Source organism: Camelus ferus, chromosome 12, assembly GCF_009834535.1.
Source record: "Camelus ferus isolate YT-003-E chromosome 12, BCGSAC_Cfer_1.0, whole genome shotgun sequence".
Lineage (NCBI taxonomy): Eukaryota > Metazoa > Chordata > Mammalia > Artiodactyla > Camelidae > Camelus > Camelus ferus.
The window spans coordinates 53965173-54109351 of NC_045707.1; positions in this window are offsets into that span (position 1 = coordinate 53965173).

Here is a 144179-nt window from a genome sequence, read left to right on the forward strand (position 1 = left end):
CTATAGAAAAAATATACAAAGTTAAAAAAAAGGTAGAAATTGTGAACTGGTATTGGAAGCATATATAATCCTTATATCAAAATAGCAGATGACTCATTTTCTTAAGTTAAATAAGATACTTACAAAACTATAATAATGTATTAAATATGGCAATTAAAATCAGAAAAGTTTAAGAAAAAGCAGCTTTCAAAAAAAACCCCTATGGATATATAATAGATTCTCAGCCTCTTTCATACATAAAGATATTCAAATAAAACATGAGATTCTATGTTCTTCCATCAGATAAATATGAAAAGTTGGATGATATGTAGTATTGGTGAGAGGGTAAGGAAATAAGCAATGTCATGAGTTTTTGGTGAAGATGTAAAAGGATGCAAAAGTTTTTAGAGGAATTTGGCTATATCTATCAAAATGTAAAATGCCTATACTCTGTGTTCCAACATCTCATATCTATCAGTGTGATCCTGGATTGAATCACAAGGATGTAACAAAACATACGTTCAAAGTTATTCATTACAACATTATAATTAATACAAACCTGAAATAGAATTAATGACCAATAAATAGGAAACTGGTTAAATGATTTGTAATGTGTCAATACAATGAAATATGGCTTTTATGCAGATGAAAGAATGACTATCTGTAGTGTTGATAGAAACAGACCATATAAAAATTATAACTGAATCATTGCAAACATATTTGCAGACTTCTAAAAAAATTAAATTATTCTAGAAGAATACATGAGAAACTTGATAATGGTTAATTTTTGAGACAAATTAGGGTGGTGCCAAAGGGATGCCCATGAAGTACGTTAACTTTCAATTTATAATTTCTGAACCATCTAAATGATATATGTTACTTTCATTTAAAAATAGTAATAAACATCTGGGGTTTTATAAGTGTGTCAATAATAGATATTGTGAAGATGTTGGACATGAGAACACATTTGGTGAGTCTGAGAAATAACAGTATTGTAGGTAAATGTTTTAGGAAATTTTAGAGCCTGCTATGACACAGGCATTAGTTATCTGAGACGTCAGATTACTTATAATTTAAATATTACCCCTAACTAAAAAAGTAACAAATAGAAAAATGTATGAACTCTGGCCCTGAAATAGCTTATGAAAACTATAGTTATATGTTGGTTTGGGTGATTGGAAGAGATCTTAAGACTCTCTAAGAATAAAATCAATTCACATACAATCATCTTCAAAAAGCTGAAAATCTTTCTTCAAGGCTATTATATTAAGCAAAACTAAAACATTGTTTATGGTAAATATCTATGGAATTTTTTTAGGTGCACATTAGGGATAATCCAGCTAAAGCAGTATTTAGAAGAGAATCAGCCATTTTCTTTCATAGGGACTATTGGATTTTCTGGGATAGAGAGGTTACTATATGAGTAATGAACACATCTGGATTAGATTCTGTAGCCTGATTTATCAGGAAGGAGGGAGATATTTGCAGATATCTTTTAATCTGATTTGAATCAAAATAGGAATAATTATTTATTATCACATATTTGGAAAATAAAAGATACTTAGTTAATATTTATGAAAGGAATTAATAAACTGGTGGATGAATCGATGTTTTGTATCTCATAAGAAACAGCAACTTAAAATTTCTTATTATGAATTACAAAAATGTATTTTATTCTAAATAAAATATCAGCACTCATTCATCTCCATGTAGGTCTAACATATTTTTAAAAAGGGATGAAAAACAGATTAGAAACTTTGGTATCATTATTTAGAACAGAATTAGCACAAATTGAGTTGATGGCTTAAGTCTAGGATATATGAACCTAAAGGCCTAAAAGTATTTGATAATTAAAGTAAACAAACAAAATATAACTTTGATCTTGTTATAGTCTATTTAAAAAATTAGTTGAAGACTCAGCAATAATTATGTTACTTGGTCAATTTAGATACAAAATTAAAAAAATAAAAACCATAGAACCAACATTTTTTTGATCTGAATTTTCCCATGTTGATATTTTCATGGACCAGACAAACTAAATTATTGCTATATATCCACTCACCCTGTGCAGAAAAGCCTACATGTCATACATTTAGTGTTTTCAACCACACTTTGTATAAAGGTGGGCATATTTGAACAGAATTCATAATACCACAATATGTACAAAGAAGAACAATGTGAATAAAATCACGTATTTGTATTCAGAATTCTTACTTAAAGCTACATACATTTATTTCTAGACTGAATTAGAAATATCTAATTCAAGTAAATGGTTATTTTTTCTTTTTTGGTTTGGTCAGGTGTTTGTTTGTTTGTTTCGTTTATTTGGTTTTTGTTTTCATTCCCTAAAGCTGGTGTACCTCTGTTAATGTTTACTCTGGGAACACCCTGATCTCTGTTTAGAAAGGCACAAACTGCACATTGTAACAGGAGAAGAAACATTACTTCAGCTGAATAAATGTTTTCAATGATTAATGATATTTTTAGCAGCACACATATGTTCTCTAGCACAGGGAAGAAAACAAGTTTGAAGCAAACATCCCTATTTCCAAGTGGCAATAACCTGTAACCTAATTCAGCTTGCTAATTGGCTGCCCTGGAATAAAAATCCCCATAAAATGTCTGTATAATCTCAGAAGACAATAACACTGTCAGCCTGAATTAAAATGCCATCAGCAGATTTAGTGTGTTAAAAATAATTCGAAAAAGTAAAAACAAGGATCCGAGCCAGTTGGAGGAACACTGAAATTTCACCCACTGGGCCACTTCATCATGTCTGCTGGCCTTGGTAGTAGGAAACAGCTTAGAAATCTGAGGTGTGTACTAGCAAAGTCATTTAGGGATGCAGTGTAGGGAAGTAAGATTTGCCACCCCAAAATGTCTCTTTGGCACGCAGATTATTTGGGGCTGAAAACAATCAAGGCCCAAAAGACTCAGGAAGAAACTTTGACTTTCCCCCTAATTACCTAAAAAATGTTTTAGATAGAGGGGCTGTACCTGGAATAGACTGTCACAGAGTTCTCCGCAAAGAATGTGGGTGGGGTGTGGTTGTGGGAGGAACAGGGCCTAGAGATGTGTCCATTCTGTGTTCCATTGTCTCCGCAGGGCCCAGCAAACATTTATTTAATAAACATTTGCCTTTTTAACTCCATGTGAATTGCCTTTCTCCCCTTTGAAGTCCCCAATCCCTACCCTCAACATCCTGTTTTGCCTTCAGCTGAAGATGATACTTAAGTGAGGGTTTCAGTCATTTTGGTGAGTTACTCAGATTTCAGACTACTTGTGTGTTAAGCATATATTTGGATTCAGGAAGAAACATTTATTTGTGAAAATACGACGTGTCCAGTAAGATATAGTTGAGAATAGATTAACAAACCATTCTAACTTTACTTATATTACACTAAGAAACATATTGTCAGAGCATTCTAAAGTTTCTGTAATTTAGTAAGTATGCAACTACCTAAGGGCATTTAGAACAATTTACTAAATTGTTAAACAGTTATTTATAATAAAATATAATTCAGTTATATATTCAAATATCCAGGGATATAAATCTAATTGTAATTAGAAAATTATTGGCATCAAAAAGACTGAGTATAATAGAAGAATATAATGAAGGCTAAGAAAACAAAAATACTATTTGTGGGCAAGAAAAATTTACTTAATTATGTTGGGAAAAATCAGATTGATAGCATTTGAGTTGCGTGTTAAAGCAGTAAATTCTAATTAATTGCGTAGGATGGCTTGTACCTTTTCAGAAATGTTTATTTTTATTATGAAAAGAAACTTTCCACATGACATGCCTGTAAATAGCTAAATATTTCAAGAGAGCACCATCCAGTTTTTTCTAAACAATATCCCCCCTGAAAAGAAAAACGTTTCTCAGGATTCAACAACACATTCATGAAGCAGCATGTGTTTACTTTAAGGTCTGTCATTCCTGAGAAATACATGCCCAAGCCTGCTTTGTCTGTGACAGCTAATAATACCCCAGAATTGACAAGAACTATTATCTTTATATTAGTTATGCCCTGTCCCTGTCTTGAAAGTCTTACTTCATACGCAAGCTCGACTTTTGGTCATTAAAGGCAACTTCGCTGCAGAGCAACTGAAGCGGCAGCGGTTGTCCGTAAACCTGTCTATGCCTGCGTAAAGGAGGAGGGTGAGGCAGTTTCTAATTTGAATGAGACGTGGGTGGCGGGCAGCCTTGCTAGTATGAAAGGTTGGAGCTCAGCAGAGCTCTTGTGAAAATTTCATATACAACAGGAGCCTTAGTAAGAGATTTATGTGAAAAGGTGGAGACTTAACTTGAAGTAGGGGCTACATCACCTGTGTACTAGTAAGCCTATCTGCTGATTGTAATTCTTCACAGGAAAGGAGTCTAAGAGAATCCGTCTTCAAGGGAAGCCCAGTTGGGCATGTTTCCCGGGAGCAGTGTTGATGCCCTGAGCTACCTAGGCACCCAGGTTGGGGGGCCCCACCTGAATCAGTGAGACCGTTTCCGTTGGATAGAAACACAAAGAAAGTGATGATCTATTCCCAGGTGGCTGCCTAGGCAATCCCGCTTGTTTAAAAGCTTTTTAAAGTTCATCCACGTTACAGAACACCAGGAGCAGATTCACTTAGCTCATCTTAAACTTGAAAAGAAAGATGGGAGGGGGCGGTAAGTTGAACACCTTCATCTCAACAGGGAGTTGTAAATCAGCCTGGTGCTTAACACATGAAAGGAACTTATTTCGCTGCAGAATCTCTCTTAATTTTGTAGTTCTGGGGATGAAAGGCCTTTCCATAAAATCTGAAAAGAATATTGTAATAGACCCGCTAGCATAAAATTTACAAATTTAATTCTTTCATATGGCTTGCTTTATTTATTTATTTATTTATTTATTTATTTATTTATTTATTACTTACTTACTTACTTATTTATTTATTTATTTATTTATTTATTTATTTATTTATTTATTTATTTATTTAAAATTGAAGTACAGTCAGTTACAATTTTTTTTAATGTACTAATAAAATTGGGTAATTCTGACTACCTTGTAAGCAAGAATTGCAGAGGGTAATTTAAAAGTTTTCATTATCTGGTCTTTATGATCCTTAAATGTAAGAAAGAAGTGGGATTTAGCAAAAAAAAAAAAAAATCTTAATTAGGCCAGGCTTGAAAATTGCAATAAATACGATGGGGTTGCATGGATTGGCAAGGGAGTCTTAGCAAGATGTAACAGGGAAGAATCAGTGTTGGAGCAATTATTTTAGCAGTATGCTCATTTTCTTCACGTAAATGATGGCCTGGTCACTTGTAGGCAGATTCACTCACGAGGCAATGCTCCTGATACTTAGACTTAACATTGGCAATGCATGGTGGATGAAAATCCTTCACACATGGCTTCTTCCTCCACAAAGGAAGTTTCCTATAGGTTTTGTTTTTTTATTTGCTTTTGCTTTTTCCAGTCAACAAAAGGATGGAGATCACGTTTTTGAAAGTAAGCCCTTGGAAAGAAGCCACAGAGCGATGTCAGCAAGCCTAGGCCTGCTTTCTCATCCACAAAGCAATGAATTTATTTTATTTTCCTTTGTGCTGAACAATATACGTGGAGAAATAGACCCTAGGTTCATGGGAAGTAAAGACTGAACTGGATTGCTAATCAGCATTCTGAGTTGTGCTCAGGAATGTTCTGACTGTATTACATTGACCCCCAAGTAGATGAAAAAAAAAAAAAGTACATAAAAGAATTGGTTGATGAATGTAGGTATGGGTGGCAGTTTCCTGTCGGTGGGCCAAGACTGGGCTGATGAAATGCTTTGAAGTGTTTGCCTCAAAACAGAATGCTCTATATAGTGAGGAAAGTTTCAGACAAAGCTGTATATAAATACTACTAACTTGAGGACACTATGATATTTTTTAGACAACAGGTATTTTTGTCCAACAGGTTCATTGTCTTTCTCCTATATATTTAACTTCTTCCAGTTTCTATTGGTTCTTTGCTTTTAGGATGAGTAGATATAGACATTGATTTAAATGTAGATTTAGATAGAAATATAGATGTATGTATGTATATGTTCAAGGCTCTCAATTCTAAACATTATCTAATGATCCAATTGACACCAACCTAGCTCTCTACAGTTTCTCGATAAACTCTTGACTTACCTTTCTTAGTTTCTTTTTTGGCTCTGTTATCAGGTTTCTGTCCCTGAATGATCATTCTTTTCTTTCCATACGCATACCCTCTTTGGCAACATTATCCTTCATGGCTTTAATCAAAGTCTGTAAACTCAGTAGCCTCAAATGTGTATTTCCAGGTTGGACCTTGAACCTACCTTCCAGAATAGTTAATATTTCAAACTCAACATGATCAATGCCAAATTACATGTCATCTCTTGTTCCCCATACCTGTTCATGTACAAAACCCCAATTAATGAAAGATATGTCTGCAGAGATACCAATACCCAATATTGCTTACGGGAGCAACAAAAAATCAAAGCATATGCTTCCCAGTGGCTTCCAGAAGCTTCTGGTCCTTGAAAGTGCTACTGATGTGCAACAAATCTTACTGTGCTGAGGTTGCTCATTATGTCTTCTCCAAGAACCACAGAGCCATTGTGGATAGAGAAGCCCAGCTAGCCATCAGAGTCTCCAATTCCAGTGCCAGGCTATGAAATGAAGGAAGTGAATGGACAGCTCGTGTGCGCATTGTATTTGCGTTAGTAAAACCATAAGACGCTGCAAAAAACAACAACAACCTTTGAGTCAGTTTATACCCTACATTTTCCCTTCCACTTAATCACCAAATTCTGATACTTATGCTTTTGCACTACCTCTCTTTTCCTATAGCAACTGCCCTAGTTCTGGGCTATCAATAAATCTTACCTGGACTATTGAAACAGTCATTTAATTGGCTCCTTGCCTCCATTCTTACCCATCGTTAATTCACCTTTGATGCCATTACTAAATAACAGAACGTGAAAGAATATTCGATTTCTACAAAAAAAGTGTGATTTGACTATTTGAAAACAATTTCAAGGAGTGATTAACCACATTTCTATACTTGGCATATGTCATTCTTCAGGTCATCAAGTATAGAATATGATTAGTCTGTAAAATAATAAGTTCATCACCCCCATAGCTACACTCCCACAAGATTTCCCTTGGAAATCTACCTCTGCGCAAATGCTCCCTCTTACTTGAAGTGGAAAGGTTCTTCCTGAAGTGTTTTTTTTTTAAAGTGTTATCATTCTCTATTTGGCTAAGATGTTGTTCTAAAGGCATACATCCACCCCTCATCACCATGCCAATGAGGAGAATTACTCTTGTCTTTCATCAGAGAATAAGTGATCCATTGACATACACTGCCAGAGAAAATCTGTCTGAACTCCTCTTCCACTCCACTCTTAGCTCCATTTGACAGCAAAGAAGTCTACCCTCACCCAGGAACAAGAGACCTAAGAGAACTTCTGGTTATGGAGGTTAAGAAGGAAATAGAATGAGTTTCTAATCTTGGGGGTTGGAAATAGCTTGGAATTTAATTTGCATCTATAGTTTTGATTCCTTAAATTGTGAACCCTTAGTGGAGAGAGAAGCAGAGAAAGGAAGGTAAAACTTTGACTTAAAAGGATTGAGCTCAGAAAAGGCATAGAATGAGAAATTTTGGAGTCCTCTCCTCAGTGGAATGCTTCTGGTACCTAGCTAAATCCTGAACAGTCTGTTGCCCATCAAAAGTTCACGGCCATAAAAAGTTAATCACACTATTGAATAACATTTTTAAAAAGTGTAATAGGCTCCACTACCAAGAAGAAACATCTTGGAAAATATACACTATCAAGATCACATTCCAAAATTAGATACCCTTTCATGAAAAAAAGGCCCAGACTGACAAAGTAGAGTATTAGATATACTTTTAGCATACCCTCTGGGTTTTATCTGATTCTATAAATAAGTATAGCTTTAACTGGCTTTCTTTTGATTATGCCATTTTACATATCTATTAGAAGAGAATATAACTCATAAAAAATGATGGCAGTGCAAATCAATATTTCCCAGTAAGGAAAAGTAAACTTGGTTTTTACCCCATAGAAAAGATAACACCATATACAAGATCTTGTGGTAGCTCACAGCAAAAAAAAAAAAAAGTGACAATGAATATATGTATGTTCATGTATAACTGAAAAATTGTGCCCTATACTGGAATTTGACACAACATTGTAAAATGACTATAACTCAATAAAAAATGTTAAAAGAAAAAGTTTAAAAAAACCAGATAACACCAAATGTCCTAATATTGTTGTATAGAAGACTAAGGTGTTTTGAATCCATTAACAAATTAATTTCAGCATTTCTGAAGGCTTGATTGCCAAATTCTCCTTTGAATTGATTATTACAACTTACTAGTTCCCTCATTAATTAATAAATTAAATAAAACTTTGCCCCCTGTTCATTTTAAATGAGTCATAATTTTACCTTTTTGAAAATTATAATTTAGTAGCTTTATAGTCAGAAGGAAGTCCTAGGAAAACCAATCAATAAATTTAGTGAATCCTCTGATAGGAGGGTTCAAACGTCTTGTCACACGGCCCATGAAAGGTGATTTATTGCCTTATTTCACACATATCTGTACATCAAGAATATGAAGTAGGAGACTCTTGCCAAACAAAATGATATTACACTTTTGCTATCTAGATGTGTAGTATTTCTAAACATAGAAAACTTTAGAGTTTGCCTAAAGGCAGCAGGTGCTGGGTAATTTTTATCATTTGATTTCTATGTAAATGTCTAATTTCTTAGCAGCAATGAGGCAACATTTTTGACGAAAGGGGTAGAATTTTGGTAGAGGAATTTTTGTGATAAAGATTAATGTTGATTGGAGTACACATTTATAAATTTAAATTACTTGAACCTTTTCATGAATGGTACAGTGTATCATTACCAAACAATAACAAAAATAAATAAATAAAGCTCCCCTTTCCTCGAAATAGCTATCCAGCCATTAGACTCAATCAAATCCAATTTGATTTAACATTTTTAATGCACCTATACTCTGATGAATAAGGCAAAGCATTTGGCTCTTTCAGTGCTAAAAGAAATAGATAAGGCAAGCATTTTACCTGCAGGAGCTCCAAATCAGGTAGGAGAGAATGAAATGAATAACTATAAGTAAAATGCAAGGTAGGAAACTAATTCTCATATAGACCTTTCTCTCATTTATGGATGACTGATACACTCTTTGAAATAATGTAGTGATGATGTTTCTTTCTTTCTTTACAATAGGCATTCAGATTAATATGAGAAATTCAAAAAATAAGAGACTACACAAACATTTTGTGAAGTAAACATCAGTACTTTTTAGGAGCTCATTCCAGTGCCCCAGTGAATGAAGCAGGCAGGGATAACTACTCAGGGCAAGATGACAGATGCCTAGGAGACAGCACCTTCCTAAGAATTCATCCATTTTTCTTCTATGTTGTCCATTTTATTGGCTTAGAGTTGCTCACAGTAGCCTCTTATGATCCTTTGTGTTTCTGTTGTGTTGGTTATAACTTCTTTTTTATTTCTGATTTTATTGGTTTAGGCCCTCTTCCTTTTCCCCTTGATGAGTCTGGCTAAAGGTTTATCAGTTTTGTTTGTCTTTTCAAAGAGCCAGGTTTTGGTTTTATTGATCTTTTCTGTTGTATTTTTAGTCTCTATTTTATTTATTTCTGCTCTGATTATGATGATTTCTTTCCTTCTACTTAGGATTAGGTCTTTGTCTTCTAGTAAGATTTTACCTCTAGACTGTGAACTTCACAAGTGTTGCTGTTTTTCTCTACCTCCTTAGGTGGGATTGGATGACTAGGGCCAGCTGGAGTTGGGTGTGTCCCTTCCCCCAGAGCAGGGAGGCTCTGATATTACCCCAGCAGCTTAGACTCTGTTAATTAGTTTCTCCTGAAGGCAGGTCTTATTAAGGAGAACAGAGTGTTTCCATGAATTTCAAGATGGCTCCCTCTCCCTTCCCCTGCTGAAAGCCTGCGGGGATTTTTATCCAGTACTTACTAGGTCTACTCGAGTTCCTGGAAGTAAATTTCCCAGAGTGAGAGCCCCTCAAAGACGGGGCTCCCATATGACTTGTCTACACTGAGCCTCCAGCCATTCGTCAAGTACAGTTGAAAGTTTCATTCCCAGAGCTGGTTCCCCAGCGGTTTCTCCTCCGTGAGTCTCTGCTCTGGTAAGCCACGGCTCCCTGTATTCGTCTGTTTGTCTTCTTAATCTTGAAGGCTGCCTTTTGCTCTGTGTCTTCCCGTCTGCTTTGGATGTGAGATATGTTGTTGATTTTTCAGTCTGTTCGGCTTTTTACTTGTTTGGACAGAGTGGTGACTTTCCAAGCTCCTTAAATGGGCAACTGGAAACCCACCATTCCTATTCCTCTGTTGAAGGACATTTCCAATAGTATTTCTGGCTTTTAAGATACTGTGTTGTCAAATCTACTATACTTTACCAAACTGTTTTTAAAGGTTAGACCGAATTACCCTCCCATGAGCAGTGCTGGAGTGTTCTCTCTCCGTTTTCTCAACAATATCTGGTATCATCAGATTTTTATCTTTGCTGGTCCAATAGATGTGAAAAGGTATCTTATTGTTGTTTTAATGTGTTGGTATTACATTATTCTTATTTTAAAAATGAAGACTTTAAGACACAACAAAGTTTCATAACTTAAAGTCATAGACCTGGGAGGGATTCCTAGAACATTGAAGAGGAAATTTGGGTCTCTGAAATAAAACCTTTCCCTGTTGCTAATTCTCTCCAAGCTTGATTTGACTTGTATTCAATAAGTTATGAAAAGAACATTAGCCAAACATAATCTGACTTTTGAAAACTTTCAATCTGAAGTGAGCTCTTGAGAATGTGTGTTATTAAAATAGAAAAAGTACTGGGCTCGGTAAAAGGTTTGGGTAGTACATCTGATTTGACACCAGATAATTGCAGAGTTGGGTAGACATTTAAACCATCTGGTACTTAGTTTGCTCACCTGTTAAATGAGGGGGGAGTAGGACCAAGGGATTTTATGTCTCATTTCTAAAACAAAATTTTAGATTCCACCCTCACTCCTAATTTATAAGACAAATGAAAGCTAAGCAACTTTGGTTAAAAAGGTGTGGGAGGTTGGCCTGGTCGTCCCCTCTTTCTCTGTGTCATTCATGACACCTCTGTGGGAGTTTCCCAGGATTGCAAGTAATACAGTTTAAAAACCACTCTGCAAAATGTCTCTGAGACCGTTCCCCAGTATTAATAACCTGCAAAAGTGCATATAGGTCTTCTCAAAAATGGTCCAATGTTGTCAAAAACAGATGTTTCCTGAACTTGAAACTGCTTTTATCCTTAGTCTTGTTATACCGTGAGTCAGTTTGCATCCTTTAAACCCATGACCACACTTAACAAAATTGATAATGCTGGCATTTGTCCTAGGATTGTCAGTTTTTATTTACACTGGTAAAAGCCCTGGGGAAAATGTTCTGGATTAACTGATCCATGAGAGATGCATTTTCATACACGTGAGGTATTACTCTGGATCTAAACATTGGTTGGTTACCACTTCTTTACCCAAATGTTATAGCTATAATGTCTAACCCCAAAATGTAGTAGATGAAATTCCAGAAGCATTTTTAGTACGCTATATGATAGTTGGTTTCAATAATTCTGTGCTAACTATTTTAAATGGTGCCTTCTTTATTAAGAAAAAAACAAAATGGATTTAAGGTTGGTTTGAATCTTTCTGTGCTATTTTAAATAGTTTCTTCTTCAACTCTTTATTAAGAAAAAAAACAAAATGGATTTAAGGAAGCCAATTAAAATATATTTTGTTTTATTTTGCCGATTTTCTTTCAACTTTTATACTATCTTTTCTTGTGAGAATAAATCAGTTTACATTTTTGGTAGAGAGAGATCTTTTACATTTTTAATATTCAATTCCCAGCAAAATGCTCCTTAATGCAGTAGAAAGCTTGTAATACTTAGTCCCTTGGTTTTGAAAAGCATTCATGCTATTAAACCTAGTGATCAACATGCAGGCACACATATTTATTAACTGGTATCTGAAGTATTTTGGAATAGGAAAAAGTATATGTGGAACTGATAGAAAAAAATTACGCAGGGATTGAAGACTAAGCAACATGATGAATAATTTATTGCCCTCGGATAATTTTTTTTTTTTATTCATGAAAGCATGAAAAATTAAGCCACCGAACTATTTGCCTCTCCTAAGGGAAAGAAAACCACCAAAGCCATTAATATCATATCACTTTAAGAGAATTGGACCTCAGGTTGGAATTTTTTTGAGTGGTGACAGTAAACTCTCAGACTGGGCAACTGTGTGCAGAGTGGTGCTGTATAAATCTGTCTGTGTTAATCAGAGAACAAGAAACAGTAAAAATAATGAGGAAAAAATAAGAGTTGCTTTTCCTAGAAATTAGATATTCTCTAATTGGGTATTTTTAGTGTTAAAGGAGACCCTCACACAGGAAAAATAAGAAGCAAAAGAAATGGAAAAACCAATACATGAACCAATACATTGATCAAGGAAGAGATTTAAAGGAAAAAATGAAATTGTTACTTCATACCAAGATAAAAAGTAGAATACTATGACATAGAAAATAAACTAAGGTTACCAAAGGAGAAAGGATGGGGAGGGGTTAAATAAATTAGGGGTTGCAGATTAACAGACAGACATTACCGCATGTAAAATAGATAGACAACAAAAACCTACTGTATAGCACAGGGAACTATATTCAATTTCTTGTAATAACATATAATGGAAAAGAAGCTAAAAAGAAAAAGTATGTCTGTATATGTATAACTGAATCACTTTGCTGTACACCTGAAAATAACATTGTAGGTCAACTACACTTCAATAAAAAAAATTTTTTTAGGAGGAGAGAATACTATTTAGGCATGAAAGTGATATTTTGGAGATGACTTTAGGATTCTAAGCATCAGAGAATCTCTTCAATAAATTTTCATCACTTTCTTCCTATGAATAATTGAAAAAGTTGAAGTATTTTATTTTTGCTCTAGGACTCCCCTAAGGTTTACTAAAAATATTGTTTTATAATAGAAAAAAAGGTAATAACATAAACATTAAACAATTGGGGTATAATTAAAATATTTTGTAGCTCAACCATATGCTAGTGTGCTCATTAAAATTACATCTGAAGACCTACTAAGAACTATTTTTTAAAATAATAGTTAATGATATGGGAAATCCTCATCTATAATATTATGTGAGAAAGAAGTAGACTAGAGTGAAGTGGGAAGTTTGTTCTCAGTTTTATAAGAAAAATGCATATTTACATATTGTATATATAGAAAAAGGATGGGCAAGAAATAAACCACAATTCATTTTCCAATCAGTAAATATGAACATTATAAAAATAGACAAGCAGTTTCTTTTGGTCATGACTATGCCTTTATGATAAAATCCCTTACACAAAAAATTTCTTTCCTTTTTGTTTCTTTTTCCCTTAATTCTTTGTCCCATATCACAGTGCCTGGTAGCTAATAAATTTTTAATAACTATTTACTGAATATGGAACTGTATTGTCTTGAGTTTAAGACACAGGAAATTCAAATGAGGAATAAAATGTGATTAATTTCTTGGTCTTGTACTGGGTTATCTTAATGAGGGGTTTATTAATTTCTATGGACTACTGCTTAAGACTGCAGGCTCTGGGATATAAATGACTGGGTTCAGATCCAGTCCAATACTCAGCGGTGTGAGCAGGGACACATGGCTTAGCCTCTCTATTCCAACTCATTTTTTTATGGGTGTTTTAGAAGCACTGAATGAGATGGCCCTTGTAAAAGTGCTTAACATAATGTCTGCCACATTGTAAATGGTTATTTTACACTGAACAGTGTTTTTATTATGAAAACAAAAATTATAAACTCAATTTAGGTTGTTTAAAATGAAACTGGATAAACACTAAGTCACAAAGCACAGTAATTTCTAATGAGATGCTTTAAGGGGCTAGAAGATTATTGTGACAAATATTTTAAGAATTTAACATAGTCATTACTTTATTGTAAATATAAGAAAGATTCTGTAAAGTAATATGTATGTGTAATCCCACTTATAGAGGTTTTTTAATCTATCTGTCCTGTCTATCTCCCTCCATCCACGCATCCGTTCATCCAACCACCCATCCATTTAACCATCTGTAGAGATCTCTAGAGTGAAAATAACACTGGTTACTTCTGAGTGGTGTGATTTAAGTGATTAATTGCCTTATTTTTTTTACACTTTCCTGTAATTGTTGAATATTTCATGAATATGTATAGTGTTTTGTAAAAGCTATAGGGGTATTAGTTTAAAAAGCATAGAATAAAAGTGAATGTCAACTCAGCCTCTGTTACAATAATTATAAATGTAATTTAGTGGAACAGAACTAACAAAATTCCACTGTATTTGTATTCTACAGGCAAAAGAGTGATGGAATTGAATGTGTACTATTACCTTTTCATGATACAGAGTAGTAGAATAAATTTAACAGAGATTTTTTAATTAAGAGAGATGAGACTTTCATACATTTTTAAAGCTTCATTTTGCATCAGAGGAATATGCCTTATGTTCTGAAGGATTTGAGCAATGTGTCTTACACATAGATCTACAGAGAGTCTATTACAAAAAGATATATTGAAGAGAATCATTTGAAATTATTTCTGTGTTATTTCTAACACTAATATTTTTAATGCAAATGAGAAAGAACCACCTCATAATTGCTGAGTAACATAGGAAATACCTATACAGTAAAACCCCAATTTTTTAATCCCATTTACGTGAGCTCAAAGGTATTAACAACTACAGCTGCTCACTGTCGTGGGTGCTGTAGTGTGTCTCCCACATTCCCATCCAGGGATAAAGTTCTCAGTCCCCAGCTATTTAGCAAGGATTTTCCTTCATCTCAATAGAGCTGCTTTCAAAAAGATATACCCCTTCCTGGAGGGCAATGGGCCATGTCTTGGCCCCCCTTCCCATTGCAACCTCCTCAAAAAGTTGGTTACCCCAGTAATGCTAGATGGCATATTTATAAACTTACTTCTTGATTTAATGACTTTAAGTAGCATCTATATACCAACCACTAGAAAAACTGACAAATTTAGTGTAATCACTTTTCAATTTTTAAGAATGTCTTTCATATAAAAATTAAGAGGTGATAATGAGAGGTACACAAATTAAGTAAGATGGGAAGAAAAAGTAGGGTGTGAATAACTCTATCTAGGATGACTTCATAGCCTGCCTAAAATTCAAAGGGCAGAGATGAGAGTGAAGGGCACTCTAGAAGGAACTTAGAGGACACACAAGATAGGTTGTATCAGAAAATGCCAAGTCAACAGTTTTTTGTTTTTTGTTTTTCCATTGAAGGATATGCTGAGAGAAGCACACTAAATGGGGTTTGGGCCCTGACTGTAAAGAGCGTGAAATGGAACACTCAGGTGCTGAAATTTTACTCAGGCCACAGAGAATACTTTAAATTTATTGAGTGGAGATGAGCTATGATCGAACTCTGCTTTAGTTAAATTATATTGGCCAAATTTTCAAAGAAGTCATGTGGTAGGTCAAGATTTCAGTTATTAGAAGGCTATTCAATTTCCAGGTGAACGATAAAGAAGATCTGCTCTACAGTAGGTTTTGTGGAAATAAAAAGACTTTTTTGTGAACTTATGAATGCTGGTATTTTTGTCTTTCAAAATGCAGTGTAATTGGTTAATTTTTACATATATACTGTAGCCCAGAGTGAACTAATATTTTTAGATTTGTTTTTAACTTGAGTCTGGTTCAATTATAACAAAAAGCTTGCCGTATTTGGTTCTAAATGACTTTATTGATTTTCATTATGGCCTTTTTAATGTTTTATTTTATCTTTTAGTACCTTTATTGTGGTATGATTCCTGTACAGTAAACTACAGATATGTCAGATAATACAATTTGATGAATTTTGATAGATGTATACACCAATGAAACCATCACCACAATCAAGATAGCTAACATTTCCATCACTCCCCAAGAGGTGCAGATTTTGAATTCCCAATTTATCCCTTCCCACGCCTTTTACCCTCTGGTAACCGTAAGTTTGTTCTCTATGTATGTGAGTCTATGTATGTTTTGTAGATAAGTTCATTTGGGCCCCTTTTTTTAGATTCCACATATAAGCAATATATGGTATTTTTCTTTCTCTTTCTGGCTTACTTACAATGACAGTCTCCAGGTCTATCCATGTTGCTGCAAATGGCATTATTTTATAATCTTTTATGGCTGAGTAGTATTCCGTTGCATAAATATACCACAACTTCTTTATCCAGTCATCTGTTGATGGACATTTAGGTAATTTCCATGTCTTGGCTATTGTACATAGTGTTGCTATGAACATTGAAGTGCATGTATCTTTCCAAATTTCTCCATATATATGCCCAGGAGTGGGATTGCTAGATCATATGGTAAGTCTATTTTTAGTCTCTTGAGGAAACTCCGTACTGTTTTCCATAACAGCTGCACCAAAGTACAGTCCCACTAGCAGTGTAGGAGGGTTCCCTTTTCTCCACACCCTCTCCAGCTTTTATCATTTTGGACTTTTTAGTGATGGCCGTTCTGACTGGTGTGAGGTGATACTTCATTGTAGTTTTGATTTGCATTTCTGATAATGAGCAATATTGAACATCTTTTCATGTGCATATTGTCCATTTGTATGTCTTCACTGGAGAATCACTTGTTTAGGTCTTCTGCTCTTTTTTGGATTGAGTTGTTTGTTTTTGTTGTTGTTGTTGTTATTATTAAGTTGTATGAGCTATTTATATATCCTGGAAATTAAACCTTTGTCAGTCACATCATTTGCAATTTTTTTCTCCCATTCAGTAGGTTGTCATTTTGTTTTACTTATGGTTTCCTTTACTGTGCACAAGCTTATAAGTTTAATTAGCTCCCATTTGTTAACTTTTGCTTTTATTTCTATTGCCCAGGTAGACTGTCCTAGGAGAATATTGCTAAGATTTATGTCAGAGAATGTTTTGCCTTCTAGGAGGTTAATGGTATCTTGTCTTATATTTAAGTCTTTAAGCCATTTTGAGTTTATTGTGTATGGTGTGAGGGAGTGTTCTAACTTCATTGATTTACATGCTGCTATCCAGTTTTCCCAACACCACTTGCTGAAGAGACTGTCTTTCCTCCATTGTATATTCTTGCCTCCTTTGTCAAAGATTAATTGACCATAGGTCTATGGGTTTATTTCTGGGCTCTCTATTCTGTTCCATTGATCCATGTGTCTGTTTTTTATGCCAATACCATGCTATTTGGATTACTTTAGCTCTGTAGTACTGTGTGAAGTCTGGGAGGGTTATTCCTACAGCTTCGTTCTTTTTCTTCAATATTGCTTTGGCAATTCTGGGTCTTTTGTGATTCCATATAACTTTTAGGATTATTTGTTCTAGTTCTGTTTTGAAAAAAAAAGTCCTGTGTGATTTCATAGGAATCTCCTTAAATCTGTAGATTGCCTTGGGCAGTATGGCCATTTTAACAATATTGATTATTTTAATCCAAGAGAATGGGATATCTTTCTATTTCTTTAAGTCATTTTTAATTTCTTTAATGAATGTTTTTTATTTCTCCATGTATAAGTCTTTCACCCAAAAGGCTTTGGGTCTCAGAACTCTAAAAACATTATTAATTAAAATAACTATTAATGCTAACTTTCTTACTCTTCTGCATATAAATGCTAGTCATAATTCAAGTATCACTCACATATCAATGCATTGAAACCCTAGTAAAAATTGGGAGGTCATTTTATAAGTCAGGCCTAAAGCAACTCAAGGACTAAATCTTAAAAGGATTTAAATAATCTGCTTTGTGCTTCCTCTTTAACCTCACGAGATATTTTGCTTCCCTGTGGTAGAGGTGCTCACTTCAGTCTTTCAGTAAACACTGACTGAGTACTTACAAGCATTAGACCCTTGATTCCAAAGATGACCTGGTCTCAAGGACCTTACAATCCAAAGAGCTGCCATTTATTGAGGACTTTTACTGCACCAGCCTGACTGCTAAGCACCCTTCATGGTCACATGCATCAGTCATTTGATCCTTAAAAGCCACCCTAGGAAGGAAAAAGTAGACCCACTGATGCATGAGGACACTGGGGTTTAGGATTCAAAATCATACAACTTGAAAATGGTACAACTGGATTCCCACCAGGTCTCCATGACTGTAAAGCTTATTCTCTATGACTCTTGTCTACACAACCCCATAGCTGGTGGGCAAGATAGCTGAATGGAAAACTGGAACATTTTTTATGACTGTGGGCACAGGATGGATTTCATCAAGAACGTGATCCTTGAGTTGAGCCTGATACTTCAAGATGAAGAAATCATCTTCCAGAAGGGGCAGAGATTTCAGTCACTCCAGGAAGCACTAAGAGCACACTAGATGTGAAACAATATTTCAGGAGCTTCTGGGAACTTTATGGAACAACTCAGGGGACTTGGATATGAGGAGCTGTGTCAACCATTGAACCTAGAAGGTGGAGAGTAGTCAGAAGCTTCATATCTTGTTCTAAGAGGTTTTAGCTATATTGCAAAGGCTCTGGAAGTGCTCTGAGCAGGGAGTTACATGATTAGTTTGACAACATCCATACTAGTAAGAGGGTGTTACCTAAGTGGGGAGACGGGCAACCAAGGCTGAAAAATAATGAACATTAATGTCTCAACAACATATTAATCAGTGTGATATAGTGTGCTTCACACTTGACTCCATCAGTGCTTGAGAAAATTCGTAGAAAGGACTGATTAGCATCAGGTGTGGCTAATAGGACAGGCTTCCTAGAAAAGCTTTGGAGCCTAGGTGTGATGTGAGCAACACAGATAAATAAGGACAGAGGTATCAAAGGGGAAGCAATAAAACCAAGAAGCAAGAAGGAACAAGTTATATATGAGAAGGGGATGGGTTTGTTAACATATGAGTTAGAATATGAAAATGAGAGGTGAGATTATTTTCTGCTAATTCACTTGGGAATGATGGAGAAACATTTGCTGTTGTTTTTATTTCAATAAAGAAACAGCAATGTTTCAGAGAGATTTTAATCAATCTTATAATCACATTACTGTATGAGTGAGTCCCTTGGGAAAATTTTCACTTAAGATGCATATGTAAGTGTATTAACAAGAACTTGTTAAGCAATTTCAGTTCCTCGAGAGATAAAATAATTAAAACAGACCTTGATTTTAAGAAGGGACTTAAGGAGATAAGCTTACCACATATTGAAGGATATGACAACATAGGCTGATACAACTATATAGCTACACTGACATGTGTAAAATAAATATAAAGTGCAAATACGCACAGAGCAGTATTATTTCCTGGAGAAAAGATGTGTAGGAAGCGCTAGTGACTTCCTCTTGAAATAGAGTTAGTTATATAAACATTCCCCATAGCTAATTTCCAAGAAATTCTTATCTGGGATAAGGAGGAATCTGGCAAAACCTATAAAAAGCCCAAGCTACTGGCTTCTGCATGAGAAAATAGTGGTATCTCAGAAGGAAATATGAATTATATTTCCAGTTACTTTGAAGTCTGAAGGACTAGAGGCAGGGAATTTGGATTGTACAGGTGGAGCTGTCATCCCTTTATTAAATGAAAAATGCACTTTAGGGACAAAAGCACATTTGGAATTGAGTTCGTGCAAATGAGGTAAAAAATTCAATTGTGTTTCCTGGGCTATAGCTCCTTATTTTGGAATGATAGAAGGGAAACAGTACATCTCAGGAGAAAATGAAAAGATGTAAAGCACAAGCTCTTCCTATATGCTGCTTTCCATAGGAAGGCTCCGCTCATGTCATCTTTAACATTTAGGTTATTTTTTATTTGGAGAAAAGGAAAGAAAGCACACTTTTATACCTGAAAATATCACAAACATAAAGATCATAGGGGTTGATGGACTGTAAATTCAATTGTATTGTTGTTTGAAAAGAAAAGCTTAATTAATAGGATGAAATGCAAGAAGTATTAATGTAAATTCCTATACCTGGTTTTGGAAATTAGCTGAACAACTACAGGATGATTTAAAAAAAAAAAAAAAACACAGCTGGGTGGATAAAGTTGGTTTTACAATTCTGTAAAGCCAGCTGTGTGATGTGGCAGCCAAAAATATCTAATGAATCCTCAAACTGCATTAGCAAAATTACAGTGGTCAGGGAAAGCAGAGTAATAATTCTTTGGCCCTTTGCTTTGCCCAGACTACATCTGGAGCTATGTGTTAATTTCTAGACCCCATTGACAGTTAATTATAGTATACCCCAGGAATATAATCAATTGCTAAGGACTCTGGAAACCATGGGATATGAGGAACAGTTGGGAAAAAATGTCATGGTTAACCTGGGAAAGAAGACATTAATAGAAGTTGAAGCTGACTTAAAGTCTTTGAATGACTGTCATATGGCAGAAAGTTTCTTGGCAGAAAGTTTCTTTTTACATTGTGTAGATTTGGTTAATACCAATTCAGAGGTAAATTTAGGGAAGGAGATGTTGAGTCTATATGAGGGAGATCTTAAAACTTGAGCTGTCCATCAATTCATAGGCTTCTTCATGAAGTAGTTGTAGGTCACTAGAAATATTCTAGAGATAGCTGTACTCAGTATACACTTGAGTCTGCTACTACCAGCTTGTGAAAACTGAAGACTAAATATTTAGGAATTTTGCCAGCTAGTTTGGTAGTTTAAAATCAGTAAATGGTGGGAATATTTAAACTAGAGAAATTGGCAAACACTATAAATTGGGATTTTTTTTTTTTTTTCTGAGAGACAGTTTGCCAGCCTACTACCTGATTTTTATAGATAAAGTCAGTGCAATGGTTAAGACTTTTCATCCTTCCAAATCTAAAAGCCTATGAATGTATTAATATGTAGTAGAATATAAGCTGAGTTAAAAAAACAGAAGGAAGTAATATGGGTAGTAAAGCCAGGGAAATTTGTGAAGGAAGTTAGAAGTAAAATGGCAAGAAGAAGAATAAATACTAGAGGAGTGGATTATATTCTGTGGGAATAGAAAAAAATAGAATTAGGGGGAACTACCTAAACATTTTGAATTTGTAAGGTTTGCCTTGGTTGAGAGAAAAGCATATCTTAGGAATGTCTGTTCTTTTCCCTTTGAAAGATAGATATATTAATGAACAAATGAATGAAATTCATATGCAGAAATTGCCCAATGAAATAACTACAAATTCACAGTTTAAGAAATTAGACTACCCTTCAAAAATGCAAACATATTTTCACTGTGTTCTTCATAGTTAAAAAGTAAATGCTACATGAGATTATTGCTTCTGGAACATGAATTTATGTTCTTCTATAGTTTAGGAATGGGCTAATGATTCCTACATTTAATCATAAACATAAATTACCTTAATTCCTGGGGTAGCTAAGATTCCTTTCAAATGGGTGGCCCTTTTTCATATATACTTAATTAGTGTCTGACTTGGATATTTTTGCTGAAATAGCCATACTACAGTGTTCAATAAAAACAATCTTTCATATTATAAAAATTTAACCACCCCACTCTTCAAAGTGCAACAGTTTTGAAATTTAAAAAGATAATTCTTGCAAAATTTTGTTAATTGCTGCATGAAATTTTAATAAACTTTTACAGTCATTTCATTTCAAAGAGGAAGGGAAGCTTTACCAATTTCAAAGGTTTCCTTCCTACTCTAGCACAATAGCTCAATAACAAAATAGAAACACAAAACTCCATAGTTAGCCCTTCTTTCTTTAAGTGCCTCTAACACTATGTGTATGCTCCTGGCATGGTAATAATTACATTCTGACTCACATGTTATAATTATTTTTTCATTAAATAAAACCCTCCTGCTTATTAAGTCCTTAAGAGCAATGCCCATGTCTCATTCACTTTTGTGCATAGAAAACTATTTACAATAACATGCATGCAATATATATCTAAGAAATATTTTTGAATGAGTTATTATAGTCATTTCTCTGTTAAATAACACAAGCAACATACTGTTTTTGTAGATATATCCATAAATGACATAAACCCATTCCTCTAATATTTTCTCCATAATCTGCAATGGAGGTGCTCTAATCCTCATTCAAAGTGTTGATTTAAACATTATAGATACAAGTTAAGTCACAATTTTTTTGGAGAATGGAATTTTGAAAAAACAAATATGTTTAGTAAGATCCCAGGTAAATATATATGTAGTCATTCCATCAGGAAAATACGTTTCTACACAAATAATACACACAAAACACATATATGTGTATATAGATATAAGAGTATAGTGTATACACACGTGTATGAGTGAACATATAGATCATTATCCAAATGTATGTATCTGTTAGGCCAAGCACTCATTCATTCAACAAATATTTAGAGTCCCTATTGCATGCCAGGTACTGTCTTAAGTGTCTTTGATACATCAGTGAACAAAAAGAGAAAGATGCTTGCCCTAGTGGAGTTCACATTGTAGTAGAGGATATAGCCATTGAACAATTAAAAGTGACTAACTTTTTTTGTAAGAGGATAATGTTCACTTCAAGAGAAGAAAAAAAAAAAAAAGCAAAGGGGAAAGGTAGAAACAGGAATACCAGTTTGTTACTATTTCAGTTGATAGTTTGGATCAAGGAAAAGGGTGATATTCCATATATATTTTTGGAGGTTAAGTCAGCAGGATTCCTGGCAGAAGCATGAAGTGTGAGGGAAAAAAAAAAAAAGAATCATGAATGATGCTAAAGTTTTTGATCAGAACAACTATAAAATGGTAGTGTTATTGTCAACTGAATTGTGTAAAACTCTGCATGTAGCAAGTTTGGGAAGTAGGTTTAGGAGCATGAATAGGGAAGTTCCAAAACTGAGATGATCAGGGATAAGCCCATTACATATGTGAAAGGATTCATAGATTTTAGACCACAGAATGAATGTGAGCTAGAGCTAACAGATTTTCATCCTAATGAACTGGAAAAGGATGGTGTTCTTAGTTACCACAAAATGGTAACTAGCATATACTTTATGTTAATTTACATAAATTATAGGATGTCTGAAAACATTTCTGTATCTTAACAATAATGTTACACATGCAATTAAGAAGTTATCCTTTTTATGGTATACCATTCCAAGGGGAAGGCATTCTTCAAAAGGGTTAAATACTTTTCTGTTGTTGGCATTAAGGATTCAGTGTGTTCACCATTTAACTGTGCTCTTTTCAACTTCTGCTGGCTTGTCAAGTTTGTTTTAGCTGTGACTGTCCCACTGGATAATAAGATGCCATTAGTTTTCATTTTAGTTGAGTGGCATATATGATTTTATTGACTGAAATTGGGATTAATTTGACCTTTTCATTGCCAATAAAAAGTGACTTGTTGAGCAAATAAATTCCATACAAAGAATATTTTCAATCTACTAGAGGAAATACATATTTCCCAAGTGCATTACAGTGTACAACTACATACAGGTGAAAAAGTGTACCTTGTTCTAAGCAGTGCAGGAATACAAAAAATTAACACACCGTGATTCCAACCCCCAAGTGCTCCCAGTCAGAGGACATTAAGTAGTCAAGAGAAAAGGAAGACTATGCTAAGTAAGAGCTTTATAGGAAGAATAACCTTCACTGGGGGGTCAAAGAGAGTGATTAATTCTGACAGTGTGATTATAATAGCAGAGGCTAGCCCAGGGAAGGCTAGGTTCACTGTGACCATTACTCTTATTAAAATTATCTCTCTACTGGGCATTCATTCTGGATTGACTTCTATATTAACTATAGAACCAATTTATTGAACCAGTTAGACTAGGCTGGGCATAGGCAGAATGCAGCTCTATTCTTTTTCATCTCCACCTTTTGGATTTTATCTCAAGATTTGTTGTTTCCTTTTCCTAGATGAAGTTCGGTAGATTCCATAGTTTCTAGAAAACTTTAAAATAACAAACCCAGGCCTTTCTCATAAAAATACAGACTATTTTTCAACTTACTACTTCTCTCCTACATTGGCTCAAACTGTTACAGAGTCTAAACTTGTTCTGCTCATTGGACTACAGGCCAATAAATCAGGAGACCAGGTGCTGGGGCAAGGAATAATAACATTATTGGGAAAGCTGGCAGACAGACAAGAGGGCAGACTAATGTCTGGAGAATCATCTTCCCCAAGTAAGAATTCAGGCTCCTTTTATACTAAGAAGGGGAAAGGGTGTGGTTAGTTGTTGCAAACTTCTTGGTGTCGGAATACCTTGTTCTTGCCACTGTCTTCATGGGTCAGGTCACAGTGTCCCTGTAAACCTCCAGCAAAACAAATGTTATTTTCTATTCTGCAATCTTTTATCTTTATATGAATGGAAAAGTGTTAATATTCTTAAAGGTCAGAGCCTTGAGAATAGGCTATCCTGTCTATTTCAGGCTACAGGCGACATTCTTTTACAGAAGGTGCAGAACTAGCATGACTAAGCACAGGAAACAGAGCACTGAGCTAGAACCAAAGGAACAGATCTAATATGGAGTCAGGTTTATTCTTCCCTGTTACAAAACCTGCTACAGGCTACCCCGGGGAAGAAAGTTATAGTCGACTTCACTTTTTCTTCTCGATACACTTCTTACCTCAAAGTTCTGCTCTCTACAGTGCCAGGTCAAGAGATTTGAAACAAATGGACTGCCAGATAGTTCTCCAGCAAAGATGAGTTTATTCAGGATCAGCAAATTGCAATCTGAGGTCTAACCATAGTGAGCTGTGTGCAAGTCCTACTGCCCCTCAAGGAAAGGAGCATGCTTAACAAAGGGGGAAGAGAAGTCAGGAGGACTTAGTCAACAGGGAGTTCATGGCTTTTCACTGGCTGAGTCCCTGCCAAGAAAGAAAAGGAGTCTTTCTTCCTGCTGGGCTCTGCTGTCACAGGGTGTGAGAGCTCCCCCTTCAGGTCTCCCAACTCTATTTCATTGAGGTTTCTGTTTATTAAATTTTTACAAAGTCTGGGGAAGAAGAGAAGTGATAATGGGGCAAAAAATGGCCTTACATGATGGGTTCAGTTGTAATTTAATGTTGAGTCTTTGTATCACATGCTAGCTTTTTTCTTTTTGTGGGATGCTTATGTGATTTCTTCTAATAGTCTCCCCTGCTGGAACTTTAACAGTTAAAAGGTGATGCTTGCTATAGGAATGCACCTTGATCCTACTGCTCATGAAAACTGATAGCATCAATTCCCAATTCTGTCTTCAGTTACTTCATGGTGGTAACTTGAAATCCACCATAATGGGAATATTTAAGTAACAGAAATTAGCAAGTCCTACAAATCAGAACTTTGAAATATTTCTTTTTCTGCTGACACAGGCCTGGCAACTGTTAACATGTACTAGCACAGCACTTTAGATATTGCTTCCTCAGACCTCTTCAGCTGGCCTTTTGTTTGAAAGTGCTTTGGGGGAGTGATTTTATATACCAGTCATTATCTCCTTAACTTCAGGAACATAATGTGAACTTTCAGAGTTCTTCTCTTAAAGAGCTCCTCGCTTTGAGGAGTGGAAAGGGAAACACAATGCACACGTAATGGCAAATCTTTCCACAAAATTCTGCACTACCAACATCCAATGTCATTTTCTTAGATATTTCTTAAAAGAATAGCCCCCTGCCTTCTGATATCCGTCTGGTGCCTCCTTAGTACCTTGCCTGAAATGGCAATAAGACTAGTCTGGAAATGACTTATTTAAAAGCCAGACATTGGAAAAGACAGTAGCTGCTACTTGTTTTAGTTGTGATTAATGATACTGTTTCAGGGGGCAAATAATATCACAATAATAATCATTATTATTGTGATATTATTATTATCACACTTGAATAACTCCCATTAGTGCCAGGACTGCTTTGTGGACTTTCCACACATTATAAATATTCATTCAGTTAATCCTCACAACATTCATATAACTGGTACTAGAATGATCCTCACTTCATAGATAAGAAAGCAGAGGCTCAGAGAGGCTAGGTAACTTGCCCTAGATCAGTCTAGAATATATTTATTCCTAATCAATCTGTTCAGGCCTCAGAGGAAATAAAAAGAATTAGTACTCTTTGAATACATCCTGCCTCAGTATGCTGGGCATTGTACATGTAAGATTCACTTAGGCCATACAGTTACTATTCTGTTTCACAAACTGAGGCTGCTATATGTAGAATAATTTGAGTAAGATCTCACATTAATATAAGATGAGTCTAGTATTTGAACTAGTTCTACATGATCTCAAAATTCACATTTTTCCAATCCACCACAGTGCTTTGGCAGGAAATGACCATAAGTCTTTTCCTCCTCTTCATAGACTCCTATACATACATAAATTCTCAGCCTATATTCTATGAAAAAATAATTAACATTCAAAACTGAGAACACTTGAGAAATTTATATTCAAAGCATAAATATATAATTAAAATAAAGGCCCAAGTATATAATTAAGCATCCTAATATTTGAGAAATGATACCTAACGTGTGTGGAGTGTTAAGGTATGCTGGGCTCTGTTCTCAGTTCCTATCGTTTTATATTTACAAATATAAAGTATTGTGCCTATACCGCTAGCCTGATTTACACATTTTAGAACTGCCTATTTGCTTAATAACTTTATATTTATTACTCCTCCCTCTGCATCCCCTGTGCATATTTCCTCACCATCATACACTGTACTCTGATAGCACCTACAATGGTTAATTTGGTTTCAACTTGACCAGGCCATGGGGTTCTTAGATATTTGGTGAAACATTATTCTAGATATTTCTATAAGGGTGTTTTGGGATGAGAGTAACATTTAAATTGGTCAACTAAGTAAAGCAGATCATTCTTCCTGATGTGGGTAAATCGCATCTCATCAGCTGAGGGTCTGTGTAGAACCAAAAGGCTGAACCCCCCACTTAGGAGGAAATTCCTCCTGTTTGACTGCTTTAAAACTGGGACATTGGGGTTTTTCCTGCCTTCAGATTTAAACTGAGAAACTGGCTCTCCCTGGGTTTTTAACCAGGTAGACTTTGGACAGGAACTATACCATTGGCTTTCCTAGGTCTCCAGCTCGCCAACTCATTCTGCGTATCTTGAGAATGATCAGTCTCTACAATTGTGTGAGCATATTCCTTACAAAATTATCTCTTTATGGAAATATATAGATATGTATATAACCATTTGTATCTATCTATATCCATCTATGTCTACATCTGTATCTGTAGACATATAGAGAGTTCTGGATAAATAGATATCTATCCTATTGATTCTGTTTCTCTAGAGAACCCTGACTAACTAGAATCCAATGTAGTTTTAGCACAGTTTTACTTAAATTAACATTCAGCTTTTGCATTATTCTGACTAGGTGACTATTATTCCTGCTAAACGCTCAGCTGCTAGAATGGAACTTGGTGAAAGGAGGGATATTGTGTACATAGACTATGTTTTTACTTCAACTTCCAGGATTCTTCTCCTAGAATACCACATCATTCTTAAATGAAACATGGGGAAAAGAAGCTAGAGAGACTGAAAATACTCTCCTATGCCTTTTCGACCCACCATGAATTCATGCATTCATTCAACAAACAATTGTTGAGAGCTTATTCTATATCAGATTTTGCGCGAGTGTGGTGAGAGGCGCAAAGATGCCCTTAAAATGGTGAACCTAAAACCCCATCAGGAAGTGACACTGCCTGAATGCCAGTTTAATCAAAAACGCCCTTTCATGGATGCCAATGTTTCTTTTTAAACAATACCAGCATCAAACCATAACTATTTTTAAATTAGCAATTGTCTGCAAAGTCCATAAGTAATTATTATAGTTGAATGACAACTTGTTCTACTAGTTCTTAAATACCAGTTGCTTTAAGAAATGGAGGGTCACAGACATTATTATGCCAATTATCTACTTCTTCTGCAAGAGTTATTATGTGAGATTGTTAGTGTGTGGAACCACAGAACATTGCTAAGGAAATTTCAAGAGGATGAACAAAATCTAAATCCCCTAAAATAGAGACATGAATAGTTATTCTAAAAATATTGGTACAATTTATGTAAAATAATGAACCATTTAAGTTCTAAGTAGTCAAGAGTAGTTCCCAAAGAGCCAATAAATAGAAGTAAAACAAAGAAATCCTTTACAGTGTTTGCCCTAGTGTTCACCCTAATTCACTCATTGCCTGAAAGGACTGCTTTTGTGGGCTCTATTTCCAATGGCCTCTTCCCACCTCCAGTGAGAGGTGAACAAGGGAAATCTTTGGTTTTGCCTAGGTCCCAGTAACTTCCAGAGAGCAGTTTCAGTGGAATAGTGGAAGCAGATGAGGAAGGGACACAGAGAATGTGGCTACTTGTCTTTATGAAGTTGAGTATGTACTGAAAAGGGAAAAATTTGAATATTCCTATACATGATGATATTAATCTGTGAGTTGTATTTGTTTCAAAGAGAATGGAGAACTATTTGGAAAGTAACTGAAAAGTCAGTGAAATGGGAGAGACTGAAAACACTTGGAAGGAAGGAAAGAATTACCGATTACCAGGCAAGAGTCCATAGGAAGTAATCAAGTCAAGGAACAGGTGAGAAGCTCAGCTGAGTTAGGGGGTGGAGTGAAAATGCTGAGACACAGAAGTGGGATAAAGTGAGAATAACCGTAGATAGCCATGGAGAGAAGTGGTCGGGGATGTGGACCCTGGAGTCTGAGCCTGAAGCTGAGCTCTGCCAGTTTTTAACTGTGTTGCCCCAGGACAATAGTTTTCACTCCTCTGTGCCTCCATTTCTTCCCATATAAAATAGGGATAATATTAGTATCTACTTCATAGCATCGCTTTGACAATTAAGTGTGTTAATACATATAAAGCACTCAGAATTATGCCTAGTACATGATAACCACCAAATGTTAGCTCTAATTATTTAGACAATCATCTGCTGCACTGGAGGAAAATTGGAATTCTTAGAGAGAGAAGTCTGCAGTAACTGCTCACCGGTGTTATCCACACACGGAAAATCATATTAACACGATAACACTAGAAATACCACTGAGTAACCAACAGAGTGCTTACTTTTCCAGTGCTTTATATTTACTCATTAAATCCTCACAAAAAACCTTTGAGGCAGGTACTATAATTATTCTGTTTTGCAGATGAGAGAATATCTAGATTAAATAATAAAATGGGCTTCAGGTATCAAATGAGCTGTAGAAGCTTTTTCTGGACGGCGCTGAAATAACAATGAACTCTACAGCCTCTGCCATCTGTTCCAAATCTCATTCATATGTTAGCATGTTTAGTTAAAGCTGTGAGCAAATTAGAGCATTAAGTAAATACTGCAGAGGTAATATACTTATTAGGAAATTTGCATAATCTAGATTAATGATGATATGAGAAAGAAACACCTAGGATCAACAGATAAGAAAGGAAAGCTAGGCTGAAGAGTAGGGGCTTTGTTGTGTCTGCATGAGGGAGTCATGTAGTGGACGCAGTGTTCAGGTGCTCTCAGTGGTGAACACATGATGTCTCTGCCTGCGTCATTACAGAACTTTGTGACTATGCTGCACTCTTCTGATGGTGCACAACTTATGCTGCAACAAAATTATCAAATGCATTTGCTATCTCCTCAGGGAAGAGTAACAGGCCCATACCACCTGCCACATTAACCTTTCCTTGTTTTTCGTATTAAAGTTTTGGCCTCCTGTTCACTTTTCCTTTCCTTATTGCTCATAAACATTCAATCTCCATAGGCTTTGCTGAAATTTGCAAATTTTTTGCAGAGCTGCAATCCCAGTTGGTGTCTCACTCGCTTTTTACCCTCCTTATCTCAGATATACAAGTCACCATCTGCTGTTTAAAATTGCATGGTTGCCAGCATAAACTGTTAGAGGTATGCTAGAAAGATTCAAATCTGTTATTACCCTACAGAGGAAAAAAAAAAAAACCTGTTTTAAATATTCGTAGAAGTTGCTTTATATGAAATGCTTGACTTACTTCCATTTGAGGAAATTTTAAAAGGACTAGGATTGAGAAACACTGATAATATGACCTACAGGCATCCAGCCTAGAAATAAGTACCTCACTGAAAGATGTGTTGTTATTGTTGGTATAAAGCTCTGAAGTCACACAATAGAAGGAACGCTGTAAGTTTGGTTTTATTATTTTTTTGTGTGTTTATAATTCTAATCAAAGTAGTTCTTCTTGTTTCATGTAACATCCTATTGTTAGGTTCATTACTATTTCTACAGAGCAGCCTCCACTTAAGTTCTTTGTTAATAACTAGAGACAACCAGTTAGCCTAGTAAGTGCTTTGAATTTGTAATCTTTAATAAGAGGATGCTCCTCTGACAAAGCTTTGCAGCGTCTGGATACAAGGGCTATTCCTGCCAACTTGATTTGACTACTGGACTGCAATCGAAGAGAATGTCTTTCTTAGGAACCTGGAATACATGAGATCACACCTCTGTCACTAGAGCTGCATAACATTTATCAACTGATGCTAGAGTATAGAAGTGATCATTATAGATAGCTTGTCTTATATAAGATCATTTGAGATTTAGGACCCAAATTACTTGTTACCAAAGATTAAATAGGTGATTTCCATTTTTAAAACATATTCGGGAGAAAGCTATCCATCTGAGAAGCAGAGGAAGACAGGGTACCTCTACCTTCCACCTTACAGACTCCTTGGCAAAGTCAGTCTTCAGCCAAGAAAATAAGTATCTTCCTAAAGCAGCATCCCAGTGCCCAAAGTCAGTTACCAAATCACTTCCTTTCTCTGCATTAGTAACTGAAAGGCTTCTGATAAGCACTTTCAAGAAAAATAATAAAATCTCATTAAAAGAAGGGAAGTCAGTGTCATCAGGGAATCTTCTGGAGTCTAACATGGTTGAGGCACTTGAGAGCAGAAATGAAAAACAAAGTTACACAACATAAAACACTAAATGTCTAGAAGGCATTTACCATTTAAGCATGCCGTTTTGGAGGCTGGGACAGTGATGAAAGTAAGTTGATTGAAAGGAATCTGTAATTGAGATCTTGGCATGTTTGAATCTGTGTAATTTAAAGACTAAGAGTGTGGGGGGGGGGGGACCTAGACTTAGAGCATGACTGCCTGGCCCAAGCCCAGGGCAGTGCTGCACAATTTAGGGTGCTCACTGGTCCAGATCTCCTGAATCTGTTTCATGGTGGCTCTGCTTCCCATCTTCTCTCACAAACAGGAAATTGAGAGGCACAAGATTTGCTTATCTGTACAATTTTGCTGGAAGTGTACTGAGACTTATCCAGCTGTGCTCCCTTGGAGAGTTTAAAACTTTACTCCTAGGGCAGAAGAAAAGAAAAATAGCATTCTGAGGTTCTCCACTGTGGCACAAAGTAAATGCTCACAATTTCTATTGAATGAATGAATAAATATGCCAGAAAGAGTGATGGGGATGGAGTCCTGATTAGTGAGTTAAAGGAAGAATAGAAAGAAGGGATGGGGAGACAGCAAAGGAGGCAACACCGCTGAAGAGTTTTGCTATAAAAGGAATAAAAGAAATGGAATAGGAACTTCAGAGGAAAGTAAGGTGAACTGGATTTCATTTTAAAAATTGTTTATTTTTTAGGTGGATATACTCCAGCATGTTTGTGTTTGGATAGGAATGCTTCAGCAGAGAGAGGAAAATTAATTGCGGAAAAGTGAGAGGGAGAAAGTACTAGAGCAGTGTCCTTCAGTGGGTGAGAAGTGCTGGCCATGAACAGAGAGGCTGGCTTTAGGTGAGAGCACTGGCTCATCCTCTGTCCATTGGTTACAGGAAACTAAAGAATATATGGAAGCAAATGGATGCAGGCAAGTAGATGCTGGAGTATTAAAGAGCTCTCCTCTGATTCCTTCTGTTTTCCAAATGGAAAAAGAATGGATATCATCAGCACAGAATAAGACACAAGAGGTATTTCAGATTTAAGGAGAGGGAAAAGGGTATGAAATTATCTAGAAGGTAGGAGATTGAATGAACTGAAACATACTAAAATTGCCCAAAGACCATAACAAAATTATTGAATATTTCTTTAAAAGGTATTTTCTTACCTTCTCTATCCCCTAGATTTATTTAGAACTTGAAACTAGGTTTACAATGAAAAAATTTTACTCTGTAAGAAAACATCATATTTTCCCCAGTAGTGTTTCAAAGTTACATGTTCTCACAGAGCAATGTTGCTATAGACTTTCTCAATCATATTAATCTTTTATAAATACAACTGAATTGGTATATATAGTTACTCAGTGTTACTGTTCCTACCAAGGAGTGGCTATTCTCAAAACCTGGACTTTATAAGTCACCATATAAAGCAGTGAAATATTAGGCACACTTGAATTCAATCACACCAACTTTTAGTATTAAAGTATTACATTGTGTTATCACTTTGCAATTTTGAATGCTTATATTTTGATTTTACTATCTTTTTTGTGAATATGAAAGATAAAACTTCCAAAAATCCTAACAAGAAAAATAAACTCTGGAAACAGTGAATATCTTGTGCTTTTAGGAATGAACTAAATTTCCTCAATATGTTTTCTTCAAAGTTTTATTTGCCTGTTCTTGAAACCTGGAAGGGGAAAAAGAAGTGGGGAATATGGCTAAAGAATATTTTACATGAGTAAATTTTTCTATCCAGTGAATTATTTTATGTACTGTTACATAAAGTATCAAATATAAAAATGTTCTTATCTGCTTAAAATTGTTTTATGAAAATTTGGGGAACTATAAAAAGGTAAATATGGTAAACAAATCTCAGAGATAAAGAACCCAACAGTTAAAAATTAACACATTTCAGCCCCTGACTCCTGGCTTAATTTACTAATCTTTCTTTAGACTGAAATTGCTTCCTGTAATTTTTTTTTTTTTTTTGCGATTCTTTATGGTAGCAACCTTAATAGAGAATGTAATTATTATTTTCACTCGTGTGTGGAATGCACACAGGATTTATAATGAACTTTCATATGTTCAAAGCCATTACCATTGTTAGTTACATATGATATACTCTTTCAGGAATGTTAATGCCTCAGTTGAGGAAACTGAGGCATAAAACTTGTTCAGGCAGTGAGCGGCAAAGAAAAAACTAACAGTTTAGTTTTGCAATCTTGATCCCAGAGAAAAATGAATTATGGGAGTTATTTTATCTCTTCTGATCTTTTATCCACTATTCAGTTTTTTTTTCCGCTAAGGCATTGAGATATTTTAGAAAATAGTCTTAGGACACATGCTGAGATTGTCCTATAAATACTCCTAAGAATTCCGGCCTCAGTACAGCCTGACATGTATCCGTCAGGCACATGATGGGCTGACATGTGCTGAACGTGAGATGAGTAAGAGTTTACCTTAGTGCCCAGTTTCAGGGAGAGACTGAATATCCTCCTACTTCTGTGTCATTGTACCCCAGCAGTTACTGAATTTCCTCACTGGCAGAAATGGCAGTGGCCTAGTAAGGGACCTTGCACTGACTACCCTTACATACAAGTTGAAGCCAAAGACATTCTCTTGGGGAGATAAGTGAGAATCAAAGAGCAACAGGGAGTCTTAGCAAGGAAAATGCTAGAAGCTAAATTCAAAAGAGTTTCGCATTGCACAGGAGAAGGTTGCAAAGCTAAGAGGAATGCCAGATGGGATAATGTCTTGGTTGCACATGAAGTAGAAGAAGGCAAAAGCACAAAGTGGTGGGAAATACGCATATATTCATTTAAATATTTGAGTGAGGAGGTGTATTAGAAGAGGAAATTCCCTGTAGGGATATTTTATTTGATCAGATTGATAAATGTGTTATGTTGGGAAAATATAAAGGTAAACATTTATAACTTAGTCCAATCAAATGACTTTGACATGTGTAATGGAGTGTGGTTCATAAGATATATCTGTTCAGGTGTTTCCACTTGATGTAGAATTAATGATGATAACTTGATTATCTAATTCCAAAGGAAACACGCCTGGCATTATTAGACATTCACAAGATTTATTGCATAGTATGTATTTTGATGTTTGAGGATCATTTTCTCAGAGCTTTCACTTTGAGAGAAGAATAAGGAACAGAAAGCATGGATTATTATCTCAGGTATAGGCTGAGTTGTCTTCCTCCAAAAGCCATCCAGTCTGTGGTATTTTGTTACGGCAGCCCTAGCAAACTAATATGATCTTCCAGTGGGCATTTAAGTTGATCCATATATTGCTAAATGACCAAGCGTTCAGAAGCAGAGTCTGGGGAAAGTAAGGAAACACAAATACACTATCAAGGGGGACTGCACCCCCTTGAGAGGAGAGGGAAAGGAAGAGATGCTAGAGACTTTATGGAAGAAGTGACATTTGGACCTTAGAGATACTCTGTTTTTCTATTTTCACAAGACAGAGCTGCCAAGTGCTATCATTCAGGCAGCACTGTACACTGAGACCCAGTCTATTAAAACCCAAACCCACAAGTCCTCTCATTTTGGGAAAAAGGTGGTTCAAGTCATGGGACTCATCTCAAAGTCCAGCAGAAAATACTGGTCAGAACCCACTGGGTGACAGCAAATCTCCAAGGATAATCAGGACTCTTGACAGAACTATCTATTTGGGCCAAATGTCTTCAGTCAGTAGATGAGACACTGCTACATGACACAGTAATCATTGACATAGTTAAATTTTAAACTAGATTTAGCATATTCAATTTTATTTATCTGTACTAGACCCTACTGACAGGCGATATTTCTGTTTTAGCGAGGGTTCTCTCTGTTACCTCCTCCCAAATGGCTGAGGCAAAAAGAAGGTAATTTCTAGACTCATATGACTAAGATCCAGGGGGCATGATGCCTGTCCAGGTGCAACTTGAGTTCAATCTCAAATGGCGTCTCAGGAGTTCATCCCTGTCCTCTGCTCCCTCTGGGGCTGCTCTTTTCTCAGTTGAAAGACAACACTCTTAACAACTATACTTTTTAACAACCTACTGAGGTTTCTTTTTACAGTAAAATGCCCTTTTTAAAGGGTATGATTTGATGCGCTTTGACACATGTACATATGTATGTTTATATAAAACCATCATCACAATCAAAATAGCAAACATGTTCATCACCCACAAAAGTACCCTCATGCCCCTTTATAATCTATCCCTCTCTTCACTCTCGTCCCTTTTGTCACAATTATAGGCAATCATTGATCTGCTCTTTGTTTTATAGATTACTCTGCAGTTTCTAGAATTTTATGTAAACAGATAATAGAGTATAGAGTACGTTCCCTTTTACTGCTTGACTCTTTCACCCAACGTACCACTCAGTTAACGGTACTTAGTATTCATTAACTTCAGATACTTTTGTTAAGAAAAGTAAATAAGTAAGTAAATGGATGAGTGAACGAATGAATAAAATCTCTAGTCTTGTTGCTGATAGATACAGGCAGCGTGCAAGTTCTTGTCCTGTCCCAGAAAGAATTCAGAGACAGGAGTGGGAGGCTACCGGAGTAAAGGGGGGGTTTGTTAAGGGATGGATAGTTCACTCTCAAGAGGACAGCGGGGCAGGCTCAGGTGAGCGGCTGCCCTGAGTTTCTTTGGCAAGTTGGTCACATAGAGTGTAAAAATGAGTGGGCGGAATATTCATTGGAGAGGGAAGGGTTTGGAGTCATATTCCCTGATTTTCATCCCAACTCCACCTTCCTGAAAGGAGGAGGGAATTTTGACCTTGTTTAGTCTAGATGGGAAGTGTTATGATGTCAGTGCATGATGGGTACTTCTGATCTGCAAGGCTGATTTTATTGGAAAGAGGGCATAATGAGCAAAAGATTACATTCAAACACTGGAGAGTCTTGCCCTTTCCCACTTTTCTTTGTAGGGCCCTAGGCCTCTTGCCACCCCAAGAAGTGGGACCACTGATCAGCCCAGAGGTTCTTGCTTTTCTTTCTCTGCCCAGGGACCCCTGGTGCTGACATGGTGTATGGCTTCTTGTATTTGGCCTGTGCCCCTCTTTTCTGCCCAGTTCCTGCCATTTGGCCTGTGTCCCCCTTTCTCTGCTCATATCTAACTATCTGCCTGCTCTAACAGTCTTAGAAGCCTGTGATTCTCAATTAAAACAGTCCAGAAAGAAAATTGCATCACAGTATTTCCTAACTTGTGACAAAAATAAGAAACTAAATTTTGAAAATATCACTTTCAATTTCTTCACCAAACATTTTGTTTGCACTTCTATTTAAGTAGTTTATCCTACTTTCAAATTCTTTTCTTGGTCTTAAATAACAATATAAAATTCAAATCAAATTCAATATCAAACTCAAGTATCTGATTATGATTTTAGAAAATGATATTCAATCAGGTTTTTTTTTCTTTTTTTCTCTTATAAAAAAATTAACACAAACTGAGTAGTTCATACAACTTCAAAGCAGCAGGATAGCAAAAGCAAGATAAATGCAAATTTATTTACTGTAAGAAGAAGAGCAATGTCATTAATTTAAAAAAATCTCTCATTTGATGTTAAAATTATCAATCATTATTATTCAGATACTGAAAGATTGAATAGACAAATGGATAATATACAAAAATAAGATTATGACCCACAGTCTGCAGCAAAAAGCCCAGGAAACCAACCCATTCTCTGCAGTAACCAGCTCAGGAAGCCGGCCTGCTATCTGTGAGTCAGACTTCTAGGGAGTCAGACCACCATCTCTAGTAACAGTCTAGGAAGCTAAACAATAGCCCCTTAACAATTGGTCTCAAATGGTCAGGACTTGATTAATAGCTGAGAGCTTGCCTAATTTTGTCTCCACTTGCAACTTAAGACCAGCGAGAGAAACCCAGTTACACATCCGTAACCAGTCACATAGGGTGTCCAGCGTCTAGGGAGCCCGCCTGCAGCTTCCTCATGCCCAAGGCTGTTTCAATCAAGGCATGAGCCTTCTCTTTGCTATAAAACTTTCCCACTCCTCTCTCTGATTCTGAGTCTCTGCCAAAATACAAGTGATGGTGGCCGATTCTTGTGCTATAGCACGTTCTGAACAACGACCCTTTGTTTGTTCTTACATAAACTTTTTGGGTAAAAGAGCCAAACAAATGGTGAACTCCTTAAAACTAGTGGCTGTTTCTGTGAGTTTACTTCCAATAGCTGAGTCTCTTAAACCATAAGCACTCAATATATGTAGCTATTGAACAATTTATTTACAATCCTAAACTTCTATCACCTTTACTCATTTATTTGTGGAGATAATGTGGATAGCATAGGGCATTTTCAGTGATGAGCAATAACTGAGGTGTGTGAACATGTTCAGTTTGGCATAAATTGAAAACATACCAATGATTATTCTCTAAAGACAGAAAATAGCTGCAACATTTTGTTAAAGTACAAAGCATGGAAGTAATTGGTGAGGAATTATGTGTGTCACATATGCATTCAGTCCACTGAGACTAAAGTTCACCCACAAAGTCAAACAGACAAACTACATTTTTAGCTTAACTTGGTTCAGGAAATGACTGTAGAACGATAGGTTTATCAGATAAAGCACTTTAAATTGAGTTCTTTGACATATAAGTTGATATGATGCTTGACTTCTTAGGTTCAAGACTAAAGTTTTAATTCCAAATTGTATTTTTCTCATTGTTACTAAAGGGGTTTACATTCATTTTTTTTCCATTTAAATATAATTTTTAAGTCTTTTACCCAGTAGAGTTGATTTTTTGTATGAACTCATGAAACCGTCACCGTAATCTAAGCCAAAAACATATCCACCACCTCCAAGACTTTCCTCTTGCCCTTTTTATTTATTTGTTATTTTTATTTTTGTTGACTAAAAACATTTAATGTAAGACTCACCCTCTGAGCACTAGTAGAGTTGATATTATTTAAAGTATCATCAAGCATTCATATAAATAGTTCAGTAGTTTAAAAGCTGGTTTATACCTAAGGTAAACTGATTAAAATTGTATTAGCAGCTTATTCATTAATATTAATATTAGAGTCTTATTTGACACAATAGAAAAAAACAGTATAACACCAGTCTAGATTCCAGCTCTGTCTTTGTCTTAACTGCCTGAGATGGGGATAAGTGGACAGCATCATTATAAAATGAATTGGCTAGATGATATCTAAGATTTCTCTATGTTCTTGCACTAGTATTTTTAAATGATTTGAGAATTTGCTTCAAATCATACTGTTCTTGATATGAATATCATCATAACTGGAAAGGACTGAATATTGAGCAAGTGGATTTAAACAGTCAACACTGGATTAGTTAGCATCTGATTAACTAGGTTGTAAATTTTACACACCCTGATCTTTTCTCTATCTGCCTGGCATTTCATAATGTTTCTCTTTCGAAGGCTGCCTTTGTCACTTCAAATGCCTCAGTCGAGAGCTGCACTAACTGGTATGGGAACCAGTAGCCACATGTGGCTATTCACCACTTGAAATGCAGCTAGTGCTACTGAAAGCTGAAATGTTTGTTTTAATTAATTTAAATTTAAATATTTCTACTCAATTCAGTTATTGGAAAACTATTGGAATGACTTAGGTATGTGAATCTACTTTTTCAACTGTAAATTTTATAACATCTAAATATAGAACACATACTTCTGATAAAAATTTAATGTCTAAATTGAGATGGTCTGTAAGTGAAAGAAAAAGTCCCAGATTCAAAGTCTTAGTATAAAAAATGTAAAATATCTCATCAGTAGTTCTATATTGATTGTATTTAGAAAGGATACTACTTGGCACATATTGAGCTAAATATCAAAATTGAGTTCACTTGTTTTTTTTTACTTTTAATGGAAATACTGAAATATTTTAAAATGTTTAGTTAGCTTGAATTCTATTTCTGAGACACCGCTGGTGCAACATATTCAAGGTTCTTCCTCAACTCTCTCTGGATAGTTGATTTGCCTTTTCTAGGTTCAGTCTGCTATCACTTTGCAAATCCTAGAGCACTCCCACGAACCTATCCAACTCCTGGCATTTCCCCTAATCTCTCTCCTTTAGTCTTCATTAAAGTAAACTCAAAATCCATCACTGTACCTATAAAATCCTCTTTTATTCCTTTTGTATTAGTTAAGGCTCTGTTTATAAGTTCTGTAAAGCAACTTAAGCTATCATAAGTGGAAGAGAGTTGGATATTAGAGAGATACTAAGATGTTCTGCAGAATAGAAACTCATTTTCTTTTATCAAATGAATAATGATAAATAGGTGAATTAATGAACGCATTAAGAGTTATTAATAGTGGAGACGTTGATGTTTGAGTAAATCAAAATAATTGTCTTTTAAATTTCAGTTTTTCTTGCTGCTTTGTTCTCATTTTGGTAAATAATAAGAACAATTAAGGGGATTAAAAGGTAAACCAGATAATCATAAGCTAGTAATTTATTATTCATTTAACTGTTACCTGATTAGATAGGGCCCAGATAGTAATTACAATGCTTATTTATTTATAGATTCTTCTCAGAAATATGTTTGACTACAAGAAAGTGACTCAGTCATTTAAACTCAGTTCAAGGCTTAGGTGAACAAGGCTTTTAATAAATGCTTTTTATTATAATGCTAATATTTTAGAATTACTAGCTCCCTTTTATCAAACAAACCTCTGAAAGCAGCAACTTTAATAACTGCCTTTAAAAATTAGGCTCTGGTTAAAAAAAAAAAATAAGATGCCCGTAATTCCTAGGAAATAAACCACTTAGGAATTTTAGGATAATATTATTTGTTTAGTTATTTCATTCAACAAATATTTACCATATGCCACCTGTGTGAGGCAAAACTCTAAGAGAAGATAGACATAAATAAAACACAATCCTTCATCTTGAGGGCTAAGAGTTTAGAGACTAGAATGAGTTATTGCGTACTTGGGGGAATTATAAAAACAAAAATATGTATTTTCTTATGTGTTGTATTTTTCTACAAACTCAAAGAATCTCCTTTCTCCATATCGATTAGGTACTGAGTCCCTCAGAAGTCCAAATACTCTAAACACTAGCTGACTGCAAAATCCTTACCCTAGTAAGGGAAAATCCTTTGTTATAGGCCCACTGCTGGAGGAATAAAGCTGGTTGCTGCCAGAAGGGCAGAAAAAGAGGTTAGGCTTCGAGGTAAGGGATGAAAATGTTTCTACCCTGTGAGCTAAAATCCACAAGAGGGAGAGAATAGAGGAGTCAAAACATCATTTCACAACATGGTGGCATCTGAATAGGATTAGCTCCATCCACCCCACAGCAATTGTGCAGATTCTAGGGAGAAGGTTGGGGAAGTGGGTAGGAGAAGCAGGGGACAAACCAAGAGGTGGGGTGAGCATTTCCCCCTCCCCGCCCTTATGTGTACGCGGGGACTCAAGTGAGCTTCCTGCCTGGCACAAGAGCTGGTGGGATGGCGCCTGACATTTCTGAGTTAGAAAAATGAAGCCATGGACGGTGCTAACATCTGAGGCTGAGAAGAAAACTCATATTGTCGCAGGCTGACAACCAAGGCTGATGCTCAGCCAGTAGGCATTGGTATGGGCTGTTAATAAACAGCTGAATAACTAGCGGCTGTGCCAAGCCCACAGAGCTTACTTTCCCCTGCTTCAGCGACCCTGGTTCACGTCCCACTTCTCTGGAATCCTTGGACTTTTCTCTAGCCGGCAACTGAAGAGATAATCCTTGGCACATCAGGAGCCCCAGGACCCCACTCCAGTTTTAAGCAGTCATCCTTTGATGGATCTGTGCACATCCATTCATGGTGTTAGTATTGTGACATCTGCCCTGTTTATAACCCATCAAATTTACCAAAAATTGTGTTACCAAAAAACTTTAGACAATTTGGAAAAAAAAAAGTCTACTACTTTATTATTGAAATACGTGAAACAGTATAGATTACTTCCTTCATTTTGAACACTGTCTGCTCAAAAACTCTTTTCCTTTTTCCCCTTGTGTTGAACTGACATTGAAGTTTATGGGAGAGTTACATGCTTAAAAGAAAAATAACAACTAAATACTATCCAAAAAAATCAACAATTGATGCTATTAATTCCTATTAATTGTGGAATTAATAGCGTCAGCTGATCCACTGCATTATTATGACAGTTTTTTTAGTTTGTTTTATTCTGTTCTGCTACTTTGTTTTCTAAGGTTTACCAGGATGTGTAGTGGGAGAATATTTTTGATATATTAATCAGTTTATCCCTCTAATCTCTTTTATTATGATTTTATTATTTTTTACCATAAGACCCTCCCCCTATTAAAACTAAACATTAATGGTAGAAAATGTGGGGTTCTACATGGTATACATGCAGAGAATACTCAAAATCTAGCTCCAAGTGACAAAATAAAGCCTTAAAACTTATAGCAGAGATAATAATCTAGAAAGTATGTTTTCATTTGCAAGAGCTGTGTATTTTGGAACTCAAAAGTCTTGGTGGGAGCAGAGTATAAATATTATGCCAAATACAACATAGTATAAAAAAATTTTTAGAAAGAAGCCAAACCACCCAATCTAAGGGCTGCCCAAGCTGGGCAAGGAGAGAAAAGAAGAGATGAGACCATGGAGGGGGATTTATGGTGAGAGGACCAGACCTGAAAATCCTAGTAGTCAACATTGACTACTGTCAAGTCTGTACATGAGACATGCCAAGGAGCTCTTGTGTAAGCTGAGTCTGCTTCAAGAGACCGTCCCATCACCCTTCCAGTGAGCATAGCACAACGTCCCAGGTAAGAACACAGGAATTTTTCTAAGTGCTGTGTTTCATCAGCTGATCAGCTAATCAGGAGTGGTCTCCAAGCCTACCTTGTGGGAGTCACCAGTATGTTCCATCTCCCTGTTAATGTCCCAGGATATTGGTGAACCTTCCCACCTCCACCCCTGCACCTCCTGCCAGACAGAGAGCCTGGATCCCGAGAAGGCCAGTGGTGTCGCAAAAGGGAAGTAGTGATGTGGAAAGGGAAACCTTCAGCACCTTTACTTGGTTGGGGCAGAAAGGAATTTTGTTCACAATTCTAACCTTTCTTGATTTGAATACAGACCAATTATATGCAATTTCCTGCTTTAATAATACTTCAAAATAACTGAACTTCCAGTAAAACGTATCTTTCAATACCTAAGTTTACCCTCATAAATGAAAGGTTTCCTGATAGTAAAATGAAGAAGTCTCCAGATACTGGGTTAGAATCTTACTCCTCCTGGATACACCGTGACGATTCTTTTGCCATTAAGGTTCTATCTTCAGTTTCTCATTAATCTCTTTCTCATTAAAATATGATGCTAAAATTATTCAAAGGCCTTTTTAGTGTGTTTTATCCATTAGGAAACATCCATCTCATTTTTAAATTACAGAGTTACTCTTTAGTTCAACATGGTAATGCAAAAAAAAACCCTGACTTTTATTTTATGCTTCATGTATTTATTTATTGTCAAAGGCATATCCTTATCCTCTCTCAGCAGGCCTGAAAAGGGGCCAGATGCCAGATGTTTCCTATCATGCGTTTCCTCTCAGTTCTTCAGTTCATTTTTGACAAGCTGAAATTGGAAGTATTTATCACTGTTGGTGTTGTGCTCGGTAATTGCTATTTGTCAAACTCAGGAACATCTTTTAAAGAGATGCAGCATCACTTAGAGTAGGGCTATCTAATTTGACTATCATAACAACTTGTAGTCAAAATCTCAATCAAATAGGTGTATTGAATAAATTTTCACTTTCTACAACATATGCATGCTCAAATTAGCTGTTCAGATTGATTTGAATTTTTAACATTTCTGATGCCTTAGAAGGGATTTAAAGCAGTTTCCAAGTACACATGAAAACAGTAATGAAGTATAAGTAAAAAAAATAAAGGCATTTTTAAGTAAGTAAGACCCTTTAATCTGGAAAAAATGCAATATTATTGCTAATATCATTTTAATAGAAATGGTCATAGTTGTACATCATATTTTTAATGTATTTTACAATTTAACAAGAACTCATAAGTTTAACCTTTATCCCATAATTGTCTCAAGCCAATCTGATGAGTTAGAATGGTCATTATTAATCATATTTTCTCAATGAAAAAGGAGAGGTAAAGAAAGATTAAGGGATTGAGTTAGGTTCACACTAGGAAAAGCTTTAATTTTGTGCTAATTGATATTTTAGTTTATTAAAATGAATGGTATTCTTTGATTTGAAACAAATCATCCCATTCATATATATGCCACAAGCCCAGAGAGATGAATATGGCGTGGGACATTCCACAGTTTTGAAATCACATGAAGTCACACTCCTGATAGCTTCTTACAGCATCTGCCTACATAGACTCTCTGTGATTGGGGTCCTGGCTTTTTTTTTTTTTTTTTTTTACATAAATTGTTTCTAAATTTCTCATTAGCAGAATAATTCACCTGTATTTTTAGCAGGAAATGTGCTAAGGGACTGATCCTAGTGATTGGACTTCATCATTTGCTCCAAATACGAGTTTTAAATGAAATTCGTTATCCCATTGATGGTGTTTATTTTCACCCATCAGGTCCTATTCCTTCCAAGTCTGCCTAAAAGGGTAAATTTTAAAATGAACAGGGGCCTCCCCTTGGTTTTTGATTACAAGAATTCCTTGAGGTACAGGCACATGGCAGGGTTGAGTAGATCTTGTCTTTGCATCTATTCCTGGATGAAAACATTAGGTTATCCTGGGGAGTTTAGAGTTTCTCTAATATGAATTGATGAAAATCCAGTGTTTGATAATATTAATAAATCTCTTAATTCTACAAAACTCACCCCACCTTTACCATCTCGTTCCCCACGAAGGTAGGGATCTTGTCAGTCTTATTTACTGTTTCAGCCTCAGGATCTGTAACAATGCCTCCACGTGGCAGGTGCTAAGTGATAGGTGTTGAATGAAAAAGTGAATAAGTAAATAATCCCTGAATTTGAGAAAATATGCCCTACATCTAACTAGCTCATCTGCCTTTCAGCTGACATGAACTATATAGCCTTGCCTAGACAGGAGAGTAGACTCGGTCATGGATCTTCATTAAAATTGTGGGCGTTTTAGCTCCCTGGTTATTAGGAGAGAAATTATGACAACAAAACTATGTATTGTCCACTCATCCCTGAGCCCCAAGTGGAGAGGTAAAGACAGAAGAAGCTAGTAGCTAGTAAAGGGGCCTGAAAAGGTACAAGAAGAGAGAAGAAAAGAACCTTGGGTTGGAGTGAAAGGGGCGGAAGCAGGTGTATGTCTTGGATTCAGGGTAAAGAAAATGTTTGAAGGAAGAAGTTAACAACTGTGATGTGTACTAATGAGAGGAAAATGTCCGTTGCCTTTCCTAATATTGAATCAGAGGCCAGATTGTAAGATTGAAGACTGAGTGGGAGAAGAGAAAACAACCTTGCCATATGCAAACCCTTGTCTTTTAAGAAGCTTAGAAATTCAGGGCAGCAGAGAAATGGTACAGAAACTGGAGGGAAGGTGTGGGGTCAAGAGAAGCTTTTTTATGGGCCATATTAGAGATGGCTTGAATGTTACTAGGAATAATTGATTAAAGAAAGATAGATTAAAGAGAGGAGAAAAGAGGTGTAACAATGAAAAAAAAGTTCTTGAGAAGATGAGAGGTACTGGGACACTGCACAAATTAGGATGTTAGCTTTTGTTTGTAACTCTAACTCAAGTACCTTAAAGATAATGTTTTCCTATTTTTCATAAACCATGGTACTGCAGATAAGTTTAAACATTTTTAAACCCTTTATATTCCATCTATATAAGAACTAAGTATTCTCCCTCAAATATTCTTCCCAAATTTGATCATTCCTGTCTCAGTTTTAATTTCTTCATAATCTCTACCTGTTCATGGTTAACCTGTCATAGTCGAATGCAAATGCCACTGACAGCATGAAATCATCTTTGAATCCAGTGGTACACATTGGCTCCTCTAACTTAATGGTTCTGCCTCTTTTATGACTGTTACTTCCTTCTGATCTCTCATTATAGTTTACTGTGGAGATTTATCAACAATCCTAGTAGATTATGAGTTCGTTGAAGATAAGAATATCACTTATTTTTCTGTCTGTTGTCTTTGCATCCTTCACAGCACAAGTAAAGTTAGTGACTTTTACATGTTAGTGACTTGTACCAAAAATGCAAACATCAAAATGTTTTTGAATGAGTTAACTTCCTGGTTATACAGATTTCAAGGACTCGCCTGACTGAATTAACCTTTTACCAGTATTACTCTTGTGGTATTTTAAAGTATCAATACAGGAAAATATAAAAATCACTTATTCTATTTACAGTTTACTAGTTTCTGAAAATGAAGTGTACTGATATCTTCATGGCATTTGTATACGACTATAAAAATTGATTTCTCTCTCTGAAGAGGTGAATAAGTTGAATGAACAACCGTTTCTAAGGAACATCAAATCCAGGCCTCCTACTGACTATCTGAATAAACAAGGAAAATGGAATCTGTAAACCCAACAGCTTGTAACCGGGCAGTATATCTGTATGGAATGATCATTAAAATGTTCTTTCAGTACTTTAAGGCTAAAGGACACAATATCCTAAAAATAAATAGGGATTACAGTTTCCAAATCACTACGCATTTCCCTAAATACTCATTACTATACTCAGGCAGGGAGAAGACGCCATACTATCATGCAGTTGTATAGAGAGAAGCAAACATATTCTTAATTTAGATTCTGCTACACAAATTCAAAATTTTGATTTTTAAAAGCCATCACGTTTTTCCAGTTTATTGTGATATAATTGGTAAAAAAAAAAAAAAAAACCATTGTATACATATACATGATACAGTACTGTTAGCTATAGTCATATGCTGTACATTACATCTCCAGAACTAATTTATCTTATAATTGGAAGTGTGTACCTTCTGACCACCTTCACCCAATTCCCCCATGCTCCACTCTGTGCCTCTGGAAACCACAAATCTGATCTCTGTTTCTTATGAGTTTCTATGGTCTCTGTTTCTATGAGTTTTCTATAGGCTTTTTTTAGATTAAGATATAAGTAAGATCATACAATATTTGACTTTCTCTGTCTGATTTATTTCACTTAGCATTAAGTTCTCAAAGTCCATCTATACTGTCACAAATGGCAAGATATTATTCAACTTATGGTTGAATAGTGTTCCATTATATATATGGATATATATGTACATATATGTAGGTGTATAGTTGTCATTAAATTCACAACATTTTGGGTCATTATTTCATTAAAATTTTTTCTGCCCCTTTCCTCTTCCATCCTACATAAACTCAAATTACATGTGCATCAGAGTACTTGACGTTATTACACAGCTCACTGATGGTGTTTTCATCTTTTAAAGTATTTTTTTGCATAGTTTCAAGTGCTAGTTTCCAAATTCACTGATTTTGTTGTCTTCAACATCTTATTCACCCTCATTCCTATTCAGTGTATTTTTCATCTCAGACGTTATACTTTTCATCTCAGGAGATTTTAGGCTTTTTTTTATATCTTCTATACTTTTATTTAACATTTCAAACTTCTATAGTTTCCTGAACATTTAAAAACCATTTGTAATTGTTTTGATTTAATGTCTTTATCTGCCAATTATAACATTTGTGTTAGCTCTGTGTCCACTTTGGCTTTTTTCTCATTATGCGTTGCATCTTCCTGCTTTGCGTGTCTGGCCGTGCTTTATTGGCTGCCAAGCACTTTGGATTTTACCTTGTTAGAAGCTAAGTATTTTCATAGTACCATAACAGTTCTTGAGCTTCACTCTAGGATAAAGTTAAATTAGTTGGAAATAGCTTGTTACTTTTAGCTTTTCTTTTCAGATAACGTAGACAGTGCCAACATTTTGGACTAAATATTCCCACTACTCATACAAACCCCTTGAATTACGAGGTTTCCTAGTCTGACTGATGAGAAAAGACATTTATTTTCCATCCTGTGTGAGCCTCAGCTAATCTTTCCTCTAATCCTTCCAAACGAATCATCCCCTGCTGTGCTATGTTCCCACTCGGGAGTGCTGATCAGTACTCCGAGTACCAGTACTCCACAGTACTGGTACTCTGCAGTGCTCCAGGACAGCCTCTGTGGATCTTTGGGGTTCTCTCTCTGCACATCTCTCTTCTCTCTGGTACTCTGCCCTGTGCATACTAGCCACCTAATTCTTCTCAAACTCCCAGCTCTGTCTCATGCATTGGTATCCACCCAATTTTGCCCTCCCTGCACCAGGCTGGAGTCTCTTTGATGGTAGCAAACTGTAATAATCGTGAGGCTCATTTGCTTCCCATCTTCATGTCCAATATTTTGCAACCTGCCTTTTTTTTTTTTTTTCATTTATTTCATCTGTATTTAGCTGTTTGAGATTGGAGGGTAAGTCTTGGTGAGAAATTGAAGTCCTAAAGGTCTTCTCTTCTTGAGACACTCTCCTCATTTGTCTCCTTAGGATTATATATTCTGCCTTTACCTGTTACCTCTCTGGCTGTTTCTTCTCCATCTCTCAATTTTGGAACCCCTGAAGTATTAGTGTAGCCTTTTGTTGTTCCTTGCAATCTAATGCAAGGCACAATATGCTGAATGCTTACTCTTAACTAGTCACTCCACTAAGTGCTTAACATTTATTATTACATTTAATCTTTGCAAAAATCCCAAGACAAATGTACACTTTCAGCCCCAAATTAACCTAGACTAATTTTGTATACCTTATGGATGGTGGAGTCAGGATTTGAATCTAGATTTTCTGATTTCAGTGGTCATGATTTTAACAACTGTGTTCCAGGGCTTTGTTTTGCATTATTCTTTCCAGGTGGTCTCATCCATATGCATTATTTCAGTCACCACTTACATGCTAATAACTCTCAAAATCTGGCCTTCTCAATCTGATCTGCCCATCAACCTCTCAAGTTCTGTTTCTGACCAGTTCTGATACCAGGAAGCCCATATTATTCAAAGATGTTCTTAGCTGGATTAAGTAATTGAAACTTTCCATGTTCCCCAGTTGGTTGAACCTGTGGATATGAAATCAATAATATGGAGGAACTGAATATACAAAAGGCTGAATGTAAATTATACTTGGATTTTTGATTAAATGAAGGGTCAGCACCCCAACTCCTGTGTTGTTCAAGGATCAGATTTAATTTCCCCTAATTTATAATAAATTCTTTTTTTAAGGAAAATTTTCGCCTATTATAGTAGATACTTAATATCTTAATTATTTTGTTCCTTACCACTCTTTCGTAAGGATATTAAACCCAAATACTAAAGTAGGGAAGATATTACTTAAAAGCAATTTAATAGGAAATACTTCCAAAGAACCATATTTTTCAAAGAAACTAAAATTTTTAATTAAAAAATGTTTTAAACACCTTCAGTATGTCTTTATTTTATGATATATGACCCATTACTATATTTGCAAGTTTTAAAAATTTTTATAAAACTTAAATGTTTGTCTCTTTGTTTTAGGTAAATATCTGTCTGTACCAAATCTGGTAGATCTAACTAAAGGCTATAGGCCAGGTGTGTTTTGAAGTAAAATACGATGCTGTATTAGCCTGCTAGGACTGCCATAAAAATATGCCTCAGACTGAGTGGCTTAAACAACAGAAATTTACTTTCTCACAGTTCTGGAGGCTAAAAGTTCAAGATCAAGGTGATGGAAAAGTCAGTTCCTGGAGAGACCTGTCTTCCTGGCTTGCAGATGGCTGCCTTCTTCCTCTGCCCCCACATGGCTTTTTCTCTGTGCATGTGTACATAGGAAGAAAGAGAGAGACCTCTAATTATGTCTTCCTCTTTTTACCAGGACACCAGTTTTATGGGACTAGGGTCCCAGCCTTACAACCTCATGTAAACATGTTTATCTCCTTAGGGTCCCTATGTCCAAATACGGTCACATCCGGGTTCAGGGCTTCAGCATATAAATCTGGGGGATTGATAATTCGGTCCATAGCAGTATATAGTTGACCCCTGAACAATGCAGGAGATAGGGGCATCAACCCCACAAAGTGAAATTTTTGAGTATAATTTTACAGTTGGCTCTTTGTATCTGCTACTCAACATTCATGGATTCAACCAATCACAGGTCATATAGCACTGTAGTACATATTTATGGGAAAAAAATCCATGTATGTTTGGGATGAATGGAACCTCATAGTTCAAACCTGTGTCATTCAAGGGTCAACTGTATATAATTTTATAAAAACAAGTGATTCCTCAATATTAAGCATCTCAGGGCAAAACCAAAAACAAACAAAACTCTTGGAATTATAAATGCATTCAAAGTGCAAGAAATTTAATTAGCACATATATACATATGTACATAAACAGTATCTCATGACTACACTTAAAGGAAGGTGATGAGATTAATTTAGCTTACTGTACGAAGCATTTGGTTTATAATTCTGTGTCTGAATTAAGATTATATACTTCAAATTTTAAAAATTTAAGTTTGTTATAACTTTTTAAAAAGTTGCACATTTGTAATACGTTGAGTTACATATTCTGCGAAGATCTTACAAATCTTCAAGTCAGCTTGATCCTTAGCAACTGGAATTTTGTCATTAATTTTGCACTTGAGAGAAGAGCGGGGCTGATTTAATCAAGCCGTAATTATACTACTTGGCAATATAATTTTATTCTTTCACTGGAGGAATGTGATCACATATTTACTTTTTAAATTTGTTATGAAGTCTCATGATGACATGAAAGGCTCCTCTTTTCTTTTTCTTATCTTCCTCTAATTTTAGGGTTTTTCTCCCTCTACTTCTCCATTCCCTCTGTTCCATGCTATCTTTTTCTCCTCTTCTTTATCCACTGAAATTTTTTTATACATACAAGTTTTATTATATTTTAATATACTTTTGAATTTTGGGGGGCATGCTATCTCTTCCTTAGTGGATGGGATTGCTAGCATGTACCTTATAGACTGAGTTGCCTGGCATTTTCAACTATCTTAACTGAACATGTCATATTCACGATCTTCTGAAGCTGTTGTGATCATTGGCAGCGATGTCAGCGTGTTGTGTACTTCCTCAGCCTTATCATCTCTGAAACAGCTGTTTACCTAATTTTGATAGCTGCTTTAAAAGACCATTCTCAGGAAATATTTCCTAACCATGGTAACCATAATACACGAACACACGCAGCTACTCTTGTATAAAAATGTGGCACACAAAGATTGCTGGCAAAATTAAGCCCACATAGTTTGGGGTGGATTGGAAGAAAATGTCATGATTCACCCAGAATGTTAAGGATTAATGGAAACTATACTCTCTGATAGCTAACTGTGAGTACTTTAGAGAGGAAATTCTTTCTTTTACCCCAGAACGTCACAGGAATCATTCTGAATGGCTAGCATTCTCTTTAAGCTGCAGGTGACCACTGTTACTTCTCATTCTGTATGTCTGTCACCTTTCTATCTTTACCTACACAAGCAACTTTGGAATTTTAAATTGAGCAATACATTTCATCTCTGGACTCAAAAGGTAAAAATATCCCAGTTTCTCTAGGCAACCATCATTGCCTAAACTCTGCCTTCTCTATAAAACATACGGACCTGAGTTTGTTCATGTATTCATTCAACAAACGTTGACTGAGCCAGCATTGTATTAGCTGCAATAGCCAATACCACCCCTGCTCTCTTCTAGTCTCCTCTACTGGAGGAAACAGATATTAATCAAATAATCACACAAACTGATGGCAAATTTCAACTTCCACAAATGTTGCAAAAGAGGTACACAAAGCTAGAAAAACTTTAAAGTGAGGAATTGACCTCAAACGGAAGGTCAGTAATGTCTTCCCTATGCAAGTACCACCTGAGCCGAGATCTGCAAGATGAGTAGCAGATGAAAGGTGAGGGTGAAAGAGGAGGAGAAAAGCACTTTTGCTAATGGTATCAGTTTGGTCTCTGATGCAACATGGCAAATATAAAGGAATAAAATGACTCATGTGGCTGGTAGCACAAGCTGGAAGGAAGGCAGGATGTGAAATCAGCTTGAAGTGGGAGCTGGAAGCCAGCTTTCACTTTATGAAGGGAAGGTACACAGAGTTGCTTTTTGAAAAGGAGACTCTGGTTGCAGGTGGAGAAATTGATCAGGGGCTGTGGGATGGGAGTGCAGATGCAACCAAACAAGTTAGAAGTCAGAGAGTTCAAAGTGATGTGATCAAGTAGGAAGAAATATCTGGAATCAAGGAATATTTGGAAATTAAAGTCAACAAGACACCATGAGAATTTACATATGGTCTGAGAGAGAGAAAATGTCAATGATTCCTAAATTTCTGGGTTTTGATCCTGGATGATTGGTGGCACCATTTTTTAAGTTGGGGACACTAGAAAAGGACCTGTTTGGTTTGGAGCTCTAGGGAAATTTGCTTGATGAGTTATAAATTTATAGTTATTATAATTCCAAGAAAATTTGAGTCAATAAAATAAAATCATCTCACTTCTTTTTCAACATAAGTGATTACAACTCTAAAAGTAATATTTCCTAACAAATGATTATGAAACATGAGAACAAAATTAATGTATTATTCTATGATATTTCTATACTTCTAAATGCACTGAATATCTGAAATGTTAAGATTGGTCAAAAGTGAAACAGTTACTCATTACCTGTAAGTTTACTGAGTTTTATGCTTAAACAGGCTGTGGATAGTTGTTACAAGGCAAGAAAATAAAATCTGTCAATGTTCAACTCAGCATAGTTTCAATCGTACTTATAGATATAGGTTAGTTCATTAATATTTTGTCATGATTGTCACTCTCCATGAAGCCATCATTACTGATTAAAATGCTTTTGAAATACTATTAAATCTTTCCAATTTTCTTAGAATTATAATAACTATAAATTTACAACTCACCAAGCAAATTTCCCTAGAGCTCTTTTAATCATACATTTCTGATAATGGGAAAATTATTTAAAAACAATTACATTTCTAATAGTGTGATCTGAATCTCTGTTTGTATTTCCATGAATAATTGTTTAAAGTGCTATTCTTTTGTACATTACCATAGTCTGATATTGCTTTATTTTATCACTAATGTTTTAATAGTTACAGTGAGAAAAGTGTTATATAATACTTTGAAGGAATATACTTTCAAAAACTGATCTATTTATACATTCATATGTCAGTGGACATTTAGGTTGCCTCCATGTCTTGGCTATTGTAAATAGTGATGCTATGAACACTGGGGTGCATGTATCTTTTCAAATTAGAGTTTTCTCTGGATATATGCTCAAGAGTGGGATTGCTGGATCGTGTGGTAACTTAGTTTTTTAAGGAACCTCCATACTGTTCTCCATAGTGGCTGCACCAATTTACATTCCCACCAGCACTGTAGGACTCCCTTTTCCCCACACCCTTTCTAGGAAAAATGCCCATATTTAAAATACATCTACGACTGTTATTTTATTTTTAATATGTGCTAAACATTGGTTTAAAATTATTTCACAGTAGTATTATGAAATGGGCATTACTCAAAGCAAAGGCTCTGAAAAATTAAGTAATTACCTAAGGATACCCTATGAATATGAGGATTCATATTCTAATCTGGATCTTTTGGACACAAAAAACGAATCTAATCTTTTAGCCACTAGGCCACTGGTCTCATTCATCTGGAATTTTAGATTTCACTCTGCTGAGTGAACTTCTATATCAGTAACCTTAACTTACCTTTGTTTCAGATTTATATTAGCTATTAAATAATCTGGCTGGAAAACAAGACCACCTGGGGAAACAGTAGAATGAAAACCGTCCTGGAGAGTTGGCTAGGTTATCTGAAGGAAACTGCCTAGCCAATGTAATGACCATCTCATTCACTCATCCATTCAATTCATACAAGCAATGTTCTATAGCATAGATATATATGAATTAATTAACTCAACTATTAAATACTAGGTAATAGGTCTACAAAGAAGAATAAAATACACTCCCTGCCCTCAAAGAGTTCATTGTCTCTGTGGGGCTACAGCTCACAATTATAAACCATGTGTTTAGTGACATAGTAGAATATTGTGGGAGAATAGACAAGAGGTATAGGCTAAGGGCAGGAGAGAGCGTGAACACAGTGGCCAGTGGGAGAGAGAGGTCAGGGAATAGTTTCTGGAGGAATTAATACTTACACTGAGTATCAGATGCTTGTGCTTTGGTTTTCATATTTGTGGACTGGCAACTCTTCAGATATCTTAGTGAAGGAATTCCCCTGAAGGCATAACCCTGTTTTCATCTCCCAAAGATTTGGTTACATAGTCAACAACAAATAATTGAGCACATGTGAATTGCTTAACTACTATTGTATTTCCTTTTTGTTAGGGTCTCTTATTTATTTTATTTTATGTATTAAAGTATAGTTGATTTATAATATTGTGTCAGTTTCAGCAAAGTGATACATATATATTTTTTATTTTTAGATTATTTTCCATTGTGTTGTTGTAAGATATTGGATATAGTTCCCTGCGCCATACTGTAGGACCTTGTTGCTTATCTATTTTATGTATAGTAGTTTGTAGCTGTTAATCTCATACTCCTAATTTGTCCTTCCCACCCTCCCTTTCCCTTTTGTTAATCATAAATTTGTTTTCTGTCTGAGTATTTTTCTGCTTTGTTTGTAAGATTCATTTATATTATTTTTTAGATTCCATATATAGATTCCATATATAAGTAATATCATATAGTATTTGTCTTTCTCAATCTGACTTCACTTAGAATGATAATTCTAAGTCCATCCATGTTACTACAAATGGCACTATTTGATTCTTTATTATGGCTGAGTAATATTCTATTATACATTATATTTTGCATAATACAAATATACATATATGCCACATCTTCTTAAACCAGTCATCTGTTGATGGGCACTTTTGTTTCTATGTCTTGGCTATTGTAAACAGTGCTGCTATAAATATTGAGGTTCATGTGTCTTTTCAAATTAGAGTTTTTGTCTTTTCTGGATATATGCCCACAAGTGAAATTGCTGAGTCATACGGTAACTCAATTTTTAGTTTTTTAAGGAACCTCCATACCATTCTCTATAGTGGCTGCACCAATTTACATCCCCACCAACAGTGTAGGAGGGTTCCCTTTTCTCTGCACTCTCTCTAGCATTTATTATTTGTAGACTTTTTGATAATACGCATTCTGACCGGTATGAGGTAATACCTCACTGTGGTTTTGATTTGCATTTCTCTAATAATTAGTGGTGTTTTCATGTGCCTATTGGACATCTGTATGTCTTCTTTGGAGAAATGTCTGTTTAGGCCTTCTGTCCATTTTATCATTGGGTTGTTTGTGTTTTTGATATTGAGTTGTATAAGCTGTTTATATATTTTGGATATTAACCCCTTGTTGGTCACATTATTTGTAAATATTTTTTACCCATTCCATAGGTTGTCTTTTCATTTTGTTGATGGTTTCCTTTGCTGTGCAAAACCTTTTAAGTTTGACTAGGTCCCATTTGTTTATTTTTGCTTTTATTTCTTTTGCCTTGGGAGGCTGACATTAAAAAAAAAAAATTGCTATGATTTATGTATAAGAATGTTTTACCTATGTTCTCTTCTAGGAGTTTTATTGTATCATGTCTTATATTTAAGTCTTTACACCATTTTGAGTTTATTTTTTTATATAGTGTGAGGGAGTGTACTAACTTAATTGATTAATATGTAGCTGTCTGGCTTTCCCAACACCACTTGCTGAAGAGACTGTCTCTTCTCCATCGTATGTTCTTGCCTCCTTTATTGTAGATTAGTTGACCATAGGTGTGTAGATTTATTTCTGGACTCTATTCTGTCCCATTGATCTATGTGTCTATTTTTGTGTCAATGCTACGCTGTTTTGATTACTGTAGCTTTGTAGTATTGCCTGAAGTCTGAGAGGCTTATGCCTCCAGCTTTGTTCTTTTTCGTGAGGATTGGGTTTTTGTGGTTCCATATAAATTTTATTTTAAAGTGATAAATAAGGCATGCTTTTAGGCCTCAGGAAAATTCCAATCAAAGTAAGTATAAAAAATGAGTCATAGGGTAAGGATGTGATTTTTCCATTCTTGTCAAGCTAGCTATTCAAATCACTGCCAATATGTGAATGATATATGCTGCAAAAGAAAGATGGTTCAATGATCTAAGGTTTACCTGGCACTGTCTTTGGGGAGTTATGTCAATATCTCAGGCCAATACAAAAAATAAGAACTATTTTACACATATCTGACTTATAGATTAGTTCACAGGTTATGAAGATGGTGTATGTATTCTGCCCTGACTTATTTGAAATAGATTGTGTCATCAAGAAAGGAGAAAGGGAATAAAGAGCTCTGTGAATTGTAAACTGTATTTTACTTTTTGTCTGCATAATGAAAAAAGAGGATTCTTCAGGAAAAGAAATCCTATGTTTGCTTTCAAACAGTTTTAAAAGATCGATTTAACCACTGAGAAAAAGTCCAATGTACAGAGGAAAGTCAATACATTTCCACAGCAATGGACACTTTCCATTTAATTACACCCACTATCTTTAGTCACCCGCAGCCAGGAAGTGTCTTTCTTTTTATTGGTGTGTCATTACTGAAGAGGTTTGCCCTGTACAAAGTCAGTACTCAAGATTTGTTGAATGAACTAAGTAAGAATATGGGTATATAAAGTCCGAGTTTTTCATGTGCTTTTTAAGAAAAAGATTTACAAATGAAAGATACTATTGACAGATTCCTGAACTTTTTTGAATCTAGCCTAAAGCAATTTGTACCAACAGCTCCCTAAATTGAGTATCCAAAGCCTTTTAAGTACATAGAGATCTAGAATTTTAGTAAATGTTATTGTAAAAATACAAATCTTCCATATAAAACATTGCTATACTACCTTATTGTGCAAAAGAAAGGCTATATATGAAACAATCTATTTGTTCAAATGTTTCTAGGTTTTCTTTTCCCTTATTTTTTAATAAGTTGAAATTTTATATTATTATAAACTGTAGAATTAAGTTAGACCCTTTTGTAGGCATGTAAACAAAAGTAATTATTAAGCGAAGTACACAGGTAGAAGCAGTGATGTGTATAGTAAGATGTTTGTCTTAAAACATTTGTGTAAAAACTAGCATTCCTATCAAGGTAGATTTCAAATATTTTGTCTTATAAAGCATGATATTTAAAGATATGATTTGCCTTCTTTTTAAAAGAATTTGGGAAAGCAGAGTGTGAGGGGAGTGTTTTCCTATCCCAAGGTAGACAGAATTTTGACCAGGACAGGAAATGTGCTTGCACTCTGTTGTGTAGTTTAATCCTCTTTTTAAGGAATAGTCTTGGCAGCTGTGTTCAGGTAGCTGTGTAGACTGATCTGTGCTTCCTTACCAAATCAGAACAAAAGAGAAGAAAACACATTTTAGCTATCCTGCTGCAGATAACCGAAATGAAAAATTACAAAGCAAATTGTTTTTGGCAAAGCAGTTTCCTCCCCAGAACTGAATATCAAATGTGGTTTTCATTTTTCCACTAACATGTCACACGTTCCACTCTGGGTGACGTCTGAGATCCTGAGTCAGGATGTGGACTAGGAGGGTCCAGGTCATGGTGACAGTAATGAAGGTTGTTAGATTTATCAATGTATTAGTCATCTTGCTAAAAAAAAGCTTATATAAAATGGGTGTATATCATTGTCTTAACTTCTATTTCATTATTCTGATTTCAGTTCAATTACATAATCTAATTTGATTGAGTCCAAGAAAATAAATTATTGTTAAAGCATAGTTATAATTTGCATTTAGGTAGATAAGGAAAAGAAAAAAAATTGAAATAGATACCTTAAAGGCCAGTGGAAACTACATTCAAGTAAAAATTCAACTTTCAAAATTTAACAATCTTTAATTTAAATGTAGCTCTAAACTTAACTTTATGGACAAAAGAAACATCTATGTGGTAATTAGGGCTGTTGTCTAGTTTCTAGCATCTCTGCCCATGCAGTTCTTTACATCAAAATGTATTTATGTCCAAGCTTATTTATCTTTCAACTATCACTAGATTGAAATAGATCAGTGAAAGAGACAACTGAAGTCCAGAGGGAGATTGCTTTAATCATTACACAAAAGCAAAAACAACAAAAATTAAGGCTAACAATACTGTATATCCAAGTTTGTTTATCTTCAGATTATCAGTAGATTAAAATAGGTTAAGCCCAATGAGAGGTTACTTTAATCAGAAAACATCCTATGAAAGGAAAAACGATAAAGGAATAAGATGAACTTAGGTAAAAATAAATTTGTATTAGATCAAGATTTTTTTTTTAAAGCGTTGCTTGTTTACAACAGCAGTTGATGCCCATTAACATAATCTTTGAAGACTAAACCCTAATTCTGGTCCCAAAATTATGAGTTTAAAAAAAAGATTAATACAAGCTTCCAATAAATAGTTTTCATTGCAGTTTTTGCAGTGCCAATAATATTTCTTGGCTCAAGGTAAACATGTACATTATACGAAAATGAATAAAGTTGGCATCCTATGGCACATTACACAGTAAAAATTTGGGTGAGATATATATATATATATATTATGGTACAGATATAAAACTTGTTCTAAGGCCTCGACACAGATTTAGAAAGGTTTAGAACAGTGAAAGCCATTTTAAGGATTTCGTCTTTTACTCTGAGTAGAAGGATGAAATACTGCAGAGTTTCGAACAGAGGAGAATCTGGTTGGATGTGTGCTTTCACAGGGTCATCTTGACTGTTCTGTTGAGACAACAGGCAGAGGTGCAAGCAATTCAGGAAGAACAGGGTGGCAAGCTGGCAGCTGTGAATGTGATGAGAAATGATGAGAGCCTATATTTACCTGTATTTTTAAAGAAGCGTGAAGATTTCTTTACCATGACAAATAAGGTGTGATGAAAAGACAGACACCAAAGATGACAGTGATGTCTTGGGTTGGGCACTGGAACTAGGGGGTGGGGCTGCCATTGACAGAGATAGAGAAGGCTATGGTAGAACAGGTTTGGGGTGAAAATGAAGAGTTTAGTTTTGTACTCGTGAAGGTGAGATGATTATTCAGTATTCAATGTATGCATTGCTTCCTAAAACCATGTGGCAGGGGTTTGTTGTAGTTTCTGTTTACTGATGTTGGTTATTTCTCTGGTTCTCTTGCTTTTCTGCCACATTGTATTTTTTTTTCCCCCATTTGTCTGGTCATTCTTGATTGTCTGCTTGGTTCAATATACAAATATGTAAAGAGGATTGAAGGCCTAGCAGGATTTTATTTCCTCTGGAGCATATTTGCATTTGCTTGTGCAGGCAGCTAGGGTCATCAGCAAACTAGAATGACCTTATTACCGTCAGGGATTGAAATTAGAAGCTGCATTTCCATCCTTGCAAGTGCATTTCACCCTTACTTGATGGGTGTAGACCAGCAAGGTCTTAATCAGAAGCCTGCATGGTTTACCAATGCCCTTGGCAAGCCTTGGACCCAATTTTAATTTTTATTCCTGTAAATCTTTCAAAACCTCTTCTCATCAATTTCTTGGCCTCTCAATCACCTTTCCAAATCTGTAGATCCCCCTAAAGGAAAAATAGAGTGAAATACCAGGTTCAAACTGGTATGTTTTATTTCTTTTCCTTTGGCATTTGGCCCTATAATTGCCTTGTTAGCATCCCAACATAATATTATACACACACACAACTCACACACTTTCTTAATCCATCTCAGTGCAGGAGTTAAATCAAATTACCATTGCCTCTACTGGAAGCAAGACTTCTTGGCCACTATATATTTAAAGCAACTTTAAATCCATGTTTTATATTTACTAAAGAAGGTAGAAAGATGAAACTTTAACAGGTGCATAAACTGAGGTATTTTTTATTTAAAAATATTATTTTCAATCCTATTCTTGGTGGCAGGATATAGCAAGGAACAGATAGCCAAGATGCCCACACTCCTGAAACTTAACATTCTCCTGGAGGAAGACAGAAAAGACCAACATAACTGCCAGATAGCACCAGTGCTGTGATAAATTTTAAGAAGGGTCCTGTAATATAGGGCAGATGGCAACTAATTTACATTGAATAGTCAAGGAAGGGTTTTCTATGGAGAGGACACAAGAAATGAAAGAAAAAAAGAAACAAGACATATGACAATGTTCCTCAAAGTGCTGAAAAGAGTTTGCATGTGCTTGAGAAATAAGAAAGGGCATGTGCATCCATACTGTGTTTATCACAAGAGAGAACTGTAGAAAAAGATTGTAAGGTCAAGTAAGGGTGAAATCAAATAGGTCAAGATAAGAAATGTAATAAGTAAAACATATGTCTGTCTAGGTTTACTTTAAGACACTAAATTACCAACAAAATGAAAACAAGAAAGGATAAACTCTTACCTGCTTGAAAACTCATCAAAAACAATGGAAAAAGGTGTTTTGTTTTTTTTTTAATATATCCTTCAACTCAAATACTTCTTTTTCCTCTCCTAATGACTTCAAAACTGATCTGATATCAGGCTAAACTAGTGGGCTAATGTTGCGTAGTTCTGTTTTTTTCTCTTGGAACCAAAGTAAAATGAGAGGAAAATAAAAGGCATAAACCTAGAAGTAGCAACCCACCATTTTACAGTCTCCAGTGTGATAACCAATAAGGCAAAGACCATCAGTGCAGGCTAAAAGTCAACAGCTGCTGCAAAGAGAAAAACACTTTTACATTGGCTGTCCCTGGCAGCCATCCCCCCTGGACAATCCGTGATACAGCAAGAACTGAATTTTCCAGACTGTGAAAATACTACCATGTGTGTGTTGTCAGTGATAGTTTCATGTTCCATTCGGGCCCCTAAGGATTGTGAGAAATTACACCCAAACATGCCTTGTGCTCTTCTTTCTTGTGTGCCACTGTACTTCAAGAAGTTTTCATTCTTTACAAATTGAACCAGGATATTTGTTTAACCTTAAAGTAGTATGTGTGCACATGTGTTATTTAATCCTAATGTGGTATGTGTGCACGTGTGTGTGAGTACGTGTCTGTGTGTTCCCTTCCTCCCAAGCAGTCATACATACGGAACACCTCTCAAGTAGTAGACCACTTTCAGAATACAGGGTTTTGGAAACAGAAGGAAAAAAAATGGTATTTCAGTGTTATAATGGCAAGTGGTGATTAAGGAAAAGACATTAACGTTAAATACAGGATTGTAATATGACAAGATTAATGAAACGACTAGAGCCAGGCTGCACATCTAGCAGGATGGGTGATCCAGGAGTCCAGCTACAAAACCTTGGCCCATCCAGGGCCTGGTTGAGGTTTGGTGCCATCTCCTGGCAGCCTTCTGTCATGGCCTAAATAACACTGAAGATGATTCTGGCTCCTTGCATGGAGGGCTCTGCTCTCTCCCGCTGAGTGTGAAGCCTGGAGTCTTGGAGGGCTCTTCTCGGCACTTTCCCCTGCCCCCCAGCTCCGGCCAGACCCACGTTTACAACGTAGAAAGGGTCTCTGTGCTCCTGCTGTTACCTCAACAGTTGCCTGCTGTTGTTTTTTGGTGCAAACCTCCTGGCAGGGGCAGAGAGGCTTCTCAGTTCTCACACTCTCGTCCCAGCCTTAGGTGAGCTCTGTGAACCCCAGCTTCAGGGTGGGGTTTTCTCTGCTGCCCGTGCATCTCCCTTGGCGTGTAAGGATGACGAATCTTGTGCAAGAGTGAATTTCCTGCCCCTCCCCCAGCAGCTGTGCTTTTGTCACTACAAAAGTACAAAATGTGGGCTAGGGACATTCTTCCTCCACTGCTGTAGAGGAAGGAGTTTGCTTTCTATGAGAGAAGAGTCAGGATTTCATGCCTCTCCTCCTGCAGCTGCTTCTGCAGGGTCCCCTGTCCTGAGCCCAGTCTCCCTCATAAGCACCCAGTGTGGACCTGGGTTAGAAAGCTGGTGAGGAAGTGCAGGTGACTTATGTCTGGGGTTTCTGGGGATTCTAAATTCTCTTGATATCTCACATATAATTTTTAAAGTGTGTTAAAATTTCAGTTGTTTCCTTTTTACAAATGTTTACGTCTGCCACTTTTCCCTCCCACCCTGTGCCGAAGGCCAAATAGGTGCCTGACCAGTGTCTTTTTGGAGGGGCTAGTCCTCTTTGGTATCCAGTTTACCTAGTTATACCTTATTATCTTGGCTCTATGATGGGACCAAGAAAAGTTATGATTTGTTTAATTATCTTTTTTTCATCTTTTATTGACGTATATTTGATTTACAATGTTGTGTTAGCTTCTGGTGTACAGCATAGTGATTTAGTCATACATATATACGTTCTTTTTCATATTCGTTTTCAGTTATTACAAGCTATTGAATATAGTTATTTTTGCTTTTATTTCTTTTGCCTTGGGAGGCTGACAAAAAAAAATTACCAACCCTACAAAGTAGGTATTATCATTCTAACCTTTTAGTTTAATAAGCAAACACAGACAGACAAAACAAGGCATAAGCTCTTGCTCTCAGAAGGGCCCTGCACTTGGTTTAAATCTCTGCTGTTTCCAGCTCGAAATTCTTAATTTTATCTTGGAAGGTGAAGTGAAGTTTATGAGGGGCAGTTACGTACAAGTGCAAGTTCTTGCTCAGGGTCATGGGCCCTCAGCAAGTACTGAGCAGTTGGCCTGGTGGCCCCACCGTAAAGGTTCCAGTCTCAGGGCAGTTTGGGGTACACAGGATCTGGTTAGCTGAGCCCTTTAAAACAGTCCCTGAAAGAAGAAAGTTGGAGCAGCAGGCACACTCACCTGCTGGCCTGGAAGAAGCCACAGACACGTTTTGAACCACCAATGAAAAGAACACCGTCTAGAAGCTGCGAGTCTCAGTCCTAAAAATGCAATTCTGCCAGTAACTTGAATGAACTTAAAGAGGACCCCGAGCTTCAGGTGAGACTGCAATGCTAGCTAACATCTTCCTGGCAGCCTTGCAATCATTTGAGAAGCCCAGATTCCTGACCCCTGTAAACAGCAAGATAATAAATAGGTGTTGTTTTAAGCACTATTTGAGGTAATTTGTTATGTAGCGATAGAAAACTAACCCAACAGTCACGAAATGTGCTGAAACATCATTGTAATGAGGTCATTATAAAAACATTATCACCCACAGTTTTATAGAGAACTTAAAATTTAAATGTTTAAATATTTATTTTCAGTTATTTATGATGTTTACACAAATGTAAACACATGCCTATATTCATATGTTTGTATACTTGAGAAGCCCTGAAATGAAAAATTCACTGCACTCAAATAACAGCTGTCAAGTTACAAAATCCAACATAGACTGGCTCCAGGTCAGGCTTATCCCAGAATTTCTAAGTATCACAACTTGTAGGCACTTGCCCATTTTAAAACCATGACCGTATCAGCGTAGGCCCTGTTCTATCTTAGGTCACATGGCATGAATTCAAGATGGGGTGTAACACCACAATTCTGTGTAAATAGCAGGTGAGCTGTTGATAGAAGGTTTTTTGAAGTTTGGATGGACGAAAACTATAAAAACCAGGAATAATTTTATGCAGTTTGTATCCACAGTGAATAATTTATCAGGGAAGAAAGGCCATAATTATTTACAGGAATCAAAAAAATCATCAAACAGGAGGGATCAGACAGTTAAATCTATCATCTTGGGCTCCTCATCTGCTCTGAACTAAGACAGAGGGCGTCTGGCAGTCAATTGACTCAAAAAGGAGAAGCCAGTGCAGTGCGTTGGAGCCACAGTTCTCTCCAGATAGAGTGGGCCTAGCCAGGGGTCCTGTGAAAATACGATATTCCTAATTTTATGGCTTTGCTATAGTATTCATGATGTGGCTACCAAATGAGGACTTCATCAGGCATTAAAACTACAGGAAAACATGCCTGTAATTGCACTGATAACAACTGGAGAAAGGGTTATTTGGTTATATGGATGTCAAGCACAGAAGAAACAACATTTTTAAAGATTCAATAACAGTAAGATAACAATAGCTAACATTTACTAGACATGTAAGCTGCACTGGGCACTATTCTTAACTGATCTCAATTAATTCTTCAGTTAGATTTACAGTATTTCCATTTTGCAGGTGAGGAACTAAGAAAAGAGAGGTTAAATAACCAAATTAAATCACAGAGCTAAGATTTGGGCCCCAAAAGACACGCTCTAGTCCCTGAGATCTTACTTACCTTTCAAGAATGTATCTGAGTATGATCAGTGATCTCCAGGCCAAGTAGGACAGCTCCTTGCATAACCAATCTCGTCTGTCTGACTTTCAAACACATGGAATTAATTGATTTTTTTTAAGTGAAACTTTTAATTCTGTAATCATTTTAGATTTATAGAAAAGTTGGATTCAGTACATGGAACTCACATACGCTCTTTTATCCATCTTCCCTAATACTAACTTCTCACCTTTCCTTAGTACATTTGCCAAAACTAGGAATTATCATACACTGGAACATCATTATTAACTAAATTACAGACTGTATTAGAGTTTTTAAAACACTGTTTTAGAGAAGTTTTAAATTGACCAGAAGACACAGAGACTTTCCATATATGCCCTGCACCCAAACAGATACAGCCTCCCCCATGATCAAGGGGTACGTTTGTTACAATTGACGAACCTATATTGACCCATAGTTATCACTGAAAGTTCATAGTTTACACGAAGATTCACTCTTGGTGTACATTCTATGGGTTTGGGGAATGTATGATTGTAGGTATCTTCTACACAGAGTGTCACAGATACAGAGTATCAAACAGTTTCACTGTCCTAAAAATCTGCTGTGCTCTGCCTGTTCATCATTTCCTCCCCCTTCACCCCTGACAACCACAGATCCTTTCACTGTCTCTAGTTTTGCCTTTTCCAGAATGTCACATAGTTGGACTCGTACAATGTAGAGTCTTTATAGATTGGCGTCTTTCACTTAGTAATATGTATTTAAGGTTCCTCTGTGTCTCTTCATGATGTTATAGCTTGTTTCTTTTTAACACTAAGTAATATTCCCTTACCTGGATGTACCACAGTTAATTTTATTCATTCATCTATTGAAGGACATTTTGGTTGCTTCCAAATTCGGGCAGTTATGAATAAAGTTGCTATAAACATCCATGTGCAGGTTTTTGTGGGGGCACATTTTCATATGCTTACTTGTCAGCTGTAGATCTTTGGTGAAGTGTCTGTCAGGTCTCTTGCCTATTTTTTAACTCAGTTATTTGTTTTCTTATTGTTGAGTTTTAAGGGTTCTTTATATAGTTTGTATAACAGTCCTTTATCAGATAAGTCTTTTGTAAATATTCTCAACCTGTCTGAGGCTTGTCTTCTCATTCTGTTGATAATGTCTTGCAAAGAGCAGAAGTTTTTCATTTTAATGAAGTCTGGCTTATTAATGATTATTTTATATATCATGTCTTCAGTGTTGTATCTAAAAATTCATTGCCAAATCCAAGGTTATCTAGATTTTTCCCTGTTACCTTCTAAACGTTTTACAGTTCACATTTAGGTCCATGATTCATTTTGACTTAATTCTTCTGAAGGGTGTAAGGTCTGCATCTAAGTTCATTATTTTTGCATGTGGATGTCTAGTGTTTCAGAATCATTTGTTGAAAAATTGTCTTTTATCCATTGTATTGATTTTCCTCCTTTACTAATTGACTATATTTATAAGGGTCTATTTCTGGGCTCTCTGTTAAAAAGGAGAGTATGTGTATACATTACCATTTGGGATTCTTCTTAATCCCCATTCATTTATTTAAGCAATAATTCATTTATATAAATGTGTATTCAAATCTATTTATTTTATATTTTGAATGATAATCTGGTACTACTGGGCTTATTTTGTTGCTAAAACTATCCCAGTTTTGGCCATTGAGAGCATTTTTAAATTGGTGGCTGTGTTACTTTTATGTACACCAATGCTTTTTTTTTTTTTTCCAGCTTTAACTTATTTTCTGGCACTACACAGATGATGTGTTTTAGTGCTAGAATCAGCCATTTCTTCAAGGAGCCCTTGTTTCTTTTAATGGAAAATGGTACTTATTGTCCTTTGAACATCGATTATTTGTTTTTTTCAGAGGTCATTCACACTCAACAATCCCAAGACCCATTCTATTTCTAACCCCTGCCCCTGCAACACTGCTGATAGAACCCTGTTCGTCCTGTTCTATCACAGTAAATAATATGCTGTCCTTCCTGGTGCCCAAATGAAAAACCTAGGCTTTGTCACTGAGTCTTCATGCTCCTTTAGGCCACATATAAAACAAAAAATAATTTTTTTGTTATATTTCACTGCAATGTCCTCTTACCTTGTCACTCTGCCTCACAACTTGCCTTATTCCAATCTGTTTTCCCATTGCAACAAAATGATGGTAAACTCTACTATCAAGTGATTGATGACACCTAGAAAAATTGGTCCTACTTATCTCATCATTCCTACCTGGCATCACTTCCTACCACCCATCCAACCATCAAGTGCTTCATTCTGTCTTACCTCCAGTCTTCACCCATGTGGTTCTCTGCTTGAAACACTCTTCCCTGACCTTGACTTGGCTCAGTAGTATTCACCTTCCAAGTTATAGTATTCACCTTCCAAGTTATAGCTTAAATTTCACTTTCATGTCCTACTGTGAATATATATATTACTGTAGCAATCCAAAAAGAAAAGTAATAATTCATACAAAATTTGAAATGTGTACTTTTATGTGTATTTTTATTTACTATTCGTAGAACACCCTATGGTTAATGAATGATCGTATATTAGAGAGAAAGTCAACACAATTTTTGAGAAGAAATCCATATGTGTTTATGACCAAGTAATATGTGCATATCATTTTACTATGAAAGCTATTTGTAATATTAAGATTGGATTTAGTTTACTTCTTCCTATAAATAACATTATATTCCCTGAGAGAGCTTAATAAGTAAGAACATATTATTTTATTAGTGATAATAACGATGATCATTTTTGGAAAATGACAGAGTAAAATCCTCAGTAAAATCCCAAGCATCATATATCATTATCTAAGTAGTTAGGAATCAGCTTGGGCATTTTTCATGAGCATGTATAGTCTTGTGCTTTGAAAGTTAAAAAGACTGCTATATTTTCTTAGTTTGTTGGGGTACATAGATAAGACAGGCACATGATTATTATTGTGCTGAACTTTATTTTAGTTGGGTTTTAAGGTAAGTGTATGTACATTCCAATTTTTCAGTTTAACCTAGAAAGTTTGTTCCAGGCATCAAAGTTGGAACAGTAATGTAGTATATAGTTCAGTGGTAAGCAAAGCCTTGTCTGACAGAACTAACTTCTGCATCTACCTTCTCTAATATCCAAGAATCTTTCCATTATCATCATCTCTTTTAAGCCTTTTGTAAGAATACACATGGTTTATAAATATACTCAAGGTATAATGTTTCCTTTGAAAGGTAACCTATTCAGAGAAAAAAAATTGGAATCTTATGGCCAACCCGAGAAAACAAGTTCCTGAGGACATGGGCTTGGGGCATGAGATTTCTATATATGTTTATAAATGTGAGTGAGTGTGTGTGTGTGTGTGTGTGTGTGTGTAAGAGCTGTCACCCAAATGAGAGTTTAATAGGAGTAGATTAAAGGATTGGTCAGTCCACCAGGCTTAAGATAGTTTATGTCAATAAATAACTGATGAACCTAGTACTTTACCATCAAACTATCCATACAGAAAAACAAAAGACCACAGTATAAAATTAAGCATCTAAAAATATATATGTTATGCATCAAGTCCCTCTTTGGGAAATAGAAGAACTATGAACATATGCATCCTTTTCTCAAACAAATTACAATACAGTTCAGAAAGTTAAGAAAAACATACTTAAACTGACAGCAAATAACATACTATGCAATATAATTAGGTGCAAATCAAATGTGATGACTAAAAGCTCTAGGAATTGGGTGAGAAGATATTTCTAAGCTATTGCTCAAAAATTTTTTACAGTGAGCTTGAAACTTACACGTGTCTGGAAGACACATAGGGTCAGGGGGGAATGGGAAGATATTCCATATGGAAAGCAAAGGCAAGCTGGAAGGTAGAGAGAGAAAGGTTTAAACACGGCAGGTTTATAAAAGCATGAGGCTTACCTGAATCCGGCTTTGTAAAGCTTGCTGAGGTCAGAGTAAACACTAACATTTGTATAAGTATAAATTTCAGTGTACTTTAAAGAAATTGCTTACTTGTTTTGGATTCTAGTCTCAGACTTCTAATTTTACTAACTCAAAATGACCATTTAATAGAGCTAAGCCTGACATTTTACATCTGCAAAACTGCAGTAATTTTTCCTGCTAGTCTTGCAAGGTAACCTGTGAGTGTTATATAAGACTACATATAAAACTGTACTAATGCCATAATCATGAGCATATAATCCTATTAATTCTAACTTGTCTTTTCCTATACAGATATTCAATCTTTTAAATAGGGAAATCAAAATAATGCACAAAGATACAATTAAAAAGTAATAGAATATCTTACGAAAGTGCAAGTGAGGTAGTAATCAGTATTCCTGGCTTATTCCTTGTTCACGGGATGTCGTCAGTCTCTAATTCTAAAACTGGATTCACTGCAGCCTACAAGTGGATTTTAATAATAAAGATTAAATCATGTGCAGGTAAAAACTCGTTTGCGTTGCTCCAAAACCACCAGGGGAAAATATTTGGGGCACAAGTGAAAGCACGTTGGAAATTAATATGCCTTTAATAAGTAATTCAACACAATTATGTCCTATATCCACTGCATTTTAATTCCTTGAAATGCAGAGATTTTCATTTGAGAATTTAAAACTGTACTATCAGCTTTAATTCTATTTCAGTCTGCTAAAAAGTATGATTATTATCATTCCAACTGCTCTCTTTTATCTCAAAGTAACAGTTTAACCGGAATTTGAATGTTTAGTGGTAAATCATTTTTGCGGAGTTTTTATATTAATGAATTAAAATTGTTTCTCATGTTAATTTCTGTTATCTTAGTAAAACTTTACTGCCATTTACCGCAAGTAATCTTCTGCTCAACAAGATTGCCTTATTTTCCTGTCTGATCCAGAGCAGAATAATCAATCTGTGTGATACAAAAATTGTCTATTCCATCATATATGACTTAAGTTTCCTCTGAAATGAGCTCTGGGATGATTGTTTCTTGGAAGAAGTGCTTTTGAGAATTACTTTCTCCAACTTCCAATCGTTTTTCTTACACAGTAATTCTTTTAAACATTCGTTTTTCTTTTATTTCTGTTGTTCCTTCATTCCTTAGACATTCACCTCTAACCTTACCTACCTGAAGGTTAATTTTTATACAGAAAGAAAAAAGTTCTCAAGAGTAATTGTATTCAATCAAAAGCAAATGGCAAAATTCCCAGTATCTTAATTGAGCCTGATATAGTTGGTATATCTTATATTTACTAACTCCATCCTAGTTACCTACAAAATATGTCCTATAAATATTACAAAGGTCCTTATCATCTGGTTGAGTAAGGATGCTTATAAATAAATGAGGCCAAAAAATGTAAGTAGGTACATTACGGGCATTATTTTTATGATTTAGAACATTTTATATTAAGTAATGGTTCTCAGCCAGGAACAGTTTCATCCCCGCAGGGGACACCTGGCAATGTCTGGAGACATTTTTGATCATCGTAACTGAAGTGGCACTACTGACATCCAGTGAGTAGAGTCCAGGGATGCTGCTAAACATTCTGCAGTGCATGGGAGGGTCCTCCACCACAAAGAATTACCTGATCTAAAATATTCTTAATAATGTCAAAGTGGAGTAACCCTGATGTATTGGGAACTTATGATCCCCACAATTTTTCAAATTGCTGTTTTCCTCCTGATGAAGACGGACTTGCACATTTTATTTTTAGTTCCAATAGCTCCTTTATACATTAGTCCAAATTGAGGTGTGTAGTTCTCCACTTCATCACATCATCCACTCTGTGAAGCACATCTAACAAGAAAGCTGCCGGTTCCCTAATGGCATGGATCACTCTAAATTGTCTAGAGAGAAAAGGGGATGGGGAACATTTACGTGCATCACATCTCTAATAATGATGGCTATCACTGCTTTATAAATCATATTAGTGGGCTGAAAGGGGAGATGAGAATGTCCTGTACAATTTACACATTAATGTAGTACTTAGCAATCCAATATATTTTGTTTCACTTTTAGTGACCAAAAAGTTTTGGCAAGTTAAATAACCTATATGACCTTTAGTTTCGCACTAATAATACAGCAACAACAATAGTAGTAGTAGTAACAGTATTAGACCCTGTTGGTTTTGTTAAGATTTAAGATGCACACATATTATGCTTGAGACATAATATGTGTTTGGTAAGTTATAATAAATTTCCAAAAGTCTGTGTCACACAGCAAATTTAGTCCGATTTCTTTTCTGGTATAGCCAATGACTTACCTGTTATCTTTTAGATCTGGAAGTCTAAAAGCAAACTAGACTCAATATGTTAAATCAAATTCTTTTCCCTCCAAAACCTGCTTTCTTTCTCCCGTGTTCCCTATGTAGTGAAGTCCATAGAATTTGTTCCAATCAGAAGCCCTGGAATCATCCTACACTCAACTTTCACGATTATTTTCCATATCCAGCAAATCACTGGCGGCTTGCTCATCTACTCATTTAATTGTACTCGAGATGAGTCCATTTCTATTTCACTCCTTTATTTTAGGCCATTATCGTCTCTCTAAAGGAAAGTGATAGCAAGGACCCCTTAAGTCACATCCTTGGCCCTCTTCACCTAATTTCCCCACTAATTACTGTCTTTCCACATGGAAACCAGAGTGGTTTAAGATCAGATCATGTATTTCCCCCGCTTACAGGCGTTCAGTGGCTCCCCATTGTTCTTAGGTTAAGTGTTGTGGATTTCAACTTAAGTTACCAGTTGGTTTAAATTAAAATTTTATAGGTACCAAAAATTTCTTACATTCTTTCCTGTAAGAATCAACAATAGATAGCCTATAAAATGAAAACATTATGTCTTAGGAAATATAACAATATTCATTTTATTTTCATAATGACTAATTTTAATAGCTTTCTTTCAATGGTAGTATTTCTCTACCCTTTTACTCTGGACTGGCCTCTTTTTGCTGGTGCAGTAAGCACACGTTGAATACACCTAAGAGATAACTAAGCACCCGGGCTATTCTTGAGACTCCAGCTTTACTTCTCAGTTCTTCTTCCAACTATTTCCCTCACACTCTCCAGGACATGTGCCCAGACATTAAGGTTGCAATTCTCTGTCTTCCCCAGGGGCATTTATAATCGCTGTTCCCTCTGATTTGAAAGCTCTGTCATCTCCTCTTTTGTTAGCTAATTCCTGCTCTACTCCTAAAGTACAACTTAAAGCAATTTCTCCAAACAGGCTTCCCCAATCTTTTCTTCCCTCAAACACCAAGTTCAGGCCATACTTCTACAATTGTGTGCTACCTTGTATTTACTGCTAAGACAGCCCTCCTTACCCAACTTTTAGCTACTTAATTATATTTCTTACAGGTAAACATCGTCTTTTCTGTCTCAGGGATCAGCAAAATCTGTTCTACTGCTTATTTCACTGTCTCACAAGCAAAAATGGTTTTAAACTTTTTTAAATAGTTGGGAAAAAAATCAAAAGGAAATTATTACCTCCAGATCTATAAAAATGTTACGAAATACACATTTCAATGTTTTTAAGGCTTTAGCTGTAACAGATACACTTCTATTCATTTACATGTTATCTGTTACTGCTTTGTATTATACCTACAGAGTAGTTGCAGCAGAGGGAAGCCTGAAACATTTACTATCTGGTGCTTTACAAATGGTTTGCCCACTGCTGGTCTGTCTTATCGGATGTCAATTTCCTTAAGGGAGGAAGCGCGTTTTTCCAATTGCATTTCAGACATTTGCTGCTTAGCATATATTTATTAGATGAATGAGTGACTTAATGAAAGAATAGTGAATGGGGTGGTAATAAATGAATGCATTCGAGATGCGAGTTAACTTACTCTCCTTTCAATGAGAGAAATATCACTCTGTCTAAACTGAGCAAAAAACGGAATTTATTAGAAGGAAACAGGTTATGTCACAAGATAAAAGATAAAGCTGAGGAATTAGGCTTTAGAGAGGAGGCGAGGATAGGAATTAGAATGGTTCTTTAGATCTTGGTAGAGGGAACTACTGGATAATCTCATTGAAACAAAGTGGTTGATCCTGAATCTACATTTGGCTCAAAGTTCATGTTTCCAAGAGAGAGAATCTGTCCACACCCTGGCTAGAAAAAGTGATCTATTTGGCAGTGCCATTCAGATATATAGTCCTGGAGAAGATGTTATCAAGAATACTGTGTGTAAAGGAAAATCAGTGTTCTATTACTAGAATCAAGAGTAGTGTTAACACTCGGTAAAAAACAAAATGTCAGGATATATCTTACAATGGAGGAAAATGGGAGTCAGAAGATGATTTTAAGTGGAAATACCTGAAAACTAGACTACAGCTGCCTGCAGAACATCTTCCTTCTATTATATTGAAAAACAGTTTAGTCGTGATTATCTTAACTCAACTCTCATGAATTAACTAGCGTGGTTCCAACATTATTGTTGAATGTGAAAGTATAGGTGGCATCATTCATAACATATACCGAGTATAACACGCCCACCTGCCGATTCAATACGAGAAGATAAACCATTATTCTATTTATCAGAGCTTTCAAAATAACTATAAAAGACAAGGGCTGGATTGTGACTTAGTGTACGGTGATAAACATAGTGGCTAGGTCTGAAATGTGAAATTATCCAAATCTCAAACATTTTTGTGATAAAGAGGCTAACATGGCGCATTAATAGCATGATGAGAGACGAGATGTCTCTAACAGTGAGAAAAACACAAAGGAAAAACACTTAGGAAGAAATGAGCATTAATAATCGCAGTATTACTCATCTTCTAGTATTTCTCTGTTCATTCATTCAGTGAGTACTACCTGTACTCCACGCTAACTGGGACACATCTCACATTAAGGGACTGTCCTATATGTTGTTAAGCTGGAACTTTCTGAAAAATTATATTCCTCTCTGAATGAAGCTGTACTGACAGCATTCTGAGATCATTTAGACCACTCACTACAATTATCTGATCCTCTTGCCAGTTGGGTATTACATATTTTAATCTTTCAGCTTTTATGTTTTCAATTCACAAGTACTAAGTTCCTGAAACATACACTTTGAAAATTCCCTAAAGAACTCATATGCAGCCCAACTGGGGTTTTCATTATCATTGACATTTCCCAGATAAATTACCCTAAGTCTTGGACTTTCTTCTTACAGTGACTTCACAAAAATGTCTCTCTTGCAACAGTTTCTCTCCTTAAGAGAAAAAGACAGCCATTTAAAATACTTATGTAATAACCAAGCACTTTGTAGTCTTTCCAGTTACTTGAACCATATTTACTCAAAAAAGTTTTAGAAAGCCAACTTAGTGCTTGATGAATTTTGGTCTCTGAGAAAGAAAAAAAATTCAACTTAACTTTGTATGTCCATTTAGCTTCTGTTGTAAAGAAAATTAAATTATCTTTATGAGGCAAGACACTTTACCACATGTAGATTGTAGACATAGTACTATTTAGCTGATAAAAGATAAGCAGGTTGTTTCACTTTTACTGTGATTACTTTCTACATAACAGAATCACTGTCTACTTGTTCAGCAAGTCACTGAACAATTACTGAACATTTAAAGCAAACTGACATCCTCACTAGCCAAACATTTTATTATAATTTTCTATGTGGATTATGATATGTTTCAAACCAAACTCTACAAAATCATTCTGTCTCCTAATGTCTTTGCTATCAATGTTGACTTTTCTGGTCATATATTTTTATTAGTGTCTGCCAATAAAGTTATAATGCAACCTAGTTCCATTTTTAGATTTTTACCTAGAAAAACAGTATTTTCATCCCAAATATAAACATCGTATACTTCTGAAAGTATTCTTGGAGACTTTTTTACCTGTAAGTACAATTATAGTTTTACTCAATAATTTTGGTTGATTTAAATGTTACAGTTCAGCGATAGCTCATTTTGACGAGAGATCTTCCCTAAGTGTTATGTTTGAGTAATCTCTTTATAATCTCATGATTTTAGTACTAGGTACAATTTTCACATTTACTTCTGATTTGTTATGAATCTTTTCTTGGTATTTTTGTATGACTCCAATATAAAGTATGTATCCTACAGAGCCGGAAGTAAAAGACTATCATCATAATCTTTCTTTAAATACTTTCTAGAATGCCCAGATATAGACACAGGAGATACTGTTTGGGAACTTTATTTTGGGTCTTTTCTCAAAAGTTTAAATTCCACAATAGAATATATAAAATGTTTTTCTCATGAAACTTTTTAAATTAATGACTTATTATTGTTTTATTTTCACAAACATAAGGGCTTTTTAAAAATTAAAGGAAAACCACCTTGTCTCAAAATATCAAATTAAATAATGTGTTTATTTGTACTTAGTAATAGAAATCACTTCCCTTCTAGTTATATATTTCAATGAAAAATACTCCATAATACTGTTCCATGGTATATAGAACAGTGCTCACTACAACACAGCAGTACCTGCCTTGAGATATTTTAAGATTAACTTCTCTGAGCTGTTCCCAAGACTGCTGAGAAAACTTTGATTCATTCAAATTATTTTCATCTTATTCGAAAGCATGCTTCAATTTTAACTAAGAGACAATGATATAGTTTAATATTTCATCATGAAAAATGTATTCATCATTTCTTCTCAAATCATGGATTTAGAGTAGAAAGGTTAAGCAGGTATGACTGTAAAAAGATAGCTATCAGTCAAACCCTTCGTTTGCAATGGTAAATAATCTAATCTATTTGGAACTCAGTTTCCTTATTTCAAAAAAAATCAGGGGACTGAACTAGATAACTGGTCACTTTATTTTAAAATTATTGTATAGTTTTTAAATCAAATACCATAAAAATAAGGAAAAAGGCAATGTTTTCTTAAAATTTTTTTGGTATGAAATACATTCAGTGTATTTTGAAATGATAATATATTCTTTCATATAATAGAGTTCTTTGTAAGAACAAGGATAAATGATTAGAAGAAATCTGAACTATCTTGGCATGGGTCAAGACTTAAGAAATCGTTAAAGCCTACAAGTTAAAGACAGAAAAGACATTAAAAGGGCAGCCAATTGCCAAGGAACCACTTTCCTTTCTATAGAAGCTTATAAGTAATACTCATTCTGTAATGCATGTAATAAAGTGTTTAAAAACACTTGTAATAAATACGTTTCTAAAAAACCAAAAAAAAATTGTTTAAATGCTTATGAACTACACTGTCTCAAGTATTTCATGTCATACCTATTTCACTGCTTTACTCACATAAGGAAAACACTTTTATGGACTTTAGTATTTATTGATAATACAATAAAGTGTATATCAAGTCTTTAATAAAATTAGGCTGTTAAAAGATGGCATAATATCTTAGGGATCAGTAATATGATATGTAAAAAGATACTGAAATAAATTATCATGTAAGTATGTTTACCTACTTTTTTCCAAGACTGATTTACTATTTTGTATTAAAAAATAAAATGCACTGACTAATAGGTTAAATGCCCCTATCATCATGATGTTAGGAAGGGTAACTGTATACATCTGCCTTCCACCAAGTGCCCCCATGCCAACTCCCAAAGATACTTTGGTGCATCCACTTCAAAAGCTTGGGTATTGCTGATTGCATTGTTGTTGTTGTTGTTGTTGTTGTTGTTAGCTTTATTTGGCTTGGTGAACATTGTGTTTTAACACCATTGCCCTTCATTTCATAAAAATGAAGAAATAAAAAAAAATTCAGAGAAATTCACAAAACTTACTGTCCCTACTCACTCCATTTTCCTCTCTAGCTCTCTCTACTTTCCTGTTTCTACCCTCCCACTTTCTCCCTTTCTTTTTGTTTCTTTACTTTTATTTCTATTTTTTGTCCAGTGCACAAAATGTGGGAGACAGAGTAAAGTCTAATGGTTGAAAGCACGGCTCTGAAGTTGAACTGCTCGGATGAAAATGTGAGGTCCACCATTTTGTCAATGATTTTGAACAGGTTACTTGTTCTTTGTCCCAATTTTCTCATCAGTAAAATTGAAATAGATATTTTTAAAGGTTTTTGCAAAGATGACCATGATTTAATATATGTGAAATACTTTTAACAGTAATTAGCACATAACTATGGCTGAATTCTTAATAGTTCTTATAACATGTACACATGGGGAAGCTGAAGAAGCCTGGGAGAAACTATCAGGTGTGATTCCTGCAAATCCTGACTTAAGACCTAAGAGCTAAGAATAAGGTATTCATGATGCCATATTTAAAAAGCCGGGTGGAGGACTGGGGCCAACTGTGCAGAGGCAGCCTTAGGGGACTGGATTGTGCTGTGCCCCATGGCTGGGAGTGTATACAGAAGAGAATAGCCTGGGTCCCCCATAAAAAGAAAAGAAAGAAAGAAAGCAACACTGCTGGTGTGCATTGAAGGCAGAAGCACAATGTGGCTGGCATAGCCTCTGTCTCTGCAGGACCGTGGCACCATTGCTGGCACATTCTTGGAAGAAGAGACAGGGGGCTTCCAGGTGGAGGTGGGGTTGAAACCTGAATCTGTACCCAGGGGCTCCGCAACTTCATAGACCAGACTGAGATTCGTTTACAGCCCCAGGCAGAGGGGACTGATTTGCATTGTGGGTGCCTTTGTGGACCTGCACCTCTAAGGCAAACGAGCAAGGAGCAGAGTTCTGGCACACAGCGGGGCCAAGGGCTGGTGCGGCTGTCTCCAGCCGACCTGTCTACCACACGTGGACCCGGCCCTGGGGACCGTGCTGACCCGACGGCGCCATGATCCAGGTGTGGGACCCAAAAGTCTGCAGAACTACACTGGTAGCCCTGAGGGCAGAGAACCTGGGGGACACCAGAGCAGAGCACTGACATTCCTGTGGCTAAAGTGGGACAAGGGCAGAGTCAACAAAGAGCACTTAAAGTGCTCCAACCTCGCCTACCAGTCACCACAACTCAGACACGGGTCTGGAAGCCTCCCTTCCAACAAGAAGGGAACAGACCCAACCCGTCAGGACAAAAAGGTGGCTCAACAACCAGGGCAGGCTCTGGTCACCACAACACTGGCCACACCCCTAATCAAAGGAATAACAGCCTACACTCACGGAAGAAGGATGTGGCAACCATCCATACTAAAAACAGACCTTGTGACAAAATTATTAGAGGTGCTCAGTCTACACAGGAATGCATCCTCTTGAAACAAAAAACCAAAAAAAACAACCCTTCAAGACCACAGTAGATAACTGATACTCCATAATCCATGGTGCCAGAGAGATACAAGTATAATGAAGAAGCAGAGGAACTACTCCTAATTAAAAGAACAAGAGAAGTCCCCTGAAAGAACGATTAATTTAATAGACCTCAATAGTCTACTGGATCATGACTTCAAAAAGGGAGTGATAATAGCACTGAAGGAAGTAAGACTATGCTGGAGAAGGTGTGGAGAAAAGGGAACCCTGCTACACTGCTGGTAGGAGTGTAGTTTGGTGCAGCCATTATGGAAAATAATATGGAGATTCCTCAAAAAACTAAAAGTATGATCCAGCAATCCCACTCCTAGGTTTATATCTGGAGGGAGCTCTAATTCGAAAAGATACATGCACCCCAATGTTCATAGCAGCATATATACAACAGCCAAGATATGGAACAACCTAAATGTCCATCGACAGATGAGTGGATAAAGAAGTTTATACAATGGAATACTACTTAGCCATAAAAAAGATAAAGTAATGTCATTTGCAGCAAAATCGATGGACCTAGAGATCATCATTCTAAGTGAAGTAAGCCAGAAAGAGAAAGAAAAATACCATATGATATCACTCATATGTGGAATCCAAGAAAAAAAAAAGACACTATGAACTTGTCTACAAAACAGAAATGGACTCACAAACATAGTTAACAATCTTATGGTTACCAGGGAAAGGGATAAATTTGGGAGTTTGAGATTTGCAAATGTTAGCCACTATATATAAAAATAGATTTTAAAAAGGTTCTGCTGTATAGCACAGGGAACTATATTCAATATTTCAATAATGAAAAAATATGAAAACAAATATATGTATGTATATGCATGATTAGGACATTGTGCTGTACACCAGAAACTGACACATTGTAACTGTCTGTACTTCAATAAAAAAAGAATATTGGAAAACAGTCATGTTTATAAGCATCAACTCATCAACATAGAGACCATTCTGCCTGACTGATTGCACAGTTCCCCTTGCTACCCCAAGTATAAGAGGACATATCTGTTTGGTAAACGCTCATGTGTAGAAGGGGAAATTTTGTTAAAGACAATACAGTTTTAATGATTCTTTCATTTTAAAAAAATTAAGTGAGTAACAGTTTAGTGTTCTTACTTGATTAAAAAAATGCAGTATATCAGCTGCTGATTACATAGTTTATGATAGAGAAAGAAGCGTAAGTTTATTAATTACTCTTCCTAGAAACCAATGTTGGAATAATTATCAAGCAAGAAATATTTAGCTATGTAGTAATTATTTATCGTTTAAATCCCTCTATTACTAATCTATAAGGTTTACCTACAAACTTGGAGAAGGAAGAAATTGAGAGAAGTCATGAAAGCAAATGAAAAATGAGTATGTCGAGTTGAAAAGCCTGCTTTACACCAGGACTCATAATCTCGGCACTAGTTTTATCCATACTGTTTGTGCTAAATGTGAATTTACTTACTGAACAAGCATATCTTTGGTTTAAGTACTTTACAGTTATCAAGTCATTTAATTCTCAAATCAGCTCCATGTGGGAAGTGTTATCGTTGTCCTCCTTTTACATATGAAGAAACTGAGGCATGAGAAGTCTCTGTCACTTGCCGAGAATTATGGAATCTAAGTGGCAGAACCAGGGATGGAACCCTGGGAGTTTGGTCCCTGTGTCCATGCTCTTTCCCCTTCACATTATGCTGCTGTATATGAGGATTTGCTTCTCAAGATTTATCCACAATTGATTATCTATATTTAAAAAACCAATTGTATAAGTTATTTGTAAGTGAAAGTCTGTACTTCAATTTATTTTTAATTTGGCCTGGATATCCGATTATCAATTCAGTTTTCGGCATGCAAACCATCATCACCATCAACATCATTTTTCATAACATCTTAACTGTATTTCACTTGGTCACATTAAAGTAAGTTCCTAAATGTTCACTAGCTGTCAGGCACCATGGAAATTACTTTGACATATATCACCACCACTTTGGACTTTTTCTAAAATCATAAGAGGAAAATCAAACAGGGAAACAACCCTGCAATCTCTCCAAAAGAGCTGATGGTTCCAAAGTGACTTCTGTTAGATGCTGAAATGCATCCGGTGATTATGGAACACTAAACTTGCTTTTTGTACTGCTCTCTTTGATAGGCTTAAAGTAAAAAATTGCACCACCACCCACAGTCAACAATAGCTAACAAGAAGAAAAGGTTGTTTTCCCTAATACGGCGGTTGACTTAGCATAGAAAAGTTGATATGGGTAAGAAACCTCGGTGATATATAAACCAGTTTATTCAAGAATGGTCCTTCTGTTTGATTTCATTATTCACTAACTTCTGGCAATGTTTAAATAACTGAATTCTGATACTTAATATGATTCGCAATATGTACAAACCATTGACAAATATAAATAATGAGACTAATTAGGAAGGCGTAGTAGCAAAAACACTTGAAAAATTACAGTTAATTCATTGACTGAAATATTTTTCATTTCTTCCTAGGGAGTCTTACATGTCCTGCTTATTTCATCAGTTTTCAGAATATAAATAATAAAACCCACAAACCAGGAATAAAATTAATTTTGTAAGTGAAGGTATTTTTTGACAATATTTGTGCTTTCACTTATTCTAGTATCTCCCTACAAATCTTAGCAGAGGCCCAACATCTGTTTAATGAATTTTGCCTTAATTTTTATGAGCTATACACCCTCACTGTGAAGGAAAAAAAGATGGAATTACATTAGTTTCCTTTGATACAATTGAAGATTGAAGATATATTTCTTTCCACTTACTTGATAAATCTAGGGCATTTTATACAGCATTAGAAATAAGGCAACAATGCAATTCTGTAACCATTACCTGCCCTTATAAACAATAATTTGACTCATACCAACTGTTTCTTTGTATCTTCCAGGATTGAAACAAGAAAAAAATAATGTTGTTTGTGGGGCTTATTATTATTATTATTTTTTGCATCAGAGTTTTTGCAGAATCTCATAGTATAAGAAAGGTACAATTTTCTCTAAGTTTCATACTATTATAGTTCCTACATCAGCACTTGTTTATTGTCTATGATTACAAATGGTAAGACTATCAATACTGCTTCTTGACTACTTAGCTAGTTCTGAACTCCCACCTCAGGTTGTAACAGCAACATCTGAAAAAAGTACAATGCCTTATGATTAATATAATGCTTTTTACTTTGGATCAGTATTTTGTCTTATTTAGTGTTATACACAATAATCTGGTCCATAGAGAGAAATGGTCCGTGATAAATGTTTGCTGAGTGGCTCATTAAATAGATGACATAATTTCATCTATTCCTTACACTACCCAAATTTGTGTCTTATTTTACAGGGAAGAGCATAGAAGCTTTGAAAAGTTAGGAAGCTTAGATAGGATCACACAGAAAGCAGCTGGACAAGTTATTTCTGTTCTTGGTTTTCTGATTCTAAATATCCTGTTTGTGCTACTGCTGCTTTATTATCCCCTGTTGGCTCAGATGAGAGGTGAAAGATGAGACAGGGGTGAGTTAGAAGAAACTATCTGTAGCAGGCTTTTGAAAGCTTCGATTTAATTTCTGGTCTGTCTTTTTAAATGTGATACAGTCTTATTAAATGCATGGGAATGATACTTGGTTCACCTGTGAATGGTCAGGAATATCAGGAGGTTCCCAACGAGAAGAAAAACAAAGCAGAAACACTGAACTGCAGTGTACCTTCTAAGTTAGTTTCTGAAAATTATCTGCAGCAAGAAAATGGAACAGGGGGAGACGAACTCTTAACTCTGCAGCATACAGGAGGAGCAGGTGTGCTCATTTCGACTTGTGGCCGAGTTGTTACCCCTGCGGGCCTCCCAACAGATTGTAGGAAACGTGACACCCCACGTTGCCAGCTTGGGACCTGCAAATTTGAATTTCCTCCATTAAAGAAGTGAATCCCTGCTGCTTTTCAGACATTAAAAGCTTCACTTTTCCTTCACAACAGCATGTCTGAAGCCTGGAAAACATTCAATGAGCTGCTGCAAATTAGGAAGTGAACTTTAGAAGTCTTGATCTGTAGCTGCAAAGGTTTGTTTGAAACAGCGAGAGGAAAGGTGACTTCACAGCATCATGTCTTGTTGAAGGGCTACAGAGTAACTGCAATACAGCATATTTCAGCAGAAGTGGAATCAGCATGGTACCTGTTTTCCGGATGATATAATGTGCTTTCAAGGTGATAAAATAACCCTTGAACCAAAGTAGTCAAAAGGAAAGGAAACGATGAAAGATCTGAGTTGAGGTAGAAGCCATGGGGTATGAGTGCTGCTTTGAAAGGGCTTGCTGTTAAAAGTTTCTATGGCGCGTGAAATGTGATGCCAAAATAGAGTAGAACCAGACCCTTGTCTTAAATCAAGTACAGAGGAGGAAAGATTTATTAGAGAAGTCTTATGTGCTTACTTTTTCATGTGCCAAGAACTCCCCACATGTAGTATTTTATCCTGTAAAATCATCACCATCATTCCACAATACCCCACAGAAAAACATTGTAATCATTACAAGACTTTTACTGCCAGGTCTGTTTTTCCTCTTTTTTCATCTAGTTTAAATTATGATTAAATGACAAGGATAATAGTTGTCAGGATAACTACATGCAGTATACACCCTAATTAATTGTGAGATGATTTATTTTACTCTTATAGCTGGTACTCAGATTCATCTGTTGCTACAGGTAATAGAGATGCTTTAAGAAGGATACAGAAACTATTATTTGACATGATGCTTTGTTCTTTGTTTTGTCTTGAGTTTAGTTCTCTGTCATAGGCTTGGAAGGGACCTCTAGACATTAGATCATCACTTCTGATTGAAGCAGGACAGATTTTCACTGCGCCAGACTGGAAGGCGTCTGTCAACAGTGTCCCGGAAAGGAGATTTACAAGTCTCCCTTGGAAACCTGTTCCAGTGCCAGTGTTCCTAATCCCATGTAAGTATGTTTTCAAACATCTCTCATCCACCAATCCATACCTCAGGAATGTTCCGTCAATATTAGCAATGATCATGAGCATCTAAATCCCATCAGCTAAAATTTAAGCTCATCTCATCACTGCCAGATGGCTGGCAACTTAACAGCATCCTTGGTATAACCCCTCATATAATTAAGATTTTTAATTATCCTTGGCAAAGAACATCACATAATGTAATGCACAACTCTGCATGCAAAGATGATGCAGATCATCTAACAGCAATACAAATGTAATTGGGTCGGTTTTCCTTTAATGATTGTGGATGTGCTCTCATCCATTCATAATCTCTCACTCCATCTATGCTGTGACCAATGGTATAAAATTGAGAGATGGCTAGTTGGGGTTACATTACAGTCTTTCTCTTTGAAAGTAACTTTATCTTACTTAGCATGGTGATCATTAACGCTACCTAAGGCAAATAGACATATAACTTTAGGAGCAGAGGGTCTTGACATTTTATTTTTAGCAGACGTCATTCATTGGGATGGGGATTTAGGCGGAAAGATATAGAAGGAAAAATAAACAAATGGTTTGAAGCTCTGCGGCTTCCGCTCTTCACTAGCGATGTGACAGTGTCATCTGTGGCACGTCAGAGGGAGCTGAGCTGCGCAGACAAGGCACTGTCCAAGATGGGGTACTTAGTACCACACTGAGTCCCAGACTTCAATTCTAATAATCAAGATGTGTCCACCCAGTCTGTCCACATGCCTATATATTGCGATATCTAAAGACTTTTTTTTAACTTGGGAGTTTATAAGGGTGACTAGTGTTTTTCTGAGAATGACTAGACTTTATATATATATATGTATATATATATATATATACATATATATATATATGTAAATAACAGACTATAAAGGATAAATGATATACAGAGAGATTATGATGTTAATCGTGCTACCATCCGATGGAAAAAAAACTAATGATAATTTTTTACGTGAACTTTGCATTTTTCTTACTAGTAAACCTAAATAAGATTCTTTTTAGAGAGTCCCAAATTATCTTGCTCCAAACTACTGTGGTTAGGATAACCACAAGAGTTCTGAAATAATAAATGGCTAACTGCAGACAGTTTTTCTGCATTATTTCATGCAGAGTCTCTGTTTCTGAATTTGGATCAGCTGATGTCTACAGAAAGTTTTGCCTTCCTCTAACTTGCTCTTCAAACTATCAGTCTTGCTGATTAATAGAAATGGCTAAGTTTTGTGATGGCTCGATGTCTCTCTTTTTAAACTGAGCCGGAACTTTCTGTAAAGTATCTTAATTTTTTTTCTTTCCGTTGTATTTTTAGGCACTGCAGCAAAGGTTAGGGATCTTTGTGGAAAAGGTCACATTCCCTTGGAGTACAAGCTGAAAATAGCCCCTCAATTGTATAAATATTAACATATACTCTGTACCCATTTAGAGTCTTTCATCACACCTATGGTGGGGGTAAATTTACTGTCCTGTGCACCTAGCAAGTGTTAAATAAATGCTAGTTTATTTCCTTTGGTAAATGTAGCTAGTCTCTCAAGAGAGATTTTTTAATCTACTTCTGATAGCAATCTTATTTGGTTTATTATAGTTTGAGAGAGAACAGTAGTCAGTATCTATGCCAAATGAGTCCAAGAACTCTTATTAGAATAATGAATGTTTCCTGAAATTGGTAACCATTATTAATCTTGCACATTGTGGTGGAATGATGCTAACCAATAAGTTTAATTACACCTCCTTCTTGCCACACGACTATCCCCATTCATACAGCATTGTGCCCAAGGAAGGTAGAATTTAGGAATATCCACTGCTGAGAGAACTATCAAATAGAGTACAATACACAAACCCAAATGAATATTATACAACAACAACAAAAAGAATAAAGCTGAGCAACAAGAAACACTATAGATGAATCTTACATATAAATTTTTTCAAGTATCCAAATTTTTTTCAGTATGATTTTCACTAGTCAGGAGGACAGGGGAATGAAATAGGAATGGAACACACAGATTCTTAATGCTGAAATGTTCTAGTACATGCAGAGGGAAGAGGGTCCTAGGAATCCATTATACTGTCATGTATCTATCCCACTTGTGTATTAAATATTCTTATAACATGTATAAAATATTATATTAAGAAAGTTAAAGTGAAGAATACAAGTAGAAAAATGAATAACTGTTTCTCCAATAATTCATGCAAGACAAGATTCTTTCAGGGCACTGATTTTATAATACCCAGTGTAGCATCCAGTGAATTAAAGTTAGTACTTAAGAGTGGACACCAGGATAGTACTAGGTAATGACCACAGTTCCAGTTGGGCTCTCTCAGTTTCAGGTAGTTCTATCTTTCAGTTCATCTGAAGTGCTGTTTATGAAAATAAATAAAGCTCAATGCTATTTATTAAAATAAATAAAACTCAGAATTTTTAAAGGGCAATACATGAAATGAGCACCATGCATGTGATACTGGTCAGCTGCACTGCACTGCTATGAAACAAATCACTGCAAAACTCAGTGGTTAGAAGAAAAAACAACCATTTATTCTCCCATTTCTAGCTTAACTGGAAAGAGCTCTGCTTTAGGCTGCAGGTCTGTGGGTTGGTTGGGGCACTCTGCTCCAAGGGATCATTTTTTGAGAGGGCGGCAGAGAGACCCAAGCTAAAAGGTTACTGGAGTATACTTTCCTGGCAACAGCAAGAGTAGAAGAGGGTAAGGCAAATTGTGCAAGTTTAAGCCTCTGTTTGTACCAAGTCTGCTATCATTGGCCGCAGTAAATCACAGGGCCACACTCGAAGTCCAAAGGTGGGAAGGTGAACTTGAACGTGGATTTATAAGACTAAGACAGGACCAGTAATTCAGTCTATCACACAAATTTGCTAAGGAGTAAAATAAGATGCATATCTTACTAGGTGTGGCTTCTACTCAGACCCATTATTTATCTTCTCTGATACGGTCCCTGCCCCAGTATGGCTGAATTCTAAGGACTACCTGTATACATTTGGCTTATCCACTCACCAGCCTCAGGAAGGAACCAGCCAAGAGGAGATACTGACAGGAAACGAGAGGACAGGAAAGAAACAGCTGGGCTATTTCTTCCCTGTTGTGGTATTACGTCTCTGGCAGTAGCTTTGTCCCTGCTTGACTGTGGTTTTCTTCAGGTGGCTGTGCCTGCAGTGTTGTAGTTGTCTCTGGGAATGGTAGCAGCTGTCCACTGCTGCCTGTCTCTGGCCATCTCATCATTCTTTGTTTATTTTCTTAAAGGACAACCCACACTGATTTAGATAATTCTCTTTCAAAGTACCTTCATTTTAACCATCTGAAGTGAATTCTGTCTCCTGCCAAGACTCTGACAGTTAAACATATATAATTAATTTCAGTATGTATAACACAGATATGTCCTTACTGATCACAAATCCCTTCTCAAAACAATGTGATAGTTTTTGCTAAAGAGAAAGACTCAGGCATGGTCAAGTGTTTTATGCTAACTTGCTGACCCTTGTATAATTATTTGGATATAGCATAGGTTTTGGCTCTTCATTTAGAACTTTCAGATTGTATACCATTTGCTCAATAGAAAATATGATGTACATTTTTAAATGTAGGGAAGGTCTCTACTGTGGTTCCATTGCATTCCGTGCATTTACACTGGGTTCACTTTTCTAAACCTCTTTTTTTGGGAGATCAGCTTTTTTTTCCCCTTGAGGCTGAATTTGGCTACCTGCCCTTGTCTTTGTAAACTCACGTCTTTCATTTAACCAAGGAAATTACCACATATCCCAACATTTTTAGCTGCAACTTGTGACAACCCCAATTTTCCCCAAGACCAATGACATTACAGGATTATTTCTCAGTGTCCTCTCTGGCTTGGTACAGATGTTATTTACCCACTGACATGTACAGCCTAGTGCCCAGTACCCATCCCACAGTGACAACTTCATCTTTCATAGGTCCTATTGTAATTTTTTTAATTAAAAAAATTAAATCCTCCTATGAAGAGGGTATTATTATTATTATTATTATTATTATTTTTTGCCATGGTTCTGTTAGAGAAGTTTTCTGGACGCACACTTAAAATAATCTTCCTCTAGGAAAAGAAAAAACACTGATTTCCCCTTTTAAACTTTCATCTTTGCCACTTTCATAACTATGTGTAGGTTGAAGAGGTGAGTCTACCAAGGTTAGCGATAATCCTGGGTAGCTAAGGAAAGCATAATGAAGGTGAGAAATCAAATTTAAAGAGATAATTAAGCCATGGCACAAATTGTATGGGGAAGTAGGTGATAAAGAAGGTACTAAATACTACTCAGCCATAAAAAAAGAATAAAATAATGCCATTTGCAACAACATGGATGGACCTAGAAATTGTCATTCTAGGTGAAGTAAGCCAGAAAGAGAAGGAAAAATACCATATGATATCACTCATACATGGAATCTGAAAAAGAGGAAGAGAGGCAGGCAGAAAGAAAGAAAGAAAGAAAGAAAGAAAGAAAGGAAGGAAGGAAGGAAGGAAGGAAGGAAATAAAAGAAAAGAACACTATGAACTCATCTACAAAACAAACAGATTTGCAGACATAGTAAACAATCTTATGGTTCCTGGAGGAAAGAGGGTGGGAAGGGCTAAATTTGAGAGTTTGAGATTTGCAAATGTTAGCCACTATATATAAAAATAGATTTAAAAAAACAAGTTTCTTCTGTATGGCATAGGGAACTATGTTCAGTATCTTGCAATAACTTTTAATGAAGAAGAATATGAAAACAAATATGTATATGCATGACTGGGACATTGTGCTGTACACCAGAAACTGACACACTGTAACTGATTGAACATCAATTAAAAAAAAAAGAAGGTACCAAAGCAAGAATATGAAATCATTCAGTTATTAAATAGAGCACTGTAAGCCCAGGACCAAAAAAAAAAAAAAAAAAAAAAGTACCCTATTCAAAACATGTCTCTGATCAGAAGTCAGGGGCACATGGCTAAAGTGGATTTGCATGACTTCAAGATGATGTATAGTAAGCTAAAGCCAAGAATGAGTTCCAAGGCTTGGGCATTTCTGTAGTAACCAAGAGAATTAAGAAAAATATGTCAGCATTAAACATATTTGTGAAAGTAAGGAGAACTACAAAGAAGCCTGGCTTAAACTACATTACAAGAGGATCTTTGTATTTACTGAAAGGGTAAAAATGACCGGGAAAAGAGTGAACAGTATTTTACACTGATGGGGTACAATTTGAGAGCTATTACTCACACACCATCTAGTATGTAAATAATTTGGATTCCAATTTGCATTCAAAATACTGTTTTCTTTAAAACAGCTGCCAGCAAGCATTGCGGTGCAGTGGCTATCAGTGGTATCACAAAAGCATCAGACAAGTCCCCATTCCCCATGTGTTCATGAGCAATGAGTTTTAAAGAATGTTCCCCAGGAGTTCTGATTTCACAGTCACTGGAGAAGAAATACTTCCTGATCTTTTCGCTAAAAGTAGCAAAAATTTACCTTCAGATATGTGTTTTCAACACTGGTATTAAGAGAAATTTCGTTTTCAGTCTGGCCTGATAGAAACTACTGAAGCACAGCTTATTACAGTTTCCAGTGAACAATGAAAAGTCTCTAGGTATTAATTTGAATTTAGAAGTACTTACAGTTGCTTCCATCTGGTTGCTATAATTTATTTATCCAAGCACAACTTCTGATTCTTTCACATTCAATCCAATCCCCAGAGTTATAGTCAAAATTCTATTCTGTCAACTTACTGAATGCCCATCTATCTTCTGACTCTCTTCTTCTTTAAAATCTTATCTATTTTCAAACTACGTGGTTTCATAATTCTTTTTTGTTCTTTTTTTCTTTTACACATTAATGATTTTTGCCCTGCTGAGGTTCCTTTTTCTTCATAGATTTTTTTTGTGTGTGAAAAATCCTGTAAAAATAAGATTACCCTTCTCTGTCCTGCTGTTTTCAGTGACTTTTGTTTAAATCGTTATCATTTACATCTCTAGTTTATTTCTAAGTTTATAAGGTTGTGCAGTAATTTGTTTTAAGTGGAAATTTTCTAGGTCTTTATTTTTTCTAGTTTGGATTTTTGAACAACTTTCTACCAACCTCAGAGTTTCCCAACAGCAAGGATAGTACTTCTATATATGGAAGAGAATTTTTTCCCAGGATTTTTTCTTACCATATATTGATAGTTCATGAACTTTGCTTTGCCTCTTTTTTAGCATGACTTAGAAGACTAAATATTCAGTTAAGCAGCTTGTCCTTAAAATGCATACATGAGTTTTATGAAACCCAAAGTCTAGAATCTGCCCAACAAGGCAGATCGCTATACGGCAATAATTGGATTTTCCAAGACATTTAGTCATGCTTTAAGAAACAAATCATTCATTAGATTCTGAATTTACATGACTAAAGGAATCCTTTCTTGTTTGAGAGGTGGACCCTGGGAACAGGTTTTTTTTTTTTTTTTTTTTTCTCACTTTCACAGAAAATATCTGATATTTAATTCTACCTCTTATCTTCAGATCAAGGTAGAAAAAAGCCAGCAGGGAGAGATCCAAATCCAAAGAGAGTTAAGCATTGTGGTGTCTAAGTATTCCTGGCATAAAATGACCTGGAAAAGAGTGAACAGTATTTTACACTAATAGGGTACAATTTGAGAGCTATTACCAGTGGAGAAGGAGAAGATGAATGGGGTTGCTTTAAAAATCTTGTAGGTTGAAAATAAGTCCCTTTTTCCAGTATTTTTATTACCTCCTGGAATGACGGCCACAAGGGCCTACGTATTTATGAGGATTAGTTCTCAAAGTGACCATGAACTCAGGTATTGGTTGCTCAGGCACAAAAAAAAAAATCCATTCATCATACTTCTATATTTCAAATACAGCACACTAATGCCTAGATTACACCCTACTATATCATCCAGCTGTAAGTTTAAATGCTATAGGTTTCAACTAATTTAGAGTATTTTGTCTGGTAGTCAAAGAAAAACCTGTCGCAGAGTGGTATTTGCTAGGGTGACGATGGAGGCAGTCCCAAACCCTAGCAGTTCCCAGAATGCTCCTAAGTCATCTCCCTTAAGACCTTGAAGTAACAGGTATATGTAAAGCATTGTATTTGAGGCTTATACTCTCCATTTCTGTTTATCCTTGTAAAAAAGTAACCTTGTTTTTACCCTCACAGTGGTTCCCAAAAGAATTGGAAAAAGATGAGTAGGTAGCAAAAAGCTTCCTTAAAAGAGGACACATGAGAATGACTTGAATTAATTTTAAACTACACATGGCTCACTTCCCAGGAGATGTTTACACACTACCCGGTGAAGGTAGACCACCATTTATGGTCATTGTATTAGCTTCCTACTGATTTGGTAACAAATCATCACAAACCTAGTAGCTTAAAACAATACAAATTTATCTTACAGTTCTGAAGTTCAGAAGTTTAAAATAAGCCCCATTTATATAACTGAAAAATTGTGCTCTACACTGGAATTTGACACAACATTGTAAAATGACTATAACTCAATAAAAAAAATTTTTTTTTTTTTTAAATAAGCCTCACTTGACTAAGTCAAAGTGTTGGCAGGTTTGTTTTTTCTCTGGAGGCTCCAGTAGAGGATCCATTCCTTGCCTTTTCCAGCTTGTATAAGCCACCATATTCTTTGGTTCATGTCTTCCTTCAGAGATTACTACGAACAATTATATGTCAATTAAATGGACAAATTCCTAGAAATGTACTTTCCCATGACTGAGTCCAGGAAGAAATACAAAATGTAAACAGGATAATTATCAGTAATGAAATTAAATCAGTTACTAAAAAAACTCCCAGTAAGCCAAAGTCCAGGGCAAGAAAGCTTTACAGGTGAATCCTACCAAACACTTAGAGTTAACACCTATCCTTCTCAAACTATTCCGAAAAAAAATTAAAGAGAAAGGAACACTTCCAAACTCATTCTATGAGGCCACCATCACCCTGATACCAAAACTGACAAAGACAACACAAAAAAGAAAATTAGAGGCCAATAGCACTGATGAACATAGATTTTAAAATCTTCAACAAAATATTAGCAAGCCAAATTAAACAACACATTAAAGGGGTCATAAACAATGACCAAGTGAGATCTGTCCTAGAGATACAAGGATTTTTCAATATTCATGACTCATTCAATGTGATACACCATATTAACAAATTGAAGAATAAAAATCATACGATCATCTCAGTAGATGCAGAAAAATTTTTTGATAAAATTAAACAATTTATGATTAAAAAAAAAAAAACTCTCCACAAAGTGGGTATAGACAGAATATACCTAAACATAATGAATGTCATATATGGTAAGCACACATGTGGTTGCCAAAGGGGAGGGGACTTGTGGGGATGAGAGAAATAGATGAGGGATATTAAGAGGTACAGACTTTCAACTACAAAATTAATAAGTTATGGGTGTGTATAGTGTGGGGATTATAGTCAATAATAAGGTGATATCTAAAACAAACAAACAAAAAACACCTTAAAATTGCGTGCATTTGCCAGGAGATATTTTATAGCTCTCTGTGAAGGAAATACATGCCATGAAAGATCAGTTCAATTTTTTTTTTTTAAACAGAGGAAGACATCCTCTGTTTTAGTTATATGGATTTCGGTGCTTCAAGATAAGTGAAATTATTCTTCCAAAATCCAACCTATAAAAAATGAATGAAGTACAATAGAAATCTAATTGACCATCCTGTCTCATTTATAATTTAGTCCATTAACCATAAACAATTACAATTAAAAATATTTCTCTGATTCTTAACAAGTAGATAAAATATAGGACATTTTTATTTGATTGGATATGAAGTACACACCAGGGAAATATGATTTTTATATGTAGCTAAAGAGTTGTATGTTAATTTTTAGGTTGTTTTATCCTAGCATCTTTCTAAAAAAAAAAGCAATAAAGAAGCATAATATACTTGAATACTCTTGAGCATTTATCATAAAAATGTAACATTTATTGATATTTACTGAATGATAACTGTCTGTGTAGTAAGTCTTCAGACTCTCCAGAGAATTAAAGAAACACAGCTGACAGGTTCTAGCAGTCATTTTGGAACTATCTCCCACGAAGTAATTGCCTCTTAATTTGTAAATGGGTTATAGCATTTTTCTTAGTTTGGAAAATGCCTCATTGGATTGCTAATGCAAGAAAAACTAAGCAACAAGCTGCGTCTTTGACATTTATTGAGAAGTCTCAGTTCAAATTTATGGAATGTGGGAGTTAGTAAAATAAAAGAGCTTTGTCAAACTTCCCTGCAATTCGATGAAGTCAGGAGAAAATGGAAATTTATCTCTATCTCTTTGATCTTTTTCATCTATCCAAGTCAAAATATCACATCTGTCAAACTAAGGAAACTTTGTCATTTCTTTGGTAATTTATTCAATTTGACATTTAACAGAAAATCTTGACATAACACGCTTTAGTCTTATTTCCACAGTTCTCTCCTGGGAACAATTTTATCTAATCAAAATTAATCTATAAGTTTTTCTCAGAATTAGAAAGATTGATTGCCAACTAGTAACACATAGAAAATGTTAAGACTGCCTGTTTTCTGAATTAACCTTGATATGAAGCAGCAATACAGAGTGGTCAGGAAGAATATAATTTTTAAAAATACTTAAATATACTATACTATCTTAGACAATTAAAAATCTCATTATACTGTGCTGCTTGCTTTCCCACCTGAAATAGAGAAGCTAATTGTAAAAGCTCATAAGTTGTTTCTCTACCTCTTATTTAGGATACTAAGGGTTTCCTGCACCGTAATAATTCCAAAGCAAAGCCACAAACCCACAGGCATCACTAATATTGACTTCTATTGGGTTTTTCTTCAAACAAGATATAATTTTTCCATTAAGCAGATCTTCATCAATCACCTACTCTGTCTTTAACCTTATGTTTCATCTATTTCAGAATTTACAAAGCAGTAAATTCTTAGTTCATAGAACATAATATTCTGGTTTTGATAATGACATCAATTAACGGTTTACAGGTGAACATGGAAGTTCCTCTCTATGGAAACATAATAGCCTACATATAATTATCTGAAACATGTAAATATTAAAAATCAGTTTAATTGGCTAAATATATTTACGGGAGATGAGTAGTTATATATTTGACAAGGAATATATGACAGAGAACATTACTAAAAAACATTTGAGAAAAGAGAACAATTATGATCAACACCAAATAAGGAAGAAATGATTTCTCTTAAATCTACAAGGGTCTAGCAAATCTCAAGTAGCAGAAGTCATTCCAGGGTACAGCACATTTACAGTTAGTAATCTAATGCTGTTTCAACATTGTATGAAACTGTCCAATAGCAATTAAGAATAGAAACAAGTGTCCAATAGGAAACAGAGTAGCAAAAAAACTTACAACTTGGAGGAATATTGCTTGGAAGACTGAGAAAGTGTGCACTATTGCTGGAATAAGTGACCAGTGGGCCATTTGTTAATTCATAACAAGCACTTTTGATTTTCTACCATTTGCCAGTCACTATATCAATTACTGGACCTCTAACAGTAAGCAGAAATCTATGCAGTTACTTTCTCATTCAGCTTGCTATTCAGAGAAGCTCAATATTGGGTAAAAAACAAAACAAACAAAAAGAGACAAATATTTTAATTCAAATGAATGTGGTTCTTTAAGAGCACACGACCAAGGACCATGATTGGGACCAAGGACCAGTGTGGCAGAGCTGGCTTCCTTTTAGCTGAGATCTGAAGACTGACTAAGATGAAATAGAGTGAAAGTGGGTTGCAGTGAGGGTAATCACACGATGAACAGATAGTCTATGTGAGTTTTAAAAAGTTAAAGTGGACCAGAGCACTGAGAGCGAAGTACACAGGGGTGTAAAGACGGTGCTATGGCTTCATGCATAGGCTCCGAGATCACATTTAGGAGGAGTCGTTCCCTACCGTAAGAGCAAATGGAAGGCATCAGTGTGTCCTAAGCAATATGAAACACAATCACATTTACAGTTCGAAAAGAGCACTCAGGCTCTGATGAGAGCTCAGAGTGGATTTAGGGAACACCATTAAGAAACTACTTCAGGATCATAGAAAAGACCAGAGCATAAAGGCAACCATGGAGAGAAAGACAGCCTATGTAGTCAAGGGATACTTAAGAGATCAAAACTGATAGGGCTTAGTGATGAAGGAGACAAGAGGTGTCTAGAATGATTGGATAAGTGGATAATGCCGTTAACTGATATAAGAGACAGTGGGAGAAGATGGAGACTGTGAATCATTGTTGGCTATTTTTTTCTCTTGAGGTACATTTGGGACATCCAGAAGGAGATGTCAAGTAGACAGATCAAAACAACACATTATCAAATCAAGTAATACAGAAGAGCTTATGGTGCAAAGCAATAGTTTTCAATTTTCTTCTTTCCCTCTCCTCAAGTAACCTCTTCTAAACATTTCTGGTTGTTGTTGTTTTTAATTAATTCTGGTGGTTAACCCATAACTCCAGAAAATCAGTTCATATTTCTTTTCCTCGATGTATCAACTTCAGTTACTATCAACTTGCAACTGAGGCGAGAGACAACACTCTTATCTCAAAGCTGCTATTTATATTTTTATTTTCCCATACTCTTACTAGAGACCTATTGGTGATTAAAGATGACAGTTTTGTGATTTATTTTAACTGTTTGTATTTATAACTCAGCCCAATTGTTGCTGAGTTTAATCTATTATAATTAATTCTATGTTAGGGGCTTAGTTTTCCTGTTTCAGGTTCCTACAACCTTCTACAGTTTCTATGTGAACTACTTCAGGAGTAATGGAAGTGTATTACCTGAATGCAAAGGCTACAAATGCATTGGTAGTTTTCACTGATAAGAATTTGAGGACGTGATCTTATAGCTAGATAAAGATATAATATTCACAATCAAGGAAGATATCTTTTTAAAGTCTCCAAAAGTCATGGCCCTGCTATAGACAAAAAAATTTACAAAGTTCCACTAACAAAAACATGCATATAAAGTTGAAATTGATGATAAAATAACATTTTGGTATGAGCTGTCAAATTCATTCATTCACTCACTGAAAAAATTTATGTAAACCAGAGCCTATTCTAGATGCTGGAGTTATGTTTTAATGAATTGTGAGAGAGGAAACAAACCTATGTATTGCCTTTCCAATAATTCTGTTTTCTATATTGTTTTAAGTATCAGTATCGTTACATATCACTCTCTCAAAATGAAGCTTTTCATATTATAAAAACTATAATTTTATAATAATTGTATTAGCTACTATTGTGAAAGACAGCACCAAGGTGAAAGAAAACATACCCTTCTCTCTTATTACAAATTAGTATCGGGAATATAATCAACCCTTAGGTTTTATGTGTTCTGTTATAGTGTTTACAATTTATTTGGTCCATGTTAGTCATATATAAAAGCTTTATACTAATCATATTAGTAATAATACCTGTGCTGAACGCTAGGCTCTACACTTCATGTGTAGTGTCTCATATGTTGACCAGATTATATTGCATTATTTAGTAACACCTAAATCTTAGTGGTTTAAACCAACAAAGGATTATTTCTCGCTCTTTCTACATGTATGCTATTGTTTGGCCAGGGACTCTGTCCACATTATCCTGACATATAAATCCAGGCTGATGGGGGAGACGCTACCTGGAACATTGGGTGTGGCAGTTTACACATAGGCTCTTAAAGCTTTCAAATGGAAGTGTCAAACATTGCTTCTACTTATTCACCAAAGCAAGACATAAGTCCCAAATTCAAGGGGACTGGGAAGTATAATCCTATCATATACCATGAAAGAGAATTGGAATTATTTGGTTGTCAGCATTGTTAAAAATTCTAAATTGGATCTTTACCATTTTGTAGATGAAAAAAATATGTTTCACATGGTTGGTAACCTTTTCAGGGTCACATAATATTCATGAAGTAGTGAACTATGTTATAGCGAGATTATTTTAACAAAAAGCCTGCTACCTTATAGTAAAATGATATGAGTAAAACTCAGCTTTTAAAGGAAAGTATTATAAAATCTATTATTTTCATGTGGAAATGTTCTGTTGTATGCATTTTAAAAGGATTTTTTTTTCTTAATTATTACTAGATATTTTAACCTTGGTTCAATTTAACTTGGCCTTCTACCGTCAGATCCACAAGATTATAACCATTAAAAGTAATGTTGGCTCCTTTGAGCAATGTATAAAAATTTCCATTGAAATAGGATTAAATTTTAATGTGTTTTGTTTAGAGTTACAAAGAATTACAAAATATCGTACTTTAATATATATAATTATATAAAATGTGTATATATTATATAAATATATATACAAATACATACATAAATATGTTTATATATAATATCTATTAGTTAAACTATTTGGAGTGTCTTAGATAAAATCCGTCTAAATGTGAAAGAAAATGTAAAACTGTTGAGTTCCCTTTTAGCATTATGATTCTATGAACACTCTTAACGTTTTAACTATCTTTAGCATTTAAAATAGAAATAAAACAGATAAATATAATTTGATGAAATTGAACAAAACTCAGTATATACTATCTAACTTTTAAATGTAAATAACAGGAATCATCAATAATCATGCAATTATCTAGCTGATCTGATGATTTGTCTACCCATTCCTCCATCAGATAGTCTTCTTTATCATTCTGTCAGAAGACAAATCATTACTATAAATAAAATAAAGAAATATATGTCTAACAGTCAAGTAATCAGAGTAAGTAATAAGTAATAACATAGACTTGTTCCAATAAGAAATTTTTCTTTGAATGCTTTACCATTTTATTATAAGGTATAGAGAGAGATTACTGGTTCCCCAAAATGGGTATAAGCAAAATAGGAAATGGCTTTTGTCTTCAAGAAGGCAAAATTCCAGAAGTAAGGAGATGCAAATAACTCACAAGGATGCACTAGATAATACTGAATTGATGAAATTCATGACTGGAATTTCAGAAATCAGAAAGAGCAGTTCAGAGAAGGAGAGAGGATCCATGTCCTTACAATAGCTGTTTCTCTGTCTTGGGGCTTAGTGACTTTTATCTTTTAGGAGGAGTGGACTGACTCAGCACTTAGACTCTAAGAACAGATTTTCATGTCTTCATTTCAATAGAAAATAGAAAAATCTTTATATTTCTTATTAAAGTGTTCCAGTTATTTTAAAATTATTTTAAATATGAAAAATCTGGAAATAAATGTTAGAAAAGGTAAAATGGTATGTTTCAGTAGTGAAACTGTAAATGGAATGTGTGACCAGCAACATGACTTCATTTACCTTATTAAGAGAATAGGAACTGAATTTGACAGCATCACCTCATCTCCAGGCACCTGACATCCCTACAACTCAGGTAACTCACAAACAAAATCTGGACCTCTGTAACGATATGGCTGATGACTCTGAGATTCAAGGCATCAATTATTGAAGTGGGAACTTTTGGTCATTACCCACTGACACAAATTTTGAATACATAATGTATTAGAGAGAGATACTTAAGAATAATTATCCATCTGCTAAGCCATGAAATCCCATCAAGCTTAATTTATAAATATATAGTGTGATTTTTGAATCAGTGAAAAGCTATTATATTCAATCATTCTATTAATCAATTTTAGCAATTATTGCAACAATTTATATAATTAGTCAAAATTGCATTAATATTTATTCTAATTACATGGAATTTTTGCCTTTAAGATATCAGAGTAAGAAAGAAACCAGACATAGAATTTTTTTTAACTCAGTTGATTAGAATGCTCTATTGTGTATTCCTTCCAAGATAAGCTTATCTTTTCTTTCATTCGTTATTATATGGAATTCCAATAAAAATAAAATTAAATACACTAAAGAGATATCCAAAAAATATTCACTGTAAAAGCCATCAGTCCCTTTATTTCTAGTGATGTTTCCATACCCTATAAATCACAAATTAATTCAGTCTTTGAATCACTGGACCTAAAATAGTTCAGCATTAAGTATAGTACAGAATGTTTCATCAACTCCAGAACTATGGTGCCCTCAAAGAAAATAGAGCATTAGACTTATGTAGAGATTAAATATGTATATTTTACACATGGCAGTAATGTTAGGACTGCAGATATGAAAGAAGAAATAAGAAAATATAAACTGTATACTTTCCTGGTTTTTTTTTTTAAATAAACCAAAGTGAGGGTCTGTTTAAATTGATTTATGAATTTGGCTCCATTGTGATTAGTCATGAATTTCTACAGTGCATCATTATAACTCAAACTTCAAACAAGGCCATGCTTTAATTTGATTAAATTTAAATTTTAATATCAAATCTTGTTAGTCAATCACATTTCTCAAATATTTAATCATTTAATATAAGGTATAAATCAAGCTTATTGTTTTGAGACTTATATGGAAAAAAGTCGAGTGTCTGAGTTAAATCTATAAGCCAGAAGTAGAAATATGATTGGGGGAAATTTTAATTTAATGAAATCCCTATGATTTGTGTTCCTTATTCTCTATGACTTGTTCTTAATTTCCCATTCTCCCACATTCAGACTCTCAAGTTCATGACGAGTAGGGTTTATGGATAAAAGTGGGGAAAATAATAATAAATGATCAGTGTGGGAAATAGAGATTAATTCATTCAACGTATGTTTACCATTTATTATGTGTTAGATGGTATCCTAAGGGCCAGTGGATCAAAAGTAAACAGAAACATGTAACATTCTCTTGGATCTTAGATTCTAGTAAAAGTAACACATTGAGTAAAGACCTGAAGGAGGTGAGGGGCTGGCACGTGCTTCTTGGTATGACTACACAGTCATAGAAAATAGAAGATGTACCCAAGAAAATGGATCTTAGTGTAATGGATCTGGCTAAAGGGATTTATGGCAGATTGTCAACAGTGTCAAATGGTTTCTTTGAATTATGTGCTGTGGACTGAATTGTATCCTCCCCAAATCCGTACGTTGAAGCCCTAAACCCCAATGTGACTTTATGGAAGATAGGGCCTTTAGGAGATAATTGATGTTAAAAATGAGGTTGTAAGGGTGGGACTCTAATACTATAGGAATGGTAACCTTGTTAGAAAATTTCTCTCTCTCTCTCACATACACACACACACACATACAGACATTTTGTTATGGCAGCCCAAGCAGACTCAGACACTGTGAGAGATGGACTGAAAAAATGAATTACTCAATTTTCAAGGTGAATTTAAAGAAAATGTAAAAAAGCCAAGAGTTTCTGGATTCAAAATAAAGATATTTCTTATACCCTGGTCTCTGGGTAAAGATAAAACCAAGGATTTGACTCTGAAGCCTTTGTTAAGACTTCAGGATGGTTTCGTGTAGAACTTCATAGATCCATTCAGGCAGACAGAAGGCCTTCTGAGGATATTAAGGACGTGCTTCACAGAGTCTGTTAAGCAATGAAACGTCTAAGAATTATAGGAGAGATTGTCCCATCAAGCTGCCCATGAAACCCAAGGTAGACAAGAACTCACTTCAAAGAGATTTGTGGGAGTGGCTTTTGTCTAGGGTAGTGGATTACAAACTGGTGAATATTAAAGCTCACAAAATCTATAAAGGAATTAGATACTAGCTTGGATTGAAAAATTTAGGAACAGTTACAGATGAAAAGCTGCCTTTGGACTCCTCAACTTCTATGGGTAGGAACAGGCTGACAAAACTACATGACTGAAAACAAAGGCTAAGGAGAAATGACCTAGAAGAAAGAGGATCTAGTCAAGAGCTGGGGGGAGTCAGTCCTAGAGACTGTCACTGGGCTGTAATTAAGGCAATGACATGTATTTCACTGGGTTTCAGAAATGCTATGGATCCATGTTTGCTGAATGCTACCCTTCTCCCTCCTTTTTGAATGGGAGTCTTTATTACAGCTGTAATGTGCCTGTTTGACCACATGTATTTGGTGTTTGTGGGGTAGCTAATAGGTCTTCAGATTGACAAACAAAAATGTGCCCAAGGAATTGACCCTGAGATGTTTCATCTATTCCTTGACCTGGTTTAAATGATACGATTCTGGACCTCAAGCCTGAGCCTGATGCTAAAATAAATGAGGCTTTGGGGGTGGGTCTTTGGAGATAATGGAATTATTTTACACTTAAGAAGAATATACATACTTTGTAGTCAGGGTACGGATTGTGGAACTTAAAAAAAGTGTACAAATTAATTGATATTCCTACCATGGAGAGGTGCTGTCTCTGTCCCTTCCCCTTGAACAGAGGCAGGCTTGTTTCTGACCAATAAGCTATGAAGGAAATGGTGCTCTATTACTTTCCAGATTAAGTCATAAAGGACTATGCAGTTCCTCCTGGATCATTTTGTGTACACCCCATCTTAGAGACCAGCCACCATACGGGAGGGAGCCCACAGCCATATGGAGAGCCTACACATAGGGGCTCTGGTTGACAGTCTAAGCTGAACCCAGCAGTTAAGTCATCTTAGGCACTACAAATGCGTGTTCAAATGCTTTTAATAAATGATTCCAGAAAACTTCAGGCCCCCAGCTATTCAATCTTCCTGGCTAGACCCAAGACATTGAAAAATAGAAACAAGTCACCCCCATTGTACTGTCAGAATTTCTAGCCCAAAGAATATGTGGTTATTGTTTTACATTTTTCAACTTTGGCTTAATGAATATATTGAATATACTGAACAAAACTACATGATCTCGCTTAATGATTTTAGATACATAAATGTATTTAATTGAAAATTACCTGAGTGCAACCAATGGTATGTTACATCTTACCAATGTGATATATGGTATATATTTATAAAATATAAAGCTATATTCCATTGCTTAGTCTTAGAACAAAGTAGAAAGCAAAAGGATTGAGTAGAGTTGTTTAAAAAATAGGAAGAACTTAATTTTGAATATTAAAAAAATCAGGTTACTGAGTTATATAGCACCCAACCCACTAATCTATATTCCATTGCTTTCAAAAACTGGTGTCTGTGCAGATATAGTAATCCCTTATGGAAATGAGAGGATTTGGTAGAGATGTTCCCATCAGAGGTGGCAGCAGAGCTGGCTGACCAGGAGGGAGGAGGACTGAGGAAGTCAGGTGAGGCCCTATCCCCAGGAAGCTGTCCAGCTACCTATGAGACAGGTGGACAGGCCCAGGTGGTCCTTACTTTGGTTTCTTACCACATGCAGCATGGTTTCTGAGACTCCTGAGTTGTGTACTACCAATGGCACAGCAGGTAACTTCGGTAGAAATAGGCCCGTGGAGGAGTGTAGGCCCCATGAGAGAATAGGCCTTAGATCACAACCACGTGGGCTGCTGTGAGTAAGGTTGGTATGGCCTGTAGGGATGGGTAGGGGTTCACCGGGCACAGCAAGCCACTCCTCTACTCTCCACAAAACGAAAGGATCACGTTTTTAACAAGTGAATAAAATACTAGAAATGGTTACCGAGCAAGAAATTCAACAAATCTAACACAAAAAAATTAAGGCATTAGATTGTCAATTGATCTTTCTTCAAAGGTAATGACACGAGAAATAAGATAACATAAGGGCAAGCTAGCTGTAATAAAATACCAAACTCTGATATACTAGACAGTGAATGATTTCATACGACTTTCATTACTTTTAATGAAGTCTTAGAAGTAATTCAACAAAGTGTTTTTGCTTTAAGGACTTCAAACTTCAGCAATCAATTCCCCATCTGAAAGGCTAAGTGAAATACAATTTATTTTTCTTATTCTGGAAACTAAAAGCTGCTTCTGTTTAATCTCAATTTTCAGAGTTTAATAGTATTGGATTGTTTTTCCTTCTCTACTGTGCACTAACCCAGGATTGACTGTCACATTCAGTGGCCAAGCACAGATAAAAAAAATGAACACAACCATCAATTTTCTTTCTCAACTACGTTGGCTTCTTCAGAAACATCCCTCAAAGAAGACCTTTCATTTTTCAGCCTTCATTACACCCAGTATCTTCCATGCCTGTTTGTAATACTATTAGCAAGTTTTTATAGAGCCTTTACTGTATGCCAGGGAGAATACTAACTGAATTACAAGTAATATTTTACTTGTGTATTGAGTAAAATTATTGTCTTTATTTTGTAGATAAGGAGAGTGAGCACAGAGAGGTTAAACAGTTTTCCCAAATATCTGAAGCAGAAAATCCATCTCCAGTGTATATCCTCTTACCTACTACCCTATAGAGCTCACAATTTCCTGTGCGTGTGTGTGCATAGTCCTACATCATGTGGTTCACACAATGATCATACATGCACGAAGTGTGACAACCTCCAGGCCACTGAAAGTTTTTACTTATTCAAAACATTCAGCAAGAATAAAGACCTAACTCCAGTGTTATACATCTAATCAAAATTATTAGAGCCCGTGACTGAATCATTGCAATGATGGTAGAGCAGTTTTAGGAGGAGGACAAGAGTATATGATAGTGCCAGTATCTCTATCTCATATCTCATATCTCATTTGTTCTCGTCAATGTTTGCTGCAAATTTTGCTCTCATAAGAGTATTTCCTGGAGAAGGAGGGTGGATTCCATGTATGTGTCTGAAATAAGTTTTGAGGAGGAGACTAGAAAATGAATAGACAAAGGCTGGAGAACATATATAGTGGTGTCCACACTATGTCACTCAGAGCACCCGGGCTCCTTGAATGCACGGCCAGCGCTGCACAGGGGGTCTAGCAGGCTCTTGGGTAGGCTGAGAAGGACTCCGGGCTTCCCCTACACTTTCAGTCAGTATAGCTATCCTTCATCTATTTTATGTTTTCAGGGGATGTGGCCCTATGACCAGGGGAGAAAGAGTTATGAGTATGGAGGTATAAGTCCACTACCTACTCTGAAAACAGAATAGCTAGCAGGTCCAGGATTGCAAATTATAAAAGTAGAAACATCTCTTCATCTGAAAAGATACTCTCAACAGACACGCTTTTTTTTTTTAAAGGAAATTCTGAGAAGAGATGGATAGCTAATCACCAAGTTAAAATTTGACAAGACATCACAGACTCTGGGAACTTGTGCCTAATCTTAATCGGGTCCCCTCTTGAGAAAAGCTCCTAGGTCCCACCTCTCATCCTGGAAAGGAATAAAGGTGGTTAAATGATTCCTGGTTTCACACTTCACTGAAAAACTTAGTTTTTAGTGTCTGACAATTTCTCAGAGTCCAAGTTCAACTAAATTAGGTCTCAGAAAGCTAAGCAATAAAAGGCTTGTACCCTTTTCAAAAATTATTTTTAAAAATATAATTGTAGTCCTGGTGACACCAAAAAAAAAAGAAAAAAACAAAAAGAAAAATACTTCCTTTTATCAGTAGTGAGGTCAAATTACCAACAAAATGACTTTATTATACCCACTGCCAATCTTACATTGTTTTTTTGCAGTTCACTTGGATGGAAAATGCACAATTAAGGTCTTTTCCATAGTCATTTAAAGGAAAACCTGAAATGTAATGTTAAACTAATTAGTCATATTTGAAGATGAGCAGTTTAATGATGATCCTAAATGCTTTTGATTCTTTTTTGAGAGGTAAGTGGGTGTTAAATTATACAGCAAATTTGCTTCTCATAAAAGGAATATTTTATAAAAATCTTTTACAAAGTTGGATACATTCTCATAATCAAATTTTGTAAGAAAAAAATCTGACAAAGAATGACTTAAAATTTCCAGTTGTTGGAAAGAAGAATATTTTATCAGTTAATTTTCACCAGTCACAAAATCCAAACAAAATATTTGAGGTAATCCTGGGGAAAATAATTGTACTTATTTGAGAGAAAAACAAATTTTTCTAGTTTATAAAATGATTACAAAGAAATGCCAGTTATAGAAAGAAAGCTGGGGTATTTTGTAGGTAGCTAAAGAGATATATGAAAATTTTAAGTTAATCATCCTTGGAATTGACAGGATTTAGGGAGAAAACTGGACACATTTCTCAAGCCAAATCTTGTTTACAAGGATTACGGTAAAAGTCGTAATGCCTCAGAATTTGCAATTCAGTTTTCTCCTTTAATCACATTTATTTCTAAACTTTTTTTAAACTAAAAAGTCTAGACTAATAAGCACTAAATTTACAAGGGCCACTTTCTGAAATAATTAAATTTCTATTCAATAAACTGAGGTCCCGTCTCCAGGTTTTGCTTAGTGGTTGAGATTTTAATGGGGCAATTAGTTACTGGAATTAATGAAACAATAAAAGTATTTTGTGAAGTGCATTAGTAGGTTTCAGATCTTTATTCTATTTTAATTGTTTTGCACAAATTCATTTCTACTTAACAGTTATTTATTTTGTATCACAACTTTAAAAGATAAAATGCCTTTTAATAATTGGTTTGCATATCAATGGGGAAAATTGATTAAAGAAAAAAGATTCATTCCTCTATTATTAAAATAGGGATTTGAGGAGAAAAATATTCTATAACACATTCAGAGGAAAGTGCTTATCTGTTATTACTGATTGCACAAAAACTCTGACTAGATTATATGACTAGATGAGATTAGATTAGATTTTATAATCGAGAAAAGTAATTATTTTAGAGAGATTAAGTTTACACAGTTTTAATGAAAAAGCTGTGACTTGAATCAAGGTCCATCCTACACAACTCATGCTTCCATGCTATGATCAAATCCCTGTGAACCTGACTTCACAAGTGGATAGGCCTGAACCCCTCAGGGGACTAGAGGTGGAACTTCCCAAGTGTCAGACTTGGGGGTTGGCTGCAATTTACAAAACTATACTTGGCTTAAATTTAAATTAAAAAGAAAAGAAATGTGTGAGTAAGATAACCACAGAGCTTTATTGTCTCAATTGTCTGATGAATGCTAAAGAAATGAGTGTGAGTCTTTGTGTATGTGTGGCAAAAACAAAAATTTCCTGGGAATAAATGTCAAAATGCTTTTTAATACAGCCTGCTTTAAGGAAGAATGAGCTTTGTTCTCTGAGTTGATCTAAGGATCACACCATCCTATTAACATAACTTGCTTAATACAAGAATGACATGGAGCTTATTTTAACATTGCCTTTATAAATTAAAAATCAGGACAAATTTAGGTTGTCATGAGGTATCATGATTAAGAGCCTAGGCTTTGTCATCAGGAAAACCAGAGTTCAAATCTCAGTTCTTAAATTATTAGTAATATTTAGCAATTAACTTCCTTGTACCTGTTTTCTCCATTGTAAAATTGGGGAATTATTAGTCATTATATAGTGGGGCTTTTTTGTGCAGCTTTAATGATATATAAAAATCTTAGTGCATAAATCTCAGCAAGTTCTCCTACGGCAATCTACCCAAGCAATAGAAATAAAAGCAAAGAAATGAGACCTAATTAAAATTATAAGCTTTTGTACAGCAAAGGAAACCATAAGCAAAACAAAGAGACAACCTATGTAATAGGAGAAAATATTTGCAAAAGATGAGACTGACAAGGGCTTAATTTCCAGAATATATAAATAGCTCATACAACTTAATACTAAAAAAACAAACAACCCAATCCAAAAATAGGCAGAGGACCTAAACAAGCAATTCTCCACTGAAGACATACAAATGTCCAAAAGGCACATGAAAAAATGCTTAATATCGCTAATTAACAGATAAATGCAAATCAAAACTTCAGTGAGGTATCACCTCACACCAGTCTGAATAGCCATCATTCAAAAGTCCACAAATGATAAATGCTGGAGAGGGTGTGGAGAAAAGAGAACCCTCCTACACTACTGGTGGGAATATTGTTTGGTGCAGCCATTATGGAAAACAGTATGGAGATTCCTCAGAAGACTAAAAATAGACTCACCATATGATCCAGCAATCCCACTCCTGGGGATATATCCAGAGGGAACTTTAATTCAAAAAGATACATGCACCTCAGTGTTCATAGCAGCACTATTTTCAATAGCCAAGACATGGAAATAACCTAAATGACTATTGAAAAATGACTGGATAAAGAAGCCTTGGTATATTTATACAATGGAATACTACTCAGCCATAAAAATAATAAATAATGCCATTTGCAGCAACATGGGTGGACCTGGAGATCGTCATTGTAAGTAAGCCAGAAAGAGAAAGGAAGATATCATATGGTATCACTCATATGTCGAATCTAAAAAATAAAAGATAAACTTATTTACAAAACAGGTTCACAGACACAGAAAACAAACTTATGGTTATGGTTACAGTGCAAAGGGGAAGGCATAAATTGGGAGTTTGAGATTTTAGGCATAATGAAGGGAAGAGCTGATTTGTTTGAGTGATAATGACAGAGATGAGGTAACACTGAGGAAGATTCCCTGACCCAGATCAGCAACTGTCCACAATAGGGAATTCAGTTTTAAGAGTTATAAGAATACCAGGAGAAAGGGGGTGGGAAGGGATAAATTTGAGAATTTGAGATTTACAGATGTTCGCCACTATATAGAAAAATAGACAAAAACAATTTTCTTCTGTATAGCACAGGGAACTGTATTCAATACATTGTAATAAACTTTAATGAAAAAGAATATATGTATGTATATGCATGACTGGGACATTAAGCTGTAACCAGAAATTAACACATTGTAACTGACTATACTTCAACTAAAAACAAAAAGACTTATAAGGAACATACAAAATAGACAGTATTGGAAAAGCTAATAGAACCAATTAACCACCATTGGATTCTAAATTCTAAGTACTTTGTCTCAATTTCTTTCTGAGGATCATCAGAATATTAACAGGGCTCTGTGTTGGACAGATTTGGATTGCGATCTTTGTTTTTCCACAAATGAGTTACGTGTACCTGGAAATTCTTTACCATCCTTGAACCCCATTTTCCTTATTTATAAGATGAGAATAATATTAACTCTTTTGTAGTCATGTAAATGTATATAATATGACATATGTTGATACTATACTACACTCCACGTAATGTGAGAGAAATTATCCCATAGGTTTGCTGTCAGATTGAATATATATAAAATACCTAGTAAGCAATCCATATATGATAGCTATTATTTAATATGAGCTTTTTTTTCTCCCCGTCTCCAGTCTGATGATTAATTACAAGCTCCAGGAGAGAAGGGTGGGCTGCTGTCCAGCCATAGCTGATATGCCTGTCCACACAGTCCATTTGAGTTTTGTGACACACCATTAGGAAAACACTGGTTTAATGTGTTGTCACAGAAAACACTGAACGTAGAGTGTTAGAACACATTAAAATATGCATCCTTTTTGAGGTGTGGCTAGCTTAGTGGAAATGTGCTGACATGAGAGAGTATGTTATTAATAACATTCTTGGAACATTACTGTGTTTTGAATGGCATTTTGTCATTGCACAAGTGTATACATACAAGTAGCAATAGATTACTCATCATGAGAAATACTCAAAGCATAAACACTGCCTCTGATTTGTATTGCTCCCAGACGTTCACACATAAGGGAAAATTGAGTAAAATAAATATTCTCTGACACTCTTGGATAAATGATATCAGAATTGTCATTTCTTAACTATATTCTCTATTGATAAACATTATCTCTAAATAAAACAGTATCTCTATTTTCTAACTTTTCTCTTAATTTTGTGACCAAATGAACAATTTTATGGTGCTTTTATTGGAGCTGATATTCACAAATACCCTAGGCACTTAACTGTATCAAATTTACTTTTTCTGTTTCTAGGACTTCTAATACCTCTCATTTTCTTGTTCAAGAAATAATTGTGGGCAATGACCATATTCCACACACTGATGTAAGTGCCGAGGCTTCAACTGCAAACCAGTAAATGACATCCCTGCCCTCATGGGGATGACACGGGGGAGGGGGAGGGTGGGGACTGCTGGCTGAGGAGACAGATCAAAAATGAGGGAGCAAATAAAATAACAAATAAATGTACATAATGAGAGAAAATGCAATAAACAGTGACTAAGAAGTGCTGCTTAGAGAATGTCTGACTAATGAGGTAATACGGGAGGTCAGGTCTGAATTATTTTTAAAAGTTAGGTAGGAGGAGGAGAGCTGCAGGAAAGGATTTCTAGACTGAAGATCAGAAAACACAGAAACCTAGGGAAAAAAGAGTTGCACTTGTGGGAAGAGCACAAAGAAGGCTGACATGGCAAGAGTGAGCAGAACAGCAGAACTATGGGCCAGTTAGGCTGCAGCCAAATAGTGTAGGTTCTCTAAGCCCAAAGCCAGAAGCATGGATTTCATTCTAAAAATCTGGCAGGCCCGAAATAGAAGGTTTTATGCAGGGAAACTTGTGATTGATTTATAGCTTTAAAAATTAATCTGGCTGCTCTGTAGAGAAGAAATTGTAAGGGAATAATAGGCAGGATCAGTTACATAATTTGCAAGGTGCAATGCAAAATGAAAATGCAGGATCCCTTGCTCAAAAGCAAGCAAGAATTTCAAGCAAGTGAATGACAGAAGAGCAATTAGCCAAGGGCAGGGCCCTTCTGTGTGGGATCCTGTGAGATTGAACAGATTCCACTTCCATGAAGCCAGCTCTGGATTCTCCATCTTTCACTTGCTTTTCTTTCCCTACATCAGCTGTACCTTCTCTGATGGCTGGTCTACTCTACTTATGCCTAGCTTCTACTTGCCATAGTAGGGTTTGCCACAGGTGTAAATTCAAGTCCAATTTTGCATTAATTTCAACTTTAGAGGTCCCAAGCAACAACTTACAGTATAACCTCATTTTTCTCCTGAAATTCCCAAAGAGAAAATCCAATACATTCCTCATCCTCTAACAGATAGTTCTATCATGGACTGGTCACCTGCTGTCAGGGGTAAGTGGGAGTATCATACACGACAAAAATGGCCACCTGGACCTGCCTTGTGAAGTTTCTTCTCTGAGATGGTGGAGGTGGAAGGTCTGATTAAGGATGTGGTTGCAGTAAGAGTTCCAAAAATATATCTTGACTCACTTCTGTTTTCCAGAGAAAAATACAAATTTTAATGCAATAAACCCAAGGGTTTGACTTCCTGTTTAAAAAGTTCATGGTCATTTCTAATTTCAAGTAAATAATTACTCTACATATATTTTCATGATATATGACCAAAAAAGAAGGTTAAATGTTTGCAAGGAAGAGATCATTGTTGTTTCTGTGGTGTTTATCATTGCTGAGTGATATGGATGCTTTTCTTTTACTTTAAAATTGCTTGTATGCCTTGATGACACAAAGAAATAAATAATTACCAGCTGCCATGCATTGAGAGAATATTATCTTTAAAACTAATCATTAGTCAAACTGAAGATTGTCCTGTATATTATACAGCAGGATCATTACATCTTGTTTGCAAACCAAAATGTGATGAATCATGGACTATCAATGTGATAAATGGGAAGTCTGTGGACAACCTTCCTTCACACACGGACGTTACTTGCTCACTCCATAACTGAGGGACAGTCAAGAGACTCATTTCCCTTCTTATACCTAAAATATGAACCAAAGGCAATGAATTTCAGCATATTCTGATTCCCCCAAGGCCAGTTTGATAATGAAGCCCCTAAGTGAATCCGAGCAAGGAGTTCACCACATTAGCCACATTTATGCAATGGCATGGCAGCCATTTCAAATGGAAGAGTGCAGTCTTACCATGTTTTGATTAGATATAGCTCTAGCAGATTACAACATATAGTTTTGGTATGGGAAACAAGGTAGATATTTTTGAATATGACAAAGTAATACATTTTTAAAAGGGTTTTTTTTGTCCAATCATATGTTTGATTTTGTATGCCAAATTTTCTATTCTTCAAGTTTATTATCACTTGTAGTATAGCACCCAGACTATCTTCATCAGACTCCTGGAGTGGTGGGTGGTGGGGAGGAGGGCTTGATACAAACATAGATTCTGGGCCCCACTTGAGGAATGTTTAATGAAACAGAACATTTATATTACCTTCCACCGCCTCCTCCCTCTATCACTACCACGGGAGATGATCCAAACATGATTCACAATAGGAAATGGCTTGTGCTCCCCAACCCAACCACCTAGTGTCTAATTTAAATTGTGTCTCCTGTAACCTTCATGTCTTCTTTGGGAGTTTGCCTTCTCCAGGATGACTGAGAATGGAAATGCCATCCCCTTGAGGGGACACCACAGGACTGGGATCTTAGGTTCTGGCCTCATCAAAACAATTAATATCAGAACATAATACACAACCTATAACACTCAGGCTACTCAGACTTACACAGCCTTGAGACTTGGTCAGGGAACTTCAGTTCCAGGTTGAGCAGCACAAAAAGCCAGGCCAAGGTTTTCTTTGGGTCTTTCCCAAAGATGGTGCTATTTGTACATCCTGTACTTAGATCTCTGGTTAATCTCCCTCGCTCTGCACAGGTGAAAACAAACTATATTTTATAGGCACAGTTTTGTGTTAATCTATTAAATTAAGCATTCTTCCTTATAAAAAGAGACTCATCCCAGACCCAACTGCACACAACTGACAATAAAAAGACACAAAAATGGGATTTTTCCATTTTCCCTGTGAATCTGGATAGTGCTTGCTGTATATTTCTGAAAATAAAGAAAAAATCTTAAAGAGGTTTCCCCCCAAATAAAAATCTCTTTCAGGGGTAATTCACACCTTTGCTTCTTGTGAAAGGAAAAACTTAAAAACTTACAGCTTAGAACGGAGTTTTTACACATTGCTCTCCTCAGAATTAAAAAAACAAAAGTTAGACTTAATTTCCATTAAGGGCATATATTATATGTAATATATATTTTTCAAAATCCATACATGAAATTTAGATTTTAGAATCAATGTCACATTAAAAACATAGGTGTGTTCTTGGGTTTTTTGTCCTTCTTTCACAAGCATTTCTAATGTTATTAAATATTAATACCAAACATAATTCTAACAACTTCAGACAATTACTCACTTTAGAAATGTTTAGTGGGCATCCTCCATATGCCCTGTGGTGCTAGGTTAATTGTAAGAAATGTACATCCTAGATTTCAAAGAGCTAGTCAATGTCTGTCATGTTCTTGGGGTAGTTGGTTTACAGAAGATGATTCAGGGGCTATGCTTTAATATTAAAGTAAAACTATTTATAAATTTAATATAGAAATTTAGCTTTTCATCATTCCCATTGTCTAATAAATATTCTGTTATTATGGCCCTAGTAAATTTCATGCCTCCCAACCTAAAATTAGAATTCAGAACTATTCACTAAGTTACAAACTTTAAGTTGAAATTTAAGACAAATCTGTTAGGTACTCTAACATGCAAATGTCTCTTTAAATGATAATTGCTCTTAAAAAATGAAATATGCACAGATTACTCCCTAGGTAATACAAAACACATAGTTCTATGGATGTGACTCAATTTATAATTCCTATACTTATTTCAAATATTTATTTAAAATATCTCAGTCCATAAAAATTAGAATTTCTATGCCAATGCACTGACATTTCTATAAACCACTGAAAATTCTGTTCACATCACAGGATTTTTGTTTAGGTTTTCTTCCTAATTGCTTTTGGTGCTTATCTGTTGTGTGTGTGTGATTCATGAGAGATCAGTACATATTAATAATGCTTAACTATTGTCAAATATTTTAATACGTTATTGTGGTTGATTGGCATTTATATTTTTAAGGTATTATCAGCCTCTCGTTTTGATTATATATGCATATACAGACACACACATATACATACAAATATGTATTTTTTAATTCAGAAGGAGACATTTTCAGGTGTTTTCTGAACTATATAAATTTTAGGGACCATTTATTACTAAATTATAATTTGTAAAATTTAGTCTGTTTTAATAAATTGTTAAAATGTTTAAAGGTTTAATATTTCTAATAAATGGTGGTTATTAGTTATAGATGCTTTTCAATTAGTTTAATCATTTGCTTTTGAACAAAAAAACTGACTAAAAACTAATCAAGTATCCTGCTGATGCTCTTTGCCTGAATATCATATTACTGATTTTTGTTTCTCAAGGGAAGAGGATGTATATGTGTTCTACATTCCTACATTCTTCTTACTCAAAATGGAATTAAGTTTCTGAGGATTCAACGGTATATGAATAGAAGATTTCTAGTTTTTCCTATACCCACTTTTTTCCTGCAAATCGCTTGGTACAGTCGTGAAAAGTAATCATGACGAACTTAATTTTCTAAACTATTAGGAGAATCACAAGCCCAATTTTTGCGGTGAAATTTATTTGACATTCCTTTCAATATTATACTATGATCTAAAACTAAAAATCAAAAATCAAACCAGTTTTTTTCCTAGGTCAAAGATGGAAGCTTCAGTAGTGCTAAAATGACTCTGAATGTTGCTTTTACTGAAGGGCTCAATGAATAGGAGAAATAATAAGGTTCTTGGCAATTTACACAAGTCTTACCTATCATTAGTGTATTTTTCTACATAAAAGTTAAACAAAATAAATAGATTATATGTTTCTATAAAATATCTATGAAAAATTACTGTCCTAATTGTAAATATTAACTAGCAGTTTCAAAATGAAGATAGCCAAGTAGTTAACAAACCTTTATGAACAATTGCTGTGAAAGACCGCTTTCTGTTGGTATTTCCACGACCTCAATTTGCAAGAAAAGCAGTTTATATATATCATTAATCTTTAAAACAAAAAGCATTGAGTAGATAGGTCACACATCTAATAAATAGGAGCAAGAGCAAAGTCCAGAAGAATTTTTGCCTATTTTATTTAATCTGAAAAAATGGGGTAACTGAGTCTTACTAAAACAATCACGCAATATTAATTTTGAAGTTTAATGAACTGAAATACTACTATCCTGATGCTAAGTTCTCTTCAAAGGCATCTTTCTGAACTTTTTTTTTCAGACCAGTAGAGTTTTTCTGTTTTGTTTAGTTTTGTTTTTTTCAGACCAGTAGAGTTTAAATGAGGAAAATCATTCACTGGTTGGCCTATGACTGAAGCCATGACTGCACTCACCAGTTCCCAAATTTATCCGGATTTATTCTATTTTACTCTTATTTATTCTATTCTATTATCACCCCAAAGATGTTTTTTCATCAGAATTAAGGAGAACTCTAAATAATACTATCCATTCTTATTGGACAAATCCTTGTTTTTCCCTTTAAGAACGATCTCAAATGTTATTCTTCTATTTTGACCAGGCAGGCTAAGTACTTCTGTCATCTTTCACATTTCTTCTTGTAAATATCCCTGTGCACTTTAATGAAATGTTTACATGACTCTCCTCAATCCTTCACACTAGGACTCTATTCCATTCATTCTCATAGCACCAATAACACTGTAATGGAAAAATAACAGTCCAGTAAATGCATAGGTGCTGCTGCCTGCCTTTCTCCTTTCTTTCATTTCTTCCTTCTTCCCTTTCTTTTCTTTAAAAATACAAAACCAATTCTAGAGCATAAAATGATTTTCTCTCATTGGGAAAATAATATACTCTGTCAAATTATCTTCACATTCATCATATATTGGCTTGTATACATCCCATTACAAGGCTTTATTTACACTCCATCACCCACTTCCCCACTCTCACTCTCACCCACAAATCTCCTTATTTCACTGTGGGAGAAATAAAAAAGAAACAGAAGAAACTTTCCAACAGCTCCCAGCAAAATAGCTAAGACTCCTCCTTTTTGTGGTGAACCTGCTCCTTCTCGTCTCCCAGGACCAGCCTCTTCACACGTGCCCTGGATGCCATCCTTCCTAGCCTTCTCCAGAGTATCCTTCAAGCAACTTAGCCCACTCCAGATACCAAAGACTTTCTCTCCTTTTTGGATCTTTCTCATCCATATGCTACCATTTTGGTTTTTCTGTATCCTAAAAATATCCTTTTTAGACCTGCCCTCCACCCCCGCACTTTACTATTGGTTATTGTCCTATTGCTCTGCTCTCTTCTATAGGCAAAATAAACAATCGTCTCCAAGGTCAGTCTATATGCTCCCTGACTCCAATTTTATTCTTCCTGGTTGGCAGAATTCAAAGCTGGCCTCCAAGATCCCCTGCCTGTTTGGTGTGCACACCTCCGTCATCCCTGGGACTACGTGTATGATGAATGCACTACTCCTGCTCAGGTTATGTTATGTGCCAGGCAACCTGAAGACAGAGAGAGCATCCAGGTAAGTCAGGACTGATCGCACGAGCCCTTTAAGTACAGAGAGTCTTCTCCAGCTACTCATAGAAGAGAAAATCAGAAATTCAAAGCGTGAGAGAGATTTAACATGAGGGAAATTCTTCACTGCTGGCTTTACGATGGACAGGGTCGCATGGCCAAGAGTATGGGTGGCTTCTAGGAGCTGAGAGCAAGTCCCAGCTAACAGATAGCAAGGAAACAGGGGCCAACCTCAGGCCTATAACCATAAGGAACTGAATCCTGCCACAGTGATGTAGCTTAAAAGAGAACCCTGAGCTTCAGATGAGAAAAACATTGAGTGACACTGACTATGGACTAATAAAGGGGTGTTGTTTTCAACCACTAAATTTTTGGTAATTTATTACACAGTACTAGGAAACCAATACACTTCCCATTCTCCTTTGAACCCATCCCAAACAATCTTTAGCACCACCATTCCAACGAACAGGTCCTCTGACAAAACCTTCCACTTGTTCCCCATCTCACTCAGACTTAAAGTGCTTACCACAGCTGCCAAAGCTCGTCTAGCTATCAGCTGCCTCTCTGATTCTGTCTCCTCCTGTTTTCCCCTTGGTTCATTCCACTCCAGCCACATATTCTTGCTCTTTCTCCAGCTTGGCAAGCTTATGTCTGCATCAATCCTTGGCCATTTCCGTTCCCTCTGCCTGAGCAGGTCTCTCTCTTCATATCTTCATAGGCTTCAAGTTTTGACGTATTTCAGACACAGTTCAAATCTCTTATCACGGTGGATTTCCATAATCACCTGAGTGATACATCTCTGTTCCACCTTCTCCCTTATTAATCCCTGCACTTAGTTACCCAGCTCTATTTTTTCTCTATAAAATGCAATACTAGTTGAAAAATTCTATATGTAGCTTAAAATAAATAGTTTAAGGTTTGTTTCCTTTACCCCAGAATGTCAGTTCCATGAGGGTAGGGGCATTTCATTCACTGCCAGTTTCCCTACACCTCAAAAATTGTCTGGTACACAGTTGAATGAATAAATGACTTCTTCAAGATGATGTTCAAACCAACTAAATGACCCAAAAATTTCTGTGTACTTTCATAGACCTGCTGCCAATTAAATAGTTCTGCTGATTTATTCCCCATGACACAGAGCTCTGTAACTTGTCCCCCACCCCAGCTACTTGAGAATTCCTCGGGAATGTCATGTTTAATAAGTGCAATATATTTTAGGAGAAAGAGCACTGTTATCCTTCCAGAGTCAGATTCATCTTTAAAATGAGCACAGCTGTATGTGTCTTCCAAGGTCTTGGTGTGTTTCAAATGAAATACTATAGGCAAACCTTAAGTTCCATAAAAATTGAAGTGATAATTTTTTTATATGGTGATGTTTTTAATAGAGCATTATGACCAGCAATGGACGATAAAAGGACAAAACAATAACAAATCAATTTCAGTGATCCAGATTTTGTTCTTTTACACACAGTGGTTATTCAGTATCTAACAGAGGAATTGTCTTACCTAGTTTTCTATCTCCTTTATTTCTCATAAACTGAAAATAATATAGAAAGACTTGATTGGACTCAAATTAAATATTTTTTGACAAGAATACCCTAGATGATGTTGTGCATCGTATTTTGTACCACAATGGGAGGTGCATAACACCTGCCTGTGTTACTGTTGGCGCTGCTAAGATTTATTACAGTTAATCTGTTGTCAGCCAGATCTTCCTATTGTTCCGTGCTAAATGAACAATGGCTAGAAAAAAGGGGAAAAAGGTTTTTTCCTCCCTGAGTTTTTTCTGAGTTTTAACAGATTGAACAATTATCACAATTTGCTCTTGATCCACTGCTGAGCCACAACAAGAGAAAAAGAAACAGACAAAATTATGACTCTCTCAGCTATAATCGTTATGCAAATAACTACTTATAATAACTTAAAAGCCTTTGTGAATATTAAGTTTACAATTGAGTTTTTGATAAAATATTTTATTAAATGAAATAGAAGCAGGAATCTAAATAAGGGAATCATATACCTCAAAATGTTAACAATTATATTTCTGAAGGCAATGTTTTTTCATCTAAAGTTAAGATTCTGTATATAATTTAATGCATGTTCTTTTGTCTCTTTCAAACACATAATAAAGCCAACTAAGATACACAATCAGTTTATCAATTTCCTGTTAAGTCAAAGTCATACATACATTTTTACTTATTTTGAATATATAATTAGTAAGTCAAAGAAGTAAATATCCTTAGTTTTGTTCCTTTGTGTCACTCATCAATGTATAAATATAATAACCTTTGAAAATATAAGTCAAATATAAAAAATATCTGGTAGACTAATAATTTGACTGAGAAATAGAAAATTTAAATATTAAGTACTGTCTTCCTAATACTAAGCATAAACAGAATATCTCAAGTAAAGAAAAATAATTGTATCACCTAATACACACCTACACTTGGATGATTTACTTCCAATTCCCATCTTAATAAACCATTAATAAAATAATCAGTATTCAGAGAATGAGTATACATAATCTTCTGGCTTAGTAATGATTCAATGAGTATTCTGTTTGAATATATTTACCATTGATTGCCAATTAATTTTACAGAATTGACAAAGGAATCGAATATTTCTCCCCCTGCAAATACAAAATTATCTTAGTTACATCTGCTATTATCTCCAGTTAAGGATTAGACTGAATAGGTAACATTCAATTTGGAATTAGTCTTATCATGACATTGTATTAAAGAAATGATGTATCTGTTATTAATTTCAAACAGAGTCTGAATGCCTTTTCCCTCCACACTGAGCAATCCCATCTCCACGCTCTAAGGGTACAAATATTAAACAAATATTAGGAAAAATTATCTATCCTTCTTAGTAATCAATAAATCACAAGCAAAATTTGAGGTACCATTTAAACCTACTAAATTAACAATTTAAAATAATTCTTCTCAATTTGCACTAAAACTACAAACTCCTATAATGAAAAAAATTTCAAGAATATGTAGCTCTTTTTATGTTTGATCCAGTTATTGCAATCAAAAGAATGTCTATTAAGGAAATAATTTGGAAGAAGCAAAAATTTGTATTTTAAAGATACTGATTGCAGTGATATTTATATGGCACATAAGTAGAAATTAAAATTTCTAGTACTAGACAAATGACCAGTATTTTTGTTATACCAGACCAACTATATTGCTATGAAATGAGTAATTGTGAAAACTATAGACGTGGAAAATATTTTTCATTATACTGAAAAAAGAATAGAAATGGCAAGATACCTTGATTAAATTCTTGTAAATTGTGTTTGCATTTGACATAGACAAAAGATCATGCATGAATTGAAAGAGTTATAAATTGAGTACACTTTTGGATTTTGTTCCCCTAATAAACAGGTTTTTAAAAAGGAAGGGAAACTATTTGCCAAAGCAAAATCCATTTTCTTCTTGGAGGGTCAAAATTACTTCTCTATCATATTTGTTTTGTGAGCACACATATCATCTTTGTATAAAACTTTTTTATATCTACTAGAATTGCAATAGTTGGAACAGAAGGCCAAAAATGAGTACAGTTATAAAAATGAATCCATGGGAAAAGTACAAGACATGAAACTTACCAAAATCTTTATTTTTATAGCATTTTAATACTCTCCAATGGGCTTATAAAAATGACAAAATTAAAAAGTAATAATTTTTTTTCACCAAGTAATAAGTAGGCTTTGACGTTATACGATGTTATCCTCTATTCAGAGAAAGGGAGATGCTGGCATGAGCGTGAAACTAGAGACCCCTTCCTTTTCTAAGCATGGTTCCATTAGGATCCAATGTAGCATGTGTAGAAATTCCACAAAGATTTGTTTTTTAAGAACATCACTTTAAAAACATTTTTCATTTCTATCTTTGTGGAAAATGTCTATTTTATGGTAATATTGTTGGTTACTTTCAATTAAAAATATCATAAAATTATATAACATGCTGATGATTTCACTTCCAAAATGAAACATAGCCTTTATTTTTAGTGTACTTACTACCCTCACTACTCTGTTTCACACATTTGGATCCCGGTGCTGTCTTCACACCACTTATCTAACTCTGTATTAACAATCTTAAGTGTCATTTAATAGAAAGAATATAAAGTTTCAGTTCAAGCCTCTTATTTCTTATTCTGTCACTGAGTCAGTGTTCCTGTTCTGATAAAGTAATGTTTGCAAATTAATGTTGCTATTCAAACAATGGGTTTTACTTGGCTAATGGCCATGATCAACAAAGTTTCTCCACTTGTCATTTAGCCAAATTTCCAACAAAGAATATTTTAGTCATTGCGGATATAGGGTTAGCTAAATAGAACTAGACCTAAAAAAAAAAAAAAATTAGTGTGTGGCAATACACTCTAATGATTTTATGGCTACAGTCTTCAGGTAAGTAGACCCAGTCTTATTTACCACTTTTCTTCATTTTTCTACTTTTTTCCTCCCTGCTCTTTTCACTACCCAAGTCTTGTCTTTCAATTGTGAAAATATTTGTTTTAGCTGATAAGAAATGTTTAATCTGTGCCTTTTACCTGACATATAATTTATGGTCCAAACCAAGACACTTTTGAAAGTGAAAGGCAGAGTTATTAATAATTACCTGAGGACAACTGGTCTGAACAGGACTGGCCCAGAAAAGCTGTGTTACACATGGTTGCCCTGCCTTTGTGGTTCCTTCTGGCAACGTGTACTTTGCCACATGGGCTTTAAACTCTCCAGTGCAGGTCCTGATGATGTTTCATCATCAAACAAACAAAAACATAATAACCAAGCACCCTACAAATACTTGGAAGTATTCTGAGCCTCTCAAAGTTAAGTACCTCTTTAGATATCACCCCTGCAAAAAGATGCCAGGGTAGAATTATTACTCATATTGACTTTATTTTAACAGAAAAAAAAAAAAGACACAAGTTGCTCTTCTTAGGGTTTTTAGTTAATAAGGTGATAAAAATCTTTATAATTCAGTAGGTGCTACGCTTCACCCCAAATGGTAACAAAATACCATTAGAAACTTAGTGTTGTTTTTCATCTGGTTATTCATTAAAAGAAGGTTTTATTTAGATAATCATTTTAAGAGAATTCCGTCTGAGGTATTAGCTATCACAGTCTTCTTGCTAAGCTTTACTTTATTCCATACAATCAAATGGAAGGGCTTCCTAGTATTCTGTAACTTAATAACCTCATCTGGATCTTTTTCCTCATTTAATTTCAGAACTTAGGAAAACCAACAGAGGAAAGGGTTTAATTATAAAAGACCAAGAGCATGAGGCCCTGAGTTGAAACTGGTAAGACTGCCTTCAGGGAGATCAACAGTGTTCTCATGTCTAAGAGATAAGTGCTTGGCTCTCAATAACCTGGGATGAGTGTAAGTTGACATGACCCAGCCAGTCACTGCCATTTCAGTGACTTTATGAAGTCGTTTGGCAGGAGTTTCCCAATTGTCCTGCTATAATAGTTCTACAGAAGAATCAGAAAGCTACTTTAATTTTACAAAAAGTGATGAAATAAAAGACTTGAAAAGACTGGGGAAAATGGGGATTCCAAATAAAAGTACATTCCCAGCTCCTAAGCAAAAACCTTCTAGTATTTTCTCTATATCTGCGAATCATGGCTATACTAGTCATACGAAAGCAGTGTTCTTACAATCTCGCTCCTGTAAATTATAAACATTTATTGATTCTCTCTGTTTCAGTAAGTTAAATATAATTTCTTAACCTGGAATGCAAGACTTGGTACAGTAACACCCAAACCTTCCTTCTAACCTTATTTGCCACACAACTCCAACAAAACTCAGTTCTCCAACACGTGCAATAGCTGCCAACGTCTCTTGCCTTTTTCCATGTTACACTTCCTCCTTTCTGCTTATAGATCACTTATACGTCCTAAGACGTCTTCGAAATCATTTAGTTATTTCTTTAAAGATACCTTTCCCCATAACAGGCCCCAAATACTAAGTCCCACATCATCAAACCAAGACAAGGCTTAATTACAGTTTCAACTCTTCCGGAAGAGGAATCTTACACCAGTCAATCAGGAATCTCCCGGTTAGAACTAGTGAGGTAATCTGTGTAATAGACAGACCCCTGCCACTCCTAAAGGAAAGTAACCTTATGTAACCTTATGGTAACCAACCTGCCTTTTTGTCCAGCATAACTTCCTTATTCCTGCTCCCTTCTGCCTGTAAAAGTCTGATTTTGTATAGCTTCTCTTAGCTCTTTTCTATCTACTAGATTGGATGCTGCTCAATTCAAATTGATTTCTGCTCAAATAAACTCTTAAAACTTCTACTGTGCCTCAGTTTATCCTGTAACATCCTAAAGGGAATTGATAGCTTCCTGGTTTGAACATATGTTCTGCTTATTGCTAACTCCTTGCAGTCCACTTTGATTTGTAACTAACTATGCTTTTATTTTAGAAACATATTCTTAAAGCAAGCTCTGTGCCTTATCCTAAGCCCATGCTGAACATAATTTTTAGAAATTGTTTTGTTTTTTAATTAAATAACTAAGTTTTCATTTAACTTAGAACTGATTAGAAATATGGACACTTGATACTCATAGGTATATTAAAACTTTGACTTAGTATGCTCATATTTTACTCAATATGTTTGCTTATTATTAATAAAATGTTCTCATGATTTTTTTGTTGTGATTAAACACAGCTTTAAAATCTAGCATTCTATGGCAGAAGCTGTCAAGTGACTATTTAAAACCTGTGATTTGACAAGTGCTGCTCTACACAATGCTGATATAGCATGAAACAAGGCAGAAGTTCCTTTGTTCACAGATGCTACATTCCAGTGAGGAAGACAGACAATAATCCAATAATCAAACAACATAGTTTCAGAGTACAGTAAGTGCTATAAAGGATACAAAGCAGAAGTGAGAAAAATAGATACTAAGAAATGAATTGAAAGAACAAAAATATATACCTACTGTTTTAAATGTGTTTACTGTTTTAAATGTGTTTACATTTTTCAGAATAATTACGATATGCTGATTGAGAGAGAAATTCATTTTTCCCTAATACCCAGGTGATACACGGCTAAAAATATAGCTGTGCTTACATTTTGATGAAAATTAACTAGCCAGGTTGGAACTGCAGGTAGTGCTGTTTAGTGTGCTATTAAGTTGGGAGATTGCAAAATTTTTAAAAATATATATCTCCATGCAATTAGGGAATATGAGTTTGGAGTTTGGAGTACACAGTGAAACATCAGACTAAAGGTCATTCATGTAATAATCTGGAAACCCACACAACTCATTACATTTCATGGATCATTAGTGAAAAACCGGCAATACGTTGTAAGCTTTCTAATGCAGAGGGACAAAAATTATGGAGGAGGAGATGATTCAAAAGATCATTAGTGAAACCTCCAAGCTGAGTCAACTCCAGTTCTTTGGGGAACAAATTATTACAAGACAACTCTTTGGAAGTAATATAGCGAAGTGTTCCTGATTAGGTAGCTAATAAACCACAATTTATATTCTGAAACCAACTGTAAAACTAGCTTCTGCTTTGTTTAAAGATGCTCATTTTATATATGTGTGTGTGTGTGTGTATATATATGTACACATATATATATACACACACACACACACACACACACACATACATATATAAAAAGTATAGAGGTTATAAACAATTGTTTTTCCTTTTAGTAAATTCAAAGATTTTATGTGTAAAGCAACAATAATAGTGATTTACCCCTAAATATTTAGGGCTTTACATTTATAGGTGAGAATTGAAATGTCACTCAGCAAAATCAGTGAAGGTGGTTGGAGCTGATTTCCAATACAGTAACTATTTCATTGCAAGATTAGTGTATTTGCAAGGGAAACACTGGTTTTAAATCATTTATAAAATGTGTAAACTAATTTTTATTTGAATCAATTGTCAAAGGAAAATGCAAAAAAAAAATTAACTTAAATTCAGGGCCACTGTGTTCATGTGTTATTTTATCAAAACATGTAACGTTCTTCCACGAATAAACAAGGAAAATACTTAGCACAATGAGAGAGACACAAACCTGCTTTAGACAGCTATGTACACAGTTCTAATTATTGTTTATTATTTTTCTAAATATATTAACAGAGATATTCATATATATTACATATACTCTTCAAACTCTTCTCGCCTCTTGCCTACCATTGCCTTCCAAAAATAGTTGACAGAAGTAACTTTCTTAGCTGAATAATCAATTGTTTTTCACACAGATACTCACTTATTGCCTATGTATGTACCTGCCAGTATAGAAAGAACTAGACATCTTCATGTATGTTTCCACCCACCAAGCATTCATTCCACCCAGAAATGCAGTTCTACAAACTGTCTTCTCATGGTAGGCCTGTTACCTTTCCTGTCCTTGTGTGTGCGTTTTCCCAGGTGTCTTCCAAACGATTTCTGCATTCTTTACACAACTAATTGTGCTTAATTTTGGCCTCACCCCACACAAACTAACTAATTTGTTCCTTATTTAACAGAGGCTTCTTTTGTGTCCCCAGTTACATTATAAACCCACAGAGGACCGATGTCTCACTGTTTTATGGCTCCAACAGTGATACAGAACACCCCCAGTGTGGCTGGCTGACTAATGGCACCAAGATACACTGAGCTCAAACTCCAGAATCAGTGTTACCTGATACAGCAAAAAGGACCTGCAGACGTTATTAAGGATCTTGAGACGGGGAGATGAGATGAGCCTGGACTACCTGGGCAGACCCTACGTGTAGTCATAGGGTCTCAAAAAAGGTAGGTAGAGAGAGATGTGATCACCACAGAGAATAAGGAAATGTGACCACAGAAGCAGAGAACAGAGTGATGAGCTCAGGAGCCCAGGAGTGCTGGAGCAGCCACAAGGGGGAGAGGCAAGGAACACACTCTCCCCTGGAGCCTCCAGAAGGAACCCGTCTTGCTGACTCCTTCATTTTATCCCACTCGTCTCATTTTGAACTTCTAACTTTCAGAAACACAGAAATACGAATCTGTGCTGTTTTGAGTCTCTAAATTTGTGTTACAGTGTCAACAGCAAACAGATATAACTGAGTATATAGTAGTATCTAATAACCATTTAATTACCTTTTGGACTTCAGGCCAGGGTAGGGACTTTGGGCAAGCTCTCATCTGCCATTCTGCAAACACCAGTAGATTCTTTCTCATCACCTGCTGAACTTGAAATAGAAGTAGTATACCCTACTTAGTTAAAATGCAATATAATTTATGTTAGAAAGGAAATTTTTTCTTGAATCATTTCCCTGTTTCTGTATTGACTGATGGTATTTAGATGGACAATAGACTCAGCTTACAATGTGTTTATTACTAAAAAGCAATGTTTAAAATTATATACATGGAAAAGGGGAGGCAATAGACTATATTCTGCTAGTCTTGCAGTTTATTCTTCAGTCTCTATTATTTTATCTTCTTTCCATTCTTATAGTGTTGCCCACATTAGCATAGGACCTTTCTACTATAAAAAATAATTTTCTTGGAATGATGGTGTTTTAATTAATATTTCAGAAAGCATATACTTTGTCTTTTCTAAAATGGGAATGATTTATGTATGAGCAAATGTTTGATGAGAACATAGAAGATAAATGACCCCATCTGAACAACAGCTTTTTTTGAGACATGTACATCCCCGATGTCACTCTATTATCTGGATGGCCACATAGAGCCAGAAGACGTTCCATGTGTGGCAGGCCTCACTGCATGATGTTTATAAAAACTGAAGAAGGTTTTGATATATTTTATTCAAACTCTGTTATGAGATAAACTGTGTCCGCTCAAAACTCGTATGTTGAAGCCTTAACCTCCAGGACCCTAAGACTGTGACTGTATTTGGAGACAGGACCTTTAAAAAGCTAATTAAGTTAAAATGAGGACTTTACAATGGGCCCTAATATGATCTGAATGGTGTCTTTATAAGAAGAGGAGATTAGGACACACAGAGAGACACCAAGGGGGCACACACACAGAGGGAAGACAGTGCCGAGACAGCAGGTGGGTGGCCAGCCATGTGCAAATCAAGGAGAGGGGCATCAGGAAACCAGTCCTGCCGGCACCCTGATCGTGGACTTCTAGGCTCTAAAACTGTGAACAAATAAACTTCTGTTGTTCCAGTCTATGGTAATTTGTTATGGGAACCCTAGCAAACGAATACAGAATCATAAGATACTTTATGTGTTATTCCAGCAATGATAAATTTCACTAATATATATGTCATCTTTTCTTAAATCTCTAGGTGTTCACAATTCATCTAGTCAGAATGTCAGCAGATTTTTTTTTAATTGAAGTAGAGTTGGTTTACAATGTTATGTTAATTTCTGGTGTACAGCATATTAATTTAGGTACATATATATATATATATATTCCTTTTAATGTTCTTTTTTCATCATAGGCTACAAGGTATTGAATATAGTTCCCTGTGCTCTACAGTAGGACACTGTTGTTTCTCTATTTTATATATAGTAGTTAGTGTCTGTAAGTCCCGAACTCCCAATTTCTCCTTCCACCCCCAGATTTTCTTGTTAATATGTATTAAAAGTGCTACTAGTATTTCAGACAGCTATGTGTACACATACACAAACATACACAAATGTGGAGAAATATTAGTCTTCTCTAGCCAGTTCTAAAACGTTAGCCCATTCTACCAGGTGACGACTTATGCCGACAAGTACATCTTGGAATCCTCCCTCTCGCCTGTTAGGCCCAGGGTCATCCCTGCCACCATGCCCCAGCCTGTGGGCACCAGTACTGGGCTGCCACAGGCCAAGTGACTGACCAAGTGGAGACACAGCCCCACCCCCCGCAGGCTGGCTGTCTTAAGACCTGCTGAGCCCACAGCCACCATGGACATGGCCAGCCCACGAGGGGGCCCAGGACCTGGCGCCACACACCACTGTGCAGTCACTAGACCCAGGGATGCCCAAGGACCTGAAGCCAGAGACCCCAGGACCCAGCTCCATGCAATGGTAGACAGGCATCAGCCCCAGAATCCCCTGGGCCCTTGCCTGTTCTAGTCTTGGGGTCAGCCCACCCCAGCAGCAGACCAGCACCAGTCCTGGGACCAGCTGAGCCTCCACCCTGCCCACTAGCAAATCAACACAAGCTTAGGGGTGACCTGAACTCCACAGCCAGCTGTATCAGAAACTGGCCCTACCCACCAGTGACCTGACACCTGCTCAGTAAGCACCGAACTACTTAAAACTGCTTACAGTCTAAGATAGTTGCCATTTTAGTAGATTGCATGTGGCTGATTTCATGGTCCACATTCTCAATCTCTGTTCATCTTTAAGACCAGCATCCAAGATAGGTAACTAGTTTTATAGCCTTGGCCAAATTGCTTTATCTAGCGCTGCCTCGGTTTCCTCACCTGTAAACATTACCTCGTTTGCAGTGAGAGACACTAGCTCACAGGAGGTGGTGAGGGTATGAGGAAATAGTGTTTAGAACAGCATCTGGCACAGCATAAGCACTGCGTTAACGTGAGCTTCCATAATGTTTAATACACCGGGCAAGAAAAGTGGGCTAAGCACTAATGCATTAACAAGCATTTTGATCATCTAGTAGATGGCAGGCACCATATCAGATGCTGTGAAGGAAACAGTGCCAGATACAGTCTATGTCTTTAAAAAGCTCAGCCTAGAATGGATTAGCGAGACAAGTAACAAACAAACGTCCATGTCATGTGAGAAGTGCTCAGGGGAATATGTACAATGGGAATAATAATAACAACTATTTCTAAGACTGCAATGAAGCTTCTAGGTGATGATTCCTAAAAATATGTCAGGACAGTATTTGGCATACAGTAATGACTTAATGAAAGTTAGCGCTTATCCTGGGGTTACCATTTTCCTTTTGTTTGTTTCATTCCATGCTTGTTTTTCCACTAGAGCATGAGTTCTTCTGGGGGGACCTCATCCTTAATCAACATTTTTGGAAAATATCTGCCTGATATTCTACTAAGTGCTAAAGATATAAATATTAAAAACAATGGTTCTTGCTCTGGAGAGAAAGACAGATTTGCATACTTTTAGATTACAACATAATGTGGTAAACACAAATGCAGTGACAAAAGCAATAAACTGTGGAAATTTAGAGAATGGGGCAACATTCCCTGGGGAAACTAGAGCTTTCAAAGGCTGTATTACCTCATCTGGCTCGTAAAATGAAGGTAAGACTTTTCCAGCTAACAAGTGGATGGAATGAACTATGTAATGAAAAGATCTGATCAGTTTAGAAGTTGTAGGGAAGACTCATGAAGGCAATAGAGAAGAAAAAGGAGGGCAGAATCGTTATTGCAGGGCAGACATGGGGGTAATTAGGGCATCAGCTTCTGCAGTAACTTGTACTTAAAAGTAAAAATTTAGATTGTGTACAGAGAGCTGTATGGAACATTGGCTCAATGTCCTTGAATTTGCATCTTGGAATTCCCTTCATGCTTAAGTTTCTGTGGATTGTGAACTTCAAAGAGTAAGCTTTGCTTTAAGGAAGAGAACTTTCACTGAAAGATCATAGGTTGGTGGGTCTCTAGGTTTGTACCTGGACCTGATGTTAATCTCCCGTACCATGCTTAAGAAACACTATGTGCTGTAGAAACAACTGTGGAATTAAATTGAAAGCATGGGCTTGGCCCAAAACTGCTTCTTAGTGAAATCACAATAAAAATTATATTTGCTGAAACAATCCTGACTCACGTATACTTAAGCCCGTATTCTAACATGAGAGGCTTCTTATCCACAACTTGACAGTTCTAATTAGGAAGGTGACTCTCAAACCATTTACTGTCTTGAGAAGAACTGAGATGGAATCTTGAAAAGATGGGAGCAGATTTCACCCCACGACAGATGAGCATTTCCCATCATAAATTTTCCTTGTCTAAAGTATTAGGGGTAAAAATATTTTGCTCCATTTCTGTTTATTTTTATGCCATACAAGAGGGCATAATTGTTTAACCTGCTCGAGTCAGGATATGTTGCAGTAAGTTTCTATTCGTATTCTGAAAGCTGATTGTCCAGTTGCTTAATTGGTTATCAAATTAGAAAATGGGAATCTAGAAAACTAAGAATCTAAATTTGAAAAAATGGATTTCTTCTCTTTATCATAACTAGCTTAAGAGTCCTTCCTAAAATATTTTCTTAAGCATCTATTAAATGAACCTATAGTCTAGACTTATATGATCACACTGTATTTGTAATCTATTATTTGGCCAATGTGGTCTGAATTTTGTAATGGGTGTGTCTTGGTATATAGTAATTAAATTATAATTAAGTCAATTTAGATGAAATCTCCTAGTGTTTACACTTAATTTGAAGGCAATAATAGTGTTAATCACAGTACATGTTAAGCACACCAAATTGCCTGATGAAGTGTCTTTATTAACAAATGAACATTGAGGAATACTACTCAGCCATAAAAAGGAATGAAATAATGCCATTTGCAGCAACATGGATGGACCTAGAGATTATCATATTAACTGAAGTAAGTCAGACAGAGAAAGACAAATATCATATACTATCACTTGTATGTGGAATCTTTAAAAATGATGTAAACTTATTTACAAAACAGAAAAAGACTCTTGGACGTAGAAAACAAACTTATGGTTACCAGTGGGGAAGAGGGGAGGGAGGAGGAGTTTGGGACTGGCAGATACGTATTATTATGTAGAGGATAGATAAACAGCAGGGTCCTACTGTATAGGTGTTATATATACATAAAACTGTATTCAATGGCTTGTAGTAGCCTGTAATGAAAAAGATATGAAAAAGAATACATGTTAAAAAAAGACTCCAGACTGATCAACTTCATGTAGAGTATGAATATATTATAAATATCTGGTGATAAGTTAGAAAAATGTTTTTAAATAAATGAACATTGAAAACTATAATTTAATAAAATTCAACCCTAGCAAAATATGTAAATCAAGTCATGATCTCTCCAAATGAAGGCCACTATTTTGCACTATACATAAGGGATTTTTTCCCCCTAAAAAGTTACGTGCTTCAGGTACCATTGTATATTTCTTCTACTTTCTATGACCTAAATTACAATAAACTAAATTCCAGTTTCCTATGCCCTGAGCTCATTTGCCCATGAGTGAGGTGCGCAAGTAAAAAGCAAAGATCTATTTCCTAGCACCCTCCATTTCATTAGCTGATGTTAAGTAGAGGGTCTCTCAGTGTCTATTTTCAATATCAAAGGTTTTTCGTCTTTTATCCACTGTCCATACAGTCCAGTGGTGTTTTTTTGCACATACTCTTATTCAGCTGGGGGATTTTTATCATTGCCATGGAGATGTCCCTCCATGCCCTCTCAGCCACAACAATTTAAATGTATTCTTGATGATAGTTATTACATATCTATGTGTTTACACCGTTCATCATTTTTTAAAGTGCATTAGCATTTAGGAATGGAAATCCCCTAATAACAAAAGATGCTTTTCATCAATTTTATTCTCTGGCTTTCTAATGCAGTCTGGGTCCGATCATGTCCATTTAGAACTAGAGACGTCATTACGTATAATTTTCACCAACCTGGAATAAAATGAAATAAAGGCAGCTATTGTCTCTTTCTTTTCCTCTGTTTGGCAAAAAAAAAGAAAAAAAAAGCTATTCCGTACTGTGATTTATAGCTCATGTCATGAAGTGGCCGGTTCTCTAAGCTAAACACTATACAAGAGAATAAACTATAAAAAGAACCATTTTTTTAAGCTCTAAGAAAAAAAATAAAATTTGATCCTTTGTCATGTTCTCTAAATGATAATAGACTCATGTCCAATAACTTGTCTCCTCAGGGCTACTTTCAAGAGAAAAAAAAGTAGGGGGAAAAAACATGTTTCCCTGGGCTTATGGGCTTAAAGCACTTTATAAAATTTATGCTCAGATATTCCCTTGATAACCACACTAAACTGTACAACTGTTCAGCAGGTTTCTAGTCATTTGTATTTTAGTTCATACAAGTAAGAAATGGAAGAGGTTTTTTGCTTTTGTTTTTGTTTTTTTTTTTTTTAATTCTTTACAGGATAGAAGCTTGACTTTTAGTCAAGGCTTTCCAGAATGATAAGACCAACAATTCGGGTAAACTGAAAGAAAACAATTTCCTTCCACTGATGATCACAAAAAGAAATGTTTGAGGTTTTTATTTTAAACAAAATGATGTTGTAAATAAGATGAACATTTCTTGAGGAATTAAAAAAAATTTTTTAACAGAGCCTCATATTTTATTCATCTGAACCAATGTATGGTGTGGTTTGCGTGGTATACTTTTAGACGCTGCGTTTACCAGGCTTGATTTTAAACCTCTCAAGTGCAGAGCACTGACTTTTCAGAGATGCAAAAGGGAAAAAAAAAAAAAAAAGATGCTTTATATCTCATTTGCAGAGTCTGCTTTTCTTTCTTTGAGCTCAAAAGCAAGTACCACAGTAGAGGAGACACAAGGTGCCTAGAAATACTCTCTCATTCTATCATCCTCAAAAGTTATCTCACAGAAGCAGGACAGATTGCAGAACATGAGGAACAGCTCGGAAATTACTGGCAAAAGAGCTTTGCCCTGAGTTTCAACAAGGATCTGGCCCTAGAAGAAATCACTATAGGTTATACTGCCAAGGAAACATATGCCCCAGATGCTCCAATTCTCCTCCAGGTCCCATACAAGGAGAAAGGAGAGGGACTAGAAGGCCAAACAAGGACACAGAAGCAGAGCTGATTGACAGCAATGGACCACTTTCCCCTCAGGACAAGGAAGATTACTCTTTCCACTCTGGTTTCTTGGTCTACTTGGATCTTAATATGTTTTTGCTGTTCCTTATGCTACAGTAATTTTATTTTTTGAAATCTCTACCTTTGAAATTTTGTTGTAGTTTTAAGAAATAATACATAGTTACATTTCTTCCATGTGCTAATGTTACCTATTAATGCTTTCTCACATGCCTCATTCATTTTCCTAAATGCTGGGCAAAATCCCCAAAAGGAAATGTCAACTGCTTATAATGTTTCCTCTTTAGTAATTTTTCAATTCTGAGAATGTCAATAACCTGGTAATTTTCTCAAAGTACAGCATGACGTTAGGAAGACACAGTCAAAATTAACTGTTTCCTAGAGGGTTCTATTCCTATTTTGCAATTGCCATTCAAAAGGAATCACTGGATTTACAAGCAAGTTTTGTGACAGTGACTGAATTTCCCAACCCAAAATTTGCCAGAGATCTTCTCAAAGGAGAAAGGAGAGAAGGAAGTAAGGGAGAACTTATTTTAGACTTACACAAATTGGAAAAAGCTGAAATATTTTTAAGCTACTCTTCTCACCCTTGGTAGGTTTTACACACACAGCACACACAAAATTGGAGGGAAAGAAGTTTCAGAGAGAAAAAGAGGTGTACAAGATAACTGTCCCTAAGAATTCTATTGAAATCACAGTAAAGCTTTCTTTGAGTTTGCAGAATTCTGGACCAACAACCACACAAACTTATAGAGAGAAATAAAGCTGGGGGAAAGTCATTCTTCCTAAAATGTTGGCTCAATGCTCATTAACATTGCGGTTTAAGTTCCCCACCATAGGTTTTTCTGTGTACACCATAGGTAAGGACATGCACAAAGGGCCAAGCACAACTAAGCATTCCAGGGACAAGAGACATCAATCAATCAAGATACCACATCTACGCGAGAGTATGAGAGAAAGGGGAGACACAGACCTGCCGCTTTTCCTCCTTTGGCTCATCCTGCCTCTCATGCTTGGAGGGGTACCTTTCCTTTTTTTAAATAAATCTTTTAAAATCTTTCGCCACACAAGGTATCATCTCCTAACTATAAACTTGTCTTTCAGGTATGACAAGAGGTCTTTGCCTTTTGGGATAACGGGATGTCCAACTCTTCAGTTATCTCTGGCATCTAGCCAGGAAACTATCTCTGCAGGTGGAGGGACATGATATACAGGCTGATTAGAACGCTCGAGTGACTTTGGGACTCTCTCTCGGGTCTAATGGAGCCATTTGGTTGAAGTAGCAAGACATTGACACTTCTGGGCTTTCTTTTCACTGTGGGTTCTTTCCTGACATTGGACTTTGGCGTGATTCTTATTTATACTTGAACCTTTCTTGCTTCAGTGCTTCTCAGAGCAACTCATGTCATTTGAAAATTCTTCATATCATAGACCAAAAATCACCCCTTTGAAGTTGTGGCCGTGGGTGCCAGGGGACAAGAGGTATCTGCTGCCTGGGTCAGTGACATTGAAACCATCATTTTCCCAGCTTATCTCATCTCTTGTAACTGATTTCTTCCCTGCCACTGGGGCTACCTTCAAGCCATTGTCTTTTGGGATTTGCAGATTTCACAATGCCATACGACTTCTTTTTTTGTCGATAGGTTATTTTTCCAGAGAAAAAGGCAATAATTTCCTAAAATTCATACAAATATGAATAAAAGCAGTACATTACTGGTTGTTGCTGTTGTTTTATATAGTACAAAATAAAAAGAGTAAAAAGAAAAGAAAGGAAAAAAGTTCTCCTTTGAGGCCTCAGTAGGAGTGAATGGAAGATGCTTGTGAAGAGTAATGCTCTCTTAAAATTACTAAGCCATAAAAAAGAATGTAATAATGTCATTTGCAGCAACTTGGATGGACCTGGAGATTATCACATTGAGTGAAGTAAGTCAGACAGAGAAAGACAAATATCATATGACATCACTTATGTGATGGAATCAAAAAAAAAAAAATGATACAAATTCTATTTATAAACCAAAAATGAACTCTTAGACATAGAAAACAAACTATGGCTACCAAAGGGGAAAAGGCAGGGGAGGGATAAATTAGGGGTTGGGGACTAACAGATACACATTACTATATATAAAATAGATAAACAACAAGGACCTACTGTATAGCACAGGGAACTATATTCAATTTCTGATAATAACATATAATGGAAAAGAATCTGAAAAGAAAATATATATATGCATGTATATGTATAACTGAATCACTTTGCTGTACCCCGAAACTAACATTGTAAATCAACTACACTTCAATAAAAAAATTTGTTTTACGTTTGCTAATCATGTGCAAAAAAAAATGTCTTTGTGTGAGACTTCAGATTCATGGACTGCTATTGTTCCTAATTTACTCTTCCCTCTTGAGTAGTGTCTGGATGTGTCTTATTATCTTACTGAAGATACTCTTTGAAGGCTGGGAAGTGCCAGAGAAAGGTCCAGAGGATACATAGTGAAGAGTTACCTGCTTGGGTCTGACTCTCCCAGGCACTTTTAATGTAAAGGGATTAAAAAACAAACAAACAAACAAACAACTCTGGGGTTTTAAGGATTAAGCAGTAAATTCTCGTCTATGTCAGAGTTTAGAACCAACAAATAGATACAAGAGAATTAGAGATAAAATTAGAGGCTTATTATAAATAAAAGCTAGGCTGGCATATATTGATTAAGTGTGTGGCCAAATGGACCTGCTAACACCGTCCCTACACCCACATTCAGTCCAGACCTTGGGACACCACCCACCTCCGAGCGACAGAGAAAACGCATGCCTCTCTGTGGAGAGAGGAATGTCTAAGAGGCAGAGCAAGAAGGAGGAGTACATTCTAATGGAGATTCCTCCCCAGGAACAAGTGGTGGGGAAATATTAGTATATGTTCCTCAAGCACAAAGAGACACCTTTGAGTTTTCCTTATTGCCCAACTCAAATCAGTAGGGCAAGAAAGTTGCCTGAAATCTGGCAGAAGCATACTACCAAGGAAGAGAGAGTGTGCATTTTACTTATGTTTTGACTTTGTTGTGTTCGTTAGAAACCTAAAAGTTAGAGAAGCCATTTATATAAAGTTGGACTTGTTTTCCATTCAATTCTGAATGCATTAATATTTCCTAGGGAGCCTTAATACCATAATGTGTCCTTTGAGGGGAGCGGGGGAGACATGTGATGTCCTACAGTAGAGTTTAATGTTGTTTACCATTTCCAAACTTCTTTGAGCCTGGGATATTTTGTTGTCTATGCAGTTGCTGGTGTTTCTCAGATACATTTATTCAAATTCTGCATAGCCACTTGTTTCATGGAACACTCCATAGAAAATGCTGGGTTTTTCTCAAAATAGTCGGCCCTCATCACAGCACCCTCATGAAAGAGACAAACAATAATAACTCGCTTTTTTTTTTAATCTCACATTTAAGAGGAACATTTCTCCCGGAATTGCAACATGCTTTAAAAAATCTTAGCTTGTCGCAGTTTAACTGGTAGCACGCTCTCTTTCCAGGTTGTGCATACAATGTGTATGTCCTACAACAGTGGGGTCTTGTTTCAATGAAACATCGATGGAAAGATGGGACATAGAAAGTCTGTTTTCTTTTTTCTATCTGTGTATATCCAACAATATTCCAAGTCAAAGGTACTCCTAGCATCTAGCTTACTGCCTGATACACATTAAGTACTCATGTTTTCTGGTAAAACTAAAGTAAGGAATGAAGACAGGTACGTGACTTCTCTTACATTTTACAAAGAATTAGAAGCTCATAGGGTTCCTGACTGCAATGGAAACGCATGCTATCTCTGGAACTGGGGAAGGTTTCCACGGCAAATTATTTCTTTCTGGCCTTTGTAAAGAAAGTATTTGGCATCTGTCTTTTGTTGACATTAAACAATGTCACTTCCCAATTTCCATGCAGCAGAAGTTCATGGTTGCCAGCTTAGAATAGTTTTGCATTATAAATGGTTTTTTGGTTCCTGTTCACTTCCCTTGTATATTTTAGTCTCTGCCAGATACATTTGTATAATTTGTTTTAATTCTGAGATTCCATCTAATTTTGATGGCTTCAAATTATATTGGAAAAGCAAGAAAATAACATTGCAATTTTCATTTTTTTTTAGCTGGATGACTGAGTGGCTCAGCATTAATTTAATATCTTAGCCATATAGGGTCAGTATTAATAAACACTTTCTGCTGTGAAACAGTTGTTATAGTGGTAACTTCCCAAATGATGGCAGATTTTCTACTATCTAGTACAAACCTATTTTACTTTGTACAATAAAATGTTTTGTCAATATCAAATTATCTTAGACCCCTGGCTGGAGATGCAGTGTTTATTCATTTTTCTGGTATTTCAGGTAAGTCGACACTCTTACTTGGGAGGGGTACCAAAGAGTGATTTCCTCATTTTATAAAAAATAATGAATTATCTAAACAATATGAAAGGTTATTTGCTAACTTTCTGTCTATAGAGACAAGTATTGGTAAGTGAGTCAAGACAGTGAGTCAAGACAGTGAGTCAAGACTTCCAGATTTAATGTGTAATCTGTAAATCCCACTGGTTAAGCCCCACCTCACCCCCTTTTTTTTCCCTAATTATTCTTTATTTTCCACATTGGAGATTCTCCAACCCTTCAGATTCTTGCTAGAATAAAAATTCAATGGTCTTGTTAAAGGCTGACCATCTTACCTCACAGTATAAGAACTAAATCTCTCATTATATTGTCATAGAAGAGAGTTTAGGAAGAGGAAGGAAAGTGTGATTCATCTAAGCAAACATCATTTGAAAATTATATTTCTTTTTCTCCTCTGTTAAAAATAAATGATGGTTATAAGTGGTTGAAAATATGTTCTCAGTTGCTTTTCTAAGACCTTCACTCCGGGATCGTTTCTTTTGTTATACAGCATTGCAGGTCAAAGTGTGGTTACATGGGTGACTTACCAAGATGCCAGAAATAAATGGCTTCCACTTAAGAATACTTGTGTCTGATGGATTAACATGAAGCAAAGGAATAATGAAAGAGTTTATGGTTTTTCCTCCTGTGACAGTACATAAACAGCTAATTTTCAGAAATGCTTCAAGCCAAGGGATCATGTCCAGACTAGATTTCACAAGAAGTCCACTATGGTGTTTCAGTGACTGGTGAGCAGTGGATGAATGAAAAGGAGACCCTAAAACCTAGTTAGGACAACTTGACAAATATTTGGAAGGCATCCATGGGATGTAGGGAGAGAGTCTGAGTTTTGTTCTGAATCATTTATTTCCAATCTGAAGTGCTAACGTAACCAGTTTCTCTGCCAACATAAAACATGCCTGTATTCTCTCCTTCCCTTCCCTCTAGCTGTCATTATTTCTTCCTCACTTAGTGTAATAATGAAGAGAGAACTGGTTTTGGAGCCAGAAGGACCAAATATTTTATTAGTATTGGACTCTAAGCAAAGCATCAAGTCTAGACAAAAGCTCTATTTGACCATCATTTCCCTCCTTATTGCTCCTTCCTACATCCCTCTCCCAAATCTCCACCTTATCTAGACTTGCCCTCATCATCCAGGAGTGGAGACACCCATCTTTCTTATCAAAAGCCTCCTGTAAAAGCACTGAAGAGCACAACATATCTGCCTACTACACGTGAGGCACTCCTGGCTCAGCTCAGAGCTGCCACCAGACCCTTTAATACCAGTATTTTCCCCACCATCAATAGATAAAAAACAAGGACATATCTAAGTGAGGTTTTTGGGGGTTTTGTTTGTTTGTTTTGTTTTGTTACGAAATCATCACAATGGTCTTGTACTAGAAGAGATTAGCAGAGCTGTCCTTGTCCCCATTGCTCTCTGCTCTGGGTTCCCAGAGCCAAACACAAAAACGATGCCTGCTTTCCTGGTGACTACCTTTATCAGTCCCACTTTCTTCAACTTTTCCCACAGGGAGATATGCTATGACAGGCAGACGTGAAGTGATGGACCCGAAGAATTTTCCAAAAGTTTTTTTTTTTAAATTTTCCATCTTCCTATCTTATCATTGATCACTGGGAATTTAAGAATAAAAGAGTCAGATATTTGTGGGTTTTCCGATGAAAGCATCTCAGATTTAGAGGCTATAGCCTCGAGCAGTCATGAAGAACATATTCTAAGTTAAAGAGCGATAACCAGGAGTGCTCCCCTCCGAGAACTCTCACCGTCAAGTCTTCCACATCGTCACATCCGGGCGAGGAGTCCAGTGGAGAGGACATGATGGCTAAGTCACACATGTTACTTTCATATCTCATTTTCCTAAATCTCACTTATCTTTGTACCCATATTCAATTCAATGCAACCAATTATTTCCCCTCCCCTTTTTCAATATCACCTTTATCTCTAATGTCTCTCAGTATCTTTCCAGAGCCTGCTCAAATATCTCCATGTTGATAAAACATTTTACTACCAATCTGGGCACCTCTTGTCAATCCCTCCTCTGCTTCATCAGAATCTATTCATACTTTTAATGTAGAATTTATAATGAATAGTACTTATCAATTTTCACGAGCTAACTCAGTGCCTTCCACACAATAGGCCCTAAGTGGTCCCACTGCTGGGATGGATGAATAGATAAATGGTTGGCTGGACAAGAATTTTTTTCTGCTGGGCTGTAAAGTCATTCTGGGCTTGGAATCACTCCGTGATTGAGCAAGTAAAGGTAACTCCATGACCCAGGGGCATTTTTCTGAGTTAGGGTAGGTTTGCTCAGTCCTGGCAACTTGACCACAAAGTCCAATTTCATTCATTATCTCCTTCTATTAAGTTCTATTTTTTTTTAATGATATCTCTTAGTCACATGATAACTGCAGTAAGTATCTGCAAAGCACTAGGAGCGAAGATCACCGTGCGTATCCCTACCAGACTGCCCAGGTCCTGAGAACATGATGCCCTGTTGCTCATACTGTGCCGGTTACCTGCTTGTGCTTTTTACAGGAGCCTCCATAAAACATACTCATCCATCTTCTTACAGCCTGTGCAATTTGTGATTTTTAGAGTACATTTTCATAAGAATAGAATGTGTACACTCTGGATAACCATGACAGAATAATCTGTGCATTGGTAGGAGATGTATATTCTGTGCAACCAAAACATTTCAGACTATTTTCTGCAGGTTGATCCACATTTTTCATTCAAGAGCAATTGAAATTTTTCTGAAATTTGTTAGTACTTAAACATTCATGTGTAATCTCACTCCTAGATAGATTGGTCAACTTTAATAAAAGTTTATTAGACACTTAGTTTACATTTAAAAGTTTAATATTTTTTATTTTTAAGGAATATATAATAAAAAAATACTTATTTTCCATAAATAGTTCTTTTAGTTAAGAGACAGATGACTTTCTAACAAGGATCGCCACCTAGTGGTGCAATTAGTAATTTATCAAAGGCAGGCATTTTCTATAAGAAAAAAATTAATGAACATTACTCTTTCTCTGTTTTATGTATTTTAAATATCTTGTGTGTGTGTGTGCGCCTTCATTAAAGTATATAGTTAGGAAGTGAAATTTAACTTTCCATATGTTGACAATATTTTTTCTATTTTTTGTAAAAAATGGCTGCACCAGTTATTTGAAAATTGTTACTTAATGTGAGGCTTATTTCCTTACTCAGTTGATTTTAATTTATTTCTTAAGACTTGTATATAGCATACCTATCAATGCCAAAGGGAGCAAAGAATTTTTTTCAATCCCAAGAGACATCATGTTTTCTTTTCAAGTTGAATCAGTTGAAATAATTCTTAACAATGAGTTTTGACCTACTGGATTAGGTCCAGAAAAGCATTCTAAATCTTGTGGCCCTCCTTTCTTTCTTGACTTTACATTCCTACAATCCAGAACTCTAGTCTATAACATAGAACATCAGAGAAGGGTAAGTTATTTGGACCATGGAATAAAAAAAATAAAACAAATCTGCCACTTTCCAATGTTTGTGACAACAAAGTTAAGTGATACATTTTGTATTTTGGCTGAAAAAGTCTTGAGTCAAATTGCACATTGGCATATAAACTGAAATGAAACTGTTTTCTTTTTTGAGATTATTTGTGTTCAAATGGGTGTGTAAAAAAATGCTGCCCAACAAATTAAAGCACGTTCCTTATAACGAAGGTACTATTTCACTCATGTCTGTTGCTGAGTAATGAAATAGCTCAAGATTAAGCAGCTTCACACAACAACCATCTTACTGTATCTCATAGTTCTGTCAGTGAGAATTGGGACAGAGCTCGGGTGGGGTTTCTTCTGTGTGACAATAATCGCAAACGCTCAGTGAGATTCAGCGGTCTGGGGGCGCCTTTGTGAGGAGGCATGGAAAGGGAGGCTCAGCTGGGAGTGTGGACCAGAACGCCTGTGCGTGGCTTCACCAGAGTGATACCTACATCATGTGAGAGGTTAGACTAAGGGGACCTCAAGTCAAGGTTCCAACAATGCAGCTGGATTTAAAGAGATTAGTCTACTCCTCCATGGTCTGGAGCGATGACGAGACATTTGGAGTAAGATTAATATAATGTATAATATCACAGAACACTCATCTACTTCCCATATTGTCTTCACTCTATAACACAACAACTAGTTAACTCTTTGAATCAGTGATCTGCTTAAAACCCATTTTGATGTAGGAAATGCCTAGAGTGGTGTTTCTCAATTCTGCTGCGTATTAAAATCACTGTAGGAAATTTTTAAAACAGACAGCGGTTCCCTAGCTCTATCCCTAGGAATTTTGACTCCTTCATCTGCAGGGAGCTAGACACTGGTATTTTTGAAGCACCCCCCAGTTATTTAAATGTGCAGCTGAGGCTGAGGACCAGTCAGTGGCTACATGTCGGTGATGCTCACACTCCATGGTACCACCGTGGGAAACCTGAGCAGCTAAACAGACTTTGCATGTAAAGTCTGAGGAAGCAAGTAGTTATAACTTTACAGCCATACCTTGTGCCAAGAACCAGGAGAAAATTAATATACGATTTTTTTTCATTATGCCAATAACTAGGTCTACCTAAAAGTTCATCAGAGCCTATGCAATGTGATCCACATAGAGAGGAAGTCCTTGTTTAATGTTGGTTTCAAGGAACAGATCTGTTCCTCTTATGAAATCCACGTAGACTGTGACCACACTGAAGTAAGGACAATATCACAGTTATCTGGGGACTCCGGTGCCTAACACTCGGCCTTACATAGCAAGACTTCAACAACTCTGTCAAGCTGAGTGCTGTCCCCAGCAGACACCTGATAATACATATTTAGCAACATGTAATAAGAGATCACTTTTTAGACGGTCTTTGGAAGGAAACAGGGATTTATGAACAGTAAATTTTCTAGAAACAAATATGTACTGTAGACCATTTTCATTTGAACTCAAGTAACATTTTTTGTATCAATCCCAGCTTTATCTCTTGGATAGTTCCTGAAATGCTGGTTTTCCCTAAAATTAAAGAATGACACAAATATCTAAAATTTCATTGAGAACAAAGCTACGATTTCTAGTATATTTCCAATTAAGTTCCCCGTATGTTATTCAATATGCAATTCTTTCAGAATTCAAGTGAAGGGTAAAATTAAATTTGCCTGTTTAAAAAACTAGTCAGCTGAAAATTTGAAATCTCTCAGTAACCCTGTCACATGTAAATCGCTGCTCTGCCTTGGGAGTCAGCGTGAGAGAGAACCCGCTGAGTTTTGAGGTGAGAAATAGAATCATACTTCATTTTTATTTGAAGACCTTACACTTCGAGCTGAACGCACTGGAGTGAATCATTAGTTCCAAGCATCACAGTAAAATTCAACTAAAATACCTCAGGGTTCACTCGTTGTAAATTGTCACGGCGTGATATTCTAACACTTAAAATCAGGGATTTCCAAGAAGGATGTTTGACAGTCTAAAATTTCCTGGTAACTTTAAATACAAATTATTTTGTACTGTGATCCTGTAAGAAATGTGTAAACTGCTGTGCCAAATTCACCTTAAAAATCACTGCACATGACAACTTACTTGACAATGTTACTTTCTAGTTCTGAAAAAAAAAAAAAAAAAAAAAAAAAAGCCAAAGACAAAAAGTCTTATATAAACTACCTTAAATTATTTTCATTTCTCTGAGTTGCTTATTTTTCCTTTTAATGTGTTTTAGTAACTAAAGGAGTTTTATGCTTAGTCTTCATATGAATGTTCTACAATGCAAAAGGCAAAACCGGAAAAGCAGGAGAAAGAATGCTTATGTGGGTCAACTACATGTAAAACCTGTAATTCTTTGTTTCCCAACAGTGTCCTTAGCATTGACTGTTACCTCCTCGAAGGCAGGCATTATAACCTAATTCACCACTGGATTCCCAGCACTTGGCACAGAACCTCATCAAAACTATTTAGATTTGATGTGTACTCCCCCTCTTTTAAGTAACGGGATTAAAAGGAATGAAGATACTTGGGAACCTTTTTTGTTAGACTAACATCACTGTGGATGTGGGAACATCTTACAGTATCCAGTTAATCTGCTTACATTTCACAATTTAAAATTGACATTGACACTAAAAAAAAAAATGTTTTCTAGGAACAGAATAAAATATCATGGTATTCTAAAAATAAACATACTGAAATTTAGACTTGCTTTCAGGAAAAAAATACTTAAATCATGAATCAATGCTACCCTAACAATAATAATTAATCCTGCCCCCAGATACAATTTGTGCTTACTAGAAAGGGAACCCTCACTGCTTCATTGATGAGGCAACTTTCTTCAGAAAATCTGAGTTGAAGTGAAAAATATTTAGAAGATGACCAAGAGTTTAATTCGGTTACTACTCAGGAACTGAGGGATCTCTACAGAGGTCCCAGACAGCTGTGTCACAGTGTCCTCCACAAGGATACTAGGGGTTATAGACGGGCACGCTGGGCCTTTCAATTAATCCCTGTGTCCAAGAGCATTCCCTGTATAACCCATGATGTATTTTATTGTCCATGAATTTATTTATAGATGGATTTGAAGTCATTGCTCAGAGGACATATTCCTTGGGTATGAGACTTCCTCATGGACTATTTCATGTAGACTAAAAAAAAAAAAAGAAAAAATCTCAGGCGATTTAGACAAATCATCAGCATCTAGATGTTTACGGTTTAATTATGGTTATGATTCATCTACACAACACTCTTGTGAATCATCTCACATAAAGGGTCCTAATGTTGAAGGACTTGCCACTGTGTAAGGTAAGTAAGCTGACTGTTCATTGATGTGTCCGATCCTAACCTAGGCTCTCTTCCTACACTCCTGCACCAAGAGGTGAGAGAGAAGGAGGTGAAAACAGAACAGGTCAGTGTGTTCTTTTCCCTCCTTCCCTTCCTCTTTTCTCTCATTCTTTTTTCATTCTTTCATTCTTTTTATTTCCTTCCATCCTTCCCTTCCCTTCTTTCTTTCTCTACTTCTAAACAGATGGCTATGGAAAATTAATAAGAAGACAAGGATTACAAATGTCACCTTGAAATCTAAAGTGATGGATCTAGACTTGAGTATCAAGTCCTAAAAGTCTTTAGATGGAAAACAAAGATTCAATCAGCTTTATTAAATGTATCATTTAATTCAGGCTTGAAATGAAAACTAGAGGCAGATTAGCAGGCATTGGTAAGACGAATATGGGGGAAGATATCAAGTGTATTTTATTGTTTGTATTTCTGTAATTTTTAAAATTTACATTGTGGCTTACGTTTAAATGTGGTGTTCATTCGTCATTATACCTCGATTGATGTTTATGTTATCTCTAAAACGGAAAAGAAAATTAGGGAATTTTCTACACTATCAGTCATTCCTGTAAGTGGTTCACCCATTAAGACCAAGGCTGCAAGGAATGTGCAATTACTGGTAGTTACTGGCAGTTTCCGGGAGAAAAGAAACATCGATACTAATTTTGCACTCAGCAAAAATTATAACCATCTCTTGGATTAATGAAATGCTAAGGTTCTTTCTGGCTTTATTAAGTATGCTCTTTCCTTTGCCTAAAACCTGACATTTTAAAGGTTTATGCCATACCACTCAACACTTCTAATATTTTTTCATATTTCTGCAAGATCTCATTCAAAACTATCAAAGTTCAGGGTGTTTTTGTTTTGTTTTGTTTTGTTTTTTGCACTTTCTCCAATTCTGGCTTCTGGCCTCCAGAAAATTTATACAAATTAGAACTCTGAATATGCCTAGTTTCAGTGGTCTCTTATCTTGACTCCAGTAAATGATTCTTAAAGTTTACTTAGCATATTAATTAGCTAGATAAAAAGAATTTTGCTTCTAAAAGTTGTCATTAATGCAGCTGTCAAGCTGGAGTACATGCTCATGGAAGTGAGTCTGGAACCCTGTATTTTAGAGTGTTACCCTTTCCTGGTCTGAGCTACTGAGTACAGACTATTAAAGACAGACAGTATCAAGTTGCCTGGTTTTAGGGGTGGTGGGAACTCGGAACGCCATTGTGTAACAGGGAAGAACAAATCTGACTCTACATTAGACCTTTCCCTTTAGTCCTAGTCCTGGGCTCCGTTTCCTGTGCTTAGTCATGCTCGTTCTGCCCTTTTGCAAAAGGATGTCGCCTAGAGCCCGAAATATACAGGATAGACTATTCTCAAGACTCTGATCTTTAAGGGGATAACAATTTTCCTCTCACATATAGATAAAACGTTATGGAGCAGAGAATAACATTTGTCTTGTTGGAGATTTACAGGAACCTCATGACCTGACCTACGTGGACAGATGCAAGAACAAAGGATTCGCACACCGAGAAGTTTGCAACAACTAACCCCGCCCTACCCCACCCCTTCTTAGTGTGAAAGGAGCCTGAATTCTGACTTGGGTAAGAATACTTCTCTAAGACACTAGTTCCCCATCTTCTCAGTCTGCTGCTTTCCAAGTAAAGTTGTTATTCCTTGCCCCAACACCTCATCTCCAATTTACTGGCCTGTCATGTGGCAAGCAGAGTAATTTTGGACTGGGTAACAATTATAAGACATAAAAGTGGTCAGAAATAAAGGGAAACAAGTTCACATTACTGCAACATCTATGCTATTCATGTGTTCACACACCATAGTATTACTTTAGTTTGTTTAAGACAATCTTACCAGCAGCCTTGGAAGTGATAACATACATCTACATATTGACCTAACCAAAGCTTCGCTCTGACAAAGAAAAACAAAATTCAGCAAGTATTTTTTCCAGGTATACTTGCTAATTCCTAATGTTTTAAAACTAAAAGAAAAAGTCTGTTGAAAGGACCATTTTTTAAAAATTGACTCATTTTTACCCTCTGACAACATGAACCCCTATAAATGACAGAAACCTATGAAGCGGCTTCTGACTATGCAGATACATTCAAAAGGCTGGGATAAGGTGGAAAAAATTATCCAATTTAAAAAAAAAAGAAGAATAAAAGAAAAGACTGTCTAGTTTTAGTACCGTTGAGGTTGATGGTTAAGTTAATGTTCAAAGACTTCATCAGTGTGAAACAGAGTTAAGATATTCAGTCATTTAACAACTTGAAACTCTAGAATGGTCTCTATCATTTATACATTTTTATTGTCAAAGTTTAAATGATGAATTTTTCACAAATTTAATACATGACAGAGGAGAAGGTGAGTTGAAGAATAAGTCCACAGTTTCTTAATATATTAAACCAGTTTTTCAATTGTTTTTTCACAAGCTGAAGACCACTAATACCTACCAATTTGTACTTGTGGTTTCTGAAGCCCTTCTTACCACCCCTTATCATTTTGAGGTATTAAAACCTCGCCCAGTTCTGCCTCCACCCCAGCTCTGCCATCATTTTTTTCCTCTCTACAAATGTAAAAATTAGAAAGCTCTTTCCTAGAAAAACTGCACAGAGAAACTTTGAGGCTCCTTGCTAAGTATGTTAAAGGATAAAAGCAAAGTGATCCAGCATGTATGTGTTCATTAGCAATGATTTAAACAGGACTCACTGTGAAAATATTAATGCTTCTCACCAATGGACATCCTTCTATGCTAATAAAGACTTTATGTGCTGATCATCTGCTACATGCTTCACTCAAATGCTTTACAGACATTGTATAATTGAAGCCTCACCAACACCTTCCAAGACTGCATGTTGTAATCACAATTTTACAGATGAGAAAAATGAGGCTTGTTGAGGTTAAGTAGTTTGCTCAAGATAAATAAGTAGATAGTTGCAGAGAATGTTTATGGTACTATCCAAAGGGAGGGACAAATAAAATGTAAAAATGGCTTCTCCCTTCCAGGATTTACCACAATCTATACAGCGCTGTATATAGTGCTGTTTTAGTTCAAGTGAATAATCTCTGAAAACTTCCTCTTCTCCCTGGCAGCCCTTGTATCATCATTATCCCCATAATTTATCTCACTACTTTCTAATTAGAACTGAGTAAAACTGGGGATTTGCCTCAGTATCCTTCAGTGTTACAATTCTATTTATACATTTTCATATATTTTCACCACTTTAATAGGGGCTTCCGGTTTAAGACCCACTTATCTTTTTATACCTTGAATTCTACTTATATATGGTTATTATGATTTTTTAATGGTACCATTTCTCCTCCCTGTAAGTTCTGGTACTTGCTAACCACCATTTTACTCATTTGGGCAGGGTATTTAAAAGTAAAAATCATCTTCCTCCAAAATCCTGGCCATATCTTCTTCTGAAGAATATGTCTGTTTTTAAGTAGTCATGAACCAGAATAAAATCTTAAGTATAACCAGAGCCATCATTAAAAGTTAATTTATGTAAGTGGAAAGGGTCAAGAGGAAGACCAGATCCAGTGAGAAGGTGCCGGACAGTGGTTGGGCTGTTTAATTGGCAGAAAGAGAGGCTACAGGTGGAAATGGAGTTGTTCTCGTGAGAGATACAGTGCAGCCCAAACACCCCTTTGTGGCAAGAGGCACTCTGCTCTTCCGTCTGCAGCAACAAAGAGTTGGAGACCCCAATGGAGGCATTCACCTGCTTGTTACTGTTTGCCTACATTATAATGTGCAATATTATACCACTGTATAATTTTATATATATCTCACTGTATAATTATCTCAGATTCACAGTACAACACACAGGTAAGTTTCTGAAACACAGTGAACTATTTTAGTCTTTGTAAGCAATTAAGTAAATCGTGAAACATAAATCATGGCTCTCTGTTCCTGCGTCAAGGAAAAATCAATCCACTGCCTTGTAGGAAACTGAAAACAAAACTAACCCAGGAGTGCCATCTCGTGGAAAGATCTAGTATGGCCACAACAGGCTGTTAACTGTCCACAGGATTTTCTTAAAGTAAAACGAAGAAAATAAATTGGGGAGAGCCCGCTCTGTCCAGCAAAGGAAAGTCCTCGCTGATACCTAGCAATTAAGGAGAGAAATTGAAACCTAGAGACATGGCTGGCATTGCCTCTTCTCTCCCCTCACGGAAAATTTACTACTCAGCTTAAAAGCAGCGAAGGAGGAGGAGGAGGCCTGCTGTGTGTCTCAGGAGTCCTACCTGCTGTGCCTGACCTGGGGCAAGAAGGCCCATGATACCGCACCCCGATTTCGGAGGGGTGGGTGGCGCTTACTGGGGTAACTACTAGGAGGCAGAAAAAACGACAAAGAAAATAACCAGGAGTTGAAAAAAATGCAGTTCCCACAAGAGAATCTGACAGTGGTGTAGATGAACGTAGTAAAGTGAATTCTAGTAATGACTGTTAAGGGTTGTGCGAGAGAAAGGCTTGCCTGAGGGGAGCTTGCAAGTCCAGTGACTGCCCTTGGGGTGGGAGGTGAGGGGGCACTGGAATCCCAGGTATCCGCCTAAAACGCCTGCAAGGGGAAGGAGTCTGGCAAAGCCCTTGTGTGTAACTGTAAGTTGAGTTTTTATTTGCTGAAGTGCCTATATTACTACATAAAGTTGTACATTGGAAAAGAAGTGTGAGGCTTTTGCCAAACATTGTATTTACTTAAACTTGATCCAGACGGGTGGGAAAGGGGGCTGTCTCTTGCCACTCTCTAGGTGGACTCCATAAGGAAACAGAGCCCAGAGTTTAGTACATCTAGATTTCACAGGCACGTATGAGAAACGGGGGCTACCAGGCCTCCTCTGCTGAGACCTGGGGGTTGAGATGGGGTAGGACCCTGGGATTTACATTTTAAAAACACCCCCATTCTGACGCAGCTAGGGTGGGACCAAGAACTGAGAGTTACTTTCGGCTGAGTCAAGGGCAGGCGAGCTGAGACCTCCTGTTTCTGAGGAAGCAAAAGGAACGCCGAGTGTCATGCTACTACTTAACATTTCTTTTATTTCCCCAAGTTGCAATTCTTATTAAATGTAAGTTTTATTAGTCATT